Here is a 130,058-nt window from a genome sequence, read left to right on the forward strand (position 1 = left end):
GAGGTTATCTCCCCTGCTTTAGGTGGGCTGCTACAGCAGAAGGAGGTAAAAGAAGGGGGTTAAATTAGATGGCTCCAAAGATCTTTTCTAAGACTGCAGATGGTGCACATCATTAAAACAAAATGTATTAAATTCTCATTTGTTTTGAGTAGGTGGGAAGATTTACTTGTTTGTTCTAAGTAATATCGAAGTGGAGAACAAATTGAATGATTTATCAGTGAGGAAGACAGTACAGCTTTCCTTTCTTTAGATTTTTTTTTTTTGTGTGTGTGTGTGTGTGGTGCTGGGGATTGAGCCCAGGGCCTTATGCATGCAAGGCAAGCGCTCTACCAACTAAGCTATATCCCCAGCCCTTCCTTTCTTTAAAATACAGCAACTTTTTTATTACCCTACCTAGTTTATCAACTGATTTCATCAACCAATGAACAATTTTCAAATCATGCAAGTAAATTAATATATACTTAATAAAATTACAGTCAACATATTTTAATTACTTTGTTCTAAAAATTCATAAATGCACAAAAGTAGAAAGAATAGTATAATGAGTCCCTCATACACTTATCATCCAGCCTCAGCATCTGCCACTGTACTGTTTTGTGAGTTTCATCTACAGCTACCACTATTTTTCCTAGGGTTTTATATGGATTCATTAATTAATTTTTGGTGCTAGGGATGGACCCCATGGCCTTGGGCATGCTGAACATGTGCTCTACCACCGGATTATACCCCCAGTCCTTCTAGAGTCTTTAAAAACAAATGCCAAGCACTATGTCATTTCACCCTCAAATACTTAAGTGTGTATCTCTAACTGATAAGGGCATTTTTAATATGACCACCATACTCTTAGGACATAGAGCAAAATGAACAATAATTGCTTGATATAATTTAGCAGCTAGTATATATTCAATTTTCTATAGTAGCTCCCCCAATACAGTTGGTTTACTCTGATCAGGATCCAAACAATTCTATATATTGGAATTGGTTGGTTTCTTAAGTCTCACTTATAATGAGCAACATTTGATAGTTTTTTTTTTTTTTGCTGGACAATTTAGAAAATATTTTAAAATTTCAGAGAATCTTGAGATACTTCGTATAATAAAATTTCTCTATATATGAACTAGGTATATACTATTCATAATTTCTTATTTCTTAGCCAATAATATTTAATTTTAAGTTGAAAAATTTAAAATATTGTCTATATTTATGGGGTAACAATGTGAGGTTTTCACCTATGTGTATCTGTAGAAAGATTGAGAGCTGTGGGTGTAGCTCAGTGGTAGAGTGCTTACCTGGCATATGTGAGGCATTGGGTTTGAGATTCAGCACCACATAAAAATAAAGGTAAATTTATAAGAATATTATATTGAGCTTCACCAACGTATCATTTTTATGGTGAGAATGCTAAGTCTATTCTTGTAGCAATGTTCCAAGTAATGCACAACTAAACTAAACTAAAACCTTTGTCATATAGCTTCTTTCAGAAAGTGTGTAAAAGGCTTGGATTTTGTTGGCTTTACTGTAAAAATGTTTTAGCTAAAATTTTTCAATTAAAAATAAATGTTCAAAATACTATGCAAAGTCAAGACTGTCTATTAAAGAAATCACCATAAAATTTGTAGATATTTCCACTGCAAGTTTGTATGTGTGTGTGTGTGTGTGTGTGTGTGTGTGTATGTGTGTGTGCGTGTGCACACCTCAGCACTGAAGATGTAACCCAGGGCCTTGTGCATGCTAGGCAAGTGCTCTACCACTGAGCTACATCCCCAGCTCAATTAGTACAGTAGCATGACTTGATATACTATGCAAAGTCAAGACTGTCTATTAAAGAAATCACCATAAAAATTTGTAGATATTTCCACTGCAAGTTTGTGTGTGTGTGTGTGTGTGTGTGTGTGTGTGTAAGTGTCCTCAGCATTTGGACCACACACAGTAACTATGTGCTGATTAAAGTGTCAATTTTTGTGTCAATCATTTCACAATATTAATGTATATCAAGTCATGTTACTGTACTAATTGAGTATACACAATTTTCATTTGTCAATTATACCTCAATAAAGATGGATTTGTGTTGTTTTGTTTGTTTTTGTGTTTTTGTTACCAGGGATTAAACCTAGGGGCACTTAACCCCTGAGTCACATCCCCAGCCCTTCTTGTTTTTTATTTTGAGACAGGATCTTGCTAAATTGCTCAGGACCTCACTAAGTTGCTGAGGCTGGCTTTGAACTTGCAATATTTTTGCCTCAGATTCCTGAGCCTCTGGGATTACAGGTACACCACCAAGCCCCTCTTTAAGATGGAAAAAATTTTAAGTTAAAACAAAACTATATGTTTTTATCTCTGATAGGACTAGTCCTCCGCCTTCCTTTGTTTTTACTCTTCTTTTTCAAGGTGTCTCTGAGTACTTTAGGGTAGATCTATCTCTATTTTCAGAACTTTGTAGAAAGTCCAAATAAATCAGTGGAAAAGCTGCTGCAAGTGACAAGAGATTTTAATTGTACACGTGTACATGTACATACACATGATAGTCACCCCTTGACTGCAGTTTGGCTGTCTGTGGTTTCAGTTATCTACATTCAACCAATATCTGAAAATATTAATTGGAAAATTCCAGAAATAAATAATTTATGAGTTTTAAATTGTGTACTGTTCTGAATTGTGTGATGAAATCTCATTTCATCACATTCCATTCAACCCAAGATGAAAATCATCCCTTTGTCCAATGTATCCATACCATATATGTTCCCTGACTGTTAATCATTTAGTAACCACCTTGGTTATAAGATCTGTTACAGGGCTTGTGTGCAAGTAACTCTCACTTAGTAGCCTGATACTAAGTAAAAATATCTACATCATTCACCTCACTTCATTTCATCATATAGCCACATTATCAACAGAAGAAGGGTGAGCATAGTACAATAAGATATTTTGAGACATGTGGATGTGTTTGTCAACTCAAACTGTCTGAACTTCATTGTTCAGGACTTTTATGGAGGTTTCATTATATTGACTTGATTGATCAAATCATTGGCCATTATTGATTGATTTAGTTTTCAGTCCATCACCCCTATGCGGAGTTGGGAGATGGGGCTAATATGTCCAATCTTCTAATCAAGACTTGGACTTGCTGGTGATTAGCTCTCTCATCCAGGAATAAGAAAATAAACTTCTCTTCTTATTTGATCACCATGGTCACCAGTCTCTTAATTGCAATCATGGAGTCTACATGATGTAAATATCTATTTATAATTAAATATGGAAAGACTATTTAATTCAAAGCTATGTAAATAAAACCAAAGCATTGATTATGTACCCATGAACTTATACTATGAAATTAGAATTATATAAAGCAGAAAAAATATTGAAAATAACTGTATTCAACAATCAATAATCAGTATATGGTGTGGCTCTAATATTAATTTTTAAGTACTAGTTTATGAAAATAATTGGTGAAAGCCCTAAACTGATGTTTTCAGGCAACATCTGTTCTAATTTTTCTCTTGTGTGTCAGCTGAATGTTTCCCCTTCCTCTGTATACCCCATAAAGTTCTTGTCACATCATCTGTTCTAATAGGTCACTCTTTTGTAAGATCCTTTATGATTTGTAGAAATATTCTTAGTTTTGACATTAGTCATTGTAAAAAGTCCTTGTAAGTCAATTCACAGATTGATTAACACTTATAATCAAATAAGATCTTTTTTTATTTTTAAAATGTCATTTTAATTTTTTTATTCAATAGGCAACACAATTCAAAGGGTTCAAAATAAGTAGCCTTTTAACACACAAACAAATCAACAACTTAATATTCCTAACAGAGAAGCAGCAAGACATTAAAAGACAATTCATGGAAAAAAAAAAGTGTGGTAAGAGTGTCACACTTGGTATTGCAAAATCTTTTCCCTTGAGTCCTGCTTGTCTTTAATGATGGGATATTTTTGATGTACAGAAATTGCAATGTTTTGTTAAGCCATGCATTTCCTGGTATGATCTCAATGCAGCCTGGAGATATTTATGGGGTAACAATGTGGTGTTTTCACCTATGTGTATCTGTAGAAAGATTGAGAGCTGTGGGTGTAGCTCAGTGGTAGAGTGCTTACCTGGCATATGTGAGGCACTGGATTTGAGCTTCAGCACCACATAAAAATAAAGGTAAATTTATAAGAATATTATATTCTGTGAAAATAATAGTTTATTTTCATCCTGAGATCTGTGAAATCGTCTTCTTCTACAATTGGTTTTTCATGGCTTCATGGTTTGCTCTCTCATCGACCTCAGAGATGTTTTTATTAGTGATGTTATTGAGAGGCAGAGAAGAGGTGGTGTGGCTACCGAGAATGGCACTTTTGGAGTACAGCTGGCCTCAAGACAAGCAGGCTGAGAAGAGCCGGCCTCAGGAAGTGGGTCCCTCCTGCTGGGGAAGAGGGCCTGGGGGCTGACTTGGCCATTGGGACTCAGGGGTGGGACAGACTCTGCCTACAGTCTGGTTGCCCTTGTCTTTTTTAAAAATTTTTATTATTAGTTGTTCAAAACATTACATAGTTCTTGACATATCATATTTCATACATTTGATTCAAGTGGGTTATGAACTCCCATTTTTACCCCATATACAGATTGCAGAATCACATCGGTTACACATCCATGTTTTTACATATTACCATACTAGTGTCTGTTGTATTCTGCTACCTTTCCTATCCTCTACTATCCCCCCTCCCTTCCCCTCCCCTCCCATCTTCTCTCTCTACCTCATCTACTGTAATTCATTTCTCCCCCTTGTTTTTTCCCCCCTTTGCTTCAACATTCTCTACAACATGCCTAGAAATGACTTCTGTCATTCAGAAGTCCTGTAGCTTGGTGTCTCCGCCTGACTACATATATTGAGGAATCAGCCCTTTTTGTTGTGCCTCTGTGTTCCTTGTTCTGCTTATACTATGATGAAGAGGTCATGGGGAAAAGGGCTATATTTGTGTTCTTTGAGTAGGAAAAATCATTTTTCTGTCCATCTCAACTGTGTCTCAATAAACCACCTCATGGAAGCCACAAAGCTTTCAGGCTGTTACAAAATAAGTCCTCAGGCTTCGGGGTAAATCTTTCCTTTGGCATCTTAAACCAGTGTATGGACTGTTGAGTTGGATCTGGGTTATCTATTTCAGCTTCCTGGGAAGGACATTGACTTAGATTTTATTAGGGTCCTCCCAACTTTTAGGCTGCTTGACATTTTGGGTGTGAAAGAAATGTCTTGATCCATGCAAGGGTCCCCATTGCCTTCTTGTTGCCCCCAAGGAGTGAATTTGGACACTCAGATTAGTATTCAAGCAGATGATGGATACTTTATTGCACAGAACCAGCGGTCTTACAACACTTCCATGTGTTATTAAAGACTAGGCCCTTTCATTATTTTATCCCTCAATGTATGTTTAAAAAAAGATTAACAGAGTGTTTGGGGGAAAAGAAACTGGTAAGTTCTAAAAAATCTAATTTTAAAACAAATTTTCTGCTGTCTCCTGTGAAGCTTCCAGAATTAAAAAAAAAAAAGTAAAATATACAACTTAGATGATATCTGGTGAACTCTGTTCTGCACAGCCTGCCTCTTTATTGAAACCTTCAGCAGTATCATAACAGACTCACTGAAATATCCGTTAATGAAAAGCTGGACAGCAAGAATGAAGTAATAAGGACATTTTATCTCTTTGGCAATTTTCTAATGAAAAAAAAGGAAAGCATGTTCATTTTAATTGATGAAAGAAACACGGATTTCATGAAGTCGAAAAGGCAGATAAACACTACTGGTGCAAACAGCATTTTGGTTAGAGGTGTTGAGCATCACTTCATCGGAACATTGAATTAGGTTTCTCGTAATTATCCATTTTCATTTCCCAGGATTAGCATCATTTTTAATTTATAATAGAAAATTTCTAACGATGGGCACAATGCGGACATGGACTTGGTGCTCAATAAGTTATTCTTGAATGGATGAATAAAAGATGCTGCATTATCCTTTCCTGCAAGAATTTATGATCTGGTTGGGAACAGAAGGCAGACACACACACACACACATACACAAATAAATAAATAAATAAATAATGCTTCCTATCATTTAATTCACTGTTAATTATTCACTGTTATATTATTCTCTATTAATTTTGTGGTATTTGTGAGAAGTCCTAAAGGTGGTCAAAGGTGATTTTTTTCCTGCACCAGACCATGTCCACATTTTCCAATGTTCCAGCCTCAGATTTACCTCCCTATATAATACTTGCTGCTCACTCTGCCTGGAATACTTGTGTTCCTCAGTAATTGAATACTCCCTAATCATTTGTCCCCTAGTCACCCCAGCAGAAATCTCATTTTCTCCTGGAAGTCCTCCATGATTGCCTTGGCTAGATTATCTAATCCTCTATATGCTCCAGAGCAACATTTAGAATTACACTTTTGACTATTCTTCCTCGATTTCTTCCCTGATGGGGCATGAACCCCATGAGAGTAAGGGCAGCTCCCATCTTCTTCTCTTCCCCAGGGCTCAGCATAGCAAGTGTTCAACAAATGCTGATCTAAGAAGCAGACATTGAATTAGTCCATTTTCTGTTACTAAAACAAAATACCAGAGGCTGGGTAATTTATAAAGGAAAGACATTTGCTTTGACTCACAGTTCCAGGAGTCTAACAGCATGGCATTGGAATCTGCCTGGCTTCTGATGAGGAGTACATGTTACTCCATGTGTGGTAGAAAAGTGAAAGGGAAGCACCTGTTTTCCCTACTACCAAGGCCTGTTCTAATTTAAGTCATTTTTTATTTTACCTCAGAGAGTAACTGATTACCTTTGTCTGGGAAATAATGCCATATGCGAGTGAGTTTTCTCCAAGCACTATGGAATAGTGGCCCCTCTCTTGCCTTTGTTGCCAGTGGACATAGAAAAGGGATAGTCAGTCTGCCTTAGACTCAAACTCTTAGATCCCTAGCCCCCTGTCTGACTTCACATTGCTGAGACTAAGCAAAAGAGATTTCAAATAGATCCTATAAGAATCCTCTTCATCTACCCCAACCTATTTGACATGTGATTCACTTGCAGGCTAGGTGAGGGAACACAGTGCTTGTCACTAAAGAGCTCATAGATTCAGGGATCCATGGACAAAGGAGGATCAGTTACGGCATGGCAAGGAAGAAGTCAGCACAGGTTGTCTTTAGGGTGAGGCAACTTCACTCCCTGCAGTGGGGACATGGGGTGGGGCTCAGGGTTCAGGCACAGGGAGTACAAGTTTCTAGAATCTAAGTCACAGCTGGACCAAAACTTTTTCTGCTATAACTTTTTAATCAAGAAGTACCCCAATTCTCTCTTTGCCTGAGGACAACAGAAGCTCGGGATTCCTTGGTAGCAGGTGGGTGCAGGGAGTGGGACAGTGTGGAAGAGGCAGAGGTTTACTCTAAGTTCTTATCAAGTCAGCAATTCCCTGTAGCCAGTCTTTCCCAGATTCACAGCTTCCCTAAACTGAATGGAAGCACTTCACCCAATTTTTGAATTTCTTTTCTCATACTGGGTATTAAACCCAGGGCACTCTACCACTGAGCCACTTCCCCAGCCCTTTTCATTTTTTTTTTCTATTTTGAGACAGGGTCTTGCTAAGTTGGCCAGGCTATACTTGAACTTGTGATCCTCCTTCCTCAGCCTCCTGAGTCACTGAGATTATAGGCATGCACCACCACACCTGGTTTTATTTATTTATTTGATGTTTTGGTACCATTGATGAAATCCAGGGGTGCTTTACCACTAAACCACATCCCCAGCCTTTTTAATTTTTTATTTTGAGACAGGATCTCACTATGTTGCTTAGGGCCTTGCTAAGTTGCTGGGGCTGGCCTCAGTCTTGTGATCCTCCTGCCTCAACCTCCCCAGTCACTGGGATTACAGGTGTGTTCTGCCCCACCCAGATCACCCATTATTTCTCAAAGAGCCATCTTACATTGCTTCTTCCCACTTTTAGTTCTCAGAGATGGCTTTCTTATTGCTCTGAAGAAATATGCCCCTGTTTTACCTGGAGCCACCTCAATTTGAGCGACCTATAACCCCATTGAATTGCCCCTGTTTGGAAAAGCCAGAGCCCTCAGACCCACATCCCAGGATTACTCGGGCATGTTCTCGGGCATGTTGCCCATTGAAGGCCTCTGCCCTGCCACCACCAGCCTCCTGGGTGCAGCCTCAACAGCTTCCAGTGCTGCGGGTCTGACTTACTGGGTTGATTAACCTGCAATTGGTTGTGTTTTTTTCTTTTTCCTTTTGCAGTGCTGGGGATGGAACCCAGGGCCTTGAGCATGCTAGGCCAGGCTCCTATAGCTGAGCTACACCCCCACAGCTTGCTGTTTGGATTACTGACAAAGATTGGGAAATTTAAGTGTCTTAAGGTTGCTACATTTGCAACGCTAAGGAGGAGCCTCAGTTAATTGCACAGGGAATGGGTTAAGAAGTAGGTGTTTAGAAGGAGGCTGAGGTAGACTGGGAATTCCACCCACATATCTGCCATGAATAATGGTAATCCTTTGTGGTGGATCAAATTGATTAGCAGAATCTTCCTTGTTGTAATAAATCTACTTTAATTATACATATTTATGGGGTTCAGTGTGATACTTTGATACATGGCTTTCTTTTTCTTTTCCTTTCGGGCTTTTTACTCACAACTAATTCATTTGCTTTCCTGCTTTGTAAAATGGTTCCTGGTAAGGTTGAACCGGATTCTTGTGAAAAGCAGTTAGCATAGTGACTGGTACCTGGAAAGCACTCAGTATTTGTAATTATTTGCTTTATGCCCAGGAATAATTGGGGAGCTGAAGGAACACAACCCGATCTGCAATCCTCCCTGCCCCCAAGCTCAGTTGCACATTAGGGAAGCTGATTGGGAAATACCAAGCTGAAGGCCATGGGGTGGTGGCCCCGGGGGAGGGACTCTTTGAGGGCCCCTGTCACGTCTCCACCCGGGCCCCCGCCCTCCCCAGGCCTGGGCGGCAGATCTGCTGGCGGGGGCGGTGGCCCAGCGCTCCAACCCGGCTTGCGCGTTGGCTGCCGGGCGGGCGGGGCTGTGCGACCGGGCACCCGGGGGCCGGCAATATAGCGGCTCAGCCCAAGGCGCTAGCGAGCGGGGGCGACGTGCAGCGTGCGGGCGGGGGCAGAGGCCCAAACACCCGAGAGCTGGTACCCGGAGCGCGCGGAGCGGGGCAAGCACCATGTGCAACAAATACGACGTGGTCGTGGTGGGGGGCGGAATCTCAGGTCAGTGGCCGCTGCGCGCGCTGGAACAGGTGGCCGCCAGGGTGAGGCGTAGGGTGGCGTCCAGGCTGATCCCGGAGTCTCTGACTCTCTGTGCACCGGCGGGGATCTAGCAGGTCCCGAGCTCTGTGAGGGAAGGATTTGGCACGACCTTGGACACAGCCGGGACTGGAAGCCTGTTGAGGCTCTGGCCCAGGCTTTGAACTCCTGTTGCAGAAGACTGCCAGGCCTGAGCTGGCTGCAGTTTTCGAAGGGAGGGGAAATGGGGCGGGGAGGTGGGAGACACCTGTTGGGCGTTGCCGGCAAAGATCAGTCATTTGTTTCAGTTTGACTTATCCCCAACCCTCGTTTGGAGCAGGCAAGCACCACAACATATTGTTATCTTGGAATTGGGAAAACGACCTTGAACAGGAAGGGGGTAGGCACGGGGCCTATGGATTGTCAAAGACCTTTCAGATTCCCCAGATTCTCTGTGGTTCCCTGATCGTCCTGGGTCTACCTGAGCCTCCAGGGCCTTCTTGGCAAATGCCTCTTCTCTCATAACCCCTCCCCTGCTTCTTTCCCCTCACCCAAAGTGCAGGGTGGCCAAGCTGCAACTGGGCTCTCTAGCCTAGCCCATATTTGGCAAAGATGGGGATAGAGGCTGCCCCTTAGGCCACAGGGAGGCTGTGCACACAGAAAGAACCCCCAAACACAGAAGACAGGTGGGATGGAGTCAGTGGGGGAATGTATCCTCTTAGGAGGGGCGGGCAGATTGTATGGGGAGCCGGTGTCAGTGGAAATAAGCAATGCTCTCAGCCCAGCTAGTTTAACAGACTCCCCCCATCTCTGGTACTTTGACTTAACTTTCATGGCCTCCTGGTATTTCAGTAGCAATTAGGATGCCTCAGGAACTCAAAGATATGTTGTATCACCAGATCTCAAGTAATCTTGCTCCCTGTGAGGAGGCAGGGCAGAGGTGACCAGACTCTTGTACCTGGAGAAGAAATCCATGGTTGGATATTGGGTGCTGCCCTCCTCACCTTTGGGTCAGATCTCAGGCTACCACTTCCGTCTAGCCAGCCCTGAAAAAACTCCCATGCCAGGCTGAGGGCCTGGTGATAGAGGTACATGAGGCCACAAACACAGCATGCCGAGATCACTGAAGCTGTGCATAGATTCAGTGTTCTTTGGGTATTTTTGACATCTTCTCTTCCAGAGGAATTTAGTCTCTTAGAAATAGGTTTTAGAAAATATTACTAAGAGTCTCTTAATGTTTCCTTGCACAGCATCTCATCTTTTTTAAAAAATATTTTTTAGTTGTCAATGGACCTTTATTTATTTATTTATTTATTTATTTATTTATTTATTTATTTATTTATATGTGGTGCTGAGAATAGAACCCAGAGCCTCACACATGCTAGGTAAGCGCTGTACCACTAAGCCACCACCCCAGTCTCTATCTTACAGAAACTGAATGTTCTATTTCCAGGTCTCTGAAGTCCTTTTCTTACCCACAGTATGCTTCGTGGGTTATATTGCCCTTTCTGATTCATACTGCAAATCTTCAAGCTCACTCAAAGTATTCCTGTTAGACTCATACAGGAGACATAGATTAGAGTTTAACTGTTTTTTACAAGTAGTAAATCTCTACATTCACCCCCAAACTCTGATCAAAACAAGGGACTAATGAATAGACATGTCTTTTGTTGACAACATTATATGGAATAGCCATTGTTCTAAGAATCAAAGAAGTGGAGTTTCAAAGCTCTTCCTTACTCAACTTTTTTTTATCTGCTTCATGGGGATAACACCAGTTAGTTATAGCTAGATTTTAGGATCATCATGAAGGGCAAATGAAATACTGTGTGATTAATAGCAATGCAAAGTCTAAAATATGGCACAAGGCTTCATATGAGTTTTATACACTTATTCAGACAATACACATTAGGGGAGGCTCTAGCAGGGGATTAATAAATGGATCATGCTGTTTTTGTCCTGGAAGACTTGTCAATGTAAGAAAAGAGAAGAGATACTCAAATAAGGAAAATATAAGGTATTAGAGTTTGACAGGAGAAATGACTTCTGATATTATATTGTACAGTAGGGTGACTATGGATAATGATAATGTACTGTATATTTCAGAAAGTTATAAGAAAGGATTTTTGAATGCGTTCATCACCAAGAAATAATAAATGTTTGGGGAGATAAATAGGCTTCCCTGATTTGGACATTACACAATGCATACCTGTGTCAAGATAATAAGTGATATCTCATAAACATGTAAATTATATGTGTCAATTAAAAACGATTTTAAAAGACACTAAAGGTAGAAGAAGGTTGTACATACTGCAGTTCCATTCATTATTTAGACATTCAATGAAGATTTATTCCCTGTCCTACATCCTGTCTCATATAAAATAAAAGATGAGTAATACTGGGTCATTGCTCCTGAGTGAATGTGGGACACAGGGTCATGGATAACTAATTCTAATGACTTATGATAGGTGCTTTTAGTAGCATATTAAAAGTTCTAGAGAGCCGGGCATGGTGGCGCATGCCTATAATCCCAGCAGCTCGGGAAGTTGAGGCAGGAGGACATGAGTTCAAAGCCAGTCTCAGCAATTTAGCAAGGCTCTCAGCAACTCAGCAAAACTCTATTTCTAAGTAAAATATAAAAAAAAGGGCTGGGGATGTGGCTCAGTGATTAAGCAACCCTGGATTCGATCCCTGGTACAAAAAAAAAAAAAATTAGGGAAGGTGATTGGAGGGAACATCAAACTAAGAAAATCTGGGAAGACTTCACAGAGGAGGTGACAGTGAAGAGACTCTTAAGATAATGAAAATGAATTCACCAGGATACTAGATGACAAAAGCATTTTAAGCTAAAGAATGGTTTGTATACAATTAAAAATATGCAAAAAACATGCTAACATGTTTAGGAAACTTTAAGAATTTCAGTGTGGAGAGTTAAAGGGTCTTGCGGGAGACAAAACTAAAAAGATTAATGGAATGAATTATGGTCAAGCTTGAATGCCATCTCCCCAAATTTTAGTTCTTTCTGTGTTCATCAGAGAGCACTGTTTTTTTTAACTTTATTTTATTTATTTATTTATATGTGGTGCTGAGGATTGAACCCAGTGTGTCACACGTGCTAGGCAAGCACACTACCACTGAGCCACCACCTCAGTCCCAACACTGATGATTTTTTATTCACAAAGAAATATGCACACAATGGCTGGGAATATGGGGATGGTGTTGGCAAAAAAGGGGGAAGTGAAGAGGAAAGAGGGCAAGTTTGGTGAAAAAACAGAATATCCAGAATTGGAGGTGCTGGGAAGCCACTGAAGAAGAGAATTCTAGCAATTAGAAGTGTGAGAAAGAATGCGGGGTTACAGATGTATATGACAGAGAAGTTTTAGTTGAAGCCACTAAATGGACAAAATGGCCAAAACTAAGAATGGAGAGTGTAGCATTTTAGAATTAGTTGATGATTGACACAATAATCCATGTTTAAAAGTCTCTGGATTCCACTCTGGTTTTTAAACTTTGTTAATAATTAAACTTGGGACATTCTGATAATTCCCTGATAATTTTTAAAGCTGTCAGCAAATTTTAATCACTCCCTTTGGGATAAACAGAGATATACTAGGAGTATAGCTAGTTAATTTATAACTTTCTTTTTTTAATTATTTAAAAAGTTCCAAGACATTTTACAATACTTAAAAAAAATGTGTATGGTATGTAAATGAATCCCTGCTGTAGTCTCTTCCATCATGTCAGGGGCAGATCATGTCTGGAAACTTGGCAGAACAAATAGCTTCTCCCATGCGGAGCTGGCCAGCTGCATGCCTCTATCTTAAGTCTCAGTTTTAGTGTTTGGGTTGGTGGAACCATGGAAACTATCTTTTGCAACTCTGGAATGGATCTTGCTCAATCCACAAAATAAAAGCTAAGAAACTTAGCAACTTAAAACAGAAATGAGAATTTTTTTGGCAGGGGCAGGCTTGGGAGAGGAGATACAGCCATCTGAGGGTGGCAGACACTCATTTGATTCTTGGAAGTGTCCAACCCAGCCTTCTAAATGGTAATAAACACCTGGTAGGTGATCTGTATGGCCAGGAGAGCAAACCCTGTTGCTAGTTGATAGGACTAGTCTGGGCCAGAAGCATAAGAGATAGTTCATGAGGGATCATGAGTTCAGGGACACTACGGGCAGATGTGGCCTGGATATTGATGGCTAAATGTCCTCCTAACATTTTTTTAATATCTTTTTCTTAGCTGTGGGTGGACACAATACCTTTATTTTATTTACTTATTTTTATGCGGTGCTGAGGATTGAACCCAGGGTCTTACACTTGCAAGGCAAGGGCTCTACCACTGAGCCCTCCCCCTCACCTTTGGTGAAGAAGAATGGAAAACTTCTCTGGGCTCCTTTAACTCACTGAATGTTCTAAAAAGTAACAATTGTACTCATGTGCTTGCAAATTTTTATATCCCAGTCAAGGAAGAACAGAGGGGCAATAAAACAATGTTGAATCAGCATAGGCTTCAGTGTCACACAGAATGACTGTGAATCCCATTTCCCATGCTTAAATATTGTGTAACCCAATAAGTTATGTAATTTGTCCTTCTGTTGCCTCAGCTCTTTTTTTTTTACTAGAAGTTTTAATAATCTATAATGAATATGCAAAAACATTCAAATCAGAAATGCTTTAGCATGTCCAACATGAAATCAATACTAATCAGTGAGTACAAAAGGTTAAAGACCTCCTCATTGAACAAAACGCAAAAGAAAGAGTATATTTCTAAAAAAAAAAAAATCAAGAAAGTTGTTAAAGAAAATGTTTAAGTCAACAATGATTTTATTTTATTTTTTTGGTCCTGAGTATGGAATCCAGGGCTTCACACAAGCACTCTTTCACTGAGCCACACCTCTAACCTTCACCTCTTCTTTAAAATGGGATTCATAAATACCATCCTGGTGGGCCTGTTTCAACAATTAGAAAGAATGCATCTGAGGCTGGCATGGTGGCACACACCTGTCATCTCAGCTACTAGGGAGGCTGAGGAAGGAGGATCACAATTTGGAGGCCAGCCTGGGCAACTTAGGGAAACCCTGTCTCAAAATACAAAAATGAAAAAAGAGCTGAGATGTAGCCCTGTGCTCGCCTAGCATCCATGAGGCCCTGAATTTGAGCCCTAGTACTGTTGAAAGAAATAAGAAATGCATGTGAAGGACTGTAAATGGTGGTCTCTATAGCTTTGGCTTGGGTTGCTTTATGCTTCTTTTGAAAAATAGATACTTATTTTTCTTCTAGAGTTTTGTTTTTTAGAACAATTTAAATATGTAATTCTTATGATATAGATTCCATTATGCTATAAAGTTCTATAAAATTATCATGTCTATATAATAGTAATAATAATTTTGAAAACACCTTTTTAAAAAAAGATTTGTGGTACTGAGCATTGAACCCAGGGATATGCTACCACCGAGCTATGTCTCCATTCAGTCTCCTCCTCCTCCTCCTCCTCCTCCTCCTCCTCCTCCTCCTCCTCCTTCTTTTCCTCTTCTTCTTCCATTTTGAAACAGGGCCTCACTAAATTGCAGAGTCTGGCCTTGAACTTGTGATCCTCCTGCTTCAGCCTTTCGAGACTCTAGGATTACAGGCATGTGCCACTGGGAGTAGCTTTTTTTTCTATTTTCTATACATTTTATTTTTAAAAATATAATTTTCATTTTACAAATTTATCAGGCCCTGTGTCATAGTTCAATATGTGTATGCAGTGTGTGATGATCAAATCAGGGTAGTTACATTTCCCTCTCATTATTATTTTGTGTTTGGAGCCTTCAAGCTCCTCTTCCCTAGCCATTCGCAAAATATTTAATAGCTTTAAAAATATCTTTCATTAGTGAGAATTCTATATTTGCCTTACCTCACATTAGGCAGATTAATCTTTTTATTTTTAATTGACACATAATAATTGTGCATATTTAAGGAGCATAGTGTGATAATTTTATATATGTGTGCGTGTATACACACACACACACAATGTATAACCACATTAGAATAATTAGCCTTTCCCTCTACTTTAACACTTAGCATTTCATTGTGTTAGGAGCCTTCAAACACCTATCTTCAAGTTCTTTTTTATCATATATAACCATATGTAATAATCATTGTAATTTATAATTACTCTGCTGTGTTAGATATCATTACAACTTATTCTTCCTTTGTAACTGTCTTTTTCTACTCCTTGTCTGACCTCTCTCTATCCCCCTCCTCCCTTCTCTTGCCAGCCTCTAGTGACCACTGTTCTACTCTCTTCTGTGAGACCAACGTTTTAGCTTCCACATATGAGAGGAATATTTGTCTTTCTGTGCCTGGCTGATTCTCCTTAACAAAATGTCCTCCAGTTTAATCTCTGGAAACAAAAACAGGTTTTCCTTTATAACCATTTCTTCCTTTTCTTCAAACAATATTTTTTCTGGATGTGAGACATATATGAGGTGGCAACAGGTAGCAGGGTATACACTGTAGGTGTCAGAAGGGACCTGTGCAGTTTCAGCCTCATCCTGCCCCAGCTCATCTTTTATTTTCCCCATGGAAGAGTCTGAGGAGCTCAAGCTTACCTTGGGGGCTGGACCCACTAGGTTCTTCATCAGGAGAAATTTGGAAACCCTAGATCTGTACTCCAGTATCATCTCAACCTGGCAGTTCTTCCAACTCTGGCCTGGTAATCATTTCAGCCACCCAACTCCTGTCTTAATTATAATAGAAAATAAGTGCATTGATATTAATAATATTATTTAATATTAAATAATAAGAGGAGGAAGCCTATCAAGCATTGTCTAAATGCTGGGCAAGCTGTTAGGAGCTTGACTTTCCATGGCAGCTCTGTAAGAGTCTGGAATAAAAACTCCTTGTTCCTCTGCTTGAGTTTCACACCAGGGCCCATGGTGAGTGGAGCCATTCAGTCTATGTGGACAGAGTCAGGTGCCACTAGAGCCACAATTCTGGGTCTTTGTGTATTCTCAGAAGTCACCAGGGTAAGCTTAAGGCATGGGTAAGCCATTTAACATTGACAAGTATTCCCTTCCCCACTGGCGGGTGCTGAGGTCTGAGTTCCCTGCCATGCAGGGGCAGTAGAGCACAGAAGTTAAGAATGTGGTGTCTATTGTGATTCTACCACTAACTACTTAGGCAAAATGGTGAACTTTCCCATGCCTTCATTTTCTCATCTAGCAAATGGGGATAATAATAGGATCTGTATATCATAAAGTGGTTGAGAGGGTTAAAAGAGCTTGGAACAGTGTCTGGCATCTGTAAAGCACACAATAGACATTGGCTGCTTTTGTTAATTAGGCTGACAAAATGGCCACTTACCCACTTGTGGGTTGAAGACATGGTTTCTGGCTGTGTGCATATGCGTGCTCTCTGTCTGTCTGTCTGTCTGTCTCTCTCACACACACACACACACACACACACACACACACACACACACACTCAGGGAATATTATCCTGTAGTGGGATGCTGCTTCCAAGCCCTGCTTTCTTGGCTAATATATGATTTACTAACACAGATGATATAAGCAATCCTGCCACTAAATAAAAAAGCTTGAACTCTTTTTTTTTTTTTTGCAGTGCTGAGGATTTGACCCAGGGCCTTGCACATGCTAGGCAAGCACTCTACCACTGAGCCACATCCCCAGTCCTCTTTATTTTTAAAGATATGTATAAAAGATAAATATGACAGATACTGTAAATGAGTCTCCTGCTATACTGACACTTATAATTGATTTGGTGTGTGGCAGATGTTAATGTTAGGATTACTCAATTGTTCTACCATTTAGCATCCATTTCCCTGTTTGGTTTCTTCTAATCCCAGTGAAAATGTCATTATGGAAGAAGCTAGTTCTAGTCTTTTAATGTTTGCCCATTACTAGTGCAGCCATTTCCTCTGCAAAGATAATTTAGAATTTGCTAGGGTGTCATTTGTTCACACTCACATGGCTGTAAAGACACACATGTTAGAAGATTTTAGTAGAGCAGTTACTTCATGCAACTAATCAAAAGTTTATTTTAAACGCTACAGCATATAACTTAATTGTTCCAATGATTCCTGAAGTTTTGACAATAAATACTCACATGGCCTCTGGGTCAAAATTTTCCTGTGAACTTGAAGAGATGATTAAGTTTCTAAGTTATTTCTCTGAAATTTTGTGCCTCAGCAGCATTTCTATGTTCTGCTAACATAGTAAAGTTTATATAATATTGTATCATTGTCAACAGTATTTCTCCCAATATCAATAATGGCAAGTAGCATATATTCTATTTCTAGTGTATTGGTACATTTCTTTATTTCTGTCAAGATTCAAACAAATAATGCAGCTATATTTGAATGATATATGTAAAATTAAAACTTCTCCAATTTAGACAGTATACAAAGTTAGTATATATTAAATTAGTAACAATGACAAGATACTAGTATAATGGCAGATGTCAGTCAGCACCCAGAACAAATGGGAATGGGTACAGTTGCATGTGACCCTGTAAAAGAACTACTGTTAGCTTCACTTTCTCTTTTGGATTTGATGAATGTTACAATCTTGGCAGGGTGCCATGTTTATCTCTCTATTATCCAGCCTGCCCTAGCCCCTAGAAATTGAATTAAACTGAGAGAATCCCTTGATGATGATCCTGGGTCTCCTTACTCTCTGCACCAAGAGGAGTTAAATCCTACAGTTGGAAAACTTTTGGAAGAATGGAGGATAGAGGATAACATAGATGTTTAATCCAAGGACTCGGGGGCCCTGGTACTTGAGTTCAAGGGCCCCTAAATATGCAGATTGGGCAAGTTACCTATTTATTCAGCCTCAGGATCCTTACTTATAATGTGGGAACATGGCCCTGGTGATAACTCCCAGATTATTCAATAAATGTTAACATTGTTAGTTTTATAAGTTACTGGGCACTGTTTCACTGAGGGGATTCTGGAAACTTGGAAGATCAAATACACTTCTAGGTCCAAAAAAAAAAAGAAAATGAGCCAAAATGAGAGGCCAACGCTCAGAGGTGTTGTGTGTCTCAGGAACCACTGTTTTCATTCCTACAACAGAATGTTTTGGAGATTTGCTGATTAAACATGCAGCATTGGCAATTTGCACAGACCTTGAGTTTGTTAGGCTTAGCTTATTACTAGTCTGTCTTCATAAAAGTTACTTCCCCTAAGAGAAGGGTGTAATATAATATTCCTTCTTGATTTTGAACATCCAAGTAATAGTCTTCTTTTGAGCTAAAAGTGTTTTGTTTTGCTTAGAAAAATTATTGGTGTCTGAAGATAAAAGACATCTTTAGATTTTTACCTACTAGTTAAGATCACCTGGTCCTACTTTCGTGTTCACAAACTGTATCCATGTTCGGCCCCCCCTCAGTCAATTTGGTAAATAAGACATCATAGAAGACCAAGATCCAATTAGCAATATTTCCAAAGTTAGCATGAAGCGAGCTGTCTAAGACCAAGTGGAAACCTAAAATGCAGCAGAAGCCACAAGGCTAGGACACACAAAGAATAAGGAGCAGTGGAAAATAACATATCATGGAGTTCTGAATTGTGGGACTCAAGACATCAGTGACAATCCCCAGAATTGGAGAAGTTCTTATCAAGGTAGTGGAATTAAATTAGTTAAGTAAGTTTGCAGTGCTGGGGATGGAATTCATGGCCTTGCGTGTGCTAGGCAAGGGTCTTACACCAAGATACACCCCCAGCCCCAAGAGAGTGGAATTTAGCAGTCCTAAAAAGCAGTCCAGGTTTGACTGAGTAGAGAAGGAAACAGAGGTTTAAAGATGGGAGGAAAACTGTAAGTCATAAGGCCAAAGACTCTAGTTAACAGATAATATTTATATTAATACAACAGTAGAAAGTCCCATCTGGTTAGAATAGAAGGATAAGGAGTCATGAGTAATAAAGTTAGTAAAAGAAAGGCAGGATCAGAAAGTGAGATATTGAAAAGCAAATTGGAAAGTTCTTGTGGTTGGAAATAGGGAGCCACTGAAAATTTATGCTAATTTATGGGTGGTCAAGAGCCTGAACACCAAGGAAGCCAAGACATGGATAGAAATTCAGAAAAAGGTTCAAAGATGATCACCTGATTGTAGTGACTTGGTTACCCTTAGTGCCCAAAGAAGGTTTTAAGAGAAAGGGGTGGGGTAGGGTGGAAGGAGGCAAGAATGGGGAGGAGAAGGTCTTCACTCACTTGGCTTTCTTCACCGTGCCCATTCAGAAGAGAAATATTACAAACAATAATTAATGTTTTCGTTCAGAAGTTTTATAATGGGAATAGGAGGACTTAACTATGTTTAAATTCTTCTTTATTTTTAAGACATAAAAACAAAGATGGTGGTGCATGCCTGTAATCTCAGTGATTTGGGAGGCTGAGACAGGAAGATTACAAGTTTGAGGCCAGCCTCAGCAATTTAGAGACTCCCAGAGCAACTTAGCAAGACCCTGTTTCAAAATTTAAAAAAAAAAAAATAAAAGGGCTGGAGATGTGGCTCAGTGGTAAACACCACCCCTGGTTTCAATCCCCAGTACCAAAAGAAAAAAAAAAAACAGGGGGGCGAGGACAGGGGAGGAAGGGATTGATTGTCATACTAAGGGCTGTGATTCAGTTTACCAAGTTATAAACACATAAGTTGAACAATCTGAGACACAGACTTTATCTATTTGTTATATAAAAACTGTCATTGAACCTTTTGTTTTGTGACAGAAGGTATACCATCAGAAAGAGTCTTCAGGTAGGCTTGACCTTTCAAAGGTAGTCATTTTACCACACTCTCTGTTAAAATGCATCTTAAATGTTATATTCTAGTTAATTTCCACTTCATGTCTAAAGTTTAAACTCTTGATCTTATGTTAGTCATTTCTTACTTAGGACATTTTTTCATTCTGGCTTCTTCCTCAACATTTATCAGAATTGCAGAATGGCAAAGGTGTCCTAATGTGTCCTTAGCTTTATTTGTTCTCCTTATAGCCTAAATAACCCTCCCTTTCGATTAACCTCTCCAGTGTTTCTAGCAATTCTTTTGTATTGTATTTGGGATCCCAACCCTATCTTTTGGGGTTGGGCTACTTTTTGTTCCTGTAAACTCAGTTGTGTTTCCATCTTAAATTGTGTCTTCATAATTATATATTTTTTATTATGTCACACTTCTTTGAGTTATTTTCCAGTTTTCTCTATTAAAGCTACGAGCTCTTGGGTGGGGTTTTGTTATAAGACAGGTCATCTTTTCCAGAAGGACAAAGTAAAAAGTTCATAATCAAATTAATTAATAACTAAAATTCTCTCAAAAGTTTTGAAGAAGAAAATCCACTGATATAAATAAAAGATGCAATCACATTTCATCTTGGTGATTTATGGTTTGAAGAAATTTTTTAGAGAGATGGGATTTTTTTTAGTAACACACATTGCAGAAATAATAGATATTTATTGTGAAAATCTCTAAATTACAGAAAATGGCAAGAAAAAAAATGAATATCATCCATAATTGAAACCCACAAAATAACCACTCTTGCAATTATTTTCTTTATGCAAACCATATATTTTATTTGCCCTACTCATTGGTATCTCTTTAAAAATAATAAATTCTATGAATGGTTAGTCACATTTAAATGCTCCTCTCTCATATGATCTTGATAACTTTATAATATTAATTCACATGATTATTTTATAACTTGACCAGTCTCCTATTGCTGAACACTTGTGTTATTTCCAAATTTCTGTTATTTTAAACAAAGCTATTATGAACCTAAATTGTTGTGCATAATTCCAGATATTTCTTTAGAAAAATTCCCTGAAATAAATTTTGGGATTTCTTTTTAAGGTATTTAACATTTATAGCAAAATTGTCACCCCAAGCAAGTCTTTGCAATTTATTTTATGGTGAATTGTTAATCGTGGCTTCTTAAACATTACAATAGGAAGCCAACATTTTCCCCACCTCTGGCATAGCACAAAGAATACCATGATTCTTCACCAGTTCATAATTGGAATTCACTTAATTACAGGTTTCAGAAATTACAAATATCTTCAGTTTTGTAAAACCTTAGTGGTGGTGAGTAAATTTTGCCCTCTACTACATGCAGAAAAACTGGCTTTAGCAAGTACCACCTTAGGCCTTACCATTGTTTCTTTAGGAACATATATTTTTATAGCAGGGTTCAATTTATTGAATACCATTTATCCTGTGCTTCTAGAAGTTTGGCATCATTAATTAGATGACTGTTGTGTTTCAATGCAGAAAAGAAAATAAAATAACCCTGTAACCAACCATTTTCTATGATTAATTATTTCTACTCATCTAGATAAGACATAAATATAGCCTTTGTCCACAGCCTATTATAACAGCTGATCAAACAGCTGTTTCATGTTTTGCATTTTAATTTCCTCTGTAGTTTGCATTCAAATCCTGTGATAGATTTAATTTATTTAGGAGAACTGTAAGATACAGTTGACTGTTTCAGAATATCCCTTTTATGCCATGTCAGTTAGTCAAAATCAAATAGCCTTTGTTAACACCACTGATAAGCACACATAATGCTGTATACTAAAATGAATTGTCCTTGTTTCATCAAATGTGTTTTCCCATCTTGTTATTTTTGCAGGGGGAAATACATTTGTTCATTTTTAAAATATGTACATTTTTAGTTGTAGGTGGACACAATACATTTATTTTATTTGTTTTCATTTTTATGCAATGCTGAGAATCAAACTCAGTGCCTCTTGCATGCTAGGCAAGCACTCTTCCACTGAGCCACAACCCTGGCCCCCATTTGTTCATTTTTTTGATTCATTTATTCATTAAACCCTTGTCAGATGCATTATTTACCAAACACTGGGCTAGATGTGAGGATATACAGTTGGGTAATATATGTGCCCACCTTTGAGGTGTACGTCAAACAGAGGGAAGCAGATGTGTTCACAGGTGAATGCCCTGAGGGCTGACGGGTCTGAGAAAGACATGAAGAAGATGGTAGCTTCACTTCAAGGGCCTCAGCCCTTGAAGGAAGATTTGACTATAGGATTTATTGGAGATATTATCTTCCAGTTCAAATATTCTTCCTTCAAATATAGCTTTAAGTAGTTAAAATTTAAATTCATAATTTAACATATATATAGGGTATTGAAATTTCAAGTTACTCTTTCTTTGTCTCTTGACCCTAAAATGGCAGTATAATATATACTGTAATAGGCCTCTTGGAGCCCCCTTCTGGATCTGCTAAGAGTGTTAACACTGCCACTGGCTCACAATTGAGACCTTCTTTGGATATTGCCCTTGACTGAAGGGAACTGACTCACCAAAGGGCATGCCTCTGCCAGTGTGGGTACACGAAGGCCTGGCTTCATTGCCTCAACTCAGGACAACTCTGAAGGGCCTCCTCAGCTTCAGAGCTCCCTATGAGATTGACTGATTTCCCTATTGTGACTGCATAGCAGTTCATTTCGCCCCTCTGCTCAATCCTGCTTCCCTTACTTCTTTACACAGCTTGAGCTCTGGTGAAGCTTCTACGTGCAAAACTCTCTTCAACGCTGCTTCCCAGGGACTTTAATCAAGAGAGACATTGATTGAAAGACATTTTGTTCCGTTTATCACAAAATGTTCTAATCATGCAGCTTTGGCCAGTTGAAGGCGGAAGCCATTAAAAGATGTGGTATTTTTCATCAAGGATACAAGAAGCCATTAGGATCTGGGGAGGGTGCATAACCTCATCAGTTCTATATAACCTCTCTTTGACTTCCTGAGAGCCCTAGGAGCAGGGGTGGAAAGTGAAGGCTGATTACTATAGTGGCTCAAACATGCTCAGGAAATCCAATTCTTTTCTCACCGCTCTGTGGATGGATTTAGGGCTGAAAGTAGAGCCTTTTATGTGGAAATGCTTACAAATATGTATGTTTTCTTCATTGGAGAAAGTTGTGGCAATGTGTCCAAGGTAGAAATGATGAAACAGACAACATTGATATGTGAAGATTGAATAGAGAACTTGGGGGTTGTCCATTTATCCCAGACCATCATTTTGGATTTAGCTTAGAGTCTGGGTTCTTGGAAAAACACCATTGTTGGTGTCTACCTCTATTCTTTCCCTAGTCCTGCCACCATTTTATGCATATTCCTATAGGAATTCTCACAGGGAGTTGAAGATGCTGAACATGATTATAAAAATGGGCTATAGAATCTCACATGGACAAGGAAGAAAGTGAGACTGTGAATGAGCTAGCTGGTTAGGCAATTCAAATGGAGAGGTTAATAGATTTGAGATTTTTGGTTGAAGGTCTTTCACATTGGAGGATTTTGAGCAAGTGAACTAGAAGGATAGATGATTGTGACTGGGAGATAATGTGCCATGGGCTTTTGACAGGTAATCTTTGATTCTACTTCTGAAAATGACCATAATCCACCCTTCCTTCCTCCTTCCTTTCCTCCCTTTCTTCCTTCCTTATTATGATTAGAGGATCAAACCTGGGGTTGCATGCATGCTAAATTCTGAGTTTCACCTTCAGTCCCTATCCACAACATTTTGAATCAGCATATCCTGAGGTGTAATCTTTTGTGTGATTCATCAAGCAATATAAGAGCCAGGAAAATGATGTTTTGTTTTTAAACTAAATCAGCCATTGGCTTTACAATTGGACAGAGAAGAGAGAATTACATGGTCTAAGTTTACAGATTACTGATAGGCCTCTCTGCCTGATTGAGAAAGGCAGAGATTCTATACTTTGAGTCCTCAAGATTCCACATAGAAGCTCGGCACAGTGGCACATGCCTGTAATCCCAGCAGCTGGGGAGGCTGACACAAGAGGATTGCAAGTTCAAAGCCAGCCTCAGAAAAAACGAAGTGCTAAGCAACTCAGTGAGATCCTGCTCTAAATAAAATAAGAAATAGGACTGGGGATGTGGCTCAGTGGTCAAGTGCCCCTGAGTTCAATCTCCAGTACCAAAAAAAAAAAAAAAAGATTCTACATAGAGGCATGTGTTAAAATTGGATGCAGTCTCTTGCAAAAAAATATGATATACAGCAGGATGGGGAATTGACCCAAAGCAAGGTGCCTAGGACCCAGCAATGTGAAGCAGGAAGGAGTCTACTATAGACTATACCTGCTGGTTCACCTCCTTCCTTCCTTCCTTCCTTCCTTCCTTCCTTCCTTCCTTCCCTCCTTCCTTCCTTTCTTCTTTCTTCCTTCCTTCCTTCCTTCCTTCCTTCCTTCCTTCCTTTCCTTTCTTTCCTTTCTTTCTTTCACCAGAGATTGAACTCAGGGGTGCTTAACCACTGAGCCACACCCCAGACCATTTTTTAAAAAAAAATTGAGACAGGGTCTTGCTAAATTTCTTAGGGCCAAGTTAAGTTACTGACACTGGCTTTGAACTTGCTATCCTCCTGCCTCAGCCTCCTGAGTCACTGGGATTACAGGTGTGCACCACTGTGCCCCACCTGGCTCATTTTCTTGAAGATAATTAGAAAAACTTAGAAAAAAGGCAGAGACTATAATTCAGCATTATTTAAAGTTTATTAAGGACAGCACTTTGTTATGTTGCACAGAAAACTGAGAGAGCTAGAGCTATAGATAGATAGATAGATAGATAGATAATAGATAGATAGATATAAATCTTGTTCTTCCCATGCCTCACCAAACCAAACCTCATGGAGCTAGGCTATTAATTAATATTATGCTGTCTAGCACTTTGAGGATTTTGTTCTTGGATTGAAAAGGAAGAAAGCACCTTATTTATGAACATGTCTATAAAAGGAAATTATGGAATGGTTTTTAGTCTTGTGATTCAGCCTCTTTGTATTTTCTGTCCACCCAAAGTTTGGATGGCATTATGCCATTCTATCTGTCTGCCACTTTCATTTAGAAAACATTAACTGAATGCTGTATACATGCTGGATGCTAGGAAAGAACAATCAGGAAACAGTTCCAGCTAGATGTGCATGTGTGCACACACACATACTAAATAATGTGCCCATATATCACTGTGTAAAAAAATGTACTTTTCAAATGAAAGAAGCCTCTTGGTCCCATGAAAGATCTTCCCTTTGGACAAAGTCAGAAAGGATGCTAAGATCACTTTGATTTTGGTTTCCAAGTGCTCGGTTCTCTGCTAGCTTTTTAAAAATTTTATTCATAGTTCATGTGATATTTCTGGCCTTAGGAGGGGTAAGGAGACTATCACATGTGCCTTTTATGTTATCAGAAATCAGGCTGAGCACAGGAGTGGGCAGAGCTGAAAGGAAATCACATGGTCCTGCTTGATAAAAAGCAGAGCATCCAACATGCACTGCCTGTGTTCTGTTTTTCTCCCTTTGTTCTTTTCTCTCTGATTTCATGGAGAATGTGTCCAAGGGGAAAATGAGTTTTCTGTAGATAAATCAGCCTGCCAGTTCACAATATTGAGCTTTCAGTGGACAGGTCTGAGAAATGGGGAAAATTACAAAGAGATGACAGGAAGGTAGAACTGGCAGAAGCATTTGCGTGTAGAAGAAAAATCATTTGGAGCGTGTGCTTGTTTTATTTCTGGGTTTTAGTTTGTGAGCACAAAACTAAGAGAGGCTGATAGAGATAAGAAAGCACTTTTCCCCCCCTTCCTAATGTGTTCTTTTAAAATGTATTTGAGCAAACACATCTCTTAAATCCGTTTTTCTTTTCCCATACCTAAATTCTTTGGAAGGAGTTTGTAGTGTAAAGATTGTTTGAGAATAAATTTAAAACTGATCTTTAAAATTAAGAACATTAGTGAATTTTAAATTTCCAATGAACATGTGTGTGTGTATGTTAAGTTGTTTGAATAATTTTTCATAGAAAATTGGGATTTTATAAAAGTATTAGCACTTAGAATTCAAACCAGTCTTGAAATTAATGCATTCTATACATAAATTTTTAGCACTGTTTTTCAACAATTTTCAAATACATTAGATGAAGACCTCAGTGACAGTGAAAAATGATGTCTGTGGGTAATTTTTAAAGTGAAAGCTTATTGAATCTTGCCACTAAAATAATTACAGCTATATGTGAAGAATAAAAAATACACATGTGCAAAATATAGCAATAATATCTGACTGATATGTCTAAAGGACCTTCGTTATGTATAATTCTTGTCCACGTGATGAGAAAGGCAATATTAGGTTTTTTCCCCCTTAACAAATACATTTTTCCTGTAATATGGTTTGTGAATAATTTTTTAATCATTTATACATTCAGTGTGGACAGTCAGTAAGAAACAAAGGGTAGAAAAACCAGGTTAAGAGCTTATATTTATCTCATACTGTTGCTTCATTGAATGTTATTTTCTGAATCTTTGGCATCTAAGCTTCTATAGTGCAGCATAGGGGTGTTTGTATCCCATAAAGTATTTTTATTTTCACATTTTAAGTGTATTATACTTGTAATGGTGTTACTTGTTGTTAAATATTCATACATACATACAATATCACAATGTATTTTGGCCAATATCACTCCCCAGCACTTTCCCCCACTCCCATAAAGTGTTATTTAACTAATATTCTTTTCTAAAATAGTTCCCATAATCTAAGAAGAGATTTTGCAGCCTCTCATGCTATTTATTCATTGTATATTCTGAAACATCAACTCTTCATATCACTCCTGATGCCAGTTTCCTGTTTCCCTCTTAAGTCTTTAGCTGTTCATTCAATCTCCTTTGCCAGCTCTCTTCCTCTGCCCACCCCTACTTGCTTCGCCTTGTTTCCTGTTTTGGGAAGTGGAACCACTTTTAAGCCAGTTTTCAAGCCAAGAGCCTTGACTTTTGTAGTAGACATTGTTGGGGTTCCACTAGCTACCCTTGGCACTCATTTCCTATATATGTGGACTTATGGCTTCTGTCTGCTGCAGGTCTTTGTCTTATGAATTTCTCTGCCCACTGAAGCCCCTCTTAGCTCATACACAGGGCAGACTAGCAGTGGGGATGAGCTTAATGACACCCAGGGGCAACTGTCAGCCTATGACTGATATGTGATGGGTAGATAACCCAGCTTCCTTACCTCCTACATAGAATAATTGAGGTGTGTTCCATGCTGACTCCCAAATGCCCCTATAATTCCCCACAATGGTAATCCACGTGAGGCTGCCCTTTTTAGTGACTACCTTCCTTTGTCTTTTCTCCCCAGACCCCCACTTGGGAGTCTTGAGATCCTTTCCCAAATAAATTAGTTATACCCAAATCCTAATCTCAGGGTCTGTTTTTGGACCAACTCAAGTCAAGACACAATTATTTTACTTCTGTTCTTTTATGATTTCTTTTTTAGTATTTTTTAAAATTGTAGATGGACACAATACCTTTATTTATTTATCTTTATGTGGTGCTGAGGATCAAGCCCAGGGCCTCACATGTGCTAGGTGAGCACCTATACCACTAAGCCACAACCCCAGCCCAATTCTTCTATGATTCCTAAAGTCTTGTTAGTTCAAGTTTCAAAACATAACTTGTACCTCTCTACCTCACTGTCTCCATGCCCCTTCTGGATCTGGGGCTCCTCATTTGCACCATTGTGTTTATCAGTTTGCTCATCTGTACTCCATCGGTAACTCCAGCCCTTTTTTAGTCCATGCAATTTTTATTGTGGTAAAATATACATAACATAAAATTTACTACAGTAACCATTTCTAGATGCACAGTTCAATGGCATTAAGCACATACAGATTGCTGTACATCCACAGCACTATCCATCTCCAGAACTTTTGCATCTTCCTAAACAATAACTCTCTACCCCTTAAGCACTAATTCCCCATTCCTCCCTCCCCACAGCCCCTGACAGACACCACTCTACTTTCTGTCTTTATAAATTTTACTGCTCTATATCCTTATATGAGTGGAGCTGTACAGTATTTGTCCTTTAATGTCTGGCTTATTTCACTTAGCACAGTGTCTTCAAGATTTATCCATTTAATCCATACTTAAGTGAGAACAGTTTGTTTTTAATGGTAAAACAATGTTTAAGTCATAAAATATTGACAGAAGTGAAGCAAATGAAGTTATTCAAAAGCAAAGCTAAAGACTATTTGTTGATCTTTGTGCCTTCATTACCCTTCTAAGGCAACCTATGTTAACAGCCTGGTGTGTGCATTTCCATACTTCTCTCCTAGAAGGTCAACTTTTCAAAAATGTAAACTCCTGAGGTTATTCTTCTATTTCACCTTTCAGTAATCTCCCGTTCACCCCAAAATAAATCTGACCCCTGCCTAACTTGAAAGATTTGTCTTCTGCCATTTTCTGCCTTTGGCTCTGCCATCACACTGGCCACTTTGAAGTTTTTGAATTATCTACCACAAGGTCTCTGGCCTTTGTACTTTGTCTTCTCCCATATGGAATCTCTTCCTAGGTCTCTTTCTTGTCAAACCCAAACTTGAGTCTGACTTTTGATCAATCTTCTGGATTTATTTTATAACTCACTTTTTTTGGGGGGGTCTCCTTGGGAAAGCTGCATGTAAACTACATTGCATCTCCTGGTTTTCCCTTCCTGTGGCACCTTTTTCTGAATTTTTTCTGCCTTCCCTATTATAATGGCTCAGAGGGCAGGTACTATATCTTCTTCACCATCCTCGCAGTGATTGGTACATAGTATGCTCAAAATAAATATTTATTGGTCATTAAATCTTTCCTGGAGAAATAAATTGAGAACTTTGAATTGTATTTGGGCCTTTCTATGCTGTCTCACTTTTCAGGGTTATTTTAATATTGTTACTATGATGGGTTAGAGGGTGTCTTTTAGGTACACTTGTTTTGAAACCCCACCTTATTGGCCAGGAAAATTACATTGGTAGTAAAGGGAGTGTCTTTATTTTCCCTGATTCTTTTTAATTCCATTTTAAACATCCACATACTCAGCAGTTGTTTGATAGCAGCTGTGGCTCTAATCCACCATAATACAGGCTACAGTCCCTTATCAGCATTTCCACAATCCCTAGAGCTCTGAAAATGGAAAGTATTTTCTGGAGTTTCAAGCAAAACTTGACCAGAACTGATGTGTTTAGTTTACAACTAGCCATATTTTACTGTAGACATAATAATGCAGATGATTATAGAGTGGTTGTCTCAGCTCTTGCTAGGGCGCTATTAGATAATATATACATATTCATTGTCTTACCTCAGTCTGAAAATTTCACAATTGTGAAGTGCACTTGATCCTAAGTGTTTTGAATCAGCAAAGTCATTTAAAATATATATAAGGAAGACAGCATATATTTTTTAAAAAGGTATATAATGCCTTTAATATTACATGCCTGTATATTTCATGTAGAATATATTACATGCCTGTAATACCAGCTACTTGGAAGGCCAAGGCAGGAGGATTGCAGGTTTGAGGTCAGCGTGGGCAACTTAGTGAGACCCTGTCTCAAAAAATTTTTAAAAAAAGGCTGGGAATGTATTTCAATGGAAGAGCACCCGTGGGTTAAATCCCTAGTACTGCAAAATAAATGAATTAAACAAATAAATAAATAAATACCTCAAACAAAATGGTAGTATACCATTTTCTCCATCTTAAAGTTTTTGTTTTTTAGTTGACATTTTGTTTTTGCTAATGCATATGGCTTATTGTTCTCAGAAAGGATCTGATTATGCTCACCAAACTTTAGCAAAAAATTAATATGTGGGAGTTCCAACAAAATGCCCTCATTTTGTGCTTTTGATAGCTTGATAGCAGCACTTCCATGACATATACTTTTCTGATCCTCTGAATTAAGCCATCATTTACACTAAATTCTAGAGGACATAGACTATTCACTAACACTTGGCTGATTCTGGAACCTTCTGTGTTCTAGAATCTGCCAGTCTCAGTGTTCCTGCTCTGTTCCCCTGAAGCCCTTTGTATTGTTTCTATGAGCTGGAGACACTGCCATTATGCTACTGTTTTTTCCTACACTGGCAAGGTTGAGATCTCAGAATCTTATGGACTGAGCCCCAGGTGAGGCAGTGCCTCTGGAGATCACTGCTCAAAAGGCTACCATATTTCCCATGTAGCTTGGTCTATAGCCTCAGTTCATTGAAACATATACTGCAATTATGGTGAATTAGAGAAACTCAGTGTTATTTGCCAATACAAATAAGTAAAATCTAATTCTAAAATCTATCTCTCTGTGTTGGCTAAACAGAAAACCACAGAAGGGTTCTTTTAATGACTTGACCAACCGTCATTTCAGATCTTTCTAGTAGTGTAAGAAAAGAATATTACTTGAGAAGAGAAAAAAAAGAGTAAAATGTATTCTGGTTTCAATGTTCCTAGGAGCAGACCCTGAGGCAAGGATTTGGGTGCAAGTCATGTATTTGAGAGATAAGTCCCGCTGTACCAGTAGGGGAGTGGGGAGTGGAAAAGGGAGGTGGAGCAAGCAAGGAAATGAGTGGAGAAACTATGTTTTCAAGCCTGGAGTTCAATCCTCTTGGGGAACTGGAGGATAGGATATTCCTCAGTTATCTCCATTGAGGTGTGAAGGAACTGCATGATTTAGTGGCCCAATGGCACCTGTAGCCAGAAAAAAGCTTTTGGGCAAAGAGTCAGGGAGGCTCAAGGAAGCAATGGATGCCTATAAAAGTACATAAGGAGGGAATATGAATGGGGCATCAACAGCACTTCTTCAACATCTTTTATTAAAACAGACACATAGCTTAAAGAAGTGATAATACTAATAATTGTCCTTTTTGAGGTCCAAAATTTCACCTTCCTAAGATTTTGAAAAAATAATAGCTTTGTTGATTTGTCATCCACATAGAATTCACTCATTTAAATGTCCGATTCATTGATTTTTAATTTACCCTAAAGTAATTTTCAGACATTTTTCCCCCCAAAGGAAATCCCATACCCATTAGCAGTCATTCCCTATTCCTGGCTGTCACCACCATTATCTGTACCCCTGGCAACCACTAACTTGCTTTGTCTATTCTATAGAAACAGAAAGCAAGCTAGTGGTTGCCAGGGGTGTAGATAGATAATTTACATTTCATATTAATGGGCTCATACTATATGTCTTAATCAGATTTTTATTGCTGTGACTAAAAGACCTGATGAGAACAATCAGTGGAGGAAAAGTTTATTTGGGGGATCATGGTTTCAGAGGTCTCAGTCTATAGACACCTTGTTCCATTGCTCTGTGTTCAAAGTGAAACAGCACATCAGGACAGAAAGGTGTGACAGCGCAGGACATGAAAATCAAGATATATATATAGAGAGGTCTGCTCACCAGGGAAAAAATATATGCCCCCAAAGTATGCCCCCAGTGACCCACGTCCTCCAGCCACACCGTACCTGCCTACCCTTTACCACCTAGTTAATCCTATCAGGGAATTGATTCACTGATTAGGTTAAGGCTCTCACAACCCAATCATTTCACCTCTAAACCTTCTTACATTTTCTCACACAGGAGCTTTTGGAGCACACCTATCCAAACCATAATGAATCATACTATAAGTGACCTTTTGTGCCTACCTTCTTTCATTTACCATGATTTCTAGGTTTATCCATGTTGTTGCATATATTAGCACTTCATTTCTTTTCAAGGATGAATACTATCCCATTGTAGGGATAAATCATAATCTCTTTATTCATTAGTCAATAAACTCCTGAGATGTTGTTGGTTATTATAAGTAGTGCTGCCATGAACATTTGTATGCAAGTATTTGTATGGGCATGTTTTCATTTCTTTTGGATATATAACTAAAGACATAACTGCTGGGTCATAATGGGAACTCTGTGTTTACCTTTTAGGATCAACTTCTTAAGATTTAAAGACATGATCTACAATGATTTATTGGATTTTTCATAGTACAGGGGTACCTAGAAAGTCATTATTATATGTTGCCTTCTGGAATGAGGGTAGAGGTGCCTGGCTTTTGGGGTTGTCTGCTTCTCCCATATCCATTTCCCAGATAGTTGGGTTTGCAAGAGATCCATTGGCAAAACAGCCAGCTCAGCTTCTTCAGGTAAGATATTGCCTGAAGCTGACCTAGTTCTGATCTTACTTAGGCTTCCAAAGGCTAAATAGAGACATGGGATCCATGAACCATGCCAAACTGCACCACCCCCTTCCTTTAAAAAAGCTAACTCTGGACCATCTTGATTGTTTAATTAATAATCAAAACTAAGCCTCCTCTGTGAAGTTAGGCCCAAAGTCCAAATAAGATCTCATTGGTAGAGATAAACTCATTCATCAAAACACTGTTTATCCATCTGTTGTTTGAGGTGATTATTTTCTGGATGATGGCCCTGACAATAGGCAGTCTTGAGAGATAGTGTGAAACAGGTGAGCTTCCAGGAATGAAATGCAAAATAAATGGAAATTTGGACACACTTTTTAGTTTCCACTTGTAAATGACACTCATGAGACCAATAAAGGTAAAACATATCCATCACTAAAAAAGATTATCCTAAATGACAGATATGTGGTAATAATGTTTTACATATGTGTATAGATTATATGCTTATGTATATAATGTATATATACATATATAGACATATATGCTTGCAAAATAAAAAATGCCTCAATATTCACATTACTACTTACGTTAAAGAAATATTTTATGTATATTTCAGTGTATGTATATATATATGTTTATTATGTATGTATATATATAATGTTGTGTATATTTGCATGGAAAATATATATATATATTATATTTAACATGCAATAAGTATTTTCCTTAGTTGGTTTTTATGTGAATGCCCAGGGCATTTTTGTTAAACCCTGAGCCTGGAGTTACAGATAGAGATGCCAAGTTCAATCCCTTAATTGGTGAGCAATAATTACATTGTATTCATCAGTTTAGAAAGCATAATATAAACAATGTTATTAAATTCTAAAGTTTACAGTGTAATCTAATAAAGATGTATTGGTGGTGTTAAAGAAAACACAATTAAGGGAAACAGCTCCCTAGCCTTGAAAAAATAATGTGCCTTCTTCTCTCCAATTCCCAGGCTGATCATTAGGTTATAATTGAAGTAAATTTCATAAAATATCAAGTAGTTGAATTTATTTTTATTTAATTTGGTATATAGCTGACCTTTGGGAAAGCATTGCTATCAATTTACTTGCATCCACTTTTTTTTCTGAAATAGGGAAGTTTAGTGGCAATATAAAGGAAGATAGACTGATTTATAGAGAAGTTTTGCAATTATGTTACTCTAAATGCTTAATTTTAGAACTCTAAAATGTCTAAATTTTTGAAGAAAAAGTTGATAATTTATATATAGAGTTCTAGAAGTATTCCAGTAAATTAAATTGTCCAAAATGGTATTATGACAAGATAGGAGCTTGGGGACTGATGACTAATTCTGGGTAATGTGTGTATGTGTGTGTGTGAGTGTATGTGTGTGTGTGTGTTTGTGTTGCTGGAGATGTAACCCAGAACCTTATACATGTTAAGCAGGTACTCTACCACTGTGTTACACTCCTGGACAAATTATTTTTATAAGTTCATTTTAAACTACTATTATTTATAGATATCTACTGTTAACATTCGGGAATATTTTATTTCAGTCTTTCTGCATACATTTATTTTGGTTCTCTGTGTGTATGTGTGTGTACGCGCATACACATGCCCACACATACATACGCATGTGCATGAGAACCTGTGCCACACATTTATATTTGTAGTCTTCTCATAAACATAATTTTGTATCATTTCATCTGATATTACAACATAACCATTTTCCATATTATTACTGTCTTCATGAACATAATTCAAGTAAAATCAAATAAGGCACATCATAACTTACTGAACTTATACCAGACTATAGGACATAATGTATTTTGTGTTTGTATATTTGTTATAAATGACAGTGTACTCAATATCTTTAGGCATAATTACTTTTTTCCATATTTGGTGTTATTTCCTTCAAATTGAATCATAGAGTAATAACTTCTGATTTAAAAATATGGAGATTTTGAAGTTTTTGACAGATGCTGCCAAATTGCTTTTCTCAAGTGCTTTCCCAATTATTCTTCCAGCAGCTTTGTTTCATTACACTGTTGGGAGCATTTAATATCATCCTTTTTTTTCAGTCTTCCTCAAATTGAGAAGTACAAATGGTGACTTTTTATTTTTAATTACTAGCAAAGTCAAACATTTTTTCTCATGTATAACTCAATTATATTTTCTGGGAAGGTGATTTTTATTTTAATTTTTTCTTGACTTGTAGCTGGAACTACAAATGGGATCCATTTTTTATTTGAATAAACCAGTATTTATTCATGTTTTATGTTTCTGAATTGATAAGTAATTAATATCAAAAGCATCTTGGCCAAGCTAACCAATTGCCTTTGAGAGCTCTTATGTCCTTCTGGTGTATGAATCCTCTTCTATGGGCCTCCCAAACATGTCTAACATACAGAGTTCTCACCCAGGTGTTTGACCAAAGCTGCAGCATCATTCCTGATCCTACAATTAAAATGGTCTAATCCAATAAGTAGGCTTCCTCGAATGTGTTTTCTGTGTAGTGTTGTGTTTCTACTACTTTTACAAACCTCCAGGAGAACTCAGTGGTTTCAAAACTCACCTTTACTAAGATGACTCCCAAATGTCTATACATTCTTATCCAAGCCAACAAATCAATCTTCAATTTGTGAAAATCAGTAAATATGTATTTGCTTTGCTTTTTGATCAGATAAGATAGGCAGCAGGAATTGGGGAAACATTGGGGAAGATGGACATGGTAGACACAAAGCTTAGAATATACATAGAGACACCTACGCAGACACCGCTCAGAGCAAAGGAGCTCCAGAAATAAAGGCTTGTGGGATCAAACATAAATCCAGAGGGACAAAGAGGCACAAAAGAACATACTATGACAACATAATTTTCTGGTTTTAGAAATTTGCCACTAAAGACCTTTAAAATGTATTTTTAGAGACTGTGGATATGAATGGTGACATTGCCATTTTCAGTTGACAAAAGATTTGCTCCTTTGTCTAGGAGGAATTTGTCAAGGATTAAAAGTCCCTCAGATCTGGATTATACTTCCTTCAACAAGATAGAATTGACCTCTGTCAGCAGAAGTGGTTTCACCTTTCAGCTTGGAAAGCTGGATTATATAGTTTTGGGGCTGTGCCCAGTATTTGGGAGTACAGAGAGTTTATTTAAAGTACTTCACAACACACACACACACACACACACACACACACACGTGTATGCATGTGCATGAATGTTATTTAAGCTAAAATACAGATTAAAGCACATTTAATCTGTAAAAAAAAATTTTGTAAGTGGCTAGAAAACCATAGACTGTTTTTATTTTCAGCAATCTAACAGTACAGACCCAGAAATGTAAATGCTGCAGGGGAATTAATAATTAATAAAACCCTTGAAATAACTTTAGAATTGCAGGTGTTCAACTGACCTTCAGCAGAGGCAGCTCTTTAATTTTCTGACAAGAGCCCAAAATGATGTTGTATGGACTAAAGGGCACTCTATAGACTTTAGACAGGAAGTAGACAAGTTGTAGAGTTGACATTATGCTGTCACTATTTGGGGGCATGTTTTGAATCCTTGTCCAGGTGGAAGACTGCACTTCTGCATTAGTACTTTAATTTTTTTCCAAGTAAAAGTTCATATTAAATTTTTAATTAAAAAAAGACATTTGGAGCAGAAAATTAGGAGCTGAAAAAATTAAGGGACACCTGTGATCAAGTAGTCACATTAACATTAAAATGAATTCTGTGATTCATCTGACTTTGAGTAGAAATGCATTCTAAGGAGTCTAATGGAATAAGTTCTTTGCAAAATGAGCCACTCTTCATCCTTCCCAGCTGAACTAATTGCCTTGCCTGATGTCTTTCATGCCAGCAACTAATATTTATTGAAGTTGTCTGTTTGCCAGATGCTGGAGATAAAGCAGGAAATGACACGAGCTTCTTTCCAACCCTCGCAGAGGTTATGGCTCCGTGCATGTGTGTGACACATAATAAATAACCAATGAACCAACCAAATAGATACTTATTTCCCTACAAAGTACTGCTAGTGATAAATAATTCATGTCAAATAAAATAGGATAGGGTCATAGAACACAGTCAGAGGATGCCTCTTCCTTAAAGATAAGATGTGAGCTGAGATCTGTGATGCTGAACATGTAATATCAAAGGGAACAGTGTTACAGCAGATTGGGACAATTTATTGCAAAGCCCCTAATATGGAAAATACATTTTCAAAGAACATGGTGGAGTGAAATGAAGAAGGGGTGGTAATGGAACATATGTAGGTAACAGTGGGGGATAATATGAGGCCCTACATATTAGCTATTCTGGTGAGATCTCCTGTTTGTAAGGTAAGTCATTGAAAAATTTGGAACAAAGAAATATCTTGAGTTTTATTTAGTTAAAAGTATACTCTGTGCTGTGTAAATCTTAGACATGTAAGAATGGAAGCAATTGCAAGTCTATTGCAATGGCTCAAAGAAGAGATTGTATCATCTTAGACTAAGGTAGTAATAGGGATTCTAAGAAATGGTTGTACTTAGGTAGAGTTGACTTGCTGATGTATTGACTGGAGGGCAGAATGGTCATAGAAATAAATAATCAAGGACAATCCCTAGATTTTATCCTGAATAAATGGGTGAATTGTGGTACCATTACTGAGATAGAAAATTCTGGAAAGCAATTGTTTTGGGAGAGGGGATTCAAGCACGCTACTTAGGACAAGTTAAATGTAAGATGTTTATTACATATTGAAGGTACAAATAAGTAGACAGTTTATATATCAAGTCTGAAGCATTAAGGCCATGGGATTGGATAATATTACCTGGGAATTTAAAAAGAAAAGATAAAGAAGTCCATAGGCTGCGTCCTAGGTTTCTTCAACACTTAAAAATTGGGAAAAAGTGATAGAGCCAGCAAAGGAGTCTGAGAAGGAGCAAAAAGGTAGAAAGGAAGAAAAAATTATGAACTACTGTTTTAAAATATTATTCTTTTAGTTGCAGGGAGAAATCTATCAAATACAAGGAAGTGTGTGACTTAGAAATAAAGCAAAGCTAGTAGGGCAAGAAGGAGAACATGAGCAAAAGCTGTTAAGAAAACAAATAGTTTAAGGACAAAGACTGATCCAAGACTGGATTTGACAACGTGAAAGTCACTCACATCCTAGACAAGAGCAAATTCAGTAGAATAGTAGAGATGGGAGGTGGGGAAATAGTGGCAGCATATACAGATTACTCTTGAAGAAGTGCTATGAAGTAATTCAGAGGGGAGAGGTTAGAGCCGAAAGGAGATGTTGGGCCAAAGTAAGATTGGTTGGAAATGGGAGACATTAGCACAGTAGTGGGAGCTGGTGGTAACTGATCCAGGACAGAAGAAGTTGCTGATTTAGGAGAGAAAGTATATGATTATTCCTGGGAACAAAACCCAGGAATATTAGGATCTAAAGAGAGTGTGGAGTATTGGCAGCCCTAAAGAAGAGACACTTATTTTAAGCAATAGGAAGCAAAGTAGCAACAAAAGCACAGGAGAAAGTTGCAGGTAGGTTTATTTTGGAAAGATGACCAAATTCTTTCATTTTCTCCATGGAGAATGAGTCAGAGTATCTTAAGTCCATTTTGTGTTGCTATAAAACAATACCTGAGGCTAAGTACTTTATAAAGTAAAGAGGTTTATTTGTCTCACAATTCTGGTGGCTGGACAGTTCAAATAACACAGCACCTGCATCCTGGTGAGAGCCCCCTAGCTACATGATAACATGGCAGGGAAATGAAAAGGGAAAAGGCTGAAGGAAGAAAGGATCACATGATGAAACAGGAAGCAAGAGATGAGGATGGACCAGGCTTACTCTTTTTATAGCAATCTACACTCTTGGAAATGAATCCACTCCTCCCAGACCCAACACATTTCTTGAGACCAGCATTTATTCATTCATGAGGGTGGAGCCCCCATAACTGACATAATTACCTCTTAGAGATTCCATTACTTTAATGCTGTGACACCGGAGACCAAGCTTTCAGCATATGAATCCTTGGGGGACAAATGATTTCCAAACCACAGTATGGGGTTATTAGTTGAAGAGAGATGGGGGTGGGTCATTGTGATATAGAAAATTTAAGAGAAAGAAATATGAAATAGCCATTTTGGACAGCAGGAAATTATGAACTAGTGTTTTAAAATATCATTCATTTAATTGCAGGGAGAAATCTATCAAACACAATGGTCTTAATTTCAGAGAATAGAGGCTACAATATTTGTTCTTATGACAACTAAGCAAAAGATACTGCTTAGATTGCTCTAAGCCCATGACTAAAATATTATCAATATGGAAAAAATGGCCTTGCCTTTTCTCTGCTCTGGTTAGTGAACATTCATCCAATTCATGATACTAGTTATCTATTTATTTTGCTATATATTAAAAAAGAGGGCAGTTTTTAGACCTTTACTCCTGTGAATGTGGGTATGTGTGTATGATGCACAGTTTGAAGAAATATTAAAATCTAGGAGGTCATGTCATTATTGGAAGACTTGACCTATAGATAAGTCATCTGTTGAGTCAAAGGATGATGGTGTGCAAAAAGCCCTAAATTGTCAATAAGCATTTGTAAGAAGATGAAAGTTAAGAAGTAGAAGAATCATTCATTCCCAGATAGCAGCAGCAGGCCCAATACATGCAAATAATTTTGCACACAATCTTTGCATCAACCCTACTTGGAAAGTATAGGCCCTGTTTTATACACTGGAAAAAGGAGAAGTAAAGAAATTACTTGTCCAAGATTCACAGTGCCTAAGAGGGTGGATATGGAACCAGATTCTTCCAATTTCAAAGTCAAATGCTTTCTAAAGTATTGTACTCATTTCTTCATTAAACAAATATTTGTGGGGCACTTGTCATGCAATAGGCACTGTGCCAAGTACCATATATATGTTGTATCATTTTCTATCACTGCTATTTGGATGAGGTAGGGAAAAACACTGTTGCTATTTTGCAGATATGCAAATTGAGATTTAAAGAATGGAAAAATTTTGATCATCTGATCACCTAGTCAATAGCAGACCCAGAATATGAAAGATGTCTAATTTTTGTAACTGCATGAAAATTTCCTTTTTAAGCCAATGTAACATAAGGGATTAATTAAAATAATTGGATTGCCAAGGATTAGGACCCACCACTCAGCATGACATCTAGATATTCAACTAAAATCATCTAGGTTTGTTTTGTAATTTGGGGTGACTGTGCAAGTGCTCTAAAATGAACGAGGAAACTGGTTCTCAGACACATACACCCCTAGAATAATTTGCCCTGACAGCAGTGTATATTTTTCCCCTAACTTGTGTTAGTGTTAATTTTTTTTTGTGCCAGGTCTTCTTATGATACCAATCTTGATAACTGAGTCCAGGACCTCTCACTGAGATTTGGAATTATCATTTTCAAAAAGTATACTTTTCTCAAAAACGGATTAAACCTAATAAAAGTATAAGTAATTCCATTTGATTTCCATTTGAGGCCTTGTCCTTAACAAGCATTGCCAGCTTGTTTTGGCTTTCTATTTAGTCTTTTATCAAATCACCGACTGGGTTTTGGCCAGACATGGAAAGGTTTCAACCTATCTTCAATGCGTTGGTATGGAATAACAGGAAAAAACTCTTTCCAAAAATACTTGGAGTGAAAAGTTTAAAACTATGAAGTTCCCAAAAAGATTCTTGTGGATTTAGATGTGAACTCTGCCTCAGTTTTCCTTCTCTTGTGTTCTCCTTCTTATTGTGGGTGGTCCAATAAGGAATGAAGTATTCAATCCTGTGGAAACCCCTACTTGGGGTTCCTAACCCACCCTGGGAGCTAGATGGGGCAAACTGTCTAGAGGAGGTGACACCTGAGCTGTATTTAGGAGTGGTGGTGGTGGTGAGATGGAATTAGGTGAAATCTCAACAGAACCAAAGCCTAGAAACACTCAGCAATGTTGGGTATGAAAAGAACCATGGGGGAAATGGTGCAGTATTTGATAGTGTAGAGTAGGGAATAGACAAAGAAGCTAGAGAAACCGACAAGATCCAGGTTGTGCATCTGGGGTAAAATGGGATAAGGGACCAGAAAGACTCAAGGATGAAACCTGGGCTTTAGGCTTGAGCCCTTAGACAGATGACTGGATCCATGTAATGAGTCAGAAAAAAAAAGTTGAGAAAATGGGTGGGATTTGATTATTTGTTGATTTCAGGATGGTCAATTATCCTTAGATTGTAAACATCCTGAAAACTGGGAATTTTCTTAGTTTCACAAAGAGCTCTGCTTGGCAATAGGGAGCTGATTTTAACCAGAAAAATGGTGTCCTCTGCTGAAGCTACAACGCCAGTAATGAAGTGAGGCCCAGATGGTAGTTGAAAGTAAGGTTTTAAACCAGAAACCACAGAAAGTTGGGGTTAGCTTTCTAGTGTCTCAGAATCTAATTTTAGTGCTTTAGTTCAACTCTCCAAAGCCCATGTTCAAGGCTTTCATTTTATATGTGCCTGCTTCATGCTTTACCTGCTCTGCTGTTCCCTGAGGCTTTTGGGTTGTCAAACCTAGACTTGGAATGCAAAATAAAGAGAGATCTTGCCACAACTTCTATAACTCTGAGACAAATCCAGGCAATGAAATTTCCAGGAGGTGAACTGAGGAGGTGGGAGATGGAAGAATCTTACAGAGCAGCCAAAAATGGGGAAGAAAATTCTTTGCAGCCAGATAGACGGATGCCTTTCCTTTCTCAGGAAGGCAGAACTCAGGCTGAGACATACTTCAGCACTCCTGGAAAGTGTTTTTGGCTATCAGCCTTGCCCAGGTTCCCATTTTATGCCCTCTTGCTTACTCTCTACAGGACACTTGCCTTGGTAGTGTTAGCCAGAAGAGCTATGCTTTTTTTTTTTTTTTGACCTTTTCTTTATGGCCTTTTATTGATCTGTTGTCTGTTCTAGATGAATCAAGTAAAGAAAATTCTCAAAGATTCCAATTGTTGGTCATATAAGTTGCTCACAGATTCAGCACATGCATGCATGCATGTGGTTTTGTGCAAACTTGTGTGAACAAATGGAAACATTAATATGCTAGATACTGAGCCACTTTATGTGGCTCAAGGTCACACTGTTAGGAGGGAACTCTACAATGCTTTCCAAATGAGACTTTAAAAAGAAGAACAATCTGCTTGACCTGTAATTTTGGGGGGTCAGTGTTTTCATGCCAGAACTGATTCCTCTGCCTCTTTTGACTTCTGTTTGAAGTGGTTTTTAAGGCCTTAAAGGACAGATTTTCACATATATGTTTTTTGAACAGCTTACACCCATTTACATTTACACTCTTGTCACTGAGTTTCCATCCCATCTGGTCTGGGTAACCAACAGACTCAGAGCACCTGAATTGACAGGATAGAACTCCTTTTGTCTGGGTTTGTCACAACTTTTCTGTGGCATTGAGAAAAGCATTGAGGCCCTGGAGCCAGAGTGTTTCTTGGTGAGCTGAATAGTTATATAAATATCATGGACAATCCTTTAACGTTTGAGTTTATTGGCAAAATTAAACATCAGACATTCTAAAAATTCTACAGAATTCATATCAAGCAAAGAATTTGTATAATATTGGCACTGGCTGTGTTTGTGAGTGAGTGTGTGTGTGTGTGTGTGTGTGTGTGGTGCTAGTGATGGAACTGAGGACACTGTGCATGCTGGGTAAGTGCTCTACCATGGAGTTACACCTCAGCCTTCTTGTTAAGTCACATCTCAGAAAGGTTCTAGATCATTCACATACCCTCATTATTATGAGCTGCTCTGTGTCCAGTGGTGAGACGCCACCCCCTTTATTATGCTGTTTACAATTCCAAGGCTAAAACTTTGATCCCATCCGCTTATGTAATATCTGTGTGGGCCAATGTCTGTGTCTCAATCCCCGAGCCCAACAGGTCACCTGAAATAGTACTTATGCTAGGAATGCCCCCTTTGCTTTATCGCCCTTTCACCACCAACACCCCAGTGTTCCTGGCAAGATAAGAAATGCCATGGGCTGGGGATGTGGCTCAAGCGGTAGCGCGCTCGCCTGGCATGCGTGCGGCCCTGGTTCGATCCTCAGCACCACATACCAACAAAGATGTTGTGTCTGCCAAAAACTAAAAAATAAATATTTTTAAATAAATATTAAAAAATTCTCTCTCTCTCTCTCTCTCTCTCTCTCTCTCTCTCTCTCTCTCTCTTTAAAAAAGAAAAGAAATGCCAGCCTCATCTGGTTAACTAGCACTTTTATCACCATGTTATCCACACATAAATGCAGTGAACAGTGAAGTTAATGTGGAAGATAAGATTCCCCATGTTCATTAGTTTGCTAGGGCTGCCATAATGAAGTATCACAACATGGGTGGCTTAAAACAAAATAAATACATGTTCTCACAGTTCTGGAGGCCAGAAGTTCAAGATCAAGTTGTTGATAGGATTGGTTCCTTCTGAGGGCTGTTAGGAAATCTGTTCTCTGTCCTTTCCCTAATTTCTGGTGGTTTTCTGGCCATCTTTGGCATTCCTTGGTTTGTCAGTATATCACTCAAATGTTTGCTTTCATTTTCATGTGACATTCTATGTGTTCAAATTTCTTCTTTTTCTAAGGGCACCAGTCAGATTGGATTAAAGTTAGGCACAATAGCTTCATTTTAATTTGATAATTACTGTAAAGATGACTTCTAAGCAAGGTCACATTATTTTAGTTGTAGATGGACACAATGCCTTTATTTTACTTACTATTCATTTTTATGTAGTGCTGAGGATTGAACCCAGTACCCCATATGTGTTAGGCAAGCACTGTACCACTGAGCCACAATCTCAGCCTGCAAGGTCACATTTTGAGGTTCTGGGGGATTTGGAATTCAACATATGGATCGGGGTGGGGCATAATTTAACTCTCAATAGAATGCTAACCAAATTTACTCATGTGATTGTCCCTCAGCCAATTCATGGCTCCTCTGAGATGAGGGCATTCTTTCTCTTCTTTCAGGTTCCAGTGGAGGGCATTGTCCTAAGCCTTCCAGGGCCCTGACCTCTCTCCCATCTCTGGCCTGCCTTCATCTGGATTAATCTGTTACTCTGGCATGTCCTGAAAGATTAAAGAGGGAATCTTCCCAATAACTTTGTGGGACTCTTTTTTTTTAACTTTTCATATCATTATTTTCCACTTTTCTGTAACTCAGCTACATCAAATGTACTTCCGGTCTCCCCAGGAAACTCCCTTTCCAAATATAGTCACACACTGTTTAATGATGGGGATACTTTGTAGGTAATGTGTTGTTAGGAAACCTCATTATTGTGAAAACATCATAGTGCACTTACAAACTAAGCCAGCTCCAGTGTCACTAGGCAATGTCATCTTATGGTATCATCATCATATATGTGGTCCATTGTTGACCAAAGCATCGTTATCCATAGCTTGACTGTACCTTATAGTCACCCTCTTCCTGCCTTTGTGGTACCTCTCCTATTAGGCTTTGATCTTTTCTAGAGGCAAGCCATGTTTTAGGCATCAGTCCCTGATAATGCACAACCTAGGACAATGAAGTCACTAACAATGTTTAAATTGTTGGGAAGAAGGGAGAAAGATTTTATTTTGAGGGGAAGGTTCTTTGACAAATCCACCATCAGGTTAAGCTACATTGATCAGACTAACCAGTTGCTTTAGGTATGTTTCCCAAAGCATGTAGGGAAAATTTCCACCCAGAGAAAAATCACTTCTATCCCTATCCCCCAGTAAGTTACAAAGAGGAAGAAATTATATAAACACTACATCTATTACCTCCTGATGCAAGTATAGGATACATTAATTTAACCCTCTGACAAGTCCAGCTGAACAGAACTATTTTAACTTTTCCAGAATTTCCTAATTATAGGACATTTCAGAGAATTGTACAGTGAAATCATCTAGACACTAGATTGTACAATTAGCATTTTTGCTATATTTGTGTTATTTAATTGTATTCATCTAGCATGCCTCTCTCCATCTATCAAACCCTTTTGTTTTGAGATGCATGTCAAAGCAAAACACAGACATCATGATATTTCACCCCAAGTATCTTAGCACACCTACCCCTAAGCAGCTTTGTTTAAATCAGTATTTCTTTGCCCTCCATAAGCACAAAAATCACGTTTGTATTCATTTTATTGATGTCATCCATATGTCTAACTACAAAACACAGATGCTTTGGGTTCATGAATATACTGCATATGTAATAAAATCTCAGCTTATGTGAGATCACCATTCTGTTTCATTTAGTTTAATCACAGGCTGTAAGGGTCCTAATTTAATCACATTATTTTTATGGAATGATAAAAGTGAGAAAAGTTAGGACTTTTGCCTGAGATTATACAGCCAGGAAGTAGCATGCTAGGCAGAGGGCTTTTCCTACAGAAGGGCATCACTCTGACTTGTTCTGGAACCGGGCTGTTTTCCTCCCACTGTGGTCCTTGCACATCTCTGACTGCCTTGGACTTTGTTTCACAGGCATGTTTAAGAGCCCAGGAAAGTAAAGCTCCTGAACCAGGTCCCAGCCCCACAGGCTTAGTAGGTTTCCTAGAAGATGGAGGAAAGGCCAAATAACTCTCTTCTAGTAACTCATTATGTAACTCTCTTCTAGTAACTCATTATGTCACTCCAGATGTCTTGACAATACCTACATTTTATTCTCTCCTTCTAGAATTCTTAATCCATCACCTTACATTTGGTAAAAGGGGGATGTTTTAATGGAGAAGTAGATCTCTGACACTTCATGTCATTTGTAACAGCCATCTCGTTCAGAGGGTAGGATCTGGGAAGAGGGTGAATGTTGGGGCATATGATAGCTCTCCAGTTTTATATTCTGCCTTAAAGATGTTTGTGATTCTAAAAATGAGGTTGACAATCCTTAGAAGGACTACTATGGTGCTGGGGGACGTTTCATCCTCAGATCACTGTCAAGGAGACTATCATGCCATCCTATGATTATCTTCTATACTTAAAAAGCATTTTGCAGGTTGGAAGTGTAACCCAGTGATAGAGCACTTGCCTTGCACATGCAAGGCCTTGGGTTTGATTCTGAGCACTGAAAAAAATAGAAAAGAAAAGAAAGAAAATAAAACAAAGCAAAAAAGCAGTTTTCGATTTTCTTAAAAGAATACATATTTATTTATTCATACACAGTACATCTAATTCTCAAGAATATTTGAGGCAAATGAATTAAAATTATAGAACTGAAGGTTTAAAATGGAATAGTATAGCCAGGTGTGGTGGTGCACACCTGTAATCCTAGCAGCTTGGGAGGCTAAGGCAGGAGAATAGCAGTTCAAAGCCAGTCTCAACAACACAGCAAGGCTCTAAGCAACTTAGTGAGATCCTGTCTCTAAATAAAAAAATATAAAATAGGCTGGGGATATGCCTCAATGGGTCAGCACCCCTGGGTTCAATCCCTGACACAAAAAAAAGAAAAGAAAGAAAGGAAGGAAGAATACCTGAATAGTATAGCACACATATTTGAGGACATAGCTATAATTTCTGGGTTTGTTTCTTTTATTAATGAGAAACAGTGTTGAGGTAAAAAGAAAACAAATTTTGTCTACCATGATTACAATAAACAAAAGATATTTGACTCATTTCAAACAACAAAGGGTAAAGACAAAAGCTTGGATATGAGACAGAGACTCATTATGGTTGCTGACATTTTAGAAAAATGCAATCATTTGCATATAAAGCATGATGAAGAAACAATTTTTATGGTTTTAGAAATATTCTGAAACGAATGGGAAGGCAATCTCATTCTAGTATCTCAAAGGGGCTGCATCTGGAGAAAGGTTTCTATGGCAACTTATGGAAGCTTGATGTTTTCTATCCTTTTCAAGAGCATAAATCATCCCATAGCCTGAGGCTCCAGTAAAGGTTTCCTTTATTTTACAAGATTTTTCCATTTGTTTTTGAGTTATGTATTTTTATCATCTTAGAGAAAATAGAGCAAAGGTTATCATGCTTCCAAGAAGGTTTAGAATGTTTTTTCATTTTAGAGAACAAGATGTAAATAACATAATTATAGTTTTTTTCCTCAATGATCAAAATGATGTGTGTGGTCTAAATAATGTGTTACTTCAGTTTTCCCCAAAATTGTGATGGGTATGTTCCCAGAGAAGGGAAGTCAGTTTGAACTACAGGAGGAGAAACTGGCAAAGCCCCTCTTTGTGTTTAGAGGTCCAGATGCCCTAAAAAGCCCGCTTTCTCCAAATGCTTCCAGATCTCCCTCCCTCTAATGATAAGGTTCAGGGCTCTGGACAATAACAGGCTTCCAGTAATTTTTATCAAGATATTCTTTCCAAGAATATTAATGAAGAAAAATGTTCTGATTTTTAAATCCTGTCTGTTTCCAGAATTTATTTTATCTTAAAATTTTATTTATATTTATTTATTTTTGCAGTACTGGGAATTGAACCCAGGAGGGCTTTACTACTGAATTACATCCCTAGCCTCTTCTATTTATTTATTTTTATTTTGAGACAAGATCTCACTAAGTTGCTAAAGCTTGCCTTCAACTTGTAATCCTCTTGCCTCAGTTTCCTGAGTAGCTGGGATTACGGGTGTATACCACTGTGCCCAGCCATATTTTATTTTAACAACATAAGCTTTGTTATGTTACAGGAGGTAATGTGGTTGATGGGGCCCAGAAACATAATGAGATTTCAGACCTGGCTCTGCTCTCACTGTGTGACTCTGAGTAAGCCCTTGAATCTCTGAGCCTCTATTTACTAATCTGAGAAATAGGCATGATGATGCCAATCTCATGGAGTTATTGTTAAATACTGAACGTGTGGGTATGGAGTGTTGGGAACTGTATACTGCTGCACAAACATGAGGTAGTTCTTATTATGGGGTGGTTGTCTTTTTTCCAGCTGAAAAAAATTCAAGAGATTCCATTACTCAGTATCAATATGCCTAAATATTTTTGTTTCTTGGACTGTGTTAAAATAACTTATGCTTGGGCTGGGGCTGTAGCTCAGTTTAAAAAAAATAACCTATGTTTATATAGAGAATACTGTAACCACTTATTTATTTATTGAAATGTAATTGCCATCTTTGTTGAAGGATATTAGATACCTTCATTCAACAAATATTTAAGTGCTAACTGTGTCTCAGCATTGAGAAGAAAAAGAATAGATAATTAAAATCTTGATCAGGAAATAAGCTTCAAGGGCACCTGGGTGATGTAGTAAAAGGGGGATGGAATCCAGCCCCCACTCTGCCAGCCAAGCCTTTTGCACCTATATGGGCTGCATCTTTTTTTTTTTTTTTTTTTTTAATTTGCCTGCCAGGAATGCGTGCTTTCTTATAATTTACACAAAGGCATGGGATGTGCTAGCAGCAGCCTTGATGCTTGCTTGTGTGGTGCATGATGTTAAAGGGAAGGTTTTTGATGTTTCACTGCTACATATGCTGGTGTATTTATTATCTGGAGTCATATTGTCTGGATTTGAATACTGGCTTTGCCACTTGCTAGCTGTGTGACTTTAGGCACATTACTTGGCCTCTGTGTTTCACTGTTTACATCTGCCCACATTGTAATATTGTTGGGATGAATAAGTTCTTGTATGTAAAACACCTAGAACTGTCACACCATTGTATCTCAAAATGTTAGCCATTTCAATGATGGCTTTACCTGTCCAGGGTCTCTGCAACTAAAAGTTCAACAACAAACATCTGAATTCTCTCTACAAATACCACTTTCCTGCAATGAATTTAACTTCAGGTGGGGATATTTTTCTTCTTATTCCAGACCTTTTTATGGGTATTTGTGTTAAATAACTAAAAAAACATTCTCTTTGGAGACATCAAAGAATTTCAGTTCTTTGATCAGAAGGTTGCTTGGTTCTTTCTAGAATTTCCTCAGAAAATCATTGCTTTGTCAGAAGTGACAGAGATGATGGGTGCTATTTGCATGTTTTCCACTTTTATAGGTCTTGAGAGAATGCCTGTATAGTTTTCCAAAGTAACAGGATTAGAGATTCTTTGGGGATACAGTGAATTTCATTGTCCCTTCAGATACAATGGTTCTTCCCTCCTTTTGGTAACTTTAAACTGGGAAAAGGTCCTTACATGGTATCAAAGTACTGCTATTTCATAATATTTTCAAGGCAATTAACTTTGCATTTTAAAGTGTTTATATTTTTTTGTTAAATATCACATTTTGATATGAAAAGTATGAGAAACAGATTGACCATGCAAAAAATGAGGCAGGGGTTGGTTTTGGATTTTATTTTCTCTCCTCATCCTAACTTCTCCACTGCTCTGAAGACACTTTGAATGGGCCCCTTCCATTGTCTCCTCCACTGTATATTTGCTAGTCTCGTCTAGGATCTAACTTGGATTACTTTCTATGGCACATAACTGGAAACAAAATGCTAATAATCTTATGCATCACTGATTTCTAGGTCTTCAAAATAATTTGGATGTCTAATCATAATTGTTGTACTCATTGCTTAGACAGAACACTTTCAAAGTAAACTAATCATGGAGATGCAATATTTGTATAATTTCATGGCATTAGGTATTACTCTATTATTATTTATGTATGATTTATGTAGGATTATTTATGCAACAGCCTGTCAGGGGCACATAGGGACAGCTTCTGGAAGTGCAGAATGATTATTTGTTTATGAAATATTAATGGATCCTGCATATTAAATTTGAGTTTCATTGGCTTTTCAGAAGTACAAATTGACTATAAACTTGCTCATAAATTGTTTGCAAAAGTTAAAAATGTATTTAAGAGAAAGTCTGATATTTTAAGATTCTTATATTTAGATACAGAGCACAATGTTTTAAGACTCTTTGTCAGGATGAGTGTACAGATTTATTGTAATTTTAATTTTTCCATTTTTGGTCCAAAGATAGTGGCCAAGAATTCAGGTTTGGAGTTGAACTTTGACTCTGCCATTTAGTAATTTCATAACCTATGGCAAATCACCATTCTCTTCTTCTTAAAATGAGGATTAAAAATACTTACTTCTTGTCCTCATGGTGAGGATCAAGTGGGTTTTTGAGTGTAAATCATTGCACACAGAACCAAGTAAGTGCTTCATGCTTTATGGTGGTAGCTGTTAATAGGTGGATATTAAAAAAACAACATTTATTACATTATATTGTTAAACTATTGTGTTTAAACTGTGCCAATTACATTGTCTAGTATTTTAAATTATGAAATTTTTTGGCAGTGCTATTTATTGCCCTTGAAAATTCCCAGACTGCTCAGAGAATGTACCATCCCTCATATTTTTGTTTCTATGGCGAAATGTGTTAAAAGTTCCAAACAACCAACACAGAAAAGAATGCTTGGGGAAAAAATAACCCTTTTGAAAGTTGTCTGCTTATTCTTTGAGCAGTCAAACCCTCAATCTTTTTTTCAGTCATCACTGAGGGTTCTCTGGACAGTTATGTCTTTTTGGCAATCCAAACTGCCTTCTGGCCAGACTTCCAAACTGTCCAATTTCTTCTGTATCTAAAAAAATCCTTCCTCCTAAAATGCAGGGACTTCCTTAAGCCAGTCAATTGTTTTTCAAATCAATCTTTAACAGTATGTGCCCAACTAGCATTTTTTATGGGTGCATTATAATTAAACTTAAATGTGAGGTTTGTTATGCCATATTTATACATGCACATGATGTAATTTGATTAAAAGTCCCCAGGACTTTCCTTTTCCTTCCCTTCCACCCTCCCCAGACCCCCTTGTTCTACATTCCCTATGGATCTCCTTTCTATTGTCATTATGTTTATTATTTTAATTCATACCAACAAGCATTTTAACTAACCCCCCAGAAATATTAGTGAGAGAAATGGCAAGTTATTTTTGACAAAATACTTTCGTGTTGCCTATTTAAATATATTTTTGAAATTTTGTATTGAGAATATTTTAAGGCACATGAGCAGAGAGAACTCTGTTCAGTGGTTTGATAAGCCTCTTGTTTGTTCTAATAACTGTTTACATTTCGCACCAGATGTTATTGGGTAATTGCATTTATTCAAAACCAGTACCTTTTGTGGAATCTAATATGCTAGTGTATATGCCCGATGTTGTATTTCTTTCTCAACCCTTTTGTTTAAGTCTCAGCATGCTCCTGCCATTTATCTGAATTCACTGATAACAGCTGTTACTATGGTTGCATGTTATTTCATTTGTTGAACTGATGCTTGATAAGAGAAATGTCATTGAATTGTCTGCAATCCTGAATTTAAAAAGAAGAGGTGTTTTTCCCCCTCTTATGGAGGTGAAATTAGGAAACAGGAGTTAAAAGTCCAAGCCCTCTATTTCTAAATCTAGGTTGAGCAATGCTTGTGTGTTTGTGTAATACTGCATGTGGGCTAGGACTTTGGGACCCATTATCGAGCCCCCAACTAGAAGCCTGAGCCCTGCCCCCAGGGGTAGAAATGGAAAGAGGCATTAATTCAAATAATGAAATGTCAAATTACCCTCTCTGAAAAATGGGTTTCCTCTCTTAAGATCACCAAGAGATGGTGACTGAAGCCTTGGTTCATTACAGTTTTACGCATGGGCTCATATTTTATGTTCTAGGGATTCTTACCAACCCACATGATTCAACTATATCTTCAAAGCACATTGATTCAAATAAAGTAAAAATACCTTTTGAAATGTAATTTCTCCCAGTAGCAAATATTGAGAGATGTGATCAACGATGAGGATAGCCACGAAGCCCCATGGGAGGTGGGGCAGTGTAGTGATTGCAACCTCAGATGCTGAATCAGAGCTGGCTTTGCCACCTATTCTATTATGTGGCCTTGGACACTTAATTTTGCTTCCGTTTCCTCTGTCATAAAATGGGACTGTTCATAGTACTTTATCTCACTGGATGGTTACAATAATTTGTTGAATTAATATATTTTAAAATTTGGGCCAGGCATGGTGGTGCACACCTATAATCCCAGCGGCTCGGGAGGCTGAGATAGGAGGATTGCAAGTTCAGAGCCAGCCTCAGCAATGGCAAGGTACTAAGCAACTCAGTGAGACCCTGTCTATAAATTAAAAAATACAAAATAGGGCTGGGGATGTGGCTTAGTGGTTGAGTGCCACAGAGTTGAATCCCTGGTACAAAAATAAATTTTTTTTTTTTTTAAATTTGGACGGGGGATCCTGGGGATGAAACCCAGGGCCACATGCATACTAGGTGAGTGCTCTACCACTGAGCTATACCCCCAGCCTGAATTGATATATTAAAACATTTAGAATAGTGGTTTAAGTGTAGTGAGCATTATACAAGTATTAGCTATTTTTAATAGAAATCTTTTTTTTTTCACCAGTGAAATCTAAAAGTCACAGAATTCTTGGTACCACGAAACAACTCTGAAACAGTTTTATTTATCTATAAAGTACAACAGTTCTTGGCCTTTCCTTGATTTCTTTTGGTCCCATGAAGAAAATGAGGAAGGTAATTGGAATTGAATAGATTAAATTTATCAGAAGAACACTAGAGCTCTGTTCTTGGAAGAAACTCTTGCTACAATCTGTTAAGAGTAATTTTATCATAGTTGTAATTTATTTTTTTTATGCCTTGTCATGCTAGGGATGGAACCTATGGCCTCCCATATGCTGTCAAGTGCCCTACCAATGAGTTACAATCTAAGCCTAACAGCAATTTTAAAGATGCAAGATGTTTAGAGTTCTAATACCAAAGAAACTATATCTCAGATGTATTATTACCAAAGATTATATATGTGTGTGTATATATATATATATATATATATATATATATATCTTTAATTTCAATAAATATTAAGCTATGTGAATGAATATATATATATATATATATATACACACACACTAAGATTTGTGCTTCATGAAAATTCACTGAGCTCTATGCTAAAATAGGTGAAATTTACATTTATCTCAATAAAACTGTGATTTTTATTTTCTGATACCAAAATTTGAACCCATGGGTGCTTAACCACTGAGCTACATCCCCAACCCTTTTTTTATTTTTTATTTTGTGACAGAGTCTTGCTAAGTTGGTTAGAGCCTCATTAAATTGCTGAGGCTGGCCTCAAACTTGTGATTCTCCTGCCTCAGCCTCCTGAGCTGCTGGCATTACAGGTGTGTGCTACCATGCCTGGCTAAAACTGGGAGTTTTTAAAAGCTAGGTCCATGGTGGTGAGAATGAAAAGCTAAATGTGTATATAAATGTAGTCATTCTTTAGTGATGGAACACATTTTGGAATTAGGATGTAGAAGGAGAAAATTATGTGTACATACTTGTTGTAGATGGACACAATACCTATATTTTTATTCACTTATCTTTTAATGTGGTGCTGAGGATCAAACCCAGTGCCTCACAAATGCTAGGCAAGTGCTCTACCACTGAGCCACAACTCTAGCCCAGAAGGGGTGACTTTTTGGTTTTGAAACTTTATGTCAGCTTCAAAAGTCTGATTTAACAGTAAATTCCAGGACTTCACATATCATTTGAAAGCCAACTTTGCCCCAGTTGATTGATTTTTCAGATGTACTCTAAGAATGAAGTCAGTGTCCAGCCTTGGACTTGTATCTGCTGTAGGGTGTATGATTCTCTGCTGAGTGTGGCCTTGCTTGTTTTCATTTACATTGTCACATCTGTAATTTAGTTATTAAAGTAGACATTTTGATATAGTGACTGAGGATGTTTTTCAGTTTTGAGATTCAAAAATTAAATCCCTTTTACTCTTTCTAGAAATATCAGTTGGTTCCCCAGACTTAGACTCTGGGCCTATATTAAGAAAACCTATCAAACTGGAGGTTGAAGGTAGTGATCGGCCATGTGTGTGAACCAACATGAATGTTTTTCATGGGCCATTAGGATAAGGAGCTTGTCTAGAGTACTTGTAAGGTATTTAATCCTAATGTCTTATTGTACTTTCCCCCAGGTATGGCAGCAGCCAAACTTCTGCATGACTCTGGCCTAAATGTGGTGGTTCTAGAAGCCCGGGACCGAGTGGGAGGCAGGACTTACACCCTTAGGGTAAGACACTAATGATGGGGCGAGACTGAATCTGAGTTTTTTTTTTTTTTGTTTGTTTGTTTTTTTTTTTTTAGTTTTTTGTTTTTCCTGAAAGCCTTCAATTCCATTTGATTCTTACAGAGAAGGTAAAATACTCAGGAAAAATCGGCACAATCTCACTTACTGTCTTTTGTTTCTCTCTTTTGGTGCTATGAATGGAACCCAGGACCTTGCACATGCTAAACACATGCTCAACCACTGTGCTATATTCCCAGCCTCAGCCTCTCTGTTAACTTGCCTCCCTTTCAATTCTTTCTTCTCCCCTTTTAGTCCTCTCACTTCATGATATATTACATCATAGAGTTAGGACTGGGGCACAGGGAACTAGGGAGGGTATGCATATGTCTGTGTTTGAAGTAGAAAGAAGAATATCACAAGTCCATACACTCCACCTCTGACTGTGAGGCTTCTCTAGAACCAACATAATTATTTCAATCACATAAGTTAAACTTTCATTTTGGTCTCGTTTATTATTTATGATTTATTTTAAAATTTATATTATTTTAATCAACAACTGTTGTGAATAATGGTGTTCAGAAATATCTTGCCTATTCAATATTAAAGCAAGTTTTCTTTAAATTAAAGATTGATTTAAGTGGAGCATGGAGACACATGCCTGTAATCCCAGTGACTCAGGAGGCTGAGGCAGGAGGATCATGAGTTCAAACCTAGCCTCAGCAACTCAGCGAGGCCTTAGGCAACTCAGTGAGACCCTATCTCTAATAAAATATTATAAAAGGGATGGGGATGTGGCTTGGTGATTAAGCACCCCCTGGGTTCAATCACTAGTACCAAAAAGAAAAAAGAAGATTGATTTAGTAAATATTAAACCATGTGAATGAAACACAGTGGAGTTGTGAACAGAATCCAGTTTTCTATGATATCTCAAAATGTCTATATAACCTGTGAAATGCCATTTTTTTTTATTTGGGGACTTTTTAAGTTTAGGAGTATTTTCACAAATATTTATTTTTTTCCATGGGGAAACAGAACCAAAAGGTTAAATATGTGGACCTTGGAGGATCCTATGTTGGGCCAACCCAGAATCGTATCTTAAGATTAGCCAAGGAGCTGGGATTGGAGACCTACAAAGTAAATGAAGTTGAACGTCTGATCCACCATGTAAAGGTAAGGCCAGATGTTAAAGGACTTGAAATACTGTATTAGTATCCCCCTATATGAGTTCCAGATCATTCTCTCAGAGAACTTTTTTCATTTCTGGATGATGCATATATATTTTATAAATTCAGCCACTCTGAGAATTAATTTGTTATTATGAAAGGAGAATTAGGTGGAAATTCTAAACCTATTTAGGAAGGTTATTGACAAACTGGTATCCTCCATTTGGTAAAATGCTTAATTTCAGTAAAAAAAATAGTCATTTATTTATTAAATATCTGAATACCCATGCCACTTTCATGTTATGTAAAAATCTGTGTACAGTTTTACAAATGCTGCCTTACACTTTATATTATAAATACTATTTGCAATATGGCTCATGGTATATATTGAAATTTTATTATTATATCGTATGTCAGTTGAAGTTATTCTTCTTTGAAGATTGATGTAAAAGTGGCTCAAGTCCCAAATCCCATATTTTTCAGGGTAGTTCCATTGATCTCCCCACGATTTCTGTCAGTGTTCTGGATCCCTCATTCTCATGATCAATTATGGCTCATTGTTCCTGCTTCCATGACACCTGTGCTCATTCACATTTCAAATTCTGTGGCTCTTTTTTTTCCTCTTCTATATGCCAAACTGAGATCAAAGTCACCTCTTCATCTTAATTTTTCTCAAAACCACCCCAAACATTTTTGTGCAATAGACGTGACTGAAGTTTTGAACAACAGAGGGCTTTTTTTACAATATTTATTTTTTAGTTGAGTTGGACACAATACCTCTATTTTATTTATTTATTTTTATGAGGTGCTGAGGATTGAGTCCAAGGTCTCGCATGTGCCAGGTGAGTGCTCTACCGCTGAGCCACTACCTCAGCCCCAATGGAAGGCTTTTGAGTGGCAGAAACCCAAACAGCTTAGAACTGCATATTGGACAATCTAATAACCCCTCATACCAAAAGACACCTGAGGATTTCTCACTGGTCTTGTTTCTGTGCAGATTCCAGTCTCCCACTATGTTGCTGGTCCTCAAATTCTCTTCACATCTCCTTGATCCACTGTTTTCCCAGAATGCTTGCTTTGGTCCCAAAACTCACAGATATTCTATGACAAGAAAAGAGGCACTTATTCAGGGTCCCACCCTGGGGTCCCACAGAAGAACTGGCAGAGGTTTTGAATTTCACCCTTTCTTTTCTTTTCTTCACTTGTTCCAGAGGTATAAGTCAGCAACATAAAGACATATTTTGCACAGGTACAAATCATCCCCTTAGAAGACACTGATGTACTGGGGCTATAGCTCAGTGGTGGGGCATAGGTTTAGCATATGCATGGCCCTGGGTTCTATCCCCAACACTGCAAACACCAAAACAACAAAAAATAAGAAACTAGCAACAGTTTCAATTTACATAACAATTTTTGCACTTATATTTATGAGTGATGGTATCAGGAAGGACAAATAACAGACCATACATTATGAATCACTTAGCAAAACAGGAACTAAGCTTTTAACTTAATTTGGCAAAATGTAGTTATAAATAGATATTTAGGTTAACATTCAAATTTTGTTTTATAAGCCTTTTCTTGCTTCTAGTAGGAAAAAAAAAGACACAAATTAGAAATGAGAATATAGCATTGGTGATAGTGTCATTTCTTGAACAAAATCAGCAGTTTTTAGTAAATATCCATCGTGGGGTTTCTTTCTTTTTTTAAAAAATGTAGGTCATATTGATTGATTTTTAAAATGTCTTCCTTATTTTACACATATGACTTGCTGAAATTGACTTCTCAGACACTAGGATGTCATAGATTCCCCCAGGCAAAGGATGTAATCAGAGATTATATTCACTTTTCTGTTTTTGCATGCCCAGAGATTTCTTGGAAGAGCACAACTATGTCCAGGATGCTTTGTTTTCTCCTGGGAATCTTACAGCTCCCATTATGTTCTTTGTTTTAGAGATTACCCACAGTTATTAGTTGTAGAAACAGTGTTACACTTAAATGATTTTTCATAGAGATGGCCAAATGTGCTGCTTTCTTAAACTATATCCAATAATCTCTATGCAGCTGAGAAAATATAGTTAAGCAGTATCCATGACTTAATACAAGGTAGATATATATGCCAACAGTGCTCTTAATAAAATTGCATAAAATGAAATTGCTTTTTCATTATTAAAAAAGTAAAACATGCCTATTGAAAAATATAATTAGAAAATATGGGTAAAGAAAATAATTAAAAAACCCTTCCATAAGCTTATCTTGAGAAAAATCACTCTAAAATATTATCTTTGGTTCCTAGATTTTCATATTCCAGAATTGCTATTGTCTGACCTCTGCTGGAGGAAATAGAAATATCAGCATATTAAAAATATATGCATATACATGTGTATATGCTTGATATGCTGACCTGCTCTCTGATTAATTCTCACTAATGAGACAAATTGAAACACTAATGATTCTGTGAAGCAAAGGGTTTTGCAATCTTTTTTTTAGTTGTTGATGGACCTTTATTTAATTAATTTTTATGTAGTGCTGAGGATCAAACCTAATGCCTCACACATGCTAGGCAAGCGCTCTACCACTGAGCCACAACCCCAGCCTGGGTTTTGCAGTCTTAACAAAGTGTCAGTTTGACCTCCTTGTGAAAAGAGGTATACAATAATTAAAAATGATAAAGACCTGGTAGCTAAGAAGACTTCCCAAACTAAACATGTGTTTTTTACCTTAATCACTTCTGTGTCTTTGGCCACATATGTAATTTTTCTCATTTTCAACCTATAAAAATGATCTTAGATGTCTATGTCTGTTTCTGGAATTATTGAAAATAATTGACATTTTATCTCCTATTTCATGACAGAGAATGTGGTTCAGAAATTTATCTCCTCCGTTATAGCACTTTAGGCATTTGAACATTGCCCTCTGTTACCTATTTTCATGAATACTGTTCCCAAGTTCAAACTACTATTCATGTAAGTATTGTATTTGTTCCTGGTTTCTTCAGTGGACCTGTATATATTTCTTAAACTGAATCCTGAGAGTATCATATATGCTGATTGCCATATTGTCTGATCCTTTGTTTGAATAAGCCTGTTCAAAAGGATCAGTTTTTTTAAAATATCCTACATGGTTGGTAAGGGAAGATGGAATTTTATGTGGAGCCTTAATCACATTGGGCTAAGGAACTTGGATATGTTGGTTGATATTGAAAAATGATGAAATGGAACTACTAAGAAGAGGAGGATACAGCAGTTCATGAGCTACCCAAATGAAAGGATGTTCTGCCCCAAGAGAGAATGAATCTCCTGGCATCTTGATATTTCTCAGTATCATAAGTTCTCTAGTGGTTGTAGAAGAAATGGTCTGCTTATACGTGGGTGTGTTCATATTGGCTCCATAATAGGCATCCATAAACCACTGGTATATCATGATGAACATGTCCCTAAACTGCCTGGATTCAGTCTATCAGAAATGTTTATTTCTACTGAGTGGCATTCATTTTTAGTGTTACTGTTGATCTGTTTTTTTTTTGTTGTTGTTGTTAAAATGTGGTTTTCCAAAGATGACTTTGTAATAAAAGATGTGATACCAAACTATATTGGGATTTTAGTTATTAATGGGAAAAGTGATTGCTTCAGGCCAAATTTTTGTAAGATGTTCTCTTCAATTTCAAAGTCAGTGATACAGCCTTTAGTACTCATGGGTTATTGTTAAACACCTACTGAAGTTTGTTTTGTGAATAGTCATGTTAATTTCTACTGGTATAGTTTAGAAGGCTCATGTTTAGATGCCTTGGAAGTGACTTGCAAAAATTGTTCCTTTTTAAGGAATACCTCATTATTAAAAAGAAAAAGACAAAAGCAAAAACATCTTAAGGAATCCTGCTATATTTTGACTTAGGATTCTTCCTCTTTCATGTGTTGTCATGTGTTCATGTGTAGGGTTGTTTGGTTGTTTGTGTTTTTGTTCTTTTGAGTTCTTACCTTGAAGAAGTTGCAAAAAATTCTGAAGTTTGGTACAATTTAGGCTATTGGCAAATAAGATTTCTCTGTCTCAGAAGCTTTCATCGGTCTGGAATTTGAAACTGAAATCTAGTCAAAGTGCCCATGAAAGTGCCTTAGGACTGAATATTCATTTGTTAAAAGTTTGGTCAATGTTAAGATGTGATTTAAAATCCAGATCCCAACTTCATATTGATAATCATTTCCAAGCTTCAGCTATCTGGAGGAACTGAACAAAAAGACCTTCTGGTCTTAACTTACTTGCCAATGGGCAGAAGTGAAGTTCATTATTCAAAGTCCCTTTTATGTTGTATATGGTCAGCTTCAATGATAAAGAGGCACATGAATGGGGAGACTTGTTGCTTCTATAATGGTTATTGCTCAAACAACCCCATGGAGGGAGGAGCATTTGGCACAGCTTGTCTTGTTGTTAACTGTGAAATCCAGTTGAAAAGATGGTACCTGAAAATCACATAAAGGCAGAAGGGAGAAACTATAGATATCTATCTATAATACCATATAAGTGAATCACTCTAAATTGTTTCTTGATATTGGGGAATAGGAACAGAATTATTGTAGCAATGTTGGGAATTAAAATATTTAAATAATAAGCATGTAGCAAATGGAAATCATCCTGGTGCATAAGACCTTGGCATCTCCCAGAGATCAGCAAGCCAAAAGTGCCCAGTCTTCTCCAGGCCACTAATGTCACCTTCTTCTCAAGCTTATGCCCAAACCTATTAAACCAGGGAAGCCTGAATCAAAGTCCAGAGTGTATTTGCTTTTTTTTCAAAGTGACAGAAATCTCCGGGAACAGGTTAGGCAAACTCTTGTTTTTCACCCAGGAACAGCTGCCCATTTCACATGAACTTCACCCATATCATGATGAGTATATTGGCTCTGCAAATATGTCCATCTGAGGTGGGCTTAATGAACTTTCTTTTCCACCTCCACCCAGACTCCATTTCATTTCTTATTTGTTGGGAGCTAGTATGTTCTATCATTATGGGAGTATTTTTTAAAGAAAAAAATTGGGGAATAACAATATCCTCTTCAAAAAATGAGATCCATTTGGTGATCATTCTGAAGTTTATGTAGTTATTCTGGAAACTAAAGTGCTCATTTGTGTTCTTTAGAAAATAAGGGCAGCTCTTTGGCATGTAATAATATGCTGAAATTATGCCTTTGATGACTGGATTTGGAGCAACATTTTGGGTATGAAATGAATTTATTCTTGGCCCTCTTTATACCCATTTGGAACTTAAAATATGATAAAAATCAGTAAATGTATTCTCTATGCACACACACATCTGGATAAACTTACCAGTGACTAAATTTGTGGGAAACACAGAGTGAGGTTTAAATTATGCTGGGAGTAGAGGATAAAGAACATATAGAATTCAGTTATGATGGTGAGATTCACTAAGGGAAACAGGGATATAGCATTAAGTCTTGTGCAAAACTTTGCCACATCAGACCATGTGAGCATGAGGTATGGCCAAGTGGTCCAAAGAATTCACAATGATTGGGGTCCAACTCATCAAAGGATGATGACTAATAAGAACACTATTTAATAAGTTGTAGAGATTCAGCAGTCTGTAGCAACAAGGGATTAACAGGAAGGACAATATGGCCTCAAGTGCATCAGCCTGCCTTGCTAAGTCCTCTGCAACAACAGCTTGAAGAAAGGTTTAGGCATGGATTCCCAGGCTGTATATTACATAGTCTGGATTTTCTCTTTGCTTCTTCTGCCACCAGATGAGGACATAAAGGTTGAAGAGATTAATTACAACTGACAGGAAGCAATGGGATCAGAGCATGAATTGAAGTCTTCAGGTGCCAAGAACACCTTATAAAAAGCTTATTGTTTGCTGAATGGAGTGGGGAGGTGCATTTTGTCATTCCCTTCTGAGCTCCAGCTCTCAACTGGTCTATCTTCCTTACTGCCAAACTTGCCCCCTGATGTATTGGAAAAGTCAAGTTCAAGATTCTCCTTTTCTTAAAACGTTCCACAATTGATTAGTTATTCCAATGGTTCATTCCCAAGCCATGTATATAAACAAAATATGCTCTGTATGCATATATAAACACATACACATATATAGAATATTTTGTTTAGATTTAACATTATTTTATTCCTATGTTCATACTTTTTATATAGAAAAAAGTTTTGACATCTGTTTTTCACTTGTGAATATTTCACAAATATTTTCCAAGGTCATTAAAAGTTCTTTGTAAATTCAATTTTAAATATATGCATAATATTCAGTTATGTGAACACTCTGTAGTATAATGGCTATGTAGCCAATTGGTTGCTATTTTAATTGGTGGATTATAATTACAAATAATAGTGGGATTCATTGTTACATATTTGTACATGCACACAATGGAACAATATCTGGTTATTACTATTAATGAAGCATTTATTCTCTATTCATATTATCTAACATTGATTCAGCCTCTAATATATGGGAGGTAGTGGGGTAAATGATTAAATTTGAGACAATATGGTGTGCACATGTTGTGGATTTGTACAAAGATTATCTTTCATGTGAAATGAAGTGAAAAACAACAACAACAAAAAGGAAAAATTACTGGATAAAATAAAGAAGAAGAAAATCCCCATGCCATAGTCAAACTAGAAAAAAGGAACAGGCTTAGATCATCATATCTGAAAATTGATGGCAAGGAAAATTAAGTTCCTAATCCTGGCTCTTAAATTTCCAGAGATAAATTATTTTTAAAAACAAATGAATTACACAAGTAAAAGCCAAATATTACTAATACTCTTTCTGGAAGATTCTCTTAAAGCGTCAAGGCTGATAAGTATTTGGTTTGCTTTCCAAATTATCCAGGCCACAGTTTTACCAATGCCTTGCCACTTTGTCTATATTTCAATCCCAGGACACCTGTTTTGTGGCTACCTGTAGCTTGTTCATTAAGCCAATAACACATAATTGAAAATTTTATCATAGTGGTACTCCTTTCAAAATATCACCAAGTAATGATGCAAAGAATTCAGGAATGTGCCTGTAATCCCAGTGACTTGGGAGGCTGAGGCAGGAGGATCTCAAGTTTGAGGCCAGCCTGGGCAATGTAGTGAAACCCTGTCTCAAAATGACAAAATAAAAAGGGCTGGGGATGTAGCTCAGTGGTAGGGCATCCCTAGGTTCAATTCTCAGTATCAAAAAAAAAAAAAAAAAAGAAAAAGAAAAAGAAAATTCAGGAATGTGTCAGCTTTGGTGAAATTGTTGTTAAACACTGAATACATTTAAATAATTTATGTAAAAATTGGAAGAATTCCAATTGTAGTATAGAATATAATAGTTAAAAACTTTACATGGTAAAATATTACATAATCAACAAAATAAAAATGTAAAGAGGGTGAGAAAGGAAAAAGTATAAAAAGGGTACTAGCCACTTAAATCTTCTTTCATAGCAAGAAATCAATCTACATGAAAATAGTGTAGTTAATTAAAAAAACACAAAAACTCAAATCTTTTAGTTATTCTTACAATCTTTTGACAGTACTACAGTACTCTTTCAGGGACTAATATTTCTGAGGTTTATGAAGTTTAGCATTTACTCCAATTCCCTTCAGTTTGTGTTTCTGTTATTAAATATACTATATTTATAATATACTTATATTTATCTCATATAAAATAATATGATTCAATTCTCATATTTTTTTCACTTCTTTCCTTACCCTTTCCTTTCTCTTTCTTTCGTCCCTTGTTTCTTCCCTCCCTATCTTGAGTGTCTGTTTATTTATTTATCCCTCTACAGCAACTATTAATCCTTTGATCTATCCATCTTTCTATCTTATAGATGCTTATAGAAAGGTCTGCAATGTCATACAGCAGTTGGTATGACTTTTTCTGCTAACGTGGATGGTGTGACATGGAGGTCATATGTTGTTTTCTTCTTTGTACATTTTTGTATTGCTAGACCATTTTATAAAAAGCACCTCTCATATTTGTTTTTAAAAATGTAATTAGACTTTGGAGAGCTCATGATCTATGAGAAGTTAGACCCTGTGTTGCCAGTAGAACTCTACCTCTTGCCAGCCTTAGCAGTCTCCGGGGTTACATAGCTATTAAAAATAATCAAACTGCTTCCAGCTAGGCCGAGATCCTTTGAGTTTTGACAGTCTAGATCCCAAAGCAGCTGTTCTAATGCAGAACCTCAAAGGCTTTTATCCTGGTATTACTGGGCTGCAGAATTTCCCACTCTCTCTCTCTCTCTCTCTGTAAAACACACACACACATCATCATCATCATCGACCTTTTGTGTGACCTTGCCATGTTATTTATTCCTCTATCCCTTGATTTCTCCATCTGGAGAGAGGGATAATTGTACTAAAATTCAGTGCTCCAAGGTTTTACAGAGAAAGGTTATTAAGAGAAGACACTGATTGACATCATTGTCACCCAGAAGGCTGATGTGATACACTAAAGATCCTAAGAACATTTTAATAAGAAGACTAATCTGTTTAATTTCCTTCTGAAATCATAATTTTTAATAGGTTTGGCGGGTTCTTATTAAGTAAGAATTTACCTGATGAGACATAAGGTAGGATAACATTTACAAACTCTTTTCACAAGAGAATCAGGCCAATAAATTCATCCTGAAAATATTTTTGTAGGCTCCTTAGACACGGAACTGGAGGGTCCCTTCCCTACAAATCCTGTCTTCTTGATTTGGTTCCTTCTTGGTTTGGAGATTAGCATTTGACTGCAGCTAAACTCTCATGCCCACACAGACTAAAGAGATCATAGAAAAGAGAAATAATGCACCATTTTCTGGCTGGGTTAACTTCTAAGCTTTCTTCTACTCCATTCTGGAGTATGGGACAGTGATTATGATTAGGGTAATTGAGATGCCTTCTACTGGATTACTAAGTGGTCAGGCCATAGAGCTAAGTTCAGAGAATTCAAATACATTATTTATTTCCTCTTTTTGCTATTTGGATGAAATCTGATAATCCTCATTAAAATAGCTTAAAACATCACTGTCCAATAGAAATATGTGTATGTAAATAAAATTTCTAGGACCCATATTAAAAAGTGAAATGAAACAGGTGAAATGAATTTTAATAATGTAATCTTATTTAACCCTATATATCCAAATTATCATCTCAACTTATAATCAATATAAAATATTATCAATAAGACATTTTACATTCTTTATTTGTAATAAACTTTTTTTTTAGCTGTAGATGGACACAATACCTTTATTTTATTTACTCATTTTTATGTGGTGCTGAGACTCAAACTCAGTTCCTCATACATGCTAGGCAAGCATTCTACCACTGAACCACATCCCCAGCCCCTGTAATAAACTTTTTAAAGTCAAGTGTGTATATAGCACATCTCAATTCAGACTAGTCACAATATCAAAAGTGCAACGACCACATGTGATTAGTAACTACTATATTGAATAGCACAGGCCTGAGAGATTAGCATATTCCATGTATTTGTACAAACATTTCTAATGCATCTTAAATTTAAAGAAATCTTTGCAAAATATCTGCTTAAATCTCCCAACATACATCCTACATTTTATCAAAAATCAATTTCACATCTTCTGACAATCACAAATAACGTGGAAGTAAACAAAGTGAAATTCCTTGTATGCCTGTTGCTTTGATTCATTTGGAGAAAACTCTCCTATGTGCATAGGGTGATGCTACATCCCTATGATTTTAATGCATGAGAAAGTGATCAAGTTGGAACTCAGTGAGGTGGAAGTGGTCAGAGAGAAAACTATAAGTGAATATTTTTAACACTTCCTCAAACCTTGAGTCTGTCCAATAAATTTAGGAAAATAACTTTATGGAGAGCTTAACTGCTTTTCATAAATCATCATTATTTTAATAAATTTGTTAATTTGTTCCTAACTATGACCACCAGAGGAGCAATCACAGAACTGGCCCAAAGAAGTATGAGTGGTGATTTTCTTCAAATCTAAGAGGAGTCCAACAAATAAGGCAATATAGAGGAAATAAGCCTTCTTCCATGGAAGAAGTTTATTTACTCAGTTCATCTTTCAGCACACATGCTCCATGCAAAATTCTAAGCAGAAGGGCTGTAGAGTGATAAGGAGCCCTTTACTGCTGACCTTTACTATTCCCCCTTTATTGAAGTTGGCAAATGTTAAGGGCAGCTGCTGTGGACACATTCTAGTCATGTGCAAACCAAGAAAAAAAAAACTTTAATTCATAAATTACCTGTAGTTTAGTTTCCTGAGTTGAGCCAAATACACATGTACATGGGGAATCTTGGAGATTCAGTTAAAAATTGAATTTGATAATAACAATAATTGTGGTCCTAGGATATGGCACAGTAGTAGAGTGCTTGCCTATCATGCTTCCTAGCACCACACAAAAAATAATCATCATTATCTTTTAAAGTTTCCATATATGCAAAACACTGTTCTAAGAATTGTATATACATTATTTCTCTAATACTCAGAAAAGCCCAATGATTATTGTTATCTCTCCTTTATAAATGAGGGCATTAAGGCACAAAGCATTTCCATGGCTTGTACCAGATCACCCAGTTAGTGGGTGATAGAATATGAACTCTAACCCTGATCCATCTTATCAGAAGTGAGGACTTGATGATTCAGTTGAGATGTTAACCTACCTGGAAAATCATATAAAGGTAGGTGAAGTCTCAGAAAGACAAGAAAAAGAGTGAGGGTGCTAGGGGGGCCCTCAGTTCCAATTTTTGCTTCCTAATGCTGACTTTTTCTGTCTTATGCCCCATTACAGATTACTTCTTAATCCTCATTTGACTTCCCAGATCTCCCCATAGTATTAGCAACCCATGGAAGAACTATCCTTTTGATTAAATCAAAGACTATAGGGAGATATTTGCTTTAGTTTGGATATGGTTTCTCCTCCAAGGATTCATGCTTTGGAAGCTTGGTCCCAAGTGTGGTAATGTTAAGAAGTGGTGGGACCTTTAAGACGTGGGGCCTAGTGGGAGGTTATTAGGTCATTGGGGGTTATGCACTGATTAAGGTAGTTAATGATTAAGGTAGATCTCATGGACCCTGGTTAGATCCCTCAAGGACGAGTTGTTATAAAAGAACAAGACTGGCCCTCCCTGCTTTTACTGGCTTCCCATCTTGCCATGTGATATCTCCTCACATTCACTCCTGTCACAATGCCATCCAAGTTGTGACTTAGTGAGGGAGACCCTCTCCAGGGTTGGTGCTGATGTTGGTGCCATTCTCTTTAACTGCCAAAACTATGAATAAATAAACCTCTTTTTAAAAATTTTTTATTTGTTATTTTTAGTTATACATGACAGTAGAATGTATTTTGGCAAATTATACTTACATAGAATATAACACTATTTATAGTGGTTGTACACAATTCAGATTATCCTGGTTGTGTATTCAAATACAAGGCTAGGAAGGTTATGTCCAATTAATTCTACTATATCTTTTTTAAAAAAGTACCTTTGAGTATTTTGTTATAGCAACAGAGAAAGAATTTATACAACATTAAATTATCTCATTTAATTCTTAATCCAGGAACTTAAAAATTATTAAAGCTGCTCATTCTCATGAGACTGCTGGGACTCTGTCACTGAAGATAAATATATGAGTATATGACCACATATGTATCTTGGGCTGATTTCCTGTTTCCATTGAAAGTGTAAACATAATAAAATTAGAAGAGGCATTTATTTCTGTATAACTTTGTACTTAGGCAGAATGGAGAAGATAAAACTATATATTTAAGAATGACTTATGTAGAGTAGATGTTTTAGCAGTTAAAGAGTGCCATTATGATACCTAATGACATTGATCCTTTGGATTAGAAAGGATGTGAGTCCATTGAAAAACAACAGGTTGTTGTAAGCTGCCTTTTGTCTTTCTAAGGTCAGTGTAGTTGTGCTGGTGCTATTTTGGGGGCCTCATATTTCTCCCTGATTGGTTCCAGGCATTTCTCCCAGAGTTCTGTTGACATCTTCACTATGTATCCAAGCTGGAGTAAGGTTTTTTTTTTTTAAACTGTTGAGCCCTGAGAGAAAAAGAAGTAGAAATAAGAAAGAGAATGAATAAAATCCAATTTTTATCATGACGTACAAGTACTAAAGGTTATGTGTCCACCACCCACCTGACCTGGCTCTATTCCAGCCACTCTGGTGACTACCGTGCCAAGTTTATTCCAATCCCCTAGCTTTTGGGTTTGAAGGTTGATAACAGATGACTAGCCATGCACTCTTTGATGGTGTTCCTATGGAGGGGGAATGGTGGGTTCCATGCCCACTCTCTTTGAATCTGGCAGGGCTCTCACTGCTCTGACTAGCAGAATATGACAGAAGTGATACTGCTCTAGTTTGGTAGCCCAGGCCTTAATAAACCAGCAGATTCCACTTATCTTGTAGTACTCACTTTTAGAGCTTGGAGGAGTTATGTAGATCATGGGAGAAGCCCAAGTACCCCAAGATGGCTGTGCTGGAGTGCCATGCTTGGTAAGTGCTCTAGCACCAAGCTATATCCCAGCCCTTTCGAAAATTTTATTTAGAGACTGGACCTCACTAAGTTCCCCAGGGTAGCCTTGAACTTGTGATCCTCTTCTTAAACCTCTGAAGAGGTTGGATTATAGCTGTGCACTATCATGCCCAGCTGTGGGGTTATTTCTTTATGCAACAGTAGATAACCAAAATATGCTTGCTATTTCCTCCACTTATAATGCTGTTTCTTGAGTCTTAACACAAATATCACCTCCTCAGAGAAGCCTTCCCTGGTGGCGCTAGTCCCTACATAAGGAGTAGCCTCCACTACCCCCATCTGGTATTCTGTATTAATTTATCTCTTCCTTCCTTTCTTTTTTTTTTCATAGCACTTATAAAACTCTGACATCATTATCTGACATCAAGATGTTTGTTTTTTATTTGCCTTCTGGTAGAATGTGAGCTCCAAAAGGGCATAAATAAATAAATACATAAATAAATAAATAAAATATATAATATATACATTACATATAAATAAATTTATTGCATAAATATCTTTCTGTGTGTGTGCGTGTGTGTGTGCGTGTGTGTGTTTGTACATGTGTGTGTGTGTATCTATTGCTGTATCTTCAGCACTTGGATCAGGGCGTAACACTTAGTAGGCCTTAGGTAGATGTTTCTTGCATGAATGAAGGAAAGAATGGGTCTTTGCCTCATGTGAGTCTGTCCCTTTTTTGTGTGTGTTTGTGTACTGGGAATTGAATTCAGGGGTACTCCACGGAGCCACATTCTCCAGCCCTATTTTTTTTTAAATTTTATTTGGAGACAGGGTCTTGCTGAGTTGCTTAGGGCCTCACTAAGTTGCTGAGGCTCGCTTTGAACTCATTATCCTCCTGCCTCAGCCTCCTGAGTCCCTGGGATGACAGGTGTGTGCCATTGTGCCCCCTGAGTCTATCACTTTTAGAGAACAATTGGATAAATCTTGATTTGGCATCATTCTTTGGGGGGAAAATTGAAATATTTTAGTCACAAGTAATCAAGTCTTACAAGAAAATTAAGTGTTCCCCTAGAATGATGTCAAGAAACTAGAGGGTTCCCCCTTTGCAATACATACTACCAGCTCCCACTCAAATACCACAACTAAGACTATTTTCTTAGTTATAGTCAAGTTATGAATAAACTGGAGATACAGAAGTGAACAAAACTCCCTGTCCACAAGGAGCTTGTGTGTTAACTAGGAAGGATATATAATAAGTTAACAAATAAGAAAATAGAAAATAACATACACCTAAAATATAATTAGAATTAGCTATGCTTAATTTTACATTGCTTTTCATTTGGAGTTAGTGGCATAATCAAAAAATATGGTTGAGTTGGAGGTAAAACTCAGTGGTAGAACATTTGCCTAGCATGTGTGAAATCCTGGATTCCTTCGCCAGTGCTGAAAAAATTGAAAAGTTAAAAATGCTATAAAATATGAATTTTCTTAAATGAGATTAATTTAGATGTACCAAAAATTCACATATAACTTTGTCTGAAACTTCATAAAATTGCTACTTTTTAATTTAATACTCTCAATTTTAGTGGGTCTATGAGTTGATTTTTTAGTAAATTTTAAATGCCATCACAATTAAAATTCAGTTAAGCACCACCAAATTGCTGAATTATCCAAAGAGCTTTGGCTTTTAAAATCTGTTATTTTTCCCATGGTAAGATTTAATTGATACTGATGTTTTGAGTTTTTAACCAGATCTGCTAAATCTCCTATATATCTCATATAAGATGTTACTGTGTTAAAATTGACGTATAATAAAGCATTTCCTTAACAACATTTGAAAAATATATTTTTAACTTGCTATCCTCCTGCCTCAGCTTCCCAAATCACTGGCCTATAGGTGTGTGCCATGATGCCCAGACCTGACTCATATTCAAAGCAGTATTCTACAGAAGTTCCCACATATGCAAGTAGATTCTCTGCACTCACAAATGTCTATGTATATTCTTCCCCATATATGGTAATTCACCCAGGTCAATACTCTCTTCTTTCTTTGGGGCAGATACAAAAGAATATACCTTCTTTCCTGTGAAGGGTCAATACTCTTTCAACATTTAGATGTCTAACCAAGAACCCACTGAAATAATAATGCCTTATATTATCATGATTTTTGAGAATAAGGATCATTCAACTCCAGAGGTTCTCATAGAAGTGAAATTCAGCACATGTTATAAAATCATGATACCATCACAATTATTTCTATTACTTCACATCTCATTCACTGGTGATAGAAAGATTTGAAAGATCCCACTCTGTTCTCCAGCTCTGAGGATATCCAAACTGATGTTTGTATGTCTGAGAGATGAGAGTGTTGTCAGTATTCCTTCAATAATTTTGAAGAGGAGCAAGTTGAAACTTAAGACACTCTGCATTTCTCATTATCATTGTCATCACTCAAACCCATTTAGTTCAGTGTAAGTTACTTAGCACCCTGTGGCCTTCCTTGAGATTTAAAGCCATTATATATGACCATATCCCCAAATAAAAAATTAAATTGAAACTATGCATAAGAATGGTATTGGTGGGGCTGGGGTTGTGGCTCAAGTGGTGGAATGCTCATCTAGCAGGTGTGAGGCACTGAGTTTGATCCTCAGCATCATGTAAAAATAAAATAAAGATATTGTATACACCTAAAACTAAAAAAATAAATATTTTTTTAAATGAATGGTATTGGTGGGGAGTGGGTATGGTGGTGCACATCTGTAATCCCAGCTACTCAAGAGGCTGAGGCAGGAAGATCACAATTTCAAGGTCAACTTGGGCAACTTAGTGAGGCCCTGTCTCAAAGCAAAATCAAAAAGGTCTGGGGATGCAGTTCAGAGGTAGAGAACTCTTGAGTTCAAACCTCAGTTCTGAGAAGTGGGAGAGTGAAGGGGAGGGAGAGTGATGGAATGGTGAATGGTATTAGGGGTATTTTAGGGGCCTTCTAAATTAAAAGATTAACTTTGAGTGGGTCCAAATAATACAGATCAAAGAAAGAGAAAATATTTTCACAGTGACAGACTTTCTGAGCACAAATACATAGGTTTGAAGATGGAAAAGGTGGAATATTTAAAAATAACATCAAGAGGGAAGAAAAGTCAAATGCTTATAAATTTAACAGAAACCATGAATTTTTACACATCTTAACGATGTCTATATTAGCTATGAAAGAAACACTCTATCTCAGTGATCTTTTGCTAATATCTTCCAGAAATTCCAAGATATGTAGGCATTATCATATCAGAGCTACTCATAGCCTTGTATTTTTCCCCCATTTTTATTGGTAAGTTATAGTTGTACCTAATGGTGGGATTTGTTGTTACATATTCATACACACACACAGTTTAACAATATAATTTGACCAATATCACTCCCTAGCACTTCCCTGCTCCCTCCCCACCTCTCACCTCCTGGTCCCTTTCCTCTACTGATTGCCCTTTGATTTTCATGACATCCCCACTGCACCACCTTTCTTTGCCTTTTTCCTCTCTATCTTCCACATATGAGAGACAACATATGACCTTGACCTTCTGAGTTTGGCTTAATTTCACCTAACATAATGGTCCCTAGTTCCATCCATTTTCCTACAAATGACATAATTTCATTATTTTTATGGCTGCAAAGAACTTCATTGTGTGTGTGTATATATATATATATATATATATATATATATATATCACATTTTCTATATCCATTCACTTGTTGCTGTATACTTACACACTAGCTCCATAGTTTGGCTATTGTGGAATGTGCTGCTATAAACATGGATAAGCATGTACCACTATAGTATGATGACTTTAACTTTAGGATACACACTGAGGAGTGGTATAGCTGGGTCATATGGTGGTTAGCCTTGTATTTTCTTAGGCAAGTCAAAAGACATAATAAGGGACTGGGGTTGTGGTTCAGTGGTAGAGCCTAGCATTTGTGAGGCCCTGGGTTCAATCTTTAGCACTACATAAAAATAAATAAATAAAGGTATTGTGTCCGTCTACAACTAAAAACTAAATATTTAAAAAAGACATAATAATAAGCACATCTGTAATAATATGCAGATTGATATATCATAGATTTAGAGCCTAGAGGGCATGAATTTGAATTTCAGAATCACAATTTATTGGCTATGTGATTTGAGGCAAGTTTCTTCACCTCTCTGCCTCTGTTTTGTAATTTTAAAACTAATAATAACAGCTTTCTCATAGTGTCATTGAGAGAAATGAATGAAATGTATAAAATACTTGAAAGCATTCAGCAAATACTTACAAAGTGTTAGCCATGATGATAATGATAATGATGGAGGTGGCAATGATGATGGTGCTGATAATGGTGATGATTACGATGCTTGCTGCTATAGCTTAGATCTTTAGTGTTTCCTAAGGCTCATATGTTAAAGCTTTAGACTCCTACCTTGGAATTATTGGGAGGTTGTGAAACCTTTAAGAGGTAGAGCCTTGTGGGAGGCCTTTTGGTCATTGTGGATGTGCAATGACAGCAGATAGTAGGGCACCAGTCCCTTCCTCTTCTTCTCGTCTTCCTTCCCCCACTGGCTAGAGGTAAGGGTTCTGCATGTCTTCCATGATTTATTGCCTTGCCACAGGTCCAAGGATATGGTGCCATTTGCTCCTGGACTGAAATCTACACAACTGTGAGCCTTTTCTCTATTCAAGTTGATAATCTCAGGTATTTTGTTTTAGTGACAGAAAGCTGACTACTATACCTACTTATTACAATCCTTATTTCTCATAACACTTTCTTCTTGCTCATGAATGATGCTTATTTTGAAGTGGTGATAGTGGTGATTTAAAAAAAATATGATATGGGTGCTGATCAAAAATATCCCTTAGGAACCTCCTCTTGAACATTTTTTTTTCACATAAGCATATGCCTTTGAAATAGCCCTTTCTTCACAGTCCAGTTGTTACAGTTTGAATTCTCTTAAAGTGTCTTCCATGTAAACTTCACAAGTTGTTTATTTGCCAAATTTGTCTCTTGCTTTATCCAAACCACACTCTGGGTTTCCCCTGCCATGTCATTTCTCTACTAGTTACCAGGATGTTCTTTTCATCAGCAACTGTTCAACGCCCTTCTTCCTACCTCAACAAGTGAATCTTCCTTAAGTCAACACAATTTCAACACTAGAGATTAATGTTCATAGCAGCAAAGCTCCTTTTGGGACCAAGAAAACATTTGCATTTGTACATGAAATCTCTTTTGATTGATTTTAAGTGGAGTTTTTATTTCACAGCATTTAACTCCTTTAGAAGGAGTCTTCTGACACGTCTAAGTGAATCATCATTTTGGTTTGTACTGCCAAAGACAGTCAGCATTTCTTCCCAATAGCTTATGGAGTATAAAGCTTGTACCTATAAACATTAATCAGAGGCCAAGCTTGGCACTGAATGAGTGATTCAGCAGAGAAAAGAATATATTTTGTTCTTGGATAAATTCAAGGTCATGAATTTCCATCTCATATAATCTTTCTTGAGAAGAAGGCATGTTATTGTGGAGTCACAGACCTCTTAAATTTCTGGAGTACCAGTAAATTCACCATGGACTCTGGGCATGTAATTTAATATATTTTAGGAGCTTCAATTTATAGTCTGTAAAGTTTCTCCCTCCTGGTGTTACCATGAAAATTAAGTATGACAATATATGAAATTACTTTTTAAATATCAGATACTTTCATCATGATTATTTTATCTTATATATTAGAGAAACCCTTTAGGAATGAATTTGTAATGCTTTCATTAGTGCATTATAGTTGTACATACTAGTTGCATTCATTTTGATATCAGAATATGTACATGGAATTTAACTTGCTCCATTTCAGACCCCTGTGTTTCTCTTTTCTTCCCCTCTTCCTGTATTCTTCCTATACTCTACTGATCTTCCTTCTACTTATTTATTATTGATTGATGTTTTATAGACACACACAAAGATGGAATTCCCTGCGGTATATTTATACATGCACATAGTATAATTTTTGTCAGATTCATTCCTCATTTCCTCCCTTCCCCATCATTCATTCCTCCCTCCAGTCACCTTCTTCTACTCCACTGATCTTTCCTCCTTTAGAATGTCACTCCTTTTCCCTCACTTTACTAAAATCAAGGACAAATTTTTTTTGATAACTTACTTTTTATACATATTTTTTTCCAGACTTAGATCATCACATGTCCTTAGATTTTAAAATGATAGTCTGGTAACCCAAAGATAATCAAAATCTAAGGAAAAACCTGTTTTTTAAGAAAAAAAAACATTTGTTTTAAATGTCAGTTTTTTCTATTTCTTACTCTCCCTACCTCCTTTTTTATTGTGCTAGACTTGGACCCAGGTTACAAAGAGCTTTTTCATCTTCTTATTACTCAGTATATTTCAGGGACATCAAAAGCATTCGGATAATATCTTTGAAAGACAAGGGACACACCTGTCATCCGGCACCTGTGACCCCAAAGAGGCTACAGTTGTTTTGGATTAGCTGATCTGTTGTTTGAGGCTGGAGTTCAGGGTCCAGGCCTGGAGATTCAGAGAGGGCTTGCTACGTAATGTCACCAAATGAGCTCTTTTCCAGACAAGGGGATACTAAGTTGAGCACTTCAGGATTTATTTTTTCTGCTGGTAAATCTCAGCATGTTCAGCAATACTATAAGGATGGGAAGCTTTGAGATTTCTATTACCAAGTCTGTGGGTTCATACAACAAAATTGCCCTAGAGGGTTATGGGAGGCTCAAGATGTTTGTGGAAAGGGAATTCATAATTAAAGTCATGATACCAATAATAATTTATATCTTTCTAATAATTCTGCATATATCAACTCATTTAATCCCTGCCACAACCCTGAAGGTAGGTGTTGCTATCTATATTTTGCAAAATCATCTGGAAAATGGAAGTGAGCTGCCCAGAAAACATCAGAGATATAACTTACCTAAAGTCACAGAATTAAAATGAGTTTGTTTCTTGATCCAAGGCTCCCATATTCCAAATGAAAGTTGGCAATACCTTTTGTGGAAGGAAAAATATAGGGACACTAATGATGATATTAGTCAATATTTACACACTTACTATGTGCTCAGCACTATGGTAAGAGACATAGATACATTATCTCATTGTTTGTCCTCAATATCTCCACAATGTTGGCTCTATCTGCATCCACATCATTTACAGAGACCCAGACAGCTTGTTGCATGCCTGAGTTCATGGTTACCTGCTGAGATTTTGGTTGTCACAGCTGTTCTCTGATCTCTAATAGCATGTATATGTAGGCAAAAATGATTTTTTTTGCAGTGTTGGGGATAGAACCCAGGGCCTTGCTCTACCACCAAGTTATGCCTTCAAGCCCAAAATGGATCTTTCACAAGTGGATTCAGGTGTTTGGATAAAATAAGGGTTTACAATGATTATGACACTGAGTGTCCTTTTTGTCCCAATGCTATTGTGTTTCATTCTCTTTCTTTAGTGGCTTACAATATAATCATGATAAAAAATCACTTTAAGCTGGTCACGATGGCACATGCCTATCTATAATCCCAGCAACTTGGGAGTCTGAGGCAGGAGGGCCACAAGTTCAAGGCCAGCCTCAGCATATTATTGAGACTTTGCCTCAAAATAATTTTTTTTTAAAAAAAGGCTGGTGATGTAACTCAATGGTAGAGTGTTTGCTTAGCATGTTCAAGGCCCTGGGTTCCATCCTTGGTATTGGGGGAAAAAAAGAATCACTTAAAGTTTGAATTGAAATTTTCCAAACCAGAACATATCTGTACAAACCCAAAAATGTACAATTCTTTTTTTAATTGATCTTATTTTTTAAATACATGACAGAAGAATGCATTACAATTCTTATTACACATAGAGAGCACAATTTTTCATCTCTGTTTGTATTTAAAGTATGTTCACATCAACTCATATCTTCATATATGTATTTTGGATAATGATGACCATTACATTCTTAATGTCTATTTAAATAAGCATTATGTTAATATTTTATCTGTGAATAGCCACATTATATTTTTTAATTAAACTAGAATATGAGATCTGGGAAAACCAACTTTGGTGTAAATTATTTATGGAAGATTTTATGAAATCTTATAGTGAGACTAAAATGATCTTTTCTCTAATTTAAGAATTATAATTAAGCAAATATAGTTAGCAGAATATGATAAAAATGTGTGGAAGAAAATATTTAAACATTTAAACTTGAAGATTATGTGGATTTTACCTCCAAGATTCTTTCCTAAATAACTCAAAATATACAGGAATTGTTGCTTCTTAGGCCCTTAGATATTTTTTAAGATCACAAATTCACTCTTCTTCATTGCACAAACCTTTATTATATGAACATTAGTGGTATTTTGAAATTGTGATCTATGATATAAAAGTAAGTTTTTCCTATGGGCCTTGGATTTGATTACAAACTTTCTCATCTCAAGTTCCCCTTTTCAAGACTCTAAACATGGCAAAAAATATTGTCTTCAATCTGTTCACTTGAGTCTGTATTGAGCAGTCATTGTTGTATTTCCCATTCCCTGTTGAGGATCATGGAGAAGATTGGGTTGTCCCCACCAAACTCCCAAAAGAAAACATCCCTATTTTCAAATGAGGTTCCATTGGACCTATTTCCAGAAGTTTCTCATGAGGTCTTGGCCATTCCAGAACCATGGGATTGAGATACTGCTGTAGTCTGCTATGCTTAGTCTAATGAGTGGCCATCACAGGAGATGGAGAAGTGCATGCAGAGGCTTCTTAGCTCTGAGGATCCACAGCTGTAGCAGAGGGAGAAGTCAGATTGAAGTAGTTTCAGTGGAAGCCTCAGCTAACTCTGCACTGAAGATGGGATGACCCTTTAGGGCTTTCCTGAGCAGGCCAAGAGGGCAAGGCCTTGATATTTTCCTGTCACTCAGTCTTTGGAAGTGAGCTTCCCAGAGAAAGCATTATTAACTTGAGCAAAATGACTGTGGAAATCTCTGGAGACTGAGTTTCAGGGGCTTCCTGCCAACAGCACACACAGCAGCCAAAGGACTAAGTGCCTTATTTTTAAAGGGAGATGAAAATGTCTATGTTTGTGGGAAGTACATGAAACACATACAGGAATGAATATAATATATAGTCTCAGTTGCCATGAACAATTATAAAGGTCAACACAAAAACATTTGAATAGTGGCATTTGAGGAAATAAATTGAGGAGTGTTTGAATGAGAAAGTAAAGTACTACTTCGTTATTTGAATGACATGAAGGAGTAGCCATGTGAATATTTGGCAAAAAAGTGTTCCTGAACTGAGCAGGGACATGTCTATAATCCCAGTGACTCAGAAGACTTGAGGTAGAAGGATCAAAAATTTGAGGCCAGCTTCAGTAATTTGATGAGACCTTGTCTCAAAATAAAAAATGAAAATGAATGAGAATATAGCTCAGAACACCCCAGGTTTAATGCCCAGCACCAAAATAAAAAAAGTGTTCCTGGAAGAGGGGATGAGAAGTACAAAGGCCCTGAGGCAGGTATAAACTCTTTTTTTTTTTAATCTAAGGAATAACAAGGAGACAAGTGAAGAAAGTAAGAAGGTGGTAGATGAGGAAAGAGAAGTATGTCAGCCTTGTTGAAAATGGCAAGCACTTTGGATTTCCTATAGATGTGATAAAAAGCCATTAGAGGAAATTGGTTAAAGAGTGACATGCTCTTAATTATATCTTACTGGGTTAGTCCACTTTCTTCTGCTATAATGGAGTACCACAGGCTAAATAATTTGTAAAGAATAGAGATTTCTTTGGCTCATGGTTCTAGAGTCTGGGAAATCTGAGAGCCTGACACTGGCATTTCATGAGGGCCTCTGTGCTGCATTGTAACATGGTGGAAGGGCAAGCCAGCAGGCTTAAGACAGAGAAAAATCAGGCTGAACATATCCCATTTATCAGGAACCCACTCCCATGATTACTAACCCACTTCTATGATAATTTCCATTCCCATGACATAATCATATCTTAAAGGTTTCCCCTCATAATACCATCATGGTGGCAGTTAAATTTGAATGTGAGTTTTGGAGGAGACATTCTTGGAGCTAAAGGTGGAATCATGGAGAGAACTTAGGAAATTAGTGAAGTAATAAAGATCAGAGCTGATAGTGGCTTTAACCAGGGAGCTTTCAGTCAAGGAAGTGAGAAGTGGTTGGATTCTAGATATATTTTAAATGTACTGACTATGCATGAAAGTGGAGAAAGAGAAGTCACAGGTGATGTTTAAGCAACTAATTTTAGACAATCTGTGCTTTACTGATGAATGGATTATCATTGGCAATAAAAGTAATGGGGATGTAAAAAGGAGTACAATCAATTAATGAAATTCATCCAACTCCCCAAAGAGTCATTTCAGTCCATAGTTAAAATAGAGATTGAGTCTGGATTCTTCCAGGAGAAATACTACTCTTAAAGAACTCAGACTCTTGTTAACAGCCACTGAGGATGGTATGGAAGCTCATCTACTTAAGAAATGAGCATCTAATGCTAAGAGGCATCAAACACAACATCAGCCCATTCTGGACTCTGAAAATTGTGAATCTCTTTCCTCAGGGTGGCCTTTCCACCACCATCAGGACACAGGAAATCTACAATATCTGTGTCACAGATAATGGTGGCCACTTCAAATTCAGTGCAACTGGAATCCAAACAGGAATGTGATTTTTTAAAACCCTTCCTCTCCTTTCTGTCTGAGGGAGTCAGTTATGTAATGTGTGGACATTGAACATCCTTTTCCAAGAAGGGACCTGTCTAGTGATCTGGGTGCCATCTCAGTGCATCAGATTGCAGGAATCTTGGCTCCATATCAGTCTATTGGTGTTGGCTGGGTCAAAATGAAAGTTGAAATTCCTTTCCACTTGGGTAATCAATAAATCTATATTTCTTAAGACAGTGCAGGACTCTTCTCTTTTGCTGGCTGCTAATAACCTCACCCATGATTCAGAAGTTACATCAACCATTCTTTTTTAACAGCTTAATTGAGATATAATCAACTTATCCACTTAGAATGTATAATTCAATTCTGAGTAGGTAATTTTCTTTGGTTGTACTGGGGATTAAATCCAGGACTCATACACATGCTAGGCAAGCACTTCAAACACTAGGTTACATTGCTAGCCCTAGTAGGTAAATTTTTATTTATATATTATATACATACAGAAAAAGGGATAAAACGTAAATGAGCAGCAGCTTCATAAATGTTCATAAAGTGAACACAGCCATGAAGCCAGTACTCAGGCCAAGAAACAGAACATCACCAGTTCCCAGAGACCTCCTCATGTTCCCTTACAGACATTACCCTGTCCTCAAGGATAACTGCTGTATCAACTTCCATCACCATAGATGATTTTGCCTGTTTTCAAACTTTATATGAAATGGAATTCTGCAGTATTTAGTTTTTGAGTGTAGGTTGTGAACCTATAACTGGAATTCACACCCATGTTTTTAGGGGTAGCTGGATGGTTCATTGTCATTGCTACATGGTGTTGTGAGTCAAAGTTATGTGTATACACAGCTTTAGTAGATAGTGCCAAACAGTTTCCCAAAGTGGTTATACTATGTTACCTTCCCATTTGTGGAGAATAAGTGTTCTGGTTGCTTGTGAATCACAGAAAACTGTCGATATTGTTATTAGGCTTTCTTAGTCTCAAATTCTGGAACTTTGTGGGGGAGCACAGATAAGCTTAAAGTACATTCTTTTGTCAGTATATACAAAATTACTATATATGTGCACTCTACTGGAGAGACTCCATGGCTTCAGCAAATTTTCAGAGGAGTCCTTGTCCCAGCTCATAAAGCTGAAATTCAAGCTCTATCACTCCTATGTGCAGTTTATTGTATATCAAATCAATCATGCTTCAATAAAGCTCTTTTTAAAAAAGAACTTGAACTCTAAATACACAAGCCTGAGGTTAAATTGTGATCCTACCACACCCAGTCAAGCAACTTTGAGTTACCTCATCTCTCTGTGCTTTGGAAGTTATCTGCAAAATAAAATACACTATTAACACACAATTACTCACTGGCTTGTTGTGAGTATTAAACTAAATAATTTAATTTAAACTGTTAGCTCAGTGTCTGACAATATAATTAAGAAGGTAGGAAGCTCCAGGATCAAAAGCATTGACCTCTGAATGTCTGAATTGAAATCTTGCCACCACTTATTGGTGTAAGAATTAAGGCAACTGATAATTATTTCATCTCCTTCTCTGCCTCAGTTTCTCCATATGAAAATGACCATATTGTGACTGTCTCATAGGGTCATTGTGAAGTGCACAGAGTACATGTAATATGTACCATACAGGGCCTATATAGAGGAGTATTCAATGTTATTGGTTTCATTTTTGTTATTATTACTGCAGGGCTTTGCTTATTTTTCTTATCCCCAAATTCCCCCATTGATCCCTATATGAATAATCACAGGCCTTTTGCATGCTGGGGTGCTTCTGGCAGATCCCCAAAACACAGACTTTCCCATGGTTTGGTGCAATAAGAAGACAGTGTTGATGCCAGGTCTGGGCACTCAGAAAGATGAATGAGGGCCACAAAGAAGGCATGTGAACAGAGGAGGGAAATATTTGCTTAAGAAGAGTCTTAAGCAAATATTCCCCACTCTCTTATCCCATGGAAAAGTCCTCCAAATTAGTTTATGGCCCAGGCATAGCCCTAGTTGGTGGCTGTAAAACTGATTGAGTTATAGAGGGACAGGCACCCTACCCTAGGTCCCCATGGCTAAAAATGTTTCCATGGGTATCAGAGGAGACATCCTGAGAGAAAGATGTCTTTCCCCAGGATCTGGATCTAAGAAGGACTAGACCACCTGTCCTTATTGGCAGGGACTGGGGCCAGCATCAAGTGTAAGATGGCAAAGGGGCTTCTCTAATTTGACAAAAATTGGGGTTTGAGGTCTTCGCTTCCAGAACAAAAGTCAGGAGGACAGGACACATGAATCATTGAAGTTGATATTAGAAATGCTTGCCTCCTCAAGCCAGCCTGTTTTTGTTAAGTAAAGATTCTAGAAGGCAGAGTTCAGATGTCTTTACTGAACATGACAAGTCTTTACAGGCTGTAAAATAAGGTCACATGAGCATTAGTTTGGTTGCTGGTTTTCAGCAAGTTTGTTTTAAAAAAGCCCAAACATAAATCTTCATGCTAAGAATTCAGATTAAAAGATTTGTATTAAAAAGATTAATAATAATGGGAACATGGATTTATGAGCAAGAAGTGATTGTATAAATGACAGTTCATTTATCACAATCACAAAACCATCAGCAACATTCATCTAGCGTGTGTACTCTCCGTGCTGTGTATAATCTCAGTTCATTCCTACCACACAAATTTGAGATAGGTACCATGATTCTTATTCTAAAGATAAGAAAAAATAAAGATTACATGTGTGACTGGGGTAGAGGATTTGCCTAGAATGCTCAAGACCCTCAGTTCCTTCCCTAGCACTGCAAAATAAATGAATAAATAAAATAAAGATAAGCTTATAAATGTTGAGTAATTTGCCTGTAATCAGATAGCTATCACATTTCAGAGCCAATTTGAGTAAATTCTGTTAGTCTCTTAAAATACCATCCCTTCTCATGAGGTTCTATATTAGCACCTCTCAAACTTTTACATTCTTTAAAATTATTAAGAATCCCAGGTAGCTTTGGTTGACATGACTCTATTTATCTATATTTCCCATACTAGAAACTGAAATAGTGAATCTTTAAAATATTTACTAACCCATTTAAAATAATCATAATAGTACTATTACAAATTAACATAGTCTATTTTTATGAAAAAGCTGGTTTCTAAAGCACAAAAGAATGAGTGGCATTAACTTACATTCTTGTGTACTGTTCCCATCTGGCTTAATAGGACATCTGGATTTTCATATATGCTTTGGCATTCTTTCTGTTGCAATCTGTTATTTTGGCTGGAATATATGAAGAAAATTTTCCCTTGTATGGATGTGTTGGAGAAAAGGAGAACCTCAACTACACCATAGGTGCATTTCAGGAACCCTAAAAGGTCTTTAAACCCCAGTTTGAGAACTGCTAGACTCTGCATATTATGGAATATTATGTAATAATCAAGAAAAGTATGCTTAACAAGCATCAATGACTGGAATGGGAAGTATTTAGGATATAACATTGACTGAAAATTAGAAGGACAATAATTGCATGCACCAGAAGACCTCAATTGTAAAGTGTATAAAATGAATGAAAGAATAAAAGAAATATTTTGAAGTGTTAATAAGCCAAGATGGATTTTTTTCTTGGCAGGATTGTGAATAATTATTTTTATAGTTGTTTTTGCCATCTAGAATTCCACAATGGATAAAACATACATGCATATTCATACATGTGTGCATGTGTATGTGCATATGTGTGTGGCCATTTACATCAAGTGTAGCTCCTGACTAGGCACAGCAGTGGGGATATATGCTCTTCAGTCCTTTCTGACTCTTTCACAAGTACTCATTCTCCTTGAAGTGTCCCCTATAGAGCTCTGGATTGTTTAGAACTCCTATCATCTCTTTGTCCCTGTTTCCACTTCACTGTTCCTTCTAGGGAGCCCAGAGGACAACTTCCTTTCAAATACCAAAATTCCTATGTTGATGTTCCTTTCTCAACATGTTTGCTACAGATGATTTTTATCATAGGGATTTTTACATGAGGCATCACTGTGTGTTTATGGGCTAATGAATGTTTCCTGACAATTGTCAGAATACCCCATTCTACACACACCCCCCACACGTACACATGCACATACACTTTTGACCTACACAGATACTATAAATTAAATTGAATTTCCAGTAGCTTCTGCTCTTGAGCTATGAGATCCTAAACTAGTCATTTAAAGTTAAGTCATTAACTTCTACTGGGCTACCTCACCGGGCTATTTTGAGGATAAAACAAAAATGTTGGATAAAGTTGGACTTTGTAACAGGTACATCCTGACCTGGGGGCTTATTCTGAGTTTTTTTTAAATGATTTCTTCAGAAGGACAAGCCTCCTTGGACAGTGTTCAAACTAGTAACAATCGGTGAACTCTTTCTCCCATGGCCAAATCAGAAGTTCAATCACCTTACAGTGGCTTTGCTTGGGTAAACTTAAGAACTTAGACATTTCCCTCCCTATCTTGATTATTCCCTGATCCTGAAGATTTTTTTAAATGAGTGTAACAATAGATCTTTCCTGTGTTTAATAGAAGCTTTTCCTAGTCTTATAAAAGAATACTTGCTTTTATGAATCTAGATAAGCTAAGCCATTATCTCTTTGGATGTGACCACTGAGGACTGTTAGTAAATTAGAGCCTACAAGATGCTTCTTCTAAATGGTGCTTTTTACATATAATTTAGTTTCAATTTATTCATACAGAGTCATTTATGGAGATCACTTTCCACTGATTTTGGGGGTCTAAACACACCCGATTTCTAAGAGTATTCCATAATTAGGAGGGTTTTGGCAGCTGGTCTCTGATATCATTGCTTTGCTGTTGGGGAACTCTCACTGTGTTTGGGACTCCATTGAAAAAGAGTCTCTATACTTCAGCTGGGTTGACATTTCAACTGGGCCACTGAGCTAGAATCTGTCAAATGAAACATTGGAAGGGGCCCTCCAGACCCTATTACACCACTTCCACATGACCCGTACTAGACAAAGATCTTATCCCTGGGGAAGAGAGGGAAGTGTGGTGGAGAAATACCCATTTCACAAGGTGTTCCAAGTGGAAGATTAATGTAGACAGTGGAACAGGATACTGTTATTGAGTGGGGCTCCGTGTGTATTATGATTTGTCAGTTGAAACTGCCCTTATCCAAAACTTATCCTTCATCTTTTCTCAGCTAGGTTCCATGAGTCAAATTGAAATTCTCTCTTTCTGAAATAATTTTCTTTGTGTACCTACCATGGCTATTGGGGGCAGGCCTTGGTGATGACCAGCAAACATGTGTTAGCCAAATTTGCTGGGCTCACACTCTTCTTCAAGTCATATGCTGGGCATTTCTGGCAGAACCAATATGCTTATGAAATCAAACAACAACAACAGAAATCTAAATAATTAAATTATTTAGCTGAGTATGAACTTCTTCCCCTCCATCTTTGTCTTAAGGGATTTTCAAACAAAATTGGTGCTATTCTTCCCATGTCAGGGGTGGCTATTCAACCTGCTTGTGGTTTCATGTTTCATATTGCCTTTACCTATGGGACACAGTGTCATTCCCTTTGAACAAGTGTGTGTATGTGAAAGGCAGAAAAGAGGAACAGGGGCTGGCACTATTCTGAGGGTGGAGATCTGCAGAGGTCAATGGTGTTTCTGGGCTCAATGGGGGGCTTAAAACAATGATGTTAATATTAATGTAGAAGACCAGAGTACAAAATATCAATTTAGAAATCAGGACATTGTGTATCAAACAAATATTAAGTTCAATGTTACAAAGATGAGATATCAAACATATATAGGGAACCTACTATGTGCCAGTGGACTACACCTGCAGGTCCTGAGCATATAAAAGATAATTGTCACGATGTCAGCTGCAATAATGACGCCAACATTGAGAATTTCCAAGTGCCAGTCACTGACTAAAGTAACTTATATGGATCAACTCATTTCATCTTCCCAATATGTCTCTGATGTAGTTACTATAATCACATTTTACAGTCATGTGAACTGAAGCACAGAGAGGTTAAGCAATATAACACAGCTAGTGAATGGAAGAACCATGATTTGCTCTAAGGAGGTTGGCTCTCTTGCAGCTTAGAGTCCAGTAAGTAACACAGAATGATAAACGCATGAGGCAGGGACAGTGAGGTTAGAGGCAGGTGAAACATAAACAGAGATGCTCACTGCAATGGTTTGACTAATGCTTCCAAAATTCACATTGAAACACGATCTCCAAATTCATATGTGGATGGTATTTGGAGGTAGGGTTTCTGGGAGGGATTTGGGACTAGTGAAGAGGAAGAGAGACCTGAGCTGACACACACTTGCTCTGTCTTGCCATGTGATGCCCTCCACTACTTTACGATGCAATACAAAGGCCATCACAGATGCCAAGCAAACACCAGCACTATGCTCTTGGATTTCCCAGCCTCCAAAACCATGAGCCAAATAAATGGCTACTCTTTACAAATTACCCAGCCTCAGGTATTTTGTTACAGCAACACAAAACAAACTAACACACTGCCTAGCTCAGCTATTTATGGTAACTTTGGAATACTTCCTGGGGGAAGATGATAGGTTCTGTGGAGGTTACATTGGAAAGAGTGATATCTGGGGCCCTGGGATATTAAGCAACTGACTTGCTCTTTGTCAGTCAATTTAAGAAAGACAGAGCTAGAATGGGAATTCACATCTGCTTTGGGGAGAATAATCCTATAGATCAACCCACAGATATCTACCGAGTAATTTCTGTGTGCTGAGCTCTGATGGAGGAAGCATAAGAAGAGGTTTTATTTAAAAAAAAAATTTCAGTGCTCAGGATCAAACCCAGGACCTTGTGCCTGCTAGAAAAGTGCTATGCCACTGAGTTAGACCTTCAACCCTGATATATCGGGATTTTTAAATTTTTTTCATTCATTTATTTTTATATAGGGTTGAGGATTGAACCCAGTGCCTCAAATGTGCTAGTCAAGCACTCTTCCATTGAACTACATTTCAGCTCCATAAATAAGAAATGTGGTGGTTAATTTTATGTCTTAACTTAGCTAGATCCCACTACCCAGATATTTGGTCAAATATTCTAGATGTTTCTGTGAAGGTTTTTTTTTTTTTTTTTTGTAAGATGAGATTAACATTTAAATCAGTAGACTTGGAATAATGCTGATTACCCTCCAAAATGCACTTGAACTTCATTCAATAGAGGCCTTAAGAGAAAAAGATTTATGTCTGGGGTGTAGGTCAGTGGTAGGGCATTTTCCTATCATGGGCAAAGCCCTGTGTTAAGTACACAGTGCATGCACACATGCACATGTGTGCGCGCGCGCGCGCGCTCACACACACACACACACACACAGATTTGACTTCCTTTGGAGAAGAGAGAATTCTGCTAACTGACCGCTTTCAAATTTGAACTGCAGCTCTTCCTCAATTGTTTCTCTAGAGAACCCTGACTGAGAAGAACTCTTTCCTATGAATCTTATGGGCTTTGTTGGTGAGAGAAGATCAACACAGCTACACAGCCACATAGCCACAGAGTTAATAAAATAATGAGCATGAAATCTCCTCTTATTTCACAGCTCTAGTTTCTCTGCTTACAAAATCAATACAAGATGAATCTTTACGGAATGACTCAGGTGTTGTGAGATTTGGGTTGACTGAGAACCTTGAGTTATTCCAATTTGGTTGAAAGATGCTGTCAGAATGCACAGCTGACTTCCAAGTCAAAAGTTTTAAAATTGACCCAAAGTATTTTTTGTTTATGTCCCTAAACTGTCATGAACAAGTTAAAACTCTAAGACATGATTTGTGCACTGACTTATCTTTAATCCTTTGCAGAGATGTGTTCCCTTTATCTCTGTGTCAAGGTTTCCCTGTAGAGAGAACCAGGTGGTATAAAAATGTCCTGAGGATAAGCCTGAAGTCGTCTCATCTTTCTGCTTTGATTTTACCAGTCTCTGGCAACTTCTGCATTGATCTTGAGAGAGCTTGCTGGGCCCCATTTTGTGATTATTCTTACAGATTGTTGCATTTCTGCAATTGGTTTTTTATCCACACTTCTAAATTGTATAATGTTTGTACTTGTAACTTTCTGATTCTCTGTGAACACAGGGGCTCACAGGGGTTCCTGATTCTGATATTTACAGGCATTATTGGCAAATAAGATGACTTTTGGTAACCTTCTTCTGTATGTATGTACTGGCATTTAAATTTTACATGGTAAGGATGCCACTTTCAGAGAGAAACCTCTCTATTGTGCTTGGTTTGATACCAAATTTATGTGGTGAACAGAACATTTTACTGGAAATCTCTGCTAAAACGTTAAATAGGCCAGGCACAATGGTGCACACCTGTAATCCCAGTGATCTGGGAGGCTGAGGCAGGAGGGTTGAGAGTTCAAAGCCAGCCTCAGCAAAAACAAGGTCCTAAGCAATTCAGTGAGATCCTGTTACTAAATAAAATACAAAATAGGGCTGAGAATGTGGCTTAGTGGTTGAGTGCCCTTGAGTTCAATCCCTAGTAGCCTCCCCCTCGAAAAAAAAAGTTAAATTAGGATTCTAAGGACACAAGGAGCCAAGAATTGAGGGTATGTTACATATTGATCACTAACATGATTTTGTTGGCTGACATTTACCAACTTGGAAGATTTAACTACACTTACATTATAGCTAATGTTTCTTTCAAAAAGTATTTTGTGTCTCACAGGGCAAATCATACCCCTTCAGAGGCCCATTCCCACCAGTGTGGAATCCAATTACCTACTTAGATCATAACAACTTTTGGAGGACATTGGATGACATGGGGCAAGAGGTAAAGTTTCCCAGAGCTTCTTTGATGGTATTTGTATTTTTCTAATCTATTACCCATCTCCCATGCCTTACACATTGTGAGCACATAGTAACAATCAGTAAAGATCTGTGAAATGAATAAATTTGTTTTTAACCTCTAAAAGAATGAGATGTCAAAAGACTGCTATTTGTATATTACTGATGAGCTATAGAAGATTATGTATGGCTCAGCCTTCCTGAGAAGATGTTTCTAATTTAGAAAATCCTCAGGACACTGCAAAGACTTCTGGATCTTTGATTCTACACTGTGCCCAAACCTGAAGCCCATAAGTAAACACATGTAAAGCCTAACTGAAGACTCTGATTTGTTGATTTAGTGAAGCTGTCTGGTTCTAGTTAAAGAGTTAAATTTAAAAATGTTCTCTGTAAATTAGTAAATTAGTACAGTATCTACCCCTTATCCATGGATTTACTTTCTGCATATTTAGTTACCCATGGTCAAATATGGTCTGAAAATATTACATGGAAAATTCCAGAAATAAACAGACCCTATTCACCTAACTTTTATTAAAATACATTGTTAAAAATTATTCTATTTTGTTTACATTATTAATCTCTTACTGAGCCTAATTTATAAATCAAACTTTAATTATAGATGTGTATGTATAGGAAAAACAAGGCATATACAGGGTTTGCTACCATCTGTGGTTTTAGGCATCTACTTGGGGACTTGGAACATATCCCCCATGGATTAAGGGGGAAGTACTGTGATCTGTTCTTGGAAATAGACTGAATACAGCATACTTCTATTTTTTTGTGCAGGAAGTGTTATTGTTATGTACAGGTTGAATAGTATAGATACTTTAGCAGGAAAGCTACAAAGACAATGTTGTTTATGCAGTGCAAGAAACTATTGGAAGAATTTGGAAAACTTGCATTTTTTCCTTTGAGAAAAAATACTGTTTAAATAGTTATTTAGAGTGGAAAATTACTGTTGTCTTTCTCCTTCAAATCCTAATCTGAATATAGATTCCCAGTGATGCCCCATGGAAGGCACCCCTTGCAGAAGAGTGGGACCACATGACAATGAAGGAGCTGCTAAACAAGATCTGCTGGACTGAGTAAGTAAAAAAGGACTGGGATGTAGCTCAGTGTAAAGAGACATTGGATTCAATTTCCAGTACTAAAGAAAATTTAAAGGAAGATAGCTATATATCCAACTTCCTTCTTTGGAACAGTTTTGCATCATGAAGGTGGTACTAACCCATAGGGTACTCAGAACAGACCAGAATGTGCTGCCTACTTTCCTTAGAACAGCTTAATGATCTCATTTTCTTAAAGATCTCATTTTCAAGTTGTTGATGTAGGAATATTTTTGTATTCTGAAGGTCAGGTGCACAGATGATTAGCTTATGCATTTGAAACACCTTTTGTGATGTAGGGCAACTCCTTGAAGTTTGAGTAGGACTTTCTAGGCGGTTCATAACTGTAGGGGAAACATGTGATTGGGACTACCATTATCCTTTATCGAAAAACATGTAGTATTGAGAGGAAGTATTTATTAATCAAATATTAGAATCTTATTGTTGGTGCTGGAAACTGTATAAAAACTGTGAGGAGTATTTAGACAAATGGCATAAAGAGGCCTCACCACTTCTAGACAGCAGAGACAGTGGAAAGAATTGTGGGGGCTATAATTCAAGCACATGGGGAGTTTGTGGTCAACAAAGTGAGAGAAACGGAAGCCAAGTTCAAAGAGACGGTCCTCTTATGTTGAACAACAGAAGTGAGAATTGTATTTGGCTTTGGGGTTAAAATTCTCTAGTCATTGGGGAGGGAAACAGAGTACTGACAATCAAACATAAAAATATGGTTTTAATAAATATCTGAATCTGAGGTATAGAAATACTCAAAAGACATTCAGTTTGCATAATTTTCAATATAATTCTTAAAGAAGAAGCATGAAAAGAACAAAGAGAAATTAAGCATACAGGGAGGGAGAGGAAGAAAGCCAATTTAAAAGCATCATTTTTAAAAGGGAAACCTAAAAGCCAAAAAAATAAAAGATTGACTGAATTAATTATGGCACATTCCAAACATTGAATACTATAGAGTCTTTTAAAATTATGTTGTAGAGTAATACTTAATGGTTTGAAAACTCATAATATTAAACATACAGAAAAGTAGGCTGTCATAGAGTGTGTACAGTGGGATATATGATCTCATTTCTAAAAAAGAAGCTGCTTATATGTGCATTGCAAAACAATAGAGATCCATTAAAGTGTTTTTAACATTTAATATTATAACACAGACATTTATTTCAAGATTGTTTAAAGACATTACATTATTAAAATTATTCATCAAATATCACATTTCATAGTTGGAGAATATTCCATGGAGAGCAAATATAATGTATTTAATCCATTATCATTCTGTTGGACATTTTTATTACTTCTACTTTTTATTCTTATTATTATATAATTAATCTCTGTAAGAAACATATTCGTGCTTCTCCTATGTCTTCAGCCTTTGAGAGTAACCATTTCTGGAATAGTAAAATCATTTGTCATGAAATCAATGCCTAGCATTAATTGTATACTTTAAAACACATGTCTAATGCTATTTAACTCTTCTTATGAGAACATAGTTTGAAATATAACTTATTATAACCATAATAAGGTTGTATCATTGATTTTTAAATGCTATACTTTAGATTTCCAAAATACAGTCATTATATAATCATCTGCATTGTTTTATAACTTCTGTTATGAAAAGTTTTTCATAAATTCAGTTTGATCTTTTCTCCCCATAAACTCCTTGAAGACTGGGCCAATTATAATTCCTTATAATCGTAGAGATTTGAGATTTTCTATCATTATTCTTGGCCTAGTTGTCCACTTAATTAATACTGTAGGTTGTTGACTAACAAAATTAAGCATTCTGAGATATTAGGAGTTTGAAAATACAAGGCAACTCTCTAATTCTTCCTAAGCAAGATACACACAGGATCATTTGCTGGTTTTATTATTTTTTATCTTTTTTTCTTTTTATACATGACAATATGGTATATTTTGACACGGAGTATATCTTATTCTATTAGGATCCCAGTCTTGTGGATGTACATGATGGTAAGATTCACAGTGGTGTATTTATGTATGTACCTAGGAAAGTGATGTCAGATTAATTCTACTTTCTTTCCTATTCCTATCCCCTCTCCCTTCCTTCATTCCTCTTTGTCTAATCCAATGAACTTCTATTCTTCCCTCCACCCCTGTTGTGTGTTACCATCCACATATCAGAGAGAAAAAGAAGTAATCAGAATATTCAACCTATTGTGATTCAAACTAAAGCACAATCATACATTCAAAGACTAATGTTGATCATTCTTTCAGTTTTTGTCATTTATAAAATGCTCTTCAGGAACACAAATTATACTTCTTTCCTTTTTCCATATATGTATTAGTGCATTATAGTTGTACATAATAGTGGGATTTGTATTTACATATTTGTACATGTACACCATATTACGATATAATTTGGCCAGTATCTTTCCCAGCATTTCTCCTCCCCCATCCATCTGGTCCCTTTCCTCTACTGATCTCCCTTTGATTTTCATGAGATCCACTCCCACTTTTCTTTTCCTTTTTCCTCTTTAGCTTCCTCATATGAAAGAAAACATATCACCTTTGACCTTCTGAGTTTAACTTATTTCTCTTAACATAATGGTCTCTAGTTCCATCTGTTTTCCTGCAGATGACATACGTTCCTTCTTCTTTATGGCTGAACAAAACTCCATTGTGTATATATACTACAACAAATCATATTTTCAATATGATCACAGCTGTGATCAGTTTTAGAAAACCTATGCCTATCAACACATATCAAAATGAGACTGTTAATTATATTTTGGGGTGTAGAATATGGAAGATACCCTTCCCTTACATTTTTATCTTATGAGTTTTCCAATTATCTAATATACATATTTTTCATGTAGAAAAATGTTATAACATTTATCTCTCAAAAAGTCAACAGGGCAAAACCAAAAATATTACACTAGTTTTCTCGACCTTCCATACTCAAATATTGTTCAGCTCATGCCCTTTCTTCTGATGGTCACAGAGTAAATCAAATAAAGGATTAGAAATGGACTAGCCCACCCGAGAGAATTAAAGTTGTCCCTGCCTTATCCACACCTTGGCTTTCTGTGGTCTCAGTTATCCATTGTCAACCTCCATCTGAAATTATTATTTTTCAGGATTTTTTTAGAAAGAGACTTTAGTCACATAACTTTTATTGTAATATATTATTGTAATTGTTTGATTTTATTACTAGGTATACTATTTTATTACTAGGTATTACTAGGTTCATCTCTTCCTGTGCCTAATTTATCAACTGAACTTTATCATGGTATATATAGGGAAAAAACAATAAATACAAGTTTTGATACCATCTAAAGTTCAGACATTCACTAGGGATCTTAGAGTGTATCCCCTATGGATAAAGGTGGACCACTGTACTTTTAGGTCTCCCTTCATTTCAAACCAAGATTATTTCTTTCCCACCAAATTGATGACAGCAGCAATTAGAATCTCAACAGCATTTTTGTGTTTAATATTGGTTGTCTAGCTGGTTCCCTGCTAAGATTTTATTATTTATGACTCCCTTTAGTCAATGTCTTGAATTTACCTATAAAATTAAGGTATAGAAAACAACAAAAGATATTTTCATTTTGAAGTACTATTTTAAGATAATGTCTGCATATTTGCTTTGGAAAGATGCTGCAAATTGATTTTGCAATTTCCATCCTATCAGTGATCATATTGAATCTTACCAAACTAATTCTAAGTCATTTCAATGTATATATAATACCATTTGTGGGATGGAATGATGGTAACTGTCAAAAGTGCTGTCAGGTTGCAGACATTGTCAATAACTTATATGTTAGTCACAGTCCTATAAATTTCCAGGGTTAATATACACTAAAGTAGAGATCTTCCCTTTGGTGAGTATCTGTTCTTTCAAGGTTGTGAGTTGACTAGTGATAAATGATTTTGAAGTTTTAAAAACCTGAGTTTTGAGTAAGCATGATAGTGGGTCATGTAGTTATATACTATTAAACTCTCTGAGACTCAGTTTTCTGACTTGTAAACTGGGGAAAGCTAACAGTTATTTTACAGGGTCATGACAACAATTGAACAAAATAAAAAGTTTAAAGAAGCTGGGCATGTTAGTGGACACCTGTAATCCCAGCAGCTCAGGAGGCTGAGACAGGAGGATCTTGAGTTCAAAGCCAGCCTCAGCAACCTAGTGAGGCCTCAGCAACTCAGTGAGACTCTTTCTCTAAAAAAAATATAAAAAGGGCTGGGGATATGGCTCAGTGGTTAAACACCCCTGGGTTCAATCCCCCATACCAAACAAAAAGTTTAAAGACCACTGAGTGTGGAAAAACTTAAACAAATAAAAAATGGTATAATTTATTTCACCTTTTGTCAGCATTATCAAGTAGAAAATTCTGCCTCAAGTGTAACTAAACTAACAATATGCAAACTTTACAACAAAGGCAAAACTGATATTGGTCCTTATTAAAGCTATCCCAGAGTAATCATTACTACTGAATTTTAGGGCATGCTAGATATAACTGAGACTTTGGAATTACATGAGATTGTTTACTTTCTGATGTGCTTCTTGACAGTATATATCCTCTAGCTATTTAAATGCCAAAAAACCAAGCAAAGGTTCACCCTCTATGCTTTGTTAATTGCTTTCCCACTGGTCCAGCCTTTGAGCTTGTCTTCTGTTAGAGAGTAAAATAAATTGAATGGATAACTGTGACTAATTTTGCATTCAACACAGCACCTAGCATATCCTTTGTACATTAAGGATGTTTCAAAAACAGTACTTAACTAATAGTTCTTCTCATTTATTCATTCATTCAGGTCCCATCTCTCATAGGTTGATATTATAGTGGGGGAAACAGCAATAAATATAATAAATCAATAATGAAGATAATTTCAGACATTGAGAAGAGTTCCAAAGATACTGTACAATGTCAAAACAACAGAAAATGCCAAGATTCTGGGAATATGGAAGCCAATGCTCATTTTCACAGATTTAAGAACACATCTTTCTTGGGAAAACATTAGAATGTGTGTTGGGGGGAGTTGAGGATGAGATAGAAGAGGTAGGCATGGGCTATGTTACTTGGGGCTATCTTATTCTGGTTTTGATAGGATGCTAGTAGAGGGATTTAATAATAGAATGGCATGACTTATTTTATATTTGAGAAAGAACCCCGTAGTGGGGAGGGAGGTAAAGAGCATCTGTCTTCTAGTGTGATCAATATATATAAGGTGAGGACAAGAGGAGTCAGAGAGGCTAGTCTGGAGGAGGTAATTGCAATACTTCTGGTAAGAGATGACACACATTTGGTGGTGGTGAAGGTAGAGTGGTGTGTTGAGAGATGACTGGACTTCCTGATGGATTGAGTTGAGACAAAGTAATGGACACAGAGAAAAATTAAGCTTGATTTCTAAGATGTTGGTTTTAGCTACTGAGTGAATGGTGGTGTGTTCCACTGAGATGAGGAATCACTGAAAAACAGTGGGTATGTGGGAACAAATTGTGACAGCATAGAATATGGAACACAAGCTGATTCTGAGTAAGGTATTTTGTTTAAGAGGAAGAGAAATCCCTAAATATCTGATGTCTTGTTTATAATATTGGGTTATATTGACATTTTCCTGCAACTTGTCAAGTTGTGCTAAATTTAGCCAAGAAAATGTATTATTTGAATAATTTCTAGATAATTAAGTTATACTCTCCTACATTTGCCAATTTTGCTGTTGCTTTTTCCTGAGCAGATCTGCAAAGAATCTTGCCACTCTCTTTGTGAACCTTTGTGTTACTGCAGAGACCCATGAGGTCTCTGCTCTCTGGTTCCTGTGGTATGTGAAGCAGTGTGGGGGCACAACTAGAATCATGTCTACGACCAATGGAGGACAGGTACCAATTAATTTCACCACCATCTCAACAGAAAACCACTACTACTTTCAATCATGAACTGCTGAAACTTGAGGCAGGCTTGTGGCTTTTAGTGTTTTATCATGGTAGCTCAGAGTGATATTTATAAGGAACAGTCTGTCATCAGGTAACCAGTGTAAGAACTGAGTAGCCAATGTAATTTTAGGATTAGACTTATCCCTTTTTATGTACTTTTGCCATTTCCATTTGTAGATATTTCCAATTATTGTTTGGTAAATTTAAAGACTATCAGATGGACATAACTTGAGCACTTCTTAGAAAGCTCAAAAAGAAAAGTTAGAAATGCATTTTCAAATTTAAAACACATGGAATTCATTCATTCATTCATTCCCTATTCCCTGAGCCCCAGTATTACATGAGACACTATGCTAGGCACAGTAGGAAGGGGATTAAAGTCCTTAGATAATCTTCTTAATAGTCACATTCATTTTCTTTTCCTTCTACTTTCTTTTCTTTTTCTCCCTCTTCTTTTTTACTCCTTCTTCTTCTTCCTGGATCTGTTTGAAATTTCTAAAAAATTAACTGAACTGAAAATTGGAAAAGAGTAGACAGCTCAACTGTGTGTACACAGGCAGGCAGAATATTTGGAAGCTTTGGAACATTTGGAAGCAGGGCTCAGGGCAAGTGGGTGCAGTGAGGTGAAATGACCTTGGTGACCACAGAAGCATCAGGAACTGTCCCAGGCTGACCTGTAGGGTGGGGTGTGGTGTGGAGGCAGGGATGTTCTGAGCCTCATTTATAGGGCAAGGCCTAGGTGAGCTCAGTCAGGTGGTAGCTGAGTAGTAGTTTCACAAGACCCAACAGCTCAACAAAACAATGCAGAAGGGCTAGGCATAGTGGCACACACCTGTAATTCCCAACTACACAGGAGGCTGAAGCAGGAGAATTGTAAGTTCTAGGCCAGCTTGGGCAACTTAGTGGGAACCTATATCAAAATAAAAAATAAAAAGGGCTGGAATGTAGCTCAGTGGTACAGTGCTTGTGTGTACAAGGGCCTGGGTTCCATCCCAGTATTGCAAGGAAAATAAAAAGACTGGAGGTATAGCTCAGAAGTACAACAGTCCTGAGTTCAGCCCCCCAAATCCACCCCAAATGCAAATAGGACATAGATCAGGGGTAGTGGCAAGACAGATGGGACCTGGAGATCATTCTAAGGATGTCCTGCTGAGGTTGGATCCTGGAGATCTACAAGTTGCCTTGAACTTGATTTAGAAAACCTCTGATTTTATCAAAAGTCAGCAGTCCCCAGTTAGAAAACAATGGTTAAAGATATGATTCACAACAGTTATTCTACATCTCAGATTGAAGAGAAGCTAGGAAAACAAGCCACTTAGAAATTTATACCCATTCTTGTATTTCCCACCTGCCTTTTTTCTTTCCAGGAGAGGAAATTTGTGGGAGGATCTAATCAAGTGACTGAGCGAATAATGGAGCTCCTTGGGGACCGAGTGAAGCTAGAGAGACCTGTGATCCACATTGACCAAACAGGAGAAAATGTCCTCGTGGAGACCCTAAACCACGAAACGTATGAGGTAACCGAGACCCTTAAACAGGTAGAGGTGGGGAGACCAGAGTCTCATAGATAACCAAAGCTTACATAAAGTCAAGAATATCTCAGCTATCATAAACCCTTTGAGAAGGTAATGTTTGAGCACAGAACTGAAGAAAATTCTGGATTGAGCCACGTGTCTCTTGGGGGAGAAGATTGTACCAAGTAGATGGAATGGCAAGTGCCAAGGTGAGAAAAAGTCTGGCATGATCAAGGAACAGCAAGGTGGTGAAAATGACAGAAGTAAGAGGAGTGAAGTTGGAAGATCAACATGAGGTGGAATCAGAAATGTACCAGGAGTCTGTTTCATGTATGACCTTGGATGTGACTATGAGGAACTTGACTTTGACTCCAAGTGTAATGGGAAATCATTGGAGGTTTTGAACAATGAGGGTTTCTTTAAGTTTTAACAGGATCTTTTCAGTTTTGCTGTCGAGACTAAATGGGGACAAGGGTGAAATGAGAGAAGATCATTAGGGAAAAAGTGAAACAACATACCAATGATGTTTAACCATGTTGCTTTTCTTTCAGGCAAAATATGTGATCAGTGCTATTCCACCCATTCTGGCCATGAAGATGCACTTCAACCCACCTCTGCCAATGATGAGAAACCAGCTGATCACTCGTGTGCCTTTGGGTTCAGTCATCAAGTGCATCGTTTATTATAAGGAGCCCTTTTGGAGGAAAAATGGTTAGTAATTTTCTCATATAAAGATTTCTGCTGCAAAAAAAAAAAAAGATTTCTGCAGAAGGTCTAACACACTTGGTGTCAATATAGGCATTTGCTTGTAACTATTTTTATTAAAATTATTGATATAACATTTTATATCCAGAATTTTAATAAAAATAGTTACAAGCAAATGTTATAAGCAAAATTCCAGGTTCTTAAATATAGTTCTTTCAAATAAAACACATCAGCACAAATTCTTGAAATTAACTTTCCTTGCTATCTGACCAACTCTTTAGTACAATTAGATATAACATTTATTTGATCCTCCCACAAAATCTTGTGAAAATAAATTAGTATCATTTTCTAATACTTTTTTGAAATATGACTTTGTAAAGCTATTTGCAGTGGTGGGAATTCTGGAAATTTCCAGGCCATCTCTCATTAGTGTCAAGATTCTACCATATTAAATTAAATTAATTTCTTCATTCATATCTAGTCCTCATGGAGGACAGTACACATGGATGCTCACTGAAGTCCTCTATTTTGCAATGATAGAAAAGTTCTAGGTCTACTTTATCCAATACACTAGCCACAGTCCACATATGGATGCTGAACACTTGAAATGTAGCTAGTTAAATTAAGGAACCAAATTTTTCAATTCTATTTCATTTTAGTAGCTAGCAGCTACTGCTTTGGACAACACAATGCTAGAGTCTTATCACATTTCCTTTTATCACGTCTCCTTTTCTTCCAAGTGGAGATCAGGAAAGAACAGTCAATCTCTGGGATTGAGAGCAAAGAGCAGGGTGGACTGAAATGAGGAGCAACACAGCAGAAAGGAAGATGGCTGGAGACAAATGGGGATAATGTCAGTTTGGTCTCAGAGTAGTATTTTCTGTGTACAATCAGCCCTTTGTATCCATAGGTTCTGCATCCATGGATTCAGCCAATCACAGATCAAAGCTATTTGGATAAAAGCATTCAACCTTTGACTTTTTTCATTTGCATTTTCCTGATTGCTAGAGATGCTAAACATTTCTTCATATTTTGTTGGCCATTTGTATTTCTTCTTTTGACAAGTATCTCTTTAGTTCTTTTCCCCATTTACTAATTGGGTTATTTGTTCTTTTTTTTTTGGTGTTAAGTTTTTTGAGTTCTTTATATATTCTTGATATCAATGCCCTATCTAAGGGGAATGTGGCAAAGACCTCCTATTTCCTAGGTTCTGTCTTCATGAACTTGTTTTCTTTGCTGTGTAGAAGCATTTTAATTTGATACCATCCTACTTATTGATTTCAGGTTTTATTTCTTGCAACTTAGGAATCTTGTTAAAGAAGTCAATTCCTGTGCCAATATGTTTAAGTGTTTGCTTCTAACAGCTGGAGAGTTTCTAGTCTAATTTCTAAGTCTTTGATTCACTTGGAGTTGACTTTTTTGCAGGGTGAGAGATAGGGGTCAAGTTTCTTTCTTCCACATACGGATTTACATTTCTCAAGGCACTATTTGTTAAAAGGCTATCTTTTCTCCAACAAATGTTTCTGGCATCTCTGGTATCAGATATAACCAGTTTTTGATTGCTTCTTTTCCTTCTCCTAGCATCATGCTAAACACTGCCTTTATTTTATTTTATTTATTTTATTGTGTATATTTAAGGTCTACATCATGATGTCTTAATATATATACATAGTTAAATGATTTTTGAGGTCAAACTAATTTATATGTATCTTTACATAGCCATTATGTTAGTCAGCTTTTCACTATCATAACAAAATGCCTGAGATAATTTGTAAAGAGAAAAGGTCTATTTGTGGTCACAGTTTTGGAGGTTCCAGTTCCATGTTCAGGTGACCCCATTGCTTTTGGGCCTGTGACAACACAGCACATAATGGTGAGAATGTGTGGCAGAGAAAAACTGCTCACCTCATTGCCAAGAAGCAAAAGAGAGTGAGGAGGGGGTCTACGGTCCTACAGTCCCCTTTGAGAACATTTTCCCAGTGACCTAAAGACCTCTCTCCCACTAGGCTCTACCCCTAGGTTCAATTTAAGTTCTCATAGGTGTACTATATATAGGATGGTGGGACATAAGGGATTATTAAGAATGAGACTCAATTCAATTTGAGGGGACACTGTGTGCACAGGCAGGTCCCCTAAGCTTTCTAGCTGCAAATAATAGAAAGCCCACTGATGCTGCATGAAATTCCACTGGCACAAACGTGGCTTTTTCTCTCTGCCCCTTGATTATTTATTTTCTCTAATTGCACCCACCTGACACAGAGTCCACTTTCACTCAGGGAAGAAAGTGTCTGAAGAGCCCCCTCTACTCAGAAAGTAGCACCTTCACCCTGACCATACCTGGTGTTCTATGGCAGTTCATTCAGCTGATCCCTACATCCTCAAGATGTGCCTGCTCAGTTTCACCCTGGGGTCCTTTTGTCCTTTTCATTTTTATTTTGAGACAGGGTCTCACTAAGTTGCTGAGGCTGGCCTCAAATTTGTGATCGTCCTGCCTTAGCCTCCCAAGTTGCTGGGATTACAGGCATGCACTATGATGCCTTGCTTTCTGCCTTCTTATAACACGTGATTCCTTAGCTAGTTCTCTTATATTCTTAAGTCTTCTTGAATTCTTGGACGGACTTTGAATTTTTTTTTTCTTCTCATACTTCAGTCTTGATCAACATCATTCCCACCGCAACACACCTAAGGGGCACACAAGCACATTGATGTTCTCATAGGTCCACAGAGGGGAGGGATGTGAGAGTAGAGAGAAAAGCAAGGGCAGTTTAAAAAGCCTCTGGGTGTGTCTTATCACACATTTGTGCCTGAGCACAGGTTGGGGAGGTGTGTGCCTGCAAAGTTCTTTCTCTGTTCTTTCTTCCTCATTTTGAAACCCTCCTGTTGGCTTTTCTATATAACATTTGTTCCAGAGTCTTCCACCATAATTTTGTTGAAACAACCTCCAATTTGCAAGTAAATTATGGAGCAGGGGGAAGAGTACATTGCAGTAGGATATTATTATAACATTTCAGACCCTGGCCTGACAGTTTTACTGCTGCTCTGCCACAGTCTTTTGTTGAAATTGAATATATAGTCATTCCCAAGATCCATGGGGGACTGGTTCCAGAACCCCTATAGATACCAACATTCTCAGATGATCATGCTCCTTATATAAAATGCCATGCATCCTCTTGTATACTTTAAATGATCTCTATTTATAATAGCTAATGCAATATACATGCTGCATAAATATTTATTATACTATGTTGTTTAGGGACTAACAACAAAAAAAGTCTGTACATGTTCAGTACGTGTGTAATTTTTTTCAAACATTTTCAACCCAATGTTTTGAATCCACAAATGTGGAACCCGCAGATTCAAGGGGCTGACTGTGTTAGGGGTTTCGTGGGGGGGGTGGGGGCTGAAGGAAGCCCTTTTATCTAGAATGAGCTGAATTTGTTTCCCAAGATTTTCTTAAAGGGGAAAGGGTTTTTGGAGATCATGTTTGAAATGAAGGTTTTGGACTCTATGAACTTTAGTCCTGTCTGCCCTGTTTTCAGTCAATAAATAATTCAAATAGAATAAGTGGCCAGATGTAGTGGTTCACACCTGTAGTCTCAGCTACTTGAGAAGCTGGTGCAGCTGGATCACTTGAGCTCAGGAGTTTGGGGCCAGTCTGAGCAACACACCAAGACCCCATCCCTAAAATTCAAAAATAAAAAAAAATAAAAACAAAACAGAATAAGTAGTTTTTCATAAAATGTAAATATCAAGTCCCTTCTGTTCTACAGGAAAGGACTAATATTTCCCTTACACATCTTTGATTTTATTCTGATTCTTTTTTTTTAAGAGCTAGAGAGAGAGAGAATTTTTTAATATTTATTTCTTTTTTAGTTTTTGGCGAACACAACATCTTTGTTTGTATGTGGTGCTGAGGATGGAACCCGGGCCGCATGCATGCCAGGCGAGCACGCTACCGCTTGAGCCACATCCCCAGCCCTACTCTGATTCTTTATAAAAAAGAAAATATGGGACATAAGTATTAATGGCAAGAAAAACCAGATTTTATTAAATGGTGACCTGGATGAATTCAAAATATCATATTGCCCTATTCTTTGCAGAGAAGAAAGGACTTATAGTTTGATTTGTTTTTTTTTTTTGCTACTCAGCCCTCTTATCAATATGTTTGGTTTGTCTTCATAAATTTAGAGTGTACTATGCTGTTTTCAGACTTCAGGTTTCTCAAATTGAAAAATGTGTGCTTTATTGTAAGTGCTAAAGATAGTTTGATAGGATGATGAATGAGTTCTTCCATTTTGCTATTATCCAAGATTACTGTGGAACCATGGTTATTGAAGGAGAGGAAGCTCCAATTGCCTACACACTGGATGATACCAAACCTGATGGCAACTATGCTGCTATCATGGGGTAAGACAAATTATGGCATTGTGGTTGTGTTCAGTATTGACAAGATAATCAAACACTATTAATACATGTGCCTCAAACTTTGTTAAATAATTTTTTTACTGAATGACACTACTATCCAAATCCTGCAATAGAAAAATTCATATTGCTTCCTTTCTTTGATGTGTGCCAAGGAATAAATATCTACAAGAGACATATAATACCAATAACATTTTTAATTTGCTATATTAATTTTCCACTTCATATTTAGTGCTGGGATGGAGATATATATATATATATATATATATATATATATATATATGATCTATTACTTGTTGAAACATGATTCAAAGACATAACTTGGGGTGTTTTGCTAAGAAAGCTTCTTGTGGAAGCTGTGTTGACACCAGTGTTGTGTTAATCTGTTTTGTGTTACTATAACAGAATACCAGAGACTGGATAATTTATAAAGAAAAGATGTTATTTTAATTCACATTTTTTGAAAGTCCAGGACCATGGTTTCAGCATCTACTTGGTTTCTGGTTAGAGTCTTGTGTTGCATCACATATGATGGAAAAGTGAAAGGGAAGTGAGTGTGTGACATAAGATCACAGTGAGAGAGGGAGGAAGAGAGCCAGCAGAGGAAGCCAAACTTACTTTATAACAACCAACTCTTTCAAAAATGAATCCACTCTTGTAGGAGCTATATTAATCCTTTCATGAGAGTGAATCCCTGAAGTCTGAAAATGCCTTTTAAAAAGCTCCACCACCTGTCAACACAATCACAATGGGAATCAAATTTCTACATGAATTTTGATAGGAATAAGCCATATCAAAACCATAGTAAATGTTATTCCTGTGGGATGCCGAGATTTTCTCATTTCTACTAGAGAGGAACCAAGGTCAGTCCTATCCTCAACTTTCCAGGAAAGATAACAGCACAGATGGGAAACTGTCTTGGGGGTCCAGAACCTGTTCCAAAGAGGTGTTTAACTGAAGCAACTAAAATTGTGATGGACCTAGGACATGTATAAGTTTATTTCATACACATCCAAGGTGAGAAAGGGCACTCAAAGTCAGTTGTTAATTTGAAAGCAATCATAGTGCTGTAAATGGAGAGAGAATCTAAAAGTTCACTGCTAGGGAGACATCATGGTGGAGAAAGAACCAAAGAACAAGAACTAGGTTACATTGGAAGGACTCAGATGCAACCTTAATTAAAGCATTTGAGGTCCAGGGTTCATTCCTATTGGCCACCAGCCAGATGGGGGAAAGTGAGTCACTCATCATATTACCCTATGCAGAAATTATTGCCAGTCATCTATTTTTTGTCCCTTGTTCCCCAAAGCTACAAGATGCTCTTCAATGTCAGGAATGTAACATGTAAACAGTTAAAACTCTGAACATGAAATAGGCAAATGTATAGATTGTTTCTTCTGGTTGGCTTTGAACATTGAATACCAGACAAATGTATAGTATAAAAATGAGACCAGGATGAGGGAGGGGAGGGGAAGTGAGGATAGGAAGGACAGCAGAATAAAATAGACATTATTATTGCTGTGGGTATATACATAACTACATGACCAATGTGATTCTGCAACCTGTACACTCAGAAAATGAGAAATTATATTCCATCTGATCCAAACGTTTGATATGTCAAGATTGTTGTACTGTCATGTGTAACTAATTAAAACAAATAAAAAATAATAAATAAATAAATAAATAATGAGACCAGGATGAAAGAAATCATTAATTTCCTTTCTCTTTCTTGTTTCTATATTTCAGATTTATCCTTGCTCACAAAGCAAGAAAATTGGCACGTCTTACCAAAGAAGAAAGGTAGCAAAAGAAGTGTTTCTTCTTCCTTCCTTCTTTACTTTCACATCTCTCCATCCCTATCTCCATCCCTGCTTTCCCTCTTTCTTTTCTTCTTTACTACCTATCTGCTTGCCTTTCGATTTTACTGAATTTTAAACTTACAAACTGCCCAATAATATGTGCATTGACAATACTGTGTGTCTGTTATGCTAATTATAAGGGTCTGGTGTATAAAGGCACAGAGCTGATAACTTAAGAACCAATTATTCAAATTAGTATTTATTGAGTTTATTGTACACCAGACACCATGCTAGGAACTATGAAGACTGTAAAAATGAATATAAACCAGGGGCTGAAAATGCACTGGTGGAGAAGATAACCAGGTAGAGAAATTACTGTGTTGCAGAGCCATACATGAGTGATGCATAGCAATTACAGATTATAGGTACAGAGGGACTGATTTCTCTGGAGGTGGCAATTTCTTCTGGCAATTAGTATTCATCACTGCCAATTATGTATTCCCACACCACTACATATTTACCAACTAAGAGCCCTTAGTAACCTCATGTGCATTCTTTCCCCTTATGTCAGCATGCTCTTTTGTGACCAGTGACATCTCTGTGTGTGTGGCCAGGGCTATAGAGGTCTGCTCAAGCCCTCATCTCAAAATGTCCCCATTGCAATATAAGATCCATGAAAGATAGGGAATGTTGTTTGGTTAGTTCACTGCAGCCTCTCTAGTGCCTGGAACAAATCTTTTCCCAATTTACCTTTTGATTATATTTATAGCTCATTTTATACCATAGTATCATTTTATCTCTTTATCAAATTTATCCATTTTTAAATCATCACTGAAAAATGCTCTATCATGCATAGACAAGACTTTCCTATTGCAAGATGATTTTTCTTTTAAAATCACCAATTTTCCCACTACTTTTCCAGGCTCATCTAGTTTATGCAAATCTTTAATCCTTCTGAAATATATTTTGGTATAAGAAATAATATAAGGGTCCAACTTTATTTATTTCTTTCATGGGCAGCCATTTGTCCCAGAGCCATTTTATTGAATAATGTGTCATTTCTTCACTGGTTTAAAATGTTCACCTTTATGAATTCTAAGTCCTTTTATGTAATTGGTTCTATTTCTGAATTTAATTTTACTTCTTTGTTCTTTCTGGCTTTTTCTGTGCTTGTGCCAAACCATTTATGTAAAAATTAAGAGGGAGACAGAGAAAGGGAATGAGAGAGAGGAGAAAATATTAGGCATTTTAATATACCTTTATAAAAAATTTTCTGAATTCAAAATAATAATGATAATATTTTTAAAATTATTGACTTAGCTTTAAAACATGTTCAAGACCGTTATTAGCATTACTATTCTGTTAAAAGCAGGCTTGAAATAACTTTATTTATAGAAATATAGTTGACTAATTGAATTGAATAATCAACTTATTTTAGTTGAGTAATTATAATGGTTGCCTTATTTCCAAATTCCCCATTAGACTTAAGAGCTACTATTTGTTCAACATTTATGTATTACATAGCAGTTAGTGGGTGGAGAAATTGACATCAGTGGTTTTCAAACTTGAGAATCATCTGGAAGATTTGTGGAAATGCAGATTGATGCTACTACCCTTGCTGAATTAGGAGGTCTGGGGCAGGACCTGAGAATTAACGTTTCTAACAAGTGCCCTCATAGTGTTGATGCTGTAGATCTGGGAACTACAGTTTTCCATCATTAATGAAAAAAACCATGGAGATTGTTGTTAAAAATAAAGCTCAGAAAGCTCTAGTAATATGCTTGAGATCTCACAGTATCTAAGAGGCAGAAACAGAAATCACAGCTTTCCCTGCTCCTTACATTCTCCACTGTACCCACCACAGCCTCATAGTAGGGAGGGAGATAGAGGAAGGTAAGTAGAGCTATATTGTCACCCTCCCAGAATCTTCAGTACTTACTAAGGCAGATGGACTGACACTTAAGAGGTACCTGCTCTCTTTTATCCAACAAACGAAGAAATTGCCCTGGGTCCCCTAGTGATTTGAGCAACACATTATTTGACTTTCTTAAAGATTTATCAACAATCTCTCATGATTCATATTTGTGATCTCATTGGTTTAAGACATTTGAGTTAGGACAAAATGCCTTGATCTAAAAACTTAAAATGAAATGTTTAAGTAGAAGCAATAGCTTACAATCTTTTTTTTTTTAATTTGCCTATAATTTCACAGCTGGTGTGTGCCTGGGTCTACATTTTATTTTGACTAAAAGTTCTATTTTTCTAGATGAGGTTTATAATATACAGTATTAAGTGGCCCTTAATCACTTGGCCTACTGTTCTTTTTAAAATTCTTTTTAGTTGTATATAACATTAGGGTACATTTTGACATAATCACAAAAGTATGGAATATAACTTGCTTACCGAGTCTTTCTTATAAGGGGATGGGTGCCCCTCACTTTTTCTTTCCCTTCCTTTCTTCATCTTCACATTTGTCTTTTCTGTTGTTATTGTTGTTCTGTAGGCTGAGGAAACTGTGTGAGCTCTATGCAAAAGTTCTGGGCTCCCAGGAAGCTCTGAAGGTAAGACTGCTTCCCATCCCTTTCCTAAAGGTGATAGAACTTGTTCATCCTGAAGCAAGGATGGGTTCACACGTATAGAGCCCTAGAGCTCATGTTTACTCTGATATGCTTTCAGAGGATCTGCATAGGGCTGGTTAATTTATAAGTGGTCCCAAAGAGTATGGGTCCTGGATGTGCTGATGGCAGGTAAGGAACTTTGTGACGTGTTGTGGTTTTGGTGGTGCTACACTTGTCCCTGAATTCAGAGCTCTACCTGGAGCAGGTTGTTGGGCTCCTTTGCCTCCAGCTCCATGAGGAGGTGAAGAGGGTAGGGGTTTCAGCTACCCATAGGAGTTTCTAGATCCTGGAAGCCATAATAGGGATGAAAAATAGCTTTCCTTTATTCTGGTGATCTTGTAAGACCAGAGTCTTATTCATGCTCACAAACTAACACTCACTTCACCCTCACTGTTTTACAGTTAAAAATAGGAGGACCTGTCCCCCTCCCTGTAATGTCCCCTTTTCTGCCTTGTTTTACCCTTGAACATTAGGGATGGAAGGAAGACAGGCTGATGCCAATCTCTGTTAGATGAGTTTCCTAGACACCTTTGGAAGTAATCCTGAGGAAATGATTATCTTCAAATTAATCAGGTAGAACTCTGATATGGTTACAGGTCAAGGTGGGGGCAGGTAGGAGAGGGTGGTAGTGTGGTAAGCAAGCAAACCAGTACTTCCTTGGGACGTTTAGTGTCAGAGGGCCCAAGGTGCTCATAACCATCTCCCTCATCAATATTTAAAATGACAAATTGCTGTTCTTGTAATGATCACCAGATTGATGGGTTTTTACTGCTTTGACATGGATTATATCACCTTTTGAAAGTGGTTATTAAACCCAGGTATCCATGAACCATTTGAGGACAGTGGAGAGTGGTGTACAAATGAGCAATTAAAATGTGAAAAAAAAAGGCTGGTGATATAGCTCAGTTGGTAGAGTGCTTGCCTAGCATGCACAAGGCCTTGGATTCAATCCCCAGTCCCACAAAATAATAGTAATAATAATAATAATAATAATCATCATCATCATCATCTAATGAAGGAGCTGAAAATGTTTCACTAGTAAACCACTCAGACACAAGTCTTTACAATATATACCATAATCTAGCTGAACAGCTACATAGCTTAGTGCTATTGCTCTAATATATACATTGCTCTGCTTTTGGAGTGGCTGACTTCTTCCAGGTCAAGTAGTTGTGGCTTTTGATTTTGTTGACCTTTCTTTATTTTCTTCCTTTCTTCCTTCCTTTCTATAATGCCAGGGATAGAACCCAGGGGTGCTTGGCCACTTAACTATATCCCCACACCCATTTTTTTTTCTAATTTTGAGGCTGGGTCTCACTAAGTTGCCCAGGATGGCCTTGAACTTACAATTCTCCTGTGTTGGCCTGCCAAGTGACTGGGATTACAGGTGTGTGTCACCAAACCTGGCTTTATTCATTATATTAAAACATGATTTTTAATTCCATTAGAGATTATCTGTGCATGATATAGGTGAAACACATGCTCTCAAGGGTTTTTTGGAATTCTTGCTAATAAATGAACAAAAACTAGTCATTGATTGGTTTGGAGAGAAATATAATATTAATGAAAAGTATGCTTTGTTTTTTACTTCATATGCCATTAGTAAGTATAAATATAAGCATAGACTCCAGGCCTCAGGGTTGTGTAGCAAACCCAAAATATACACACTAAAACAATCACTTAACATCTGCTAAAATTCATTAGATTTTCGTTTTGTTTTGTTTGGGGTTTTCATTTTGTGTTTGCTTAAAAATGCTATTAGAGATATTCCAGCTTCTTTGAAGTCACATTCTGAGACACTCTCAGGCTAAAGCAGTTTGTAATTGAAGTTCCTCCAGCAACTTGTGAGGTGGTTGTCTGGCGAGGAAAGCAGTTATTTTCATATTTCCCCAAAAAAGGGTGGTCATTTTCATTTGGAAAAATCTCTTTCTAATGTGGGATGATTAATTCCAGATGATAAAAATGAGTTGGTTCTGTCCTTGTATGGTTTTGTCATAGAGAGAGACACTTGCTTTACTCTTGCTTTAATATGTATTGTGTGGAAGGAAAAAAAAATATTCTGAAAGCAAAGAAAGGTGAAAGTATAAATTTTCTTGAAATTGCCTGCAAGCAGTCAGAGAAGGATGCTCAAGAAGTGGCTACAGCCCTCAGATGCCAGAGCATGCTGTATTGGGAACACCACAACAGACCTGGAGCCACTAAACCCATCAGGCGAGGCTTCATCCTTTGCAAATCGGATGCCTTAAGAATGACTATCCAAAGTCAGTTATGCAATTGCAAAATTTTTTTTAAACAAAACGTTTTTCAAATCTATTTTAAAGAGACTTTTTTCTCTTAAAACTTGCTATGTTGATTTTATCTTTTCAAAGTAATGTTTAATGATAAATTATCTATTTAGTTTTTACCTCCTGGGGATTGAACCTAGGGCCTTGCTCATGCTAGACAAATGTTCTTCCACTGAGTAACTCCCAGTACTTGTTTTTTTCTTACTTATTATTAGAGCTTTATAGTTACACATAATACCAACCAACTCATACATGTATGGAAATTGATTTCAATTCATGATACTCCCTTTTACCTCCTGTCCTCCCTCTCCTCCTCTCCTTTTCTCCTTCCTCAACTTCACTTGACTTCCTATAGACTGTATATTAAATTTATATTTGATTGCTTCTTTATGTTATCCTATCCTTTCCTCCCTGTTTTCTCTATTTTACTCTAGTTTCCATATATGAGAGAAAACATTCAAACTTTGAGTTTCTGAGTTTGACTTATTTCACTTAGCATGTTATTCTTCATTTCCATTCATTTACCAGCAAATGCCATAATTTCATTCTTCTTTATGACTGAGTAGAACTCCATTGTGTGTGTGTGTGTGTGTGTGTGTGTGTGTGAGAGAGAGAGAGAGAGAGAGAGAGAGAGAGAGTATATGTGTGTGTGTGTGTGTGTGTGTGTATCTCACTATTTCTTAATCCATTAATCTATTGACTAGCATCTGGGTTGACTTTATTATTTAGCTATTGTGAATTGTGCTACTATAAATACTTAGGTGGCTGTATCACTGTAGTGTGCTGATTTTAGATCTTTTGCCAGCCCTTGTTTTTTAAAAGAAGTTCAAACTTTGTACAATCTCACATGAATTATTGCCTATTAAGACCAATATTTGTTTACAAGTACCACCATCAACAGTAACACCTGCGTGCCACAAAACCTAGGTTTATCTTTCCAGCTCCCCTTAACAAAGCTCATCTTCACAAGAAAATATGAATCTGCTCATCCTTTTTCTTTTTAAAAAAAATATTATTTTAGCTGTAGTTGGACACAATATCTTTATTTTATTTATTTATATGTGGTGCTGAGGATCAAACCCAGGGCCTTGCATGTGCTAGGTGAGCACCCTACTGAGCCATAACACCAGACCCTATCCTTTTTCTTTGACAGACATGTTTTTCTGATTTTTTCTGTCCAACCACTCCAGTAAGCACAAGTTCTTTTTAAAAATATTTCTCAAAACCATTAGGGGCTACAAACATCTTAATAGATCAGATCAAGTTAAATATGGAAATAAATTACAGCTTACGAACAGTACTTATGGCAAGACATGCACAAACCAAGTGAGAAAATTTACTAAAACCTGAATTTCTTTGAGGTTTCTTACCCAAAACATTGATCTGCCTAAAGAAAAATCTTGAAAAAAACAGGATATGGGGCTGGGGACATAGCTCAGTTGGTAGAGCGCTTGCCTTGCATGCACAAGGTTCTGGGTTTAATCTCCAGCATGCCCTGGGCTCAATCCCCATCACTACACACACACACACACACACAGAGAGAGAGAGAGAGAGAGAGAGAGAGAGAGAGAGACAGAGATACACCCACACACACAAACTGGATAATGAGACTCTATTTCAGAAATATAGGCAAATTCTGTACCTATGGATTCAACCAAATGTGATGGAAAATATTTGGAAAAAATGCATTTATAATGAAGATGTACACAATTCACAATAGCTAAACTATGGAACCAACCTAGATTCCCTTCAATAGATGAATGGATAAAAAAATGTGGCATATATACACAATGGAATATTACTCAGCAATAGAAGAGAATAAAATCATGACATTTGCAGGTAAATGGATGGCATTAGAGAAGATAATGCTAAGTGAAATTAGCCAATCCCCTAAAACCAAATGCTGGATTTTTTCTTTGATATAAGGAGGCTGATTCATAGTAGGGTAAGGAGAGTGAGCATGGGAGGAATAGATGAACTCTAGATGGGGCAGAGGGGTGGGAGGGGAAGGGAGTGGGCATGGAGTTAGAAATGATGGTGGAATGTGATAGACATTATTATCCAAAGTACATGAATGAAGACATGAATTGGTGTGAATATACTTTGTATACAACCAGAGATATGAAAAATTGTGCTTTATAAGTGTAATAAGGATTGTAATGCATTCTGCTGTCATATATAAATTTAAAAAATAATTTAAAAATAATGAAGATGTACATACTTTTTCTTGTTATTTTTAAATAAATGTTATGGTACAAAACAGTAGTTTTACATAGCATTTGCATTGAATTAGGTATTATAAATCATGTAGAGATGATTTAAAGTATATGGGAGAATGTGCATAAGTTATATGCAAACAATATGCCATTTCATATGAAGGACTTGAAAATCCAAGGGTTTTGGTACCCATCAGAGGATCTGGAACCAATTTCCCTTGGATTATGAGGAACGACTGCAAATTGGTTCTCTACTATGAAGTCTCCTAGACTGTGTTTGATTTATTCTAGATAAGATCTTTCCCTCTACATCTCCTTCAGGCTGTTGTCACTGTGTCTTACAGCCAGTGCACTATGAAGAGAAGAACTGGTGTGAGGAGCAGTACTCTGGAGGCTGCTACACAACCTACTTCCCCCCTGGGATCATGACTCAATATGGAAGGTAGAGTAAAAAAGTGCTAAGCAGTGACTGAAATCCCCTGCATTAGAACCCAAACTTTTCATGTCACTTCTCTCCTCTGTTTCTTGTAAAACAAAAGAAAATAAAAACCAAACAAACTAAAAATTAAAAAAAGAAAAATAAATACCAAACAAACTAAAAATTAAAAAAAAAGAAAAAATCCCGATTTGTTTGTGTCTTGTGATTCTCAGGAATGAAGCACCATGATGCTGCTTTTCATGCTTCATTCATCTGGAAGAGTATTCCCAGTCAATATAACCAAAGAAGGCGAGGGCATAAGAATAGCTATAGGGATAGTCAGAGGGTTCACTTATATTGGATGAAGAAGGGTCCTTATACTGAATTTAGAACTCAGTCAAACTTCCTCCAGTGCACCTCTGTAAGTCCAAGATGGGTGCAGCATTATAAACATGATGTTTATAATGCTGGTGTTCTAGACTGGTGTGAAAGGACTTAGGTTCCTGTTTGGACTACCAATAGCCAACTTTGTTATTTTGGACAAATTGCATTTCTCTGAGTCTCACTTTTCTTAGCACGTGGATAGAAATGCACAAAATGGCATATGATAAGCAATAATCAGTGCATTAATCAGAGTACAAGTTATTTGAATGACCTTATTGAGATATAATTTATATCCTATGACCCTCCCATTCAAAGTACACTGTCCAATGACATTTTGTATTCACAGCATTGTGCATCCAAGTATGATCCACTGAAGTTTTTAGTTCATTGTATTTGATGACAATTAACATGGCATTAATTAATAATATAGCAGTAATTATTATGACCATTATAGTTACACTAAACTAGGCAATCATGTAATGCCAAGAGCTCAATCAAAATAAAATGGGAAATGTAGAATAGTGAGTGAAAGGCTGTTGAGAGTAGTCAACACACAAAGGGTATGAGTAAATGGAGTTGGCTAATCAATAAGTCCCTAAAAACCTAGAGAGATTAAAAGCTGTTTTTTAGAAGATGCATAATGATTTTGGTTAGCACTTTCCTTATCTTCTTGCACATGGCAAAATATGATCCAAGAGAACATTCTGGGGCCAAAGAGCACTACCTGATAAACTATTGAATCATTAATTTTCAGATATGCTGAGTGTAGAATAAGTCAATAGTAATTGTTTCATTTCGTATGTATTGGCTAAATGCCAGCTCTTTGTAAAACATTGTACTGGAAACTTAAATATCAAGGACACCCCTCCCTGCTGAGGGGCTGACAGTGTGGTGGGTCAGGGTGGGTGTGAGGTGGGGACAGAACATTAAAAAAAAAAAGATTGGTTTTAAAATATTGAGGTAAGTGCTCTTATAGAGGGACATAATAATACCCTGGGAATAGAAGGAGGTATGAGTTCACCTCACCAAGGAAATCTGCAAAGGCTTCACAATGCAGTGTGTAGGAAACAAAAGGCCACTGAGGATACAGTCTAGGCAGATGGCACTGCATGAACTAATGCTTGGAATCCTGTAAGTTCTTAGAAGGTCCAGGGCAAAGCTTAGCATGGCTGGGCTATAGGTGATATTGTGGATGGCATAGAGAACCAGACCAGAAATTTCTATAGGTTCTTTTGCCTCGTGTGACATGTTCAGAAATATAAAACTTTGTCTTTCTACAAAGAAAGGGCACCATTGCATTGGTTTTGTTTTTGGTTTGGTCTTAAATCCAAAGTGAGATGTCATGAGATTTTTGACCACAGAGTGGCAAGTTTTATATTCAATCCCATAGACTATCAGGAAAATGCCTTTTGGAGCTGGGAGCAAAAAAGAACACTCACACTGGCCTGATCCTGATCACGTGAGAGAAGCATGATAATATCATTGCATCAGTCATTGGCCGTAACATGGTTATACTTTCTTTCATCTCTGTTCTTTCCACGGACATATGCCAGGGTTCATATCACTACCTTCAAGTTGTAGAGTAGAAACTAAGGCACAGCATAGTTTAATGACATATTCCAGCCAGAGCAGAGACTATTTCCCCACAGGACATCCCCTGACTCTTCAGAGCAGTGGCATTTGGGACACTGCAAAGAGTCCGATCTTTAGGGCACAGGAAGGACACAGTAAGTGTTCTGTTTCCAGAAGGAAGACAGAAGACAGAGTTCAAGGTACAACTTTGCAAAGAACAAAACACACATTTCTTAAGCATTTTTTTCTTCTGAATACAAATAAAAACTGATTGTAACAATTACATAGTAAAATGCATAAGCCATCAGAAATAAATGTGGACCTCTCATTTATGATATTTTATATATTTTTTGTGAATATATACTGTCTGCTCACTCACCTACAAAAGAAGGGGGAGGAGTTTTCTTATCTAGCTGTGGAACTTGTTTTTCTCTCAAAACAATTTCCACATTACAGTGGAGGGAAACTATCTCTTTTATCTGTTTAAATTAATTCTTGGGTTATACGTTTTTACATTCTGATTGTGAGTATGATTAATTCTCTAAGACGGTTGTCCCTCTTCTAATCTTTAACTCTAGGGCTTGGCCAGACCTCCCAGAAGTCTCCAAATGGAATAAGTTCCCTCTGTAAAAAGTGAACAAGCAGTAAAATACATACAGCATAGTTTAATGAACATGGAGTGGGAAAATCTACCTTCTTTTGCAGGAAACCTTTCCTGAATACACCTAAGTTCTTGATTATTTCATATTATTTCATGTTATTATTATCAGCTTACCAATATTCTATAATATCTTCTCTTTTATTTCCTCTCCCTTTTTTGATGATAGCAATAAGGGCAGGTGAAGAAAAATCTACCAATTCAGGCCAACCTGTTCACTTTTCTGATAAGAAGTCCAGTGGTGTAGAGTGTTCACTAAAGTGCAACATGAATGTGAGCTTTGGACATTCTTTATCTGATACAATACAAATAATGACTTGTGGGCAGTGCTTCTCTTATGACATTTATTTTCAGTTTCGATAGACTTCCCCTCTTACAGGCCAAATGCCATCGCACTTGCATTCCTTTGCATAGCATGTGGGCACTCTGTTAACTGGTAATGGTGATGATATACTAGGAAAATTGTATAGGATAAAAACAGAGACTGACTTCTGTGGGATCTGGTTCAAACCCTGGCTCTATTTTCTTTCAGTGTAGCTCTTGGTGAGTCACTGCACATTTCTCCCAGTCTCAAATTCCTCATGTGTACAAACAGATAATAATAATAGCTATTCATAAAACTCTTGAAAAGATTGAAAATCAAGCTAAAAAGAACAAACATAAATAAATAAATAAATAATAAATAAAATGTTGGGATTAAAAAGAAAAAAGAAAATCAATGCAATATACAGAGGAAGAATTACCGGTTGACTAAGACTGTTGGATTCCAGATTCATATTATTTGGGTTCAAATGTAGTTCTGCCACTTATACTCTGTGAGCTAGAACAAATTAGTTTGTCTTTGGAGCTGGTTATGTTCTAGGAAGCAGTCTCTGAAATAATTAGGGTATATGTTAGTGCATACCCTTGAAATTTAACACTGGTGGAAAGGAGAGTGCAGTCATAGTCAACCCTAGCAGAGGAAAGTGCTCAATGAATGGTAGTTATGAAGCCATAAGGCTCATGGATTTGTTCTATGTTGCTGATCAAAACAGTATTAGAAATCACCAGACCATCCCCTTGAAGAGATGGGGAAGCCAGAGCTCAGTGAAAGGAAATGATTCGTCAAGTTCATTGGTGGAATAACCAGGTGGGAAATTGGGGGCACCTGTCACTTTACCCAGAGATGGTGAGCCATGAAGGGAGCCATATGGGGCTGGGTTCCTATAGTCCCTACTTTATGTAGGTGAAGCAAGTACATATTTTGCCTCCATTGATGTCAGCTCTCCTTTAACTGTGAGCTCTTGGTACAGGAGTAGACTTTGGCTTGTATCCATTTTTGTCTGTGACAGAGATGATGCAAAAGCTGTGGGAACCTAATGAACATTATTCTAAAATTACCAATGCCTTCCTTAAAGTTTTGAATCTGAAGAAACTGACCAGCCTTGATCTTTGTGGGAAAGCTCATCTCTGACTGTCAGACAGTAAGCACACTTACCTCTTTTCTTTTGTTTCCAGGGTTCTACGCCAGCCAGTGGGCAGGATTTTCTTTGCTGGCACTGAGACTGCCACACACTGGAGTGGCTACATGGAGGGGGCTGTGGAAGCTGGGGAGAGAGCAGCCCGAGAGGTAGGGCCTATTGTCATGGGCTGTGGGCAAGCAAAACAACACATGGACCTAACAAGAAGATCAAAGATGTCTGAGATCCTGGTGGCCATCCCCCACCCCATAATCCCCCTCTGAAGAACAATATAATGGTGGTTTCAAGTAAAAGGAAACTCCTTAACCTAAAAGTAATAACCAGAATATCTAACATATCACCCAAAATAAAAAGAGCTTGTGAGATTACACTCGAGAGAGAACCTAGGTCTGATACTATAGAATCAGACACGTTTCTATTAGGATTCAGAATTCATTTTTATCTTTCTTGACAATTCCCCTGATCTCATTGCCATTAAAACATGTTCACAACTAATAAAATTTATGGTAAAACTTTTGGAGCCTTTTAAAGATTGAGTAGATTGCTCTAGCCTTTAATTTGATATTTTTGATGGAGACATTCACTTAGTTCTGTATCCAAAGACCAGATTAGGAGAAGGATGGTATAAAGTTTTCTCTACATGAATGTGCTCTTTTCATTTCAGATCCTGCATGCCATAGGGAAAATTCCAGAAGATGAAATCTGGCAGCCAGAACCGGAGTCTGTGGTAGGTTATATTTTACTTCATGAATTTAGATGTCAATCCAAAGATTGGATTGACAACCATCTTTCCTAAAAGCAGTTATTTGCAAGAAAACACACATGGTTATATATCCATAGGCCCTTTCTTAAGTAGTTCACCCCATGAATGTTTAAATAGGCATCATGGGTTAGGGCAGAGGTGAGAGGTTTAGATGAACTCTGATTAATTTATAGCTGCCACGCCCATTGCATGTTATTAGAAAAAAAATATTTTTTGATGAGGGGAAGACACTCCTCTGATAATTCTAAACTTATTTAGAACTCAATAGGAAGCTGGAGATATACCTCAGTGGTAGAGCATCTGCTTAGCTTGCAGAGGCCCTGGGTTCAATCCCCAGCACCACAAAACAAACAAAAAATAAAAAAAAAACAAAGAACTTAATAAATGTCTTTTGAATAAATATCTGACCTGATGAATCTCTACAGGAGGAAAGAAAAGAAAGGAAAGTATATTATCTCCAGTCCAGGAGCAAAGGGATAGAACAAAATGGAACATATATAGATTAAAATTTATTTTAATATACTTAATTTTTTGTAATAAAACCCCAGGAAGTTTTCCTGGATAGAAGGAAGAATGCATAAAAATTATAAAGAAAATACATTGTAGAGGACAAGAGGCAAAAGGTCAAACATTTCTCTATCTTTATGAGTCAAAGAGAATAACCCTGATACTCCAAAGTGATTTTCTAGTGCTTCTACTAGAGATGGGATTGTGGACTGCAGGGACCAATGATGCATTTGCCCAACAAATATTTATGGCCCATGAGTTCTGCATTGGCCATTTAACCAACGTTATAGTAGTGCTTTCATAGGGCTCCCCATGTGGTGGGAAATACAGATAATGACCCAACAAGCACAGAGTATGACAGAGAAGATATGTTGAAGGAAAATGTAAAAAGAGGGGATCATTTCAGGCTGGGGGCTGCAGAATGGCTCCCTATGGATGTGAAGTGAGGAAGAGGGAGTGAGTGGTTTAGCAGAGGGAAAGTCATGTTTTAATGGCCTAGAGATTGGGCAGAGTGAATCACTTTTGGATCAGTGGTGGAAGTAGAGTCTCTGAAATGAAATACACAAGCCCTGTGCTAATACCAATGTTCTATGAACCCAGGACGTCCCTGCACGACCCATTACCACAACCTTCTTGGAGAGACACTTGCCCTCTGTGCCAGGCCTGCTAAGGCTGATTGGAATGACAACCATCTTTTCAGCAGCAGCTCTTGGCTTCTTGGCCTACAAAAGGGGGTTATTTGTGCGTGCCTAAAGGATCTGTAACCACACCCTCTTCTTACTCAATCTGGGATATGAGCTTGGGGAAGGGATTGCAATAAAATTCTACAGACATAAAGAATGCTGAATGAAGTGGGGAGCAGGAGAATAAGTCAGACCCCAAGAAACAGTGTATCTTTCTTTGTGTTGGCCCCTGGTTAGCATCCCTTACCTAGCTTATCCCCCTGCCCCAACCATTTCCAAATTTATTGCCCTTAGAATCTTTAGAATGATAGATTTGTTTAAGGTCCTTGCTTTCCCACTACATACCTTGCCCATATGCACATAGCTAGTTTTTGTGAATCTGTGTGGCTTTCTGCTTGTCCTTCTTTCTGCCTATAATATCCTCCCTTTACCAAGTTCTCTGCATTTGTCCTTAGAATCCTGTATTGTTATAGCTGGAAAACCCTAGAGACCATGTAATTTTCACCTTCTGTTTTAGAACTGAGTAAATCAAAGTTGTCAGAAGTGGAACTAATTGTACAAGATCCACAATAAACCACTGGTATTTGGGTGACTGGAACACAGGTTCAATGCTTTTTCCACCTCCCAAGATGAATTCTCCAATTGTCCTCTTGCCCCAACCCCCCCCCCCCCGCCATCATTGCTAATGGTGTCCCATGTGGGGGTGTACTCTGTACTATGTTGTATTGTGCAGCTCAAATGCTATTCAGTATATACCCTTAAGCATTGATGTCTTGTTCACTGTCTCCAGCTGACTTTAATTTTTTTGAGAGTAGGAATCTTGTCTTTGTCTTTCTTTTGTATCCTCCATTATGTCTCCACACAAAGGTCAGTACACACTTCAGTAATTAAAAATAAAGCTGATTGAGCAGATGTCTGCTGTCTTTTCTTTTCTTTTTGGGTAATGACCTTCAAGGTTTTGACAGACCAAATCAAGATCCACTATTAGGTATATAATTGTGGCTTGAAAGCATTTAGTCAAAATTTTCCTGAAGCCCAGTTGATGCATGCATTTTGATTGTGTGATCCATCATGGGTGGCATATGTGTCAAAACTTGGTAAATGATTTATAATGATATGGTGAGGATGTTAAGTGACATGATTCCTTGCTCTTATTCCCCCCAAAAAACTTTGAAAATAATTGACATATTAATAAGCAAGATGCTTCATTATTAAGGTAATTATATTTCAGTTGACCTTTCATATTCTTTATCAATGCAAAGCTTTTAACTAAGTATACTCATTAATTTAAAACTACAGTTTCACAGTCCATTAATTCCTATTTGAACTACTTTTTAAATGATATCATCATTTCAAAGCACTCATGCCTCTTGACACTCAAGGTCGGTTTTTATCAGGATGTATTTAAAATCCACAAATGACCATTCTCACATTCTCCTTTAGAAAAATGAAGCTGATTATTCTTAGCATAAGTGAAATTTAAGAAATCCCCCAGGATTAATAAATAATAATATAGTGTTTCTGATTTTACACTGACATTCACATACATGAATTTATAGGAAGTGTGGAAACTAAATGAGGAAATTAAAGAATCCACAACTTTCTTTGTGACTCTTTTAGTTTTTTGAATCTATTTAAAAATGTTATGTAGGGGCTGAGGATATAGCTCAGTGGTAGAGTACTCACTTACCATGAGAAGGCTCAAGGTTCAATCCTCAGCACTGCAAAAAATAAATAAAAAAATAAAAAGTAACAAGTAACATACTTGGCACAGAGGTGTCTTCTTGAGCATGTACCTTTCAGAAAAGTCCCTTTAAAAAGTTGTCACATTGGGGCTGGGATTGTGGCTCAGTGGTAGAGCGCTCACCTAACACTGGTGGGACCCGGGTTCGATCCTCAGTACCTCATAAAAATAAAGGCATTGTGTTGTGTCCATTTACACCTAAAAATAAATATTAAAAAAAGGTTGTCACATTACTGGGCTGGGGTTGTGGCTCAGCGGTGGAGCACCTGTCTAGTCCATGCGGGGTGCTGGGTTTGATCCTCAGCACCACATAAAAATAAAGGTATTTTAAAAAGTTGTCACATTACTAATGCCAATGTGTCCATCAAAAAGAAGTCAATACATCATCTATAATCAGAAGAATGATCTGTATCAAAGTGCATTTTGCTGTCATATATAACTCATTAAAACAAATTTAAAAATTAAAGAAGAAGTTGACTAAGGAATTGCATTCACCAAATATATCCTGCACTTCCATCTGGGAGAGGTGACCCTTTTTGTTCTCCCAAAACCACATGCAAAAATTCCCATCCCCTACTTACCATGTGAAATTGCAATTGTACAGTCTTGTTAAAACACATGATTTGACTGAGGTGCCAAGTTATATTTGTTATCAATTACTAAGGTGAGTCTGGAGATAGACAAAAAATGAGAAATGTCAAAGGAAATACCCAGAAGTTTCCTTGTTGAATCCTGTCACCAGTTTTGAGAATATAAAAAGAGTGGGGAGAGGGTTTTGAAAGGATAGATTTGTGAAGACAACTCTTTAGAGAGATCTGTAATGTTCTGAGTCCAATACACCTCAAAGAGAGGGTTGGGGGCTACCTTCTTATTCCAAGTCTAGTGAGGGGACATCGAGGTTAATCCTTTACCCCTGCAGAATCTGAAATCCTGGATCCTGCTCAAGATAGTGACCTGAGAGTGAGAGGCTGCCAGAGAAACTTCCAGAAAACAGAAGTTGAACAGGGGTCAAATTTGGCTAACCAAAAGATCTTGTGGTACTATCTGAGTTGTGGTTGTCAAAGTCAGGACCAGTATGAAAGTGTCTGAAAAAACATCACGTAAGTGTCCCCATAAGAAAAAGCCAATTCTCCAAATACCCTGGATCAGAAACTGTTTTTAATCTGTCTTTCAACCTCCTTGTCTCCCGTGGTGCCTGAGCCTTCAGAGTGTTTCCAACAAACAAATAAATAAATAAATTCCTGAACTTTTCATTTTAATTCTGAATTGACAATTCTGCTGTACCTACCTAGCAAACAGAATACTTCCAAGGTCTCTTTTGCAGAAAACTATGATTTTTTTCCTTATACTTATTTTGAGAGTATCATTGGCCTTATTGACTATACTGTAGTTGAGGCAGTACTAATAGCTGGGTGCAGTTTCCTTCTTGGGTAGATTGATGGATCTAAAACTGATTCTCAACTGGAGGTTCAAATCAGAATGATTGGGGGGCTTTGGAAAGACCATGTTTTTTAAGTATTATATATAATAGGTTGGTAGAGGGATCACAACATTTTCATAGACCTTCTCTGTGAAAGCCTTAACCACAGGATAAGATAAAGGAAGTTTGAAGATACAGGAAGACTTGAAAATCTGGTGTTGAGCCTGTCACAGCTCTGCTGCTCTGTCCTCACCCTCTTTCAGCTGTCCAACTATAGCCTAGTGGAAAAAAGATGCATAGAAAATGATTTGGAGTCAAAGAAACAGTGTTACTCTTTGAAATAACATTAAGCATTAATTCAACAAATTAAAGAGACATGTTTCTTAGATCATAGGAACTGCTTGATTCCTGAGTCAAAACATGCTGTGGGTTGCCAGTGGTCCATAAGTTGGTGTGACTCCAAACCTTCCTGTGACAGTGGTGAAGACGAAGTGTATACAGGAGAGAGCAGGCAAAGTCACAGGAATGGGGGAAGGCTACCCCAAATCTCGAGGATTGATAGTAAAGTGTTTTCTGTATCACTCAACTTATTGAGACATATCAACAGCAGTGACTAATGCTCTAAGGCATCATTATATCTGACTGAACCAAAGTAGAAATGATCTTTCTTACTTCTTTTTGCCTGTGGTTTTTCTATGGAAGCATGTACCTAAAAAGAGACATCTTTACTCTGCTAACATTCACCTGCTCTCTTAACTGCTTGCATTCAAACTTTAACTTTGCTTGTTCCCAATTACCTAGTCCTGTATTACTACATACCCTTTAAGATCTTGTTTCCTGGACATCTATTAAAAATTCTTTTACTTCCTTCTTAACATTGGGTCCAAATTAAGTAACATAGGTCTTACATCAAAGTAGGGTATTTTTTTTCTCAGTCTTCATTCCAATAATGGAGTTACCTTTGTAACAAAAGAATAGTCTAGGAGATTCTGCACTCAAGAGGAATGAGTAGACAACTTACTGAAATATATTAGTGGATTTTTGTTATTGCTTGTTTCCTGTTAACTTTTTTAAGTACCGAGGAGGACTCATTTGAATTAAAGTTTTTTCTAGTGAGAGATCTTAATGATATTTCAGCTTGTGGACACTAGAAACCAAGCTTCTATATGAGAAATATCCTGCACTTACCCTAGACTGCTACTTTCTGATGTAATTGCTCTTGTCATTTCTGCTCAGACCACATGATGAGTGGTGTCATCACTCCATCAGGATGACATTTCGGCTTTTAAACCCTAGCCCTGATCACTTTGACCCCTTCTTTCACTTTTCTTTTTTTTTTTAGATCTTTAATCCCTAACATTTCTTCCTTAAGCATTCTGGTCTAATTTGTTCTCCTTAAAAATCCACTTCCTGGGCTGGGGCTGTAGCTCAGTGGCAGAGCGCTTGCCTAGCCTGTATGAGGCACTGGGTTCTATCCTTGGCACCGCATAAAAAACTAAACAAATAAAGGCATGCTGTTAATCAACAACTATAAATTTTTTTATTTAAAAAAAATACACTTCCTTGCAAAGCAAAGTGCTAAGTGGAGTTTCACTATTGCTCTTGATTTGACACATCTGTGTTTTACTGCTAGGCTGTTTCATTGCATTATACTTTCTTTCCCCCAACCTGCTATCAGAAACCTTTTAAATACTAGAATCCCCCTAGGATTATAGAAAAAAATCCAAGATAAAGTTCTGGAGATTTTTGGTTTGTACAGAGAGGACCACCAGCTATTTTAGAAAAGAGTAAGTGCTGCTTCAGACTTTAAGTCCCTAATCTCACCACTGAATCCCTTTTCTCTGGCTTTGTGTTGTCTCCTACTTGAACTCCTTTTCTTTGCCTAGTGATACCAAATTCTTAGGTCTTTATTTCATTGGATAAGGCTGGCATTGAATACATAAAATTTATTCTGGAGCTAAGGGCTCCTTGGGACTGTTGGCCCTTTGGCCTATGTATCCAGATATTTTGTGAGCATTCCAAGGACAAAATTGTCTTCAAATTAACATCTTTTAAAATATTCTCATTAAATGTTCAAACCAAGACATAAATTATGTGTCCTTAAGTATTATAGGCACCTCCTTTCCAAGTCCCTGCATCCCCTGTCCATGTATCTTGAGCCCCCTTCCTTTTAAGAGCCCCATGCTGCAGATACTGCTTAATCAAAGGACAATATAAAAGATGAAGCCTGCCATGGAAAGGAGCAATATGGGAACAGGGTTCACAGAGGGAGGCTTGGGAGTTACAGGTCATTCCCATTGGCCATATGTTTTGGAGACACAAGGTAAGACAGAATGTTGGATATTCAACTTACTTGATCTACACATCTACCTCCTTCCTAATAGAATCTTTTAATTTTTGTTCAGCTCTTCAACCACTACTATGCTTCAGGAAAGGTAGGCTGAACACATCCTCAGTCCAAAAGATGCCACTGGTTAGTCTAACACAATTGTGGTTAGTCTAAGGAATAGCCAAGGGCAATTCCCTGGGGATCAAAAAATCAGTGCTAACATCCTGAAAGGTAAGGAGATAGATCTGAGTGGCATACCATGGTATCCACTGTACAGTTAGCCTTCCATATCCACAAGTTTCACATCCACAGATTCAACCAACTATGGATCAAAAATATTTGGAAAAAAAATTGTACCTGTACTGAACATATACAGATTTTTTCATTTCCTTTGTCATTGCCTGAGTTTGTTACAAAGTTCTGGTCAATAACCAGAGGGAGAAGTTTTCTTGGGAAGTGGACTGGTACTTGTGGGAAAGGGCTCTTCACTTTTAAAAACAGACAAATGAAGTAAAAAGTGTCATCTTATTATTCCTGTGGATGTTACAGGCATCTGGACATGACACTTGTAATTGCTATAGCCACCTAACTTTCAGATCAAGGATGCGGTCCACACCCAGAAAAGTCAAGTTCAAAAAAAGTCACTGAAGAAACAGAACTGTAACCAAGATGTACTTTGCTTTTAGCAGACCTTCTTACAAAGACTGTCTTTAGGTACTATATGCTCATTATTAATTACACATGTGCCACACAATAACATTTTGGCCAACCACTGGTCCTATATAGGATAGTGATCCCATAAGATTATATTACCTAGTAATGTTGTAGCCATCTTAGTTTGTATGAGTACACTCTACGATGTTCACAAAAACAAAATTACCTGATGATGCGTTTCTCAGAATATATCCATTGTTAATCAACAAATAACTGTATTATCACTATTACCTTTTGTTGAATATGTTATTTATAAGATGTTGCACATCATCTCATTTTATCCTGACATTATTCCCATCACCTCCATTTTATGGATGAAGAGTCTGATTCTGGGAGACATTGTGAGACAAAGGTCTCATAAATGTTGGAGATGGGCTTTAAAGCCAAATAGGAGTTTCTGTAAGTCTGTGAGTGTTTGCCTCACTGTCTCTACTCCCTAGGTCAGCCTTAGAAAATCACTTTGCCAAATACTTACAACCTGACTTTTCTGAATAACTTCCTCCTACAAAGCTTAGATATTTTCTTTTTGGGAGAGATTTTTATTGCTCTTACTTCTCAATCTAGCCCCAATATCTTCTGGATATTGCCTTTTGCCTATTCCATTACATGGCCTAAAAGTGATAGCCATTAAACAACAACTCACCAACTATGTATGGAATGACCACTCTATTTCAGGCATTTTTCTAGGTACTAGGAATATAGTTGTGAACAAAATTGAAGAAAAAACTCCCTTCCCTCATAAAACTTAAATTCTAATAGATAGTAAATAAATAAGTATGCAGTATACTATATACTCTTAGGGGGAAATAAGCATTAACAAGGAAAAGTAGATAAAACAAAGGAATGCAGAGTGAGATGGTGGGAAGGGATGGCTACAGTAGATTGAGTGATCTGGTTAGGCCTTCTTGAGAAAGTGATGTTTAAGTAGTGGAGACTCAAGTAAAATAAGGAAATAAACCATGGTGCTATTTGGGGTAAGAACATTCCAGGCAAAAGAAATAGCAAGCGCAAAGCCCAGAGGTGAGAGTATGATTGGATTGCTAAAGGGATAGTATAGTGGCTAGTGTGGCAAAAGCAATAGTAACAGAACATTAGTGACAGGAAATGAGATTGGAGAGCTAGACAGGGGTCAGATCATGCACAAAGTCTTAAGCCAATTGTAAAGGCTTTGGCTTTTTTTAAAGTACAAAGGCAATTTATTGAAAGGACTCTAGTAGAGCAGTAGGTGGTTCATCAAATGTTTACAGGAATCACACTATAGTGGATACTGTAGTAAACAGTCTGCATCTCCTGTTCAGAAATGATACAATCATTCTGCCAGCTGCTGGAAGTTGGGAGGCTGAGAGCTCATAGAAGAATCAGAGACATGCCCCTTCCTAGGGGGAATTCACTTCTAATGACTGTGCAATGAGGGGTTACAAAGGACTATTCTAGCTTCAGAGCAAGAGCTCCCCTATGGGATCAGTGGAAGCTTTTATTAAAATTACTTCAGAGTTCAACTTTACACTCTGCCTAATTTTGCTTCCCTCACTAGGAGTGTTGATTCCAAGAGCACCCTCCCATTAACTTTTTGCAAGCATATCTCCATCTGAGTCCATTTCCTGGGAAATCCAGTGTGTGAAACACTATATCATGTGGAAAGCAGACTGTTGGGTGGTAAGTGAGGAAGCAAAAGACTAATTAGGAGTCCAATGCAGTTAGGTGTCCAGGCCAGAGACCCTGGTAGTTTGAAGCAGTAGAATAGACCTATTTATTAGATATTCATGGACATCCAGTGGAGAGATCCAGTAGGCTATTGACTATGAATGTTGGTGATCAGAAAAAAGGTTGGGGCTGGTGGTAAGATTTGGAGAGCCATGGAATTGGTTATAAATATTGAACATCTTAGGATAAATCCTGAGAAACATTAGATGTGAAATACCAATATACATAGTTAGCTCTCTGTATCTATGGGTTCCATATCCACAGATTCAACGGATTAAAAATATTTCATTGATTGGGTTATTTGGTTTTTTTGGTGCTTAGCTTTTTGAGTTCTTTATATCTCCTAGAGATTAGTGCTCTATCTGATGTGTGAGGGGTGAAAATTTGCTCCCAGGATGTAGGCTCTCTGTTCACCTCACAGATTGTTTCTTTTGCTGAGAAGCAACTTTTTAGTCTGAATCCATCCCATTTATTGATTCTTGGTTTTAATTCTTGCACTATAGGAGTCTTATTAAAGAAGTTGGGGCCTAATCTCACATGATGAAGATTAGGGCTCCTTTTTCTTCTATTAGACGCAGAGTTTCTGGTTTAATTCCTAGGTCCTGGATTCATTTTGAGTTAAGTTTTGTGCATAGTGAGAGATAGGGGTTTAATTTCATTTTGTTGCATATGGATTTCCAGTTTTCCCAGCACCATTTGTTGAAGAGGCTATCTTTTCTCCAATGAATGTTTTTGGTGCCTTTGCCTAATATAAGATAATTGTAATTTTGTGGGTTAGTCTCTGTGTCCTCTATTCTGTACTGTTGGTCTACCAGTCTGTTTTGGTGCCAATACCATGCTGTTTTTGTTACTATTGCTTGCCGAATGTTTTCTCTGATATGAGGAGGCTGATTCATAGTGGGGTAGGGAGGGGAAGCATGGGAGGAATAGACAAACTCTAGGTAAGGCAGAGGGGTGGGAGGGAAAGGGAGGAGGCAGGGAGTATCAAGGATGGTGTAATGTGATGGACATCATTATCCAAACTATATGTATGAAGACACAAATTGGTGTCAACATACTTTATATACAATTAGAGATAAATTTTTTTGCTGTATATGTGCAATAAGAATTGTAATGCATTCCACTGTCATTTGTTTTTTTCTAAATCAATAAAATAAAAAAGAAAAAACATTTTAAATGCATCTCTATTGAATATGCATAGACATTTTCCTCATCATTTTCTAAACAATAGTTATAACCACTATTCACATAGCATTTGCATTGTATCAGGTATTACAAGCAATCTAAAGATAATAGAAAATATACAGGAAGGTATGCATAGGAATATGCAAATACTATGCTATTTTATATAAGGGATTTGAACATTCATAGATTTTGGTAACCATGGGGGTCCTGAAACTAATCCTCCATGGATACAAAGAGATGACTCCAATTGCTCAATTATAAACAACTCTAATCCTCAAAAGAAACAGAAATCTGAGAACTATCATCAATTATGTACTCAAACCATCATTCACTATTATTGTTTTTCAGTGATGATGATAGCCTAATGTTAAAAAGTGAGTACTTTAAAAAATATTTTTAAAACATTTCTGTTACATATTTATGGTGTTTGAACTCCTGGTTAAATAATCTGCTGCTGCATTTATTTATGTATTTTTGTTGTTGTCTGCTATTTCCCAGAGAGTTTGAGACAACATCTAGCAACACAGGGAAATACAAAGTTAACAAAGCCAAAGGGGATGGTGGTTGAAAATTAAATGGGTGAGAAGGTGGACAAGCAGGTGGGTACAAAGACAGACAGTTGTTGTCTAGATAGGGAACCTGAGAGACTCCAGCAAGGATTGGTTGATCAAGGGCTAAAATTTTCTTACTTCATTTTGTCGTATTATCTGAAATACTACATCAGAAAGCCTCTTGGAAAGGAGAATGAAGGGAAGGGAGTAGGGATAGAAATAGAAAAGATAGTAGAAGGAATAAGACATGAATACATGACCAGTTAAACTCCACATCACATACAGCCACAAGAATGAGATCCTAATTACAATAAGTTATATTCCATGTATGTATCATATGTCAAAATACACTCTATTGTCATGTATATCTAAAAAGAACAAATAAAAATTTAAGAAATGAATGGGTGTTTGACTGTGTCAAATTCTTTTTCTGCATCCATTGAGATAATCATCTAATTATTGCCCTTAAGTCTATTTATGCAGTGAATTATATCTATTGATTTGCATGTACAGAACCAGCCTTGGAGTTAGTGTGTTCCACTTTTTCTGTGGCTTTGAAGTGTAACATTAAATTATTTATTTGGTGTCTTTTTTTATATAGGAGCCCTCATGCTATAAATTTTCCTCTTAGAACTGCCTTCATATTGTCTCAGAGATTTTGATAAAAAATAGAAAAAGAAAGCCTCTCGGAGTCTCTCCAAATATACATTGGGATTACATTGGAATGTGGCATGTTTCATCTTAGTATGAATGAACATCAAATTGGGGTCAGCCCAGGGAGAAATTCTACCCCAAAGATAGAATTCTGGGCAACGGCAGCACAGAGTAATGGGAGGATATTGGGAGGCACAGTGATTCCTCCTTCCACAACACCTTCTGGGCTACTTTTCTATACACTTCCTCCTTTTTCTATACACTTCCTCAATGTCATCTTTTTCTCATGTCTCTCCTTGGCTTCTGCTGGAGCACCCTTCTTCAGTGGGTGACCCTCCTTCTCAAGGTCCTGCCAACCTTTGGAAAGTGGATCTCAGATATGCCCAGTGCTTCCCAGGTTTAGCAAGGGCATGCTTAAAATAAAACCACACACATGTACTGGCTTAACTTCAGAATACTGGGTTCCCTATTTGCAAGGCTCTATGTGAAATTGGATGAGTGAGAAAACTAGAATAAATATCAGAGAAGTGGGAAGGCTTGATGAATTCTATTGACCTTTTGTCCACCAGAGACTGTGGCCCAAGAATCTTTCCCTGGGACTTGTACCTGCAGATCATGCTACTCCTTTTTTATTGTGTATATTTAAGATATACAATGTGATATATATATAGTGAAATAATTACTACAGTTAAGCAATTCACATAACCATCATTTTACTTATTTACCTTTTCTCTCTTTTGCTTTTTTTTTTTTACTTTTTTATTTGTCCTTTTTGGATATACATGACAGTAGAATGTATTTTGACATATTATACACACATGGAGTATCACTTCCCATTCTTGTGGTTGTACATGATGTGGAATCACATTGGTCGTGCATTCATATATAAACATAGGAAAGTTATGTCCGAGTCATTCTACTGTCTTTCCTATTTCTATCCCCCCTCCCTTCTGTTCATTCCCCTTTGTTTAATCCAATGAACTTGATTCTTCTCTCCACCTCCTTGTTGTGTGTTAGTATCTGCATATCAGAGACAACACTTGGCCTTTGGCTTTTGGGGATTGGCTTATTTCACTTAGCATGATACTTTTACCTTGTGTATCCTCCCTGTTGTCAGTCTGAAGAATTTCTACATTTTGTATGTAGCAACTCGGTTCCAGAATTTCCTTCTTTAGGAAATCAAGGAGAGGAGGGTCCACTGAGATTCTTCCCCCACCTCAGCCCATTGCAGTTGGCAATGTTAATCACACTGGATGCCTATTTGACTTGGTATAGTGACCAGATGGGCAGGCAGGGCAAAGCAGCAGGATCCACATGGGGCTGACAGGTACTTCCACTGAGAGTTTGCAGAGGTTAATGAGGGTGGATTCAGGAACCTAGCCCTCAGCTGTGCTATAAATAGTCATATTCAGCCGATGGGGAGAAGATTGGTCACACCTGTATGCTAACCATAACTCTGCCCCAGATGGGGGCTGTGGTGAGAACAGGGAAGTTAAGGTCCCCAGTGCCCATTTTTCCCCAAAGCTGGGTCTCCTCAGGAGCAGGACTGAGGCTCCATGCCCAATAGCCTCAGCAGTCACCCCTCCCCCAGACTCTGTTCCTTGTGTGTAGGACTCTCCCTCCTGAGATTGCAAGTGTGTCTTGCCATAAATTTCCTCTTATAACCCTATGCCAATTCCCTGAGACAACCCAGATCTACATGCCTGAAACCCAGACTGAAGATGGCTGGGTCCTGATGTAGCAAGTCCACCTTCCTCCTGAACATACCTGACCACTGAGACTGTTATTTCCTGTTGCTTTCATTCAATCACCCTGGCTACCCGACCATGTTGTCTCTGACCTAGGAAAAGATATTGTGCCATCTATGGGTCTCTTTTCTCTGTCTCAGAGGGACTGTCTATGCAGAACTACTATTTTCCTGGATGCAAAGCCATGGAGGATGTTATCTGTTGCATGCTCAAAAGCACCCACCTGATGCCAAACAACTCTCATGTCACTTCAGTATATCTTCTCTCTTTACCTAACCAGAATTTTCTATCATGAATTCATGTGTGTGGGTGGAGATGAGGAGAAAGTGGGTAGAGAAGAAGCCAGAGGCACCCTTCCTGGGTATGCTTAGTGTCAGGACTAGCCCTTGGAGTGAGCTGGAGTGAAACCGTATTTACTGTTTCCTCTCTGTGCTTGTTACTTTTAATTTGTTAACTTTATATTTCAGCCAGATACCCAGCTTCCCTTAGAGACTGGCCATGTCATAAATGATCGAATGAAATAAATAATAAATAAATGCTTCTCTCTTGGATTCCAATTTAAATCCAAGGAGCCCTGGTGAGATCTGAGGACTGATCCTGTCAATTATTTCTTTCAGAATGACCTCCGGTTACTAATTGGCTCATTTAAATTCCTTCTTTTGAGGGCATGCTACAATGGAAGTAAAATAATTAAAGAGCAGCAAACTTGAATTTGTAGTTGGATACGTTTGAAGCTATGTCATTACCATTATGATACTGGGCACCATGTGAAATTGTGGTCCTGGGAAATGATAGTGGGTTTTAATTTTTCACATGCAAGTGATGTTTCATAGTAAAACCTGAATATTAATGGTGATCCTTGATCTTTGCTTGCTCATATCTTTGTACCAAAAACACTGGCTTAAGGCAGTACTCACCAACATATTTTGCATCCTATCACACAGAAAATAAATGATTGCATTTGTGTGGCACACTGGGTAAATGGATAAGGTTACTGCATGTCTGAAAATGAGCATCCCAGGGTTGCATCCACCTAAGACCCTGTGCCTCTGCCTGGAAGGGTTGACAGACTCCAGGTCTCTGCACACATATAATCTGTGTAGGGTGGGTCTTATCTTTTGGGGGGATATTAAACAATCATTGCAACAAATTTGTAATTTCAAATCTTTATTGAGTAAAAGTAAAAACATTTGTCAAAGACCGTGATGAATAATTAATTATGGGGGTAGGGTTGTCATGAATGCATTTCTGAGGAAGTTTTATATCATCAGTGACCTGAAATTTAGCTAAGTGAAGAATAAAGAAATGTCCAGAGAGGGAAAAAATAGACAGAAAAGATTGGATATATCTGAAGGGTCCGAGGCAGAGGGGAGTGCCTCAAGGCAAATGTACTGAAGCAGGTGGGGGATAAAGCATGTAAGACCTTGGTGGCCACAGTGTGCCATCTACAAAATCCTGGGAGGGGCTGGGGTTGTGGCTCAGTGGTAGAGTGCTCGCCTACCATGTGCAAGGCCCTGGGTTCGATCCTCAGCACCACATAAAAATAAATAAATTAAATAAAGGTACTGTGTCCCACTACAACTAAAAAAATTAAAAATTTCAGGGAGTAGTTATTGAAGAAACTTGAGCTGGACTGATAGGATCAAATTTGTGTTTTTAAAAAGACCATTTGGGCTGTTTGGGTGGTATGATACAAGTAAATCCAAAGCATTTTATCAAGAGATGAGTCACCAAAGAGATGGTAGAGTGGAGAGAAGTAATTCAAAATGGTTTTTAAAAATAGGAGTGGACCACAAACCTCATTTGTGTGTGTGTGTGTGTGTGTGTGTGTGTGTGTTTTGCAAACATTTATTGGCCCCAATAGCTTCACCTTCATTTTATTGAATGTTCAGAACAAATTAACAGCTCCATTTATCAATGAGAAAATGTGTGTTCAATATCAAGATTCAAACCCAGACCTAGCTGACTCTATAAATCTGAACTCCTAACAATTTTGCTGTCCCTCAAAGGAGGCTACTTAACAAAGAATCTCTTTCTAAAGAAACCTCTTGGAGCTAACAAATCAAATGTGCATTTAGGAATAATACATATTCCCAGTTCTGTGTTAAATGCAAGAAACACACCAACATCCTTTTGTTTTTGTTATGGTCATTCTATCTGGAGCAAGTTGATATCTCATTGTGGATTCGATTTGTATTTACCTGAATGATTAGTGATGTGGAACTTTTTTTTTTCATATATTTGTCAGCCATTTGTATGTCTTCTCTTGAGAAATGTGTTTAGGTCTGTTGCCTATTTTTTGAATCAGATTATTTATTTTGGTTTCGAGTTTGGGGAATTTGTTGCTATTGTTGTTATTGAGGTGAGTTTGTTATATAATCCCAATACGAACTCCCATCATATATATTGTTTGCAAATATATTCTTCCATTCTGTATGTTGTGTCTTCATTGATTATTTTCCTGTGCAGTTTTCTTAGTTCAATGCAGTTCTGTTCGTCTGGTTTTGCTTTTACTTCCTATGCTTTTGGGGTTTTATCCAAAAAAACTCTTGCTTATTCCAATGCCCTAAATTGTTTTATCTATGTTTTTTTTTCCTGGTTGTTTCATAGTTTCAGGTCTTACATTTAAGT

General features: G+C 37.4%; 1 protein-coding gene across 1 annotated transcript; it reads left to right on the forward strand.

Annotated features, from left to right (window-relative positions):
• Positions 1-9,073: 9,073 nt before the first annotated feature.
• Maob (monoamine oxidase B) lies at positions 9,074-116,283 on the forward strand. Its single transcript, XM_026387556.2, has 15 exons — positions 9,074-9,255; positions 53,115-53,209; positions 54,239-54,376; positions 86,236-86,340; positions 87,348-87,439; positions 93,179-93,320; positions 94,742-94,891; positions 95,440-95,599; positions 99,904-100,000; positions 101,762-101,815; positions 104,318-104,375; positions 109,278-109,375; positions 113,463-113,574; positions 114,090-114,152; positions 115,296-116,283. Exons 1-15 carry the CDS (start codon positions 9,210-9,212, stop codon positions 115,446-115,448), a joined length of 1,563 nt encoding a protein of 520 aa, XP_026243341.1. The 5' UTR covers positions 9,074-9,209; the 3' UTR covers positions 115,449-116,283.
• Positions 116,284-130,058: the final 13,775 nt, after the last annotated feature.

This window comes from Urocitellus parryii, chromosome X (genome assembly GCF_045843805.1).
Source record: "Urocitellus parryii isolate mUroPar1 chromosome X, mUroPar1.hap1, whole genome shotgun sequence".
NCBI classification, from domain to species: domain Eukaryota; kingdom Metazoa; phylum Chordata; class Mammalia; order Rodentia; family Sciuridae; genus Urocitellus; species Urocitellus parryii.

Excerpts from the sequence above, each read along its gene's own strand:
- Maob (XM_026387556.2), top strand. The coding sequence starts at position 9,210 with ATGTGCAACAAATACGACGTGGTCGTGGTGGGGGGCGGAATCTCAG. Across the intron at positions 94,892-95,439 it reads TAAACCACGAAACGTATGAG|GCAAAATATGTGATCAGTGC; the intron begins GTAACCGAGACC and ends CTTTTCTTTCAG. Across the intron at positions 109,376-113,462 it reads ATCATGACTCAATATGGAAG|GGTTCTACGCCAGCCAGTGG; the intron begins GTAGAGTAAAAA and ends TTTTGTTTCCAG.